Source organism: Stegodyphus dumicola, chromosome 3 (assembly GCF_044657685.1).
Source record: "Stegodyphus dumicola isolate Sdum_Otavi_A_Nest chromosome 3, ASM4465768v1".
NCBI lineage: Eukaryota > Metazoa > Arthropoda > Arachnida > Araneae > Eresidae > Stegodyphus > Stegodyphus dumicola.
The window spans coordinates 203736252-203854608 of NC_140770.1; the positions used below are offsets into that span (position 1 = coordinate 203736252).

General features: G+C 34.1%; 2 protein-coding genes across 2 annotated transcripts; both read left to right on the forward strand.

Moving 5' to 3' along the window:
• Positions 1 to 25017: 25017 nt before the first annotated feature.
• Positions 25018 to 34079, forward strand: LOC118201570 (uncharacterized). Its single transcript, XM_035373688.2, has 3 exons — positions 25018 to 25163; positions 28431 to 28482; positions 33682 to 34079. Exons 2-3 carry the CDS (start codon positions 28464 to 28466, stop codon positions 34005 to 34007), a joined length of 345 nt encoding a protein of 114 aa, XP_035229579.1. The 5' UTR covers positions 25018 to 25163; positions 28431 to 28463; the 3' UTR covers positions 34008 to 34079.
• An 8986-nt stretch (positions 34080 to 43065) lies between these two features.
• On the forward strand, positions 43066 to 110408 carry LOC118201572 (deoxyribonuclease-1-like). The gene is made up of 10 exons (XM_035373690.2): positions 43066 to 43192; positions 53806 to 54057; positions 59422 to 59510; positions 84702 to 84785; positions 86540 to 86640; positions 86746 to 86861; positions 91229 to 91383; positions 92692 to 92788; positions 104901 to 104952; positions 109967 to 110408. The coding sequence occupies exons 2-10, from the start codon at positions 53809 to 53811 to the stop codon at positions 110350 to 110352; spliced, it is 1329 nt and encodes a 442-aa protein (XP_035229581.1). The 5' UTR covers positions 43066 to 43192; positions 53806 to 53808; the 3' UTR covers positions 110353 to 110408.
• Positions 110409 to 118357: the final 7949 nt, after the last annotated feature.

The window sequence follows — 118357 nt, forward strand, 5'->3', positions numbered from 1 at the left end:
GAGATACCTAGGCCATGTTGTGGGACAAGGACAACGAACCCCGGATGAAGTAAAGATCCTGGCTGTAAAGGAGTATCCTACACCTAAAACCAAAACAGAAGTACGTGCTTTCTTAGGACTGGTAGGGTATTATCGCCAGTACATACCGAGATTTTCAGAAATTGCTTCACCCCTCACGGACGCTTTGAAGGGGGTAACAAAAAAAGGAAATATACAATGGTCTGAAATATGTGACAAAGCTTTTAAAAATTTAAAAGAGTTGCTATGGAAGAAACCAATTCTGTATGCTCCCGATTTTGATAAAAGGTTTATTATACAAACCGATGCCTCAGACAATGGCATGGGTATAGTACTATGCCAATTAGATGATGAACAACGTGAACATCCTATCTTGTATATAAGCAAAAAATTTACTAAGTTTGAAAAGAATTATTGTACTACTGAAAAGGAGTGCGCTGCTATCATCTACGCTATCAAGAAACTGCATTTTTATCTGGATGGTCAGCAAGAATTTTTGATTCAAACTGATCATAATCCTTTGGTATGGCTACAATCCAACGCCAAATGTAACTCTAGATTGATGCGCTGGGCACTCTCATTACAACCTTATAATTTTAAGGTCATTCATCGCAAAGGATCTTTGCACAAGAACGTAGAATGTTCTGAGTAGAATTAAGTAATGTAACTCTTAGTGTATGTAACCACGTTTAGAATTAATTTTATTATTTAATGTATGCTCAACTAATGTATTTGAACGTTCTCCTTTTCTTTCTTTTTAAATGTGGTGTAAAAGTATTGTTTAAACTTAAAATGTTTTGGCCTGAAATTTAGAAAATTATAAGAGAAATAACCTTTTCTCTTGAAGCAATCGAGCAAGCCGAGCTTATAAACTTTCGAAATTTACTGAACTTTTCCCTTCGGTAAAAGTCTCTCCGTTGGGGGAGAGGTTGTAACAGCTTTAAATAATATTAAAATCTTGTAGATTAAATAATTTAAATAGATGAACATTAAGGTATTTGTGAATGGCAATATTTGAAACCAGACTCGAGTGCCTCGTGCGACTCTCGCACGAAGAATGTAATTTATTTTTAAATGTTAGAATATGTTTTCTTTTCTTGTTTGTATGTCGCCATCTTTTTTAGTGTTAAATAAAAGTTATTGCTGTGTTCCATCATTGGAGTTGCTTCATTTCGTCAAAGAAGTATTACAGTATGCTAGGTGTGTGATGCTAATTAATGCTACCAAGGAAGAAAAACTATTCAAAGTAATTTTAATAAGCAGAAGGTTTATATATATACAAGAAAATATGAAAAGTGTTCACATTTTAATGTCATTATAGGGAGTTTGTTGAGGTTTATGCCCTTGCTGAGCTTGCAGGTACCAATCTGCTTTTGGTCTGCTTTTGGCTAACACAACCTTTTTTGTCTTTTCAACGTTATTATTCAGCATCTTTTTCTTCATGCTTACGTCGCATAGAATATAATAACAAAATTTAAAAATGTTTGAAAGTAGCATATTTTTAGAATTCCTCATAGAATGTTAAGAGTTGCCGTATATTTTCCCATTTTTTCCCTCTTTTCTCATTTTATTATATCAATGTTCAGTTTTCTTAAGAAGAGAACCTAGGTAACTTTTCTTTGTCCTTCTTACTATTCTACGTAACGTTCTTCATTCTCATTCTACATAAAGTTCAATGGGAAAATCGCGAAATTTTTAAAAGCAGCAAATGTTTAGTATTCGAGATACAGTGTTCAGTATCGCCAATACTTTTTTTCAATATTTTCTTTGTTTATCATATCAATGTTCAGTTTTCTTTGCAAGACGGTTAAGAAGACTTACTAAGTAACTTAGTTAATAAGGCTTAAGTTAGCAAGTTAGTTAGTAACATAGTAATACTTAAAGTAAGAATAGTTAGTTAGTTTTATTCACTGCAGTGCTCTACACCATTGGCCTTTATCTTAACTACTAGTAATAAGTGATCACTGATGACCAACTTCTTTGATGGGCAATGGTTTCCTTGGTTTAATTTCAGTTTAAAGCATATATCAAAGTTTAATCTGCTGTCTCACATAGGTGATCTTTGGGTTGAGTTTGTGACCATGCACTTACAGATAAGGAGTATTCAACAGCCTTTATGGAGAGCTTTGCTCCACTTCATACAGATGAGCTATTGTGTACTGTAGTAGGATGATGACAGCCAATTTATGTAGGTCACCAGGCTATAACTTTACGTCACTAGGGACCAAAGCCATTATGAGCAGTAGTATATTTTATTTAATTTTAATTTAAGAATGTACTTAGACTTACTGCAGCGCTCTACATCGTGATTGACCCCAAATTATCTCACCCATACAAAGAGTGGCATAAGAAAATGTCATTCCGTTCAGTAACATCATAAAATTTGTAATATTATTTATTGAATGTTAAAACTTAAATTCGCGTACTTTTTTTCATAAAAAATCTAGATATCAGAATCTAGAAGTCAGTATAGGACTCTAATTTTCTGTGAAATAACATTTTGAAAAATGGCGAATAACGGTTTATTATGTGCCGAAAAGAAGGTGAAAGGTATACGTTTTTAGCACAAATGTAGACTTTGATAAAGACACAAAGACATTTTTATCCTTCCTGAGGTGGCTCCTTGCAAACAGACCATTTACAGATTTTGTCAGCAACTGCCTGGCTGGCACTGGCTCTGTATTGGAGAAGAATCGATTGTGCAAATCAGATGTCCGCACATCTTGAAAACATTGGAATATTTCGCATGGTTTTCACAGGAAATCCCAGCACATCAACAAGGAAAATGGTTGCTGAGATAGGAATATCTTGTAGGTCAATCCAGAGGATTCTGCAGTTTGATCTTCAATTACAAAATGACAGTTGCTCGTAAAATAACCTCAAAAGACAAGGAATGAAGACTTCAGTTTGCTTCATAGATAGTGGGACAAAATTACATTGTGTAAACCTTACATTTTACTGACGAGGTGTATTTCCATTTAAATGGTGTACTAAATCAGCAGAATGCTCGATTCTGGGTAATTCTCAAAGAAGCCTACAAATGTAGCGAAACTCAAGACTGTTGTCGTGCATTTGTGCCTTGTTGTTTCGGAAGATGAGTGGCGGAGGGTTGTGGCTAATTCAATAGTTTGCTTTGCAAAGATTGTGGCTAATGTAAAGGTTTCGAAACAAAATGTTGGTCTCCTTGAATACATTCAGCTCTAAACTCACTTTCCATGATCAAGCAGTTATGTATGCATTAATTTTGTACTATTTCCATGATAAATAAATGTATAATAAACAAAATAATATATGATACTTTGTGGTGCACGAGGATTTCTTTTTCTTTAAAAAAAAATAAGTTGTATGACATTTTGTGAGTCATCCTGTATATATGGTGACTATCACCTTTAACAGGCAGAGATGACTAATTGCTTTGACTGCTATGAATGTTTTGATTCAGTTTTAATTGAGAAACTTATCTAAATTTACTGCACTGCCACATATCGATGATACATGGATTGATACGAAGTGGCCATCCTTCTAAGGATCCGAAGTGGCCATCATTCTAAGGATCCGAAGTGATCATCATCGAAGGACGTTGCTGCCGTCAAAGTTGCTGGTCGTTACAGATATAGATCATTAATGACCAACATTTTTGACGGCAACAGCGTCCTTTGATTTAATTTTGATATTAGACATGTTTTTAGAGGAATTTTTCTTTAATTTTTTTAGTCATTGATTCGCTCTTATTAAAGTATTTTCAAGTTTCTTGTATTTTTATGCTACATTACACTATCAGGTTCAATGTTCCGTCTTACTTTCTTCGGGAACATGCAAGGACCTGACTCGGAACAGAGAGCTTACTAAAGCTATGTTCAATAACTGTGGGAAGTAGACAGGATACACAAGAAGGGTATACAAAACCCTTTATTTTTCTCTATTTACAATAACTTCCGTACTTCGGAATACAAAGACCCACTACTTGTGGTCTAAACGTAAAAATATAAAAATAAAACTAAACTCTTAACTTTGAAATAATAAACGTGGAAGATTGGCCTTATATTAACAGGAAGCCGTATGTAGTACAGAGAACTGTGAACACTACAATACGTTTAAAGTTATCAAGAGGATTAAACCTCTGGCCTGGAAGGCAACCAGCAACTGAGTAAAACTTCTAAGGTAAGCGGCCTGCTTCGACTAACTGCTTTCTCTCTCTCGCTTGGCAAAAAGCCACAACTTAAATACTTGGCGCTCGCCAGACAAACTTTGCATAAATACGTTAACGCTTATAATTCTGGCCGGAAGTAGAAAATAAGAAGTGATAGTAAAGATTTAAAATAAAATAAACGTTAGTAAAACTTAAGATCCTTACAACACAACCACGAACACATCATCCTCTAACTTTGGTAAATATTGCCTCTGCAAGAAACAGGCGTTTAATTTATTTTCCATGAACCTTGCGCATAATCAGTTTTTTTAGAGAGTTGCCATTGGGCAAAACGTAAAATCTTTAATTAACTTTTTGAGTGTAATCAATCTGTAACTGTATAAAGTATTTTTCCAACCTTCTTAACGTGCCTTCGTGATGTAGTGGTTCTGCACGCTGGGCCGGTATCCAGAGGTCCGTGGTTCGATTTCCGGCGAAGGCGATTGCTCATTTTTTCATCTTGCTTGCTTGCAAAAAATACCTAATGTCTCTTAAGTGGCGCCCGAACTAAAAGGGGGTGGATGATGATTTCTCCCCATCCATAATTTGGCGATTCGGTCCCCTAAAAACTCCAGTCGCCCTTTAAGAGGGGAGTATATAAGGTATTTTTCCCACCTTCTTAGCGTGCCTTCGTGGTGTAGTGGTTCTGCACGCTGGGTCGGTATCCAGAGGTCCGTGGTTCGATTCCCGGCGAAGGCAATTGCTTATTCTTCATCTTGCCTGCTTCCAAAAAGTACCTAATATCTCTACAACTGCTTAATGAAATGTGAGAAATTAGAGCTTTTTTGTAAAAAATACAATGAACATTTTAAAAGCAATAAAAACACTTAATAATTTACATTTTCATTTTATTCTTTAAGAACAAGTCTAACTGAAATAAACAATGATCCATTAAAATATGTTACCATAATTCTTAAAAACAGTTTTTAACTCTTTTTAGCCCAAAGGGGCATTTACCCAAAGAACTATTAGTCTCAAAACGGCATTTTACATCGTTTCCTGCGTTCATTCACTTTTCGAACTGTTGCCACCAAATATTTTAACTAAATAATGAAGAATCTGCATCAATGCATGACTGTTTCTTGCATTGTGAAAAAACAACGGTACCTAGAGCCCTCAAATTTTGAATAACGTAGTGCTCCAACCAAGCATGGGCACTTGGAAGCCTGAATTTTGAATTTCGAATTTGTTTTATTATCTATTTGAAATTTTGTAAAATTTAAACGAATTTTTAATTAACAAACTCAAGGATTTCAAAAAGAAGAATGGCATTACTGTACGGGGAGAAAAAAAAAAAAAAAAAAAAAAAAAAAAAAAACATATTTATCTCTAGCGCTAGAGACTGTATCGGAAATACTGCAGATATGCTGTTTTTAAAATTTTGTGATATTGCTGTTGAACTGAATTTTATGTGGTTAAGTGCGTAGAACATCATATTGTATAATATCCTTAGAAAATCGAAATCAATCAATTAGCATTTTATGAGTTAATTTTAAATGACTTTTTATTAACACCTAACAACAACATACAGGAAAACGATAAAACTGAAAAATGGAGTAATATAAAATAGTTTTAAAGTTCAGAGCGTGAGTTCCAACAATCACATCCTCTTCTGCAGCTCTCGTGCGTTGAACTGAGCATTTTCTCTATATCGTCGGTACAGCACGTTGTCAGCGATATTCATTTGTTACAATCCCCCCCCCGGCTACGAAGACTTCTCGGTGAGTAGCCAGAGGAAGAATTGTCATGTTAGTTGTTTTGCGCAGCATTTGTAGAAATGTTCTCTCTTGGTCTCCATTTCCAAGTGGAGTGCTTCTTCGTGAGATTACACAATGGTCGGTCTTGAGATCTCTGTAAAATTAGGAATGTAGCGTCTATACCAGCTGCAAGTCTGAGGGACACTCTGTACTTGCTTCCCATTCTTTGGTGAAAGAATTTGTTTATTGACTTTTACTTTAACAGGGTCTACTTTAATTTCAGAACTTGTGATATAATGTCCGAGATATTTCACTTAAAATCAAGCAAAATGGTATTTGTTCCGATTGGCATGAAGCTTGAATTTTTAGAGTCGATCAAACACTAAACGCAAGTCTTCGAAATGCTTCTCAAAAGGAGAAGACATCACAATAATACCATCGCGATAAGTAAGAGTGTTCACCTTTAACCCATTCCAGAAATTATCCACAAATCTTTCGAAAGTAGCTGGTGCCTTCTTCAATGCAAAAGGGCATTGTGAATCTATAGACTCCAAACTGACAGAATGCAGTTTTGTCTTTGTCCGGAGGGTACATCTTAGCTTGTTGATACCCTGATTTTAAGTCTATGGTAGATATGTATCTGGTTTGCTTTGAGGTATGAAGAAGTTCATTCATACGACGCAGATGGGTATGGATCAGACTTATTTGTAGTCAACACATAATCCAAAATCATCGCTCGGCTTGGGAACTGAATCGCACTCTTCGATTATACCTGATGCAAGGAATGCATCGATTTCTTTATTCAAAATCTCCTTTATTGCTGGAGGGCCCACCAGCGGCCGAGCGGTAAAGTCGCTGAACACTGGTAGTTCGGTCTGAGGTTCGAATCACGGGAACGGGCTGGCTGCATGGGTGTTTTCGTGGTTTTCCCCATGTGTAACGTGTATACGAGCCAGTTTCCCTTAGAAAGTCCTCCACGAAGGCATCCCTCCCGTTAGGCAGATAGCCCTAGTGTGGTTTGCCATAATTAAATACACCAACACACCAACACCTTTATTGCTGGAGATAAACTGTAAGGGGTTGTAGACATTGGAGTTAAGTCACCTGCATCAATTCGGTGCTCGATGTAAGGAGTTGGCTCTCCCCCCGGAGAGAACGTAGTTTCGTATTTTACCAATACGGCATTCAATTGTTTTCGCTGCTCTTTGGTTAGATTTTTACCTTCGTCTGGACGTAGTAGGCAATGATTTGCTAACATGTCACAGGATTGGACTTGAACTCTTTCAGCAAATGTAAAGTATTTATTTGGATTGTCACCAAAAAACCAATTTTCCTCGCAAAAATTTAAAACTACTTCAGCTTCCTTTAGAAAGTGTTCTCCAAGCAGTGTTCGATTACCTCTAGCATCAGGAAGAGCTATCAGTGTCAAAAGGAAGGTCCATCCTTCAAGGCCAAGTTTCACACAAGTTGAGTAAACATCTTTCGTTATTTGGCTGCCATCAGCGAGACAAACAGTGCAAGAGGATTTCTCAAACTTTACCCCATCTTCTTTTAAGATCTGGTACAGTTTTTCTCCAGCGATTGAATGACTTGCTCCATTGTCCGCGCAAGCTGTGTCATATATTCCATTGATGGAGATATTCATCACTGCAGTTGTCTTAGTGTTTCCTGACTTTTACATACAGATATTGTCAAAACGAGCTGAGGCTGAACTCGTGGAGTGCTGACAATCTGGGCATTTTGATTTAGTAAATCCAACTTTGCCACAAACATAGCAAGAGAGGGTTGATTTATCTGCTACATTGGTACATGTCTTCTTCACTGGGATGAATTTTGGGATACCACCTTCCGAACTGGAAGTTTTCTTTCGAGTTGTTGAGATTGCAACTTTGCTTTGATTATTATGCAAACAATCGTAAGTGTCCAATTTTTCTGCTAATTCTGCAGGCGAGGTTAAGTTCGGCCAAATGTCCAAAAAGTGAACTCTTATTTCTTGAGAAACTCTCTTTTTAATTTGGTCAGCTATAATGAGCTGCTGTATCAAATCATCAAATTTTGTAATGTTTTATTCTCTAAGCTAGTTTTCAAAATAACTGGTCAGTTTATCAGGGTCAATGTTTCTTCTTACCTTCTTCGGGAACATACAAGGACCTGACTCGTAACAGAGAGCTTACTAAAGCTATGTTCACTAATTGTGGTAAGTAGACAGGATACAGACGAAGGGTATACAAAACCCTTTATTTTTCTCTATATACAATAACTTCCGTACTTCGGAATACACTGACCCGCCACTTGGGGTCTAACGTAAAAGTATAAAAAATAAAACTAAACTCTAATTTAACTTTAGAATAATAAACGTGGAAGATTGGCCTTATATTAACAGGAAGGCGTATTTAGTACAGATAACTGAGAACACTACAATACGTTTAAAAGTTATCAAGAGTATTAAAACCTCTGGCCTGGAAGGCAACAAGCAACTGCGTAACTTCTAAGGTAAGCGGCCTGCTTCGAACTCACTGCTTCCTCTCTCTCGCTTGGCAAAAGGCCACAACTTAAATACTTGGCGTTCGCCAGACAAACTTTGCATAAAAACCTTAACGCTTATAATTCTGGCCGGAAGTAGAAAATAAGAAGTGATAGTAAAGATTTAAAATAAAATAAACGTTAGTAAAACTTAAGATCCTTACATACTTCCCGCCAGAGTTAATTAGTTTGAAACTGAGGTCTAAAACGACCTTGTTGAAAACTTTCAGCTCTAGAAACTAACGCGAGGCCAATCTTTTACAAACATACTTCGCTAGAAACTAGAAATTTAAAAGAAAGAAATTTGTTTTTTTTTTACAATAGCAGCTCCCAGGATATACAACAATTTTTTTTCATCTGTACTGCATCTAAACAGGAGCTTTTATTCAATTCTGGTTCCTTCCAGAGATCTGGAAGGAAAACTAGTTTAATGAAATGTTACACAATAAAATGGCAAGTAACATATACAATTATACTTCTCTTAACATTCTTATTTCATTCATGACTATTTTAATTATCTCTCCCCGTGCTCTCTGACATGTGTTGTAAAGAACACCAAACACGAATGTGTTTCTGTCTACGTGTTCCACACTTCCTCCTACAATCAAAACACTAACGTGTTAAAATTCAACATAGCAAGACCTCTTAACACACCCTAATTTCAACTCTAAACCCTGAGGTACTATTCTAAAAGTGTCTAACTCTAAAGTGTAGCGTCAGAGAGCCTAACTACATCATTCAACCTTTAACACATATTCGCCATGCTTTAGTCTTTTTACAGTCACACAAATAAAAAAAATTTTAACATTCACTTTTACCATATCACGGTATTTAACATTTAAAATAACAGTTCACACTGTATATAAGAACATATCAACATGCCGTTAATTTTACACATTTGAAAACATACATTAGTAGTACATTGTTAACTTCTATTCTTTTCAAAGCAAGTGCCAATTCTTTCTACATTGAAATACTACATTTCAAAAAGTCTTTCAGACTAAAACTTCTTTCTTGCTAGAATGTTTTAAATAAAATTTATACAATAACTTTTTACAATATTTAAGTCTTTACACAACGCTATTATACATCAACTTTAGTTTTACGCGCGAGTAATTGAAAAACATAATATCAAAATCGGTAACAACTGATTTCTCGCCCTTTTGGCGATAAAGGTAGACCTCGCATGAGGTAAAACTTCTTGAAATCTGCCACTTGCAGTAAGAATGAAAGATTAACTTAATGTTTGCAAAGTAACATAAAATTTTACTTATCTTTGTGATATTCGGACATCCTTTACTGGGCCCAGTCTTTAAAGGTATTGCAGATCGTTGTGTGATTTATCCTTCTTCTTGTACGGGCTCGCCCTTCAGTTCCTTCCTCTGGAAGCTTCCTTTTTTCACCAGTTCGGTCACCCTTGAATACCTTCTTTTTCTCCTCTGCTTGTGGTCTTGGCCGTTTGATAGCAGCTGGTCTTGGCGGAACCGGGAAACTTCTGTCGTGTTCCTGCTTGGACCTCGTTGTTGGCCGTTCAAATTTTCCTTGTAACTTTTCCTCCGCCGCTGATGGCCCTTCCGCAGTTCGGCTACATTTACTGCGGAGAGTCCTGTCGGATGAGTCGATCTTCCGTTTTAGAGCCGGGTTATAGTTGCCGTCATTTCTCCTGGTTCTCTTCACATACGTCGTCCTTCTCCCTTCTTCATTCTGGGGGTGTTCGTGAACTCTCTTTTCTGGACGGTGGAACGGCTTCTTTTTCTTGCTACCTTCAATTTTTCCGCGGGGCAATTTTCTTTTCACTTGCTCCTGCCTCTTATTGGCTTGCCCTTGTACTTGTCGTTTTTCCACCTCTGGAGCTTGTGCCTGCGGTGTCTGCCGTGCCGGATCCTGCAAAAGATCTGAAAATATTTGCATTTTATTACGATCGAAGTAGGGCTTGATTTGATCAATGTTTGCGGAACAGGTTTCACCATTTCTGGCTTTTAACACTACTACAGCGTGAGTTATTTTTTCTATAACATATGGTCCTTCAAATCGTGGAAAAAATTTGGCAGTTTTATCTTCTGGTGCTGAAGAAAGTGAATGCTTAATTTTTAAAACTTCATCCCCTACTTTATAAGTTACTCCCCGTCGTTTCAAATCATAATAGAGCTTCTGTTTTCTTTGTGCTACTTCCGTATTCTTTTTTGCTTCTTTTATTAGTTTTTCTATATCACCCATTTTAAATTCTGGAGCTCTTTGTTGCACATAAAATAATTTATCTAACGGCGTTATAATCTTTCTGCTTAGAAATAACTCAGCAGGAGTTTTGCCCGTCATATCATGTTTTGCGGTCCTAAGGGCGAAAGCAAATTCATTGACATAGTTATCCCAGCTTTTATGAAAATTTTTAACATAACTACGGATAATTTTCACTATATTTCTATTGACCCGTTCCGCTATATTTAATTGCGGCCGATACGGGACCATTTTTAAATGACGCATGCCCAGTTTTTGGCACATGTCTTCAAATATATTACTTACAAATTGAGGACCATTATCCGATATAACTTTTAGGGGCGCCCCGTATTTTAAAATATATTTATTTAAAATAGAATCAGTAACTAATTTCGCGGAGGCTCGTTTTAAGAGAGCAATTTCGGTCCATTTACTAAAATGATCAACCATAACAAGGAGATAGCGACTTTTATTTAACTGACTTTTTGGGAAAGGGCCCAATAAATCGATGCCAATTATTTCATTTGGAAATTCGGATTTAATACTATTTAGAAACCCGGCCGGGCGGAAATTAATATAATTAACGGCTTGACATGTTGGGCAGGACTGGACATACGCCCTTGTTAACTTTTGCAGTTCAGGAAAGTAGACTGCCTCGCGTACGCGTTGGATAGTTTTTCGAATACCAGCATGAGAAGCTAAAGGGCTGTCATGGAGCTCTTGCAGGATATTTAATCTAAGACTAGCTGGGATAACAGGTCGAAATTCGTTGTTGGAATTCGTAGTTTTTGTATAAAATAATAGACCATCTATTAGTTCGTAATGGGCCGCCCTATTTCTTATCGCCACAATATCTTGGTGGCTAAAATTTTCAGGATCCTTCAAATACTCATAAATACTTCCAAACTCAGGATCCTTACCCAGTTCGGTTATTACAGTTTCTCCGGAATTTATTGTACACGCTGTCAGCATTGCAACTTTTACGGTATTACCCTGTTCGTCTAATTTAATTCGTGATAGGGCATCTGCTACGATATTTTCCTTTCCGGGGGTATGCTTGATTACCAGATTATATTCTTGCAGCTTGAGTGCCCATCTTATTAACCTTGGGGATAAATTTTTCCCTGAGTACAATCTAGTTACCGCCGCATGATCAGGGTACACTGTTATCGGCGCCTTTCCAAAATAGACTCGGAACTTTTGCACTGCTAACAGAACTGCAAGTGCCTCTCTCTCGGTCGCGGAATAGTTTCTTTGTGTTTGATTTAAAGTTCGGCTAAAAAATGCCACGGGCTGCTGATTTTGCGAAAGTACCGCTCCTACCGCATAATCCGAAGCATCCGCTGAAATTTCTAAATTCTTATTCTTTTCAGGAAATTTCAACACAGGGGCTTGCGTTAATGCTTGTTTTAATTTTTCGAAAGCACTATTGTCTTCGGCCGTCCACGAGAATCTTGCCCTTTTCCTTTTTAATTTTAACAATGGCTCAGCGATAGCCGCAAAATCTTTTATAAAGGACCTATAATATGAACAAAGTCCTAGAAAAGAAGAGAGCTTCTTTGCCGTGTTTGGAGTCGGATGCTTTTGTACAGCGATTATTTTTGATTCATCTGTCTCGATCCCTTTTTGAGATATTTTGTAACCTAAATATTTTAATTCAGGGGCTGCAAATTTGCACTTTTCGACATTAACTTTTAGACCGGCCTCATTTAATAAAGAAAACACCTGTCTTAAATCCTGTACATGTTGGTCGAGATTATCACTAGTAATAATGATATCGTCTAAATAGATAAATGTGGACTTTCCAAGAACAGGTCTTAACACAATGTCCATGCATCGCTGAAATGTTGCCGGGGCCCCTGAAAGGCCAAACGGCATACGCAAAAATGCATAAGTGCCAGACTTGGTTATAAAAGTAGTCTTAGGCACGTCCTCAGGCCTCACCCCTATTTGAAAATAACCAGTCGTTAAGTCTAAAGTCGTCATAAATTTGGTTGATTTTATGTTCCTTAGAATTTCTTCTATAATCGGTAACGGATATACCGGATATTTAGTTATGGAGTTTAATTTACGGTAATCAATAGCGAATCTCCATCTTTTTGGATGCGTCAAAGGATAGTCATTATTTTTCTTACATAAAACCACCGGGCTAGCATAACTACTTGAGATGGGCGTTATGATCTTTTTACGTAGCATATCGGTAATATGCCATTCTATAATTTTTTCCTTATTCTTATCATACCGGTATGGTTTTTGACGAACTGGCATTGCATCTCCGGTGTCAATACTATGGTTAGTAACCTGAGTAAATCCTGGAATATCACTAAATAACGAAGCAAATTCACGTACCACTTGTCGGATTCTTCCTTGCTCGTCATTAGGGAGGTGGTCAAGTTTTAACATCGGCGGTAACCTACTATAGGAGATTCGTGAAGGACTTTTCTTTCATCGCAAGACCCCTTCACAAGCTGACAGAGAGCAAGTAAAAGTTCTTGTGGACAAAAGAATGCGAGGATGCATTTAACAACTTAAAGGAGGCTTTAACATCTGCTCCAATCCTGACGTATCCTCAGCTCGACCGACCAATTATTCTCGACACAGTCGCGAGCAATGAAAGTGTCGGTGTTGTTTTGTCCCAAGAAATAAACGGCCAAGAACGTGTAGTGGCGTACTGGAGCAAGTGCCTGTCTAAACCGGAGAGGAATTACTGTGTCACCAGCAAAAGAGTTGCTCACCATAGTCAAAGCTGTAAAACATTTCCATCATTATCTATAAGGGAGGAAAGTCCTCCTCCGCACGGACGATGCCTCATTAGCCTGGCTTTTAAATTTCAAGAATCCTGAGGGTCAAATAGCCAGGTGGATACAGAGACTCCAAGAATATGACATCACTATCCGTCATCGTAAGGGATCATCACACGGGAACGCCGACGCCCTGTCTAGACGACGTTTCCCAGAAAACTGCCGATATTGTTCCAGGGTGGAAGCAAATATGAGCTGCTGACTCCGGTCGCAAGACAAATTACAACATCAACATCGGCTGACCGACACCCGTGGAGTGATGATGAAGGCAGGAAAGACCAGCTGGAAGTCCGCGACATTAAACCCATAATTGATTTAATGGAGTCATCAACGAGAAAACCTATCTGGCAGGACATTTCTATCTGTAGTCCTACAACAAAACAATACTGGGCACTCTGGGATTCACTTCACATTCGAAACGGCGTCTTATACCGGAAATTCGAATCGGATGATGGGAAGACGTTCCGATGCCAACTGATACTTCCAAGATCCCGGATTCCTGATGTCCTTAAAGAATTACATAACAGCCCTACAGGAGGTCACTTTGGAATAATGAAGACCTTGCAGAGAGTTCGTGAGCGCTTTTACTGGAACAATGCAAAGGGTGACGTGCAAAAGTAGTGCCGATCTTGCGATGCCTGTGCAGGTCGGAAAGGACCGAAGAGACACAGCCGAGGCAAGCTGCAACGTTACAACGTAGGGGCGTCTTTTGAACGTATCGCCTTTGACATCTTGGGACCTCTGCCACGAACTGCTGATGGCAACAGATACATACTCGTTGTCATTGATTACTTCACCAATTGGCCTGAAGTGTACACTATTCCTGATCAAGAGGCTGTTACAGTAGCTGAGGTGATGATACAGCACTGGATTTCCAGGTTCGGAGTGCCTCTTCAATTACATTCCGATCAGGGAAGGAATTTTACCTCGGCAGTAATCAAAGAACTATGGAAACTACTCGGCATTGACAAAACCCAAACGACGCCATTGCATCTTCAGTCGGACGGCATGGTAGAGAGGTTCAATCGAACCATCCTTAATAACTTCTCATTAATGGTTTCCAGAAACCAGCAGGACTGGGAGAAGAAATTATCGCTGTTTTTACTGGCTTACCGCAGTGCTGTTCACCAGACTACCGGCTATTCCCCATCACAGATGCTCTTTGGTCGTGACCTTCGTCTGCCTTGTGATCTCTTGTTTAGTCGACCTCTGGATGCTCCTTCATCGTCTGAGGAATATATTCAAGATCTCCAGCCCCGGTTTGAAGTGATGCACAACTTTGCACGAGAGCGAGTCAACTTGGCGACGGAGAAGATGAAGACCCGCTACGACACAAGAGCTACTGAACATCAATTCCACGAAGGAGACAAGGTGTGGTTGTGGAATCCGACTCGTCGGAAAGGACTGTGTCCGAAATTACAGTCACCTTGGGGTGGTCCGTACACGGTCCTAAACAGGCTGAATGACGTCGTGATTCGGATCCGTAAGTCTTCGAACTCTAAGCGTAAAGTCGTTCATTACGACAGATTAGCTCATTGCTATGGCCATAGTACGTAATGTAAATAATTGTAAATAATGTAAGACCATGGTCCTTTTTGTTTCTAAATGTGTATTTAGTATTTGATTTGTATTTTGTATTTGATTTGTATTTTGTATTTGATTTGTATTTTGTATTTGATTTGTATTTTGTATTTGATTTGTATTTGATAGCATTTGATTTGTTTTATTTATTGCATTTATTGTTCATGTTGTTTATTATTGTAATGTAATGCTTATTATTACATTTATGCCACAGTTGTAAGTTTGGCTTCCTGTCCAGGGATTGTACTGCCCGGGACGTGCAGTCCTTGGGAAGGGGGCAGTGTTACGGATTTGGTATTTAAATAGCTTATGTTAGTTGAATTGTAAATTAAATGGTTTTAATTCCCGCGCAGTGCAGCGCGTGACGAATATTAAAAGAAAGCTAAGCCGGAAAATTGAAAATACAATTGCGCGTGCATGTAACATTTAATAAATCACTCTTTTTGATTTCGAGAAAGTACTAGAAAATTCTCGCGCGGCGATTTTAAAATTTATAAAAAGAGGAAAACCTCTCAGTTCGTTGTAGTTACTTAGTCTGTTGTTGTTTTCAGAGTTTGTTTAGAAAACTGCTCTTGTTGCGAATTCGCGGATTAGCTTTCTCTAGCTGTTTTGAGTTAAGTTCTCTTGATCGTTTGAGTAGTTAAAAGATAACTGCTGTGAGATATTGTAATACTGCATGAATATTTTAGGAAATTTAAGCATATTTGTTGTGATAATAATAAATTTTTGTTCATTTTTCATCGGACTTGTGCATTGATTTCGTAACGAACCCGTACGCACGCAACAATATCTTATTGCAGTTTCGTTTTTTTACAGTATCAATATGAATACTTGAAACCTAGTCGTTTGTTTTATACAGGTTATTGCATGTGAATTATATACATAATTAAAAATAAAATAAAGATTTAAAAAACTTTTTTATTGCTTTAAAATTTCTTAACTTGTTATGCAGTTACAGATCGAGTATGTTTGAAATTAAAAAGGTATAATTAAACATATTTTAAAAAATTAAAGGTTGTTATAGGCGAATTAATCTCAATCAATACACCAATGAATCAACTAAAATAAATTCATTGGTGTATTTTATACTAACACTAAAATTAGAGAATAAAAAATGTATTAAACTGAATAAGTATAAAAATTAATTTATTTTTTACATAACTTTCAACTACCAACAAATATTTAAATGGTTTATACTGAATTAAACTTTTCTGTTAAACTAGGCATAATGACTATGTATGTCCCCTTGCGGATGTACTCTGCTTTTAAGTTTCCCAATTTTTTCAGATTAGCTTTCGAAAAATAACCTAAATTTCTTCTAGTTTCGTTTTACTGTAAGAAACAGATGTCACTTTTCACAGCTATCCGGTTACTATAGTTACTGTTTAATTATCTATTTTTACTTTAAATGAAGCGACAGCTGGAAAGATGAAGTTATTTTGTGACCATTAATAAAATTTTGGTACAATACACTGGTATCTATTTTGTTTTTCTGTTGTGATCCTTTACATAATAATGAGGGATTATAACATAATTACGTGAAAACTTTAAAATGTGCAATACTCTCACTGGGACTCGAACCTTTTGAATATTTTTTATATTACTTTTTGAATACGCGGCGAGTGTGCTACCGTTACACCACGAAGGCATGCTAGAAGGAGGGAGAAAATACCTTATATATTGCCCCCTTTTAAAGGGCGATTGGGGATTAGGTTACCCATTTGCCAAATCCTGGTGGTGAAGAATTATCATCCACCACCTTTTAGTTCGGGCGCCACTGTGGAATTATTAGTTTATTTTTCAAGGAAGAGACATGAAAAATGAACAGTGCCCTCGACGGGACTCGAAACTGGACCTCTTGAATACGCTTTGAGTGTGCTACCGTTACACCACGAAAGCACGCTGGAAGGAGGGAAGAAATACCTTATAGTATCATTCGGAGGATTCGCTTGGGCATATGGGAAAGCTAAAAGATATCACAGTTAAATGAAATAGTGCTGATAACTCCTTTCTGAAAGACATCGGCACGCTTTTTAACATAATTTTCGAGATAAATGGGAAATTGAAGTATGACGTCATATCCAGTGCAAGAATATAAATTCATTCGAAACATAAACACTGATATTTGCATGTGTTTATACAGGAAACTGTTCGAAATGTCCATCGCGCATATCCAGGCTTATGCGAGCACCGTGGAATGACGTTAAGCGATCTTTTGAATCTGATTTAAAAGGCTGCATCTAGCAGCTACAGGTAATCTTTGCATGGTGATAATGTATTCCATTCGTGAATGTTTCCTCGTGCATTTTATCTTCTGCCAGTGTAATGGTAATGACGTACAACTGCTAGGGAGTATGCCCTTAGCTATGCAATACCCTTCGGATAGCTAGTCCAATACCCTTGACCCTTTGGTATTGAGAGGATAGCAAACGGTCGAGGGTATTGGTCTCTGGTCAAAATTTACCAACATATAAGAATTAAAAAAGAATTGAGCTCACCGAACTGTGTAACACAGTAAGTATATAATATATATGTATATTCGGTGCAGTTGATTGCAACAAAAGAGGGAAGTGCACAACTACATATTACAGCAGTCCCGAGTACAAAATTTCAACGTTCTACGGCTAATCGTTTTGAGTTAGTTTTTAAATAGCTATTCGTTTCTGAGTTTTCTACAGCTAATTGTTTTTTGAGAGATATATACAAACATACGTACGTACAGATGTCATGAAATATTTCCTTCTGAATATATTTTAAATCCTTATTACAATTGGTTTTATAAAAAATAGTCTTTTATTCTGTCCGTACCTACAGATGTCACGCAAAAAATCATTCAGATGTATTCAAGAGAGGTGGAAATGGATATTTTCGTTGAAATATGATGCCCGAAATTTTTGCGATTAAAATACTTCCTTTACTACGTACAAGGAAGTAAAAATCCGTAAACTATATTTTAAATTTCCCATGTATCATATTAAAAAAAGGATATCTTTCGTTTAAAAGCGTAATATCTTGATCGAAAACGAAGAGGATCAATTTCTTCACCTAAACCTACTTAAAAGAATTTCGTGGACAGACTTATCATTCCTTTTACAAGCATTTGTTATATTATGAAAATAGGTTTAAAAAGTAAAAAATAAAATTTTAATTTTATTTGCAACATTGGCGATACACATAAGAATATCAAGTTTTTTTACTTAATTAATAACCTGTTATCAACCTAATTATTAACCTGTTTTTAACCTAAATTTTTCATTTGCTTTAAGTTACTGAAAAAGTATTCGTTTTCCTTGAATTCTCCTATTCTTTTTTATGTATAAGACACAAAAAATATGTATAATGTCTGAATATTATGTATATTTTAATATTACGTAATGCTGTATGTTACCGAACTTAGATGGTAATTTTTAATGGAAAATGTTTTGTGTGCGTGTAATTTCATTTGAAACTATAGTACTGTATTCCTTAAAACCATTATACTAGTTTCCTTTATTCTAAGTACAGTGACAAAGTGATCATGTTTTATTTTTTAAAATGGCTTGTTTAAAGAATGTTTTTTGTGTATAAAGATTTATTTTGTCCTTTTAACTTTCTGTGAGGTTGGCATATAATAGGAACTGCTGTTTAAGAGAGCAATGTATTTTAAGACTTTTAATAAAAACTGATCTTGATTTTTGAAAAACGAAAAGTTTCTTTCACAGGAGACTTGAACTCTTTAATTATAATTGGAATTCGTACCAAACCAAAAGAAGCTTCCGGAGAGGTAAACGCTCTAGGTAAAGTCTACGATTATGCTACATCAGTTTTTGGGCTGACGGTAAGAAAATGTAGTTTTTAATAAAAGTAACACATTTTTTCCACAATTTTAACCCAGTTAATTGTCTTTTAACTGCCATTCTTTAAAATCCCGCATTATTGAGCAATTTAATGGAAGAATAAATTTTTCAACTGAAAACTTTCAGATGTAAATATAAATAAAGGTTTCCCCCTCATACCTGTAACTGGAACTGGTTGAACAAAATCTGAAAAGGATACCATTGACCGTAAGAGGCTGAGCAGAAATCTTGACTATAATAGATATTCTTAATTTTAATATTATTCTAGCTAAATATATAATTATTTTATTCCTTAACTGGAATCTAAATACTGTCTCTTGTTCAGCTAACAATTCTTTTGAGATTAAAATTTATTAAATTAATTAATTTAATTAATTAAATGTTAAATTTCTATAAAAGCGTTCAAACATACCTAAAATATTCAAAATTTTGATGTTCTATTAAAAATGTGATTTTTAAGTACTTAACTTAAAATAAAATGCATATATATTTTCCGTAAAATACTCAGATATTTTCGGTTAAGGATTTGTAACATTCTTAAGAGTTATAATGGTAGCCATCATCGGATGCCGAAGTTATACTTGTGTTGCCCAACCAAATAAAAATTAAAAGATGAATTTATGTTATTTCGCTTTGACATATATTTCGAGTTAATCGTTCTCCATAAGGGCTGTAATAACCCGAAACATTCCGCATAGAATGGTTCAGCACGCCTGGTAATCAGGGTCATCCAGAAAGTTCTGAGGTTTTTGAATTAGAATTGCATTTTCTTCTAATTATTTCGTTACTGCTGACAAGGAGTGACTTTAATCGATGGGGATATATAAATTCGGTTTTTCTGCTCCCACTGCGTAATTCTAGCATGTAGTATTATGGCATTATTTTTGTTTCAGCGCAGTGCTAAAGAATGGAAAGCCCAAACGTAAATTTGTATGTTATCTGTACATCTGTATGTTATATGTGAACAAAGTGCTGTTTCTGATGACACAGTTCGAAATAGTTTGAGAAATTTAATTACGGAAATTTGAGCCTCGAAGATGATGCTCACTTACAACGACCATCCCTATTAAACGAGGAACTATTAAAAGAAGCTATCGCTGAATATCCACGTTTATATAGTTGGAGAATTATCCAACAGACTAAATATCCAAAATGTACGGTACATGATCATTACAGTACGGTACATGATTCTACAGGGTAGTTAATAATTTATTATACAGGGTAGTTAATAGTTTAACAGAACCGAATATGTTTGCTCGAGTTTCAGCATGTGTTTTTTTTGCGGAAGAAAATAAGCTTTTTTAAACGGCTCATTTTTGGAAATGAGAACTAGATACTACTCAATAATGTTACAAGAAAAATATTACAGGAATGAATCAAATGAACCTCCTTTAGTAACATCGCAATGAGACCTGCATTCCCAAAAGTAATGTTTTGTGTATTGTAGGACTACAAAGGAATTGTATGCTATGGACTGTTGCCACAAAACAAACAATGAATCCTGAAAAATATTGTTCCCAAATGGCAGTTTCAAAAGCAGAAGTCGAAGCAAAACCCTCAGAACTGATCTATCTTTGAGGTGCGGATTTTTCGAATGGATGAAAACGGTTGGCCCCACATTAACATGAATATCAGACGAAAACTTATTGAATATGGCTGAGATGTTTTATGCCTTTCCCCATATTCATAACACTTTATCCCCTCAAATTTTCATCTCTTCAAGTCATTTCAAAATTTTTTGAACGACTTAAAGTCCATTTCTTTGGAGACAGTTAAGAGTATCGTTATAGAACAAAATGGTGCTCATGTGATTTAATGAAATTTTCTGTTATTTTACTGCCTCACTTATATTTATCATTAAAACAGCAAACCAATATTCATTAGGAAATGTTATCAGGCAGTACCCTCGCCGGTACTTGAAGTCCGGATCTCTAGAATAACGCTTTGAGCATACTTCCAATTACACTACGAAGGCATGCGGAAAGGAGGGAGAAAATATCTTATAACTCTTTTATCAGTACATAAATAAGAAGAGTGCGAAATCGAGTTTTTTATGTACTAATTTAATATTGTGAACACTTAATTTTTTAAATTTTCTGTATATAATTTAAAAGCCAAATAAATTTATATAAATTTCTTAATTTTTTTAATAATCAGTTTTTATTTCTTTCGTATATGTATGAAGTCTCTATGTCCATAAAATTCTTTCTACAGCCAAAAATTTCGTAACTGTTGATCTTAGACGCATATTTTCAGCTACAAATATGTTTTAAGTGATTCAAATATTCAGGTTTTGACATTTTTTAATTTGATAAATCAGTGATGTTAAAATAACTAAACTTTTAATATGGTTTCCTGGTCTCTATAGTTATATATACTAAAAAGATTTATACTCATTCTAAAAAATGAAGTATAAAAGATTCGACCGTCTGCGATAAGAAAATATCTGGAAGTTATAGCTCACCCCCCGGCTTTTTTTAAAAAGTCGGTTAAAACATCAGTTAGAGTAATTTGAGGTTAATGTTTTTTCCTTCTTGATATCATTTATGATATTCTTTTGCGGTTTATTAGTCTGTAACACTCTAAAATATAATTTGTTACATATGGTACGCTAAAATAATTTTAATTTATAAGTTTTATTTAATTAACGAATAAATTTATAAGTTTTAAAACCCTAAAAATTCATTATTGATATGCTCATGCAATTTCATGATTTTAGAATCATAATCTAATAAGTATACACGAAAAGTCATTAAACTAGAAAATTTTTAGTCTTTGCAACTAATTTGACGTGTTGTCTTTGTGCCAACCGAATTCTGAACACGAACTCTTTAAGATTCTGTAAAAGAGATCTCCTTTCGAGAAAAAAAAAAAAAAAAGAGTTTAGTTCTATACCTTTTTCTAAATTATCTTTCAATTTTAATTACATATAAATACAAACATCTCATTACGACCCCTGAACATAATCTAAAAATTTTAAAATTAAATATATCGATCAATTTATGTCGTATGGGAATCAACTTCTTTTTGTTTTATTTTTTAGAATAAATGCAAACTTTTAATAAATATAACCACAGGTAGCGGGGGAGGGGGAATTCAAAGAGTTAGCTTTATTAATTTGTTCAAAATTAAAAAAAAAGAAAAATTCAAAAATTCAAATTAGCTTTTAAAATTTAAAAATATAGGGTAGTTATAATTTAATTGATCCTATTTCATACCCCCTACATAAACCGTTTTACTTATTGAATTTTTATAAAATTTGGAATATACGTTATATGGACAATGAAAAAACGATTTCTGCAATAAAAATAGTTCACATTTTGACCACTAGGGGGAATTGTGGCGCCTAAAGAAAGACAAAAAATCTGTCAAAATCATTAAAGTTTACTCAGTTACACAATGTGCTCAATGGTAGCGAGAAGAAACTCTCAAGGGATTTCAGCAACAGGGCGTGTAATGCTGGCTTTCAACCCCGGTAAAGTCTTAATTCCTTTCCATAAGCACTGTCTTTTATGAATCCCCACAACCAGAAATCACCGGAATTTACTCGGGTGAACGAGCATGCGGGAAAGCTCTGGATATTACGCGTTTCTCGCCAAAGTTAGCACGAAGCAGTTCTTTGACTTAATTTACAAGCCCCATGTGAGAAGTTGCTACATTTTGCATGAAGACAATGAGTTGTCTGCAAACTTTGAAGCTCCAGGACATTAGGAAGAGAACAATATAGTGAGTGAAGAAGTGAGCAACCCATATGCGGCAATGATTATTCACAGTCCCATCTAAAGAAAAGTGCGCCTTATCTGACCATAGAATTTTCCAAAGGCATGTGTTATCACCATCCAGTTGCTGAAGAATAGCGGGAACTGGACGCTCTTTCAACGGCAGCAGTATTTCTTCAACAGTTTCATTCGCAACCGGTTTTCGCCCCCTTTCTGGTAGAACGTGTATGTCTGCAATCTCTTCAAATTTCATATTCATCTTCTTCAAAGCATTCTTTGACATGGACCCTTTTCGAAATCTCTTTAAACGACGATATTCACTCAGTGCAGCTAAGCTATTGCTGCCGTTCTGATAAAACAGTTTTATCAGTGAAGCTCGATATTTCTTCTGTAAGGTTATGATTAACGATGACAACGGCACGCAGAAGGATTTTCTCGCTGTGACTGCAAGGTTCTTTATAAGCTTGCCTAATTTGCATAAGGGATTTTTGAAAATTGCCATCTGGTGGACAAAAATTGGAATTATTTTTTATATTGCGTAAATCGTTTCCCCGTGGTCCATATAACGCACATACCAAGTTTCATCAAAATTCTTTAAGCAGAACCTGTTCTACAGGGGTCTGAGTAGGGTCACTTTATAAGCATTTTCATAATATAGTAATATAGTACATGTCTGCTACTAAGAGTTGCAAAAATAAAGTTCCTGTGAATACTTTTAAAGGCATATGTGCAATATTAAAATAATCCAACATAAATTTTTATTGCTTTCATGTTTGTCGTCATTGTCTCAGAAATAAAAGTGTAATAATTGCAGTTGTATTTTATTTAAAAATTTAAATGTGCCATTATGGTACAGCAAATAGTGATAAATTAATATCTAGTTATTTAAATAGTTATCTCTACATATAAATAAAAGAAAGAGTCTGTCTGTGTAATAGACCCACGTCTACGAAATACGGTACGTAGGTGCATCTAGACAAGAACCAGTGCACCTCGAAGCGATTTTTTCGAAATTCGAATTAGAAGTTTTTTAATTTTATGTTTTGTGACGAAATCGCGTCATTTTGAGCCATAATGGGCTATTGGAAAGCGAAATTTTACTCTACACACTCCATTTTCACATCGTCATGAAACGTAGGCACTTAGCTATTTTACGAACTTAAAATTAATTTCGTGTTTCAATAAATCGATTAAATACGAATTTATTTAACAAAGGGAGCTTAACACCTTTTCAACGGGATTTTTTCTAAAAAAGTTTATTTTTAAAAATGTACAGTTTATTTTTATTTGATTTTTGGACACGTTAAACTTTCATCCTTGCGTTTGCTTTTACAAAAAGAATTTTGGGAAAATGATAATAATTTGAATTTTTAAAAAAATTTTTAAATGAAGCTTCCGAGTACACTTCTCACATCTTTAAAAATGTGATTTTGGCAACAATTTTTCTTTCTTATTGTTGATAGATTTTTGATGAAATCGCATCATTTTGAATAGTTTCATTCTTTTAGAAATATGGGTTTGGCAACAATTTTTCTTCGTATTTCTTATGTCACTGTTTTTAAGAGATTGGTATATTTGATTGTCATTTTTTTATATATATGGTACATTTTTATTGATTTTTTTTTTATAAAGACGTTCTGCACAGTAAATTTCTGCGCAGAATTTTATGTTTTTTGAGTTGCTTTCATGCTATTTTTTGCTTATTTCACTGTTTGTAAGATATTGAAAAGTTTTGCATGATTTTTTTTTTCAACGGAAAGTTGGTTAATTTTTTATTAGGATAATTAATATTTGTATTAAGGGATATAGCTTATTTCATTGTAATTTTTTTCTCTTGAAAATATAAGATAAAATATTATTAATTATACTTTGCGTTTCAGAATTTTTTGTTTTTTGTATTCTTTTATGTTATTTATTGTTCATTTCACTGTTTTTAAGATATTGAAAAGTTTTGAGTGATTTTTTTAGGAAACAAAGTTCTTAACCTCCTTTATACCATTTGAGTTCTTAAGATTTTACAAAAGGAAGTTGGTTAATTTATTTGTTAGGATAATTAATATTTGTATTAAGGGATATTGCTTATTTCATTGTAATTTTGTTACACGTAATAATTTTTTTTATGAAGTTGTTCTGCAGAGTAAAATTTTACGCAGTTTTTAAATTTAACGTTTGGTGTTCCCTTCAGCCATTTTTCCGGTACATTTAAAAGCCAGACGAAGGCTAGCAAGCTGCTAGTCTGGTATAAAATAAAGGCAAGTTTAATAATACATATGTCATGAATAAATTTTTTGAAAAATAAGAAGTAAAGCTGTTTTTCTCGTGAAATGAAAAATAGTGAGAAATCTTTAACATTGTTAACATTATTATATCTCTCTGCCACCTTCTATACATTTGAATACTAGTGCATCTAGTTAGCTACTAAAATTTTAGGATGCGATTATAATGGGAGACTTCAACGCTGGTTGCAGAACGTTAAAAGCATCAGACTGGGAGCATATTGAGCTATGGCGCAGGAAAGAATTCACTTGGTTGACGCCTCATGACATGGACACCACTTTAGCTGTATCCTGCTGTCCATACGACAGGTATGTAAAAATTATGAACTACGTTTTGTTATGTTTCATACGAAAAGATAAATTGCCACATTTCACTTATTTAAGGATTTTAAGTTATGAATAAATACTGATATTGTAAATTTTCTCTAAATTTTTCAAGGCTAATGATCATAATGTATCACTTTTTAATTTCATACTTATTGATGGTGAATGAAGGCAATCGTTAAAATTTTCTTAATTTTCAGAAGCAGTTTAAGCAAGATTTGAATGTTATTTATTTACCATGCTCAAGTACTTTGTAAGGTTATTATTATTTTGTTTAACCAGTTATTTGTAATTTCAGCATATACTGTAACTTTTCTTTTCCGTTTCCTCACGAGAATGCAAATCAGATTAAAAGTATTTAAGCTGAGGTTTTCTGATTTAGGTCTGATTAGGTTATAGCTGCTAACATTTATGTTTTTTTAAAGAGTTTTAAGCCAACTTCGCATGTATCCGACACATGCGAAATTTTAAATCAGGGAAACACGCTGGCCATTCCATTCTGTGGATATGGTCACTTTACTTAACCTGTTCCGCCAAACTAAGTTAATGGTTAATGGCACTACAGGGTTAGGAACTCATCCTGATCGTTGCTAGCAATCTGTCGGTTAGGACTCCTTTCTACATTTTACATTAATCTTTAGTTCCTTGGATATAATTATTTTTATTCATTTGCTTCATTATCTCTAAGATGCCCTTGTTGCAGTAACAGTCCGTGAACAGTGTATTCACAGGATATGTGATAATCGTCTGTAATACGCTGGGAATTTCCCGTGGTTGGTACAGGCCTGGAGGAAGAGTCGGTTGCATTTGAGCCTCTTGAGAGTAGGTATTGAGAAGATGTTGTAAGTAAATTTTCCTGTCTCTTCTTCCTGCCATCGTGATGACCATGTCTCTTGGAATGTTGTCTTGAGGAGTCTTTTTGCAACTTCTGCGGAAAGCGGTCCTTGTCAATTTCTCTGGTTTCTGTGGATATCTTCACTTTCCAGGAGCTCCTCAACAGCATGAGTTCAGCATGGCCGTGCATTGTCATCCATAAAAACAAAACAAAGTCAGGACCAATGGCACTCGGTAAAAGACCAAAGTGGAGAAGGGTAACTTCATCACAGTAACGATCTCCAACCAAGAGTGGAAAATGTTGAGCTCTGCCCGTCGTTCCTAATAATGCCTTCCCACACAAGCACACCAGGACCATCCCAGTCGTCTCTTTCCCTGATGTTAGTTGAATGAAAACATGTCTCTACTCTATCCATATCAATTGGGTCCGAATTTAAAATCATTTAGAATCATTTATTAGTCTTAAACAATTCTCATCGATAAAGAGGACGTGATTTCATCAATGAGGTGTCCAGTCTATGTTACACCACTGTAAATTGTGCGACCGATGGGCTGCTGTCAAGTATATGCAGCGTTCTGCACGTCAGTTGAATAGGTCAAGTTTATGAAATCCTCTGGGTACAGTAAATGAGAACAACTATCGTCCGGTTACGGTGCACAACTACTGAGCAATATTACTGTCTGTCTGGTTTCGATCTCTTTTTCCCTGCAAGGCGATATATCGACCATTAGTCACCGTTATTTTTCTCAGACGACCACGAGCAACCTTTCTTGCAGCTGTACCTGTCATTTTGAGAGTTTTCCAAACTCACGAAATAGCACTTTTATCAATTCTAATCTCTTAAGTGACAGACATCAAACTATGCCGCTCCTCAAGCTTGTCAATCACTCCACAACTTGTAGAGACGTTTTCATGTTTTCTTGTAGCCATATTTCACGTAGAGTCTCTTATCTTATGAATCTTATATTCAGGGATTTGTTTTATAAATGAGAATTAGAATTGAAATCAAACAGAGGTTTTTGAAAAGTTGCCTTTAGAATCGTATTACATAGATAAACGAATCGGATAAAATAGCATTGGATATTTCTTCCTAAAGCAACTTAAATCCCAATCCTATTAAAACTTGTCCATGAGAAAACTGTGTATAGTATTTAAAGTATTCCATGTTCTGTTCTATTACATCTTAATTCTAATCAACACTGGCAAGTCTTAATTACTAAAATTAGAAGTACCAAAATCCTGTGGAAGGCCGTTTAGAAAGTCAAACAAAATTCAATCAATAAAATAATAATAAATAAAGAATAAAATAATGAATCGCTTAAAACAAATTCAATGTAAATATATAAATAAAAATACTAAAAAGTTAAAGTAATGCATTATAGATTGCATTATCCTGATGATGAAAGAAAAGTGAATATCTTAAAACAGTACTTTTCGCTATCAGGTAAAACTACTTCCTATTTCAGCTTTTAATTAATATAAAACCTTCTTGAATAGTTAAATAGACATTCCCCAATGGTACTGAAAATATTGTTACGAATTTTGTACATAGATAGATGATTCTAGATCACTTATATGTAAAATTGTTGTATTTTTCTGTGTAATGTAACGCGAAACAAATTTTAAGAAAAAAACTATGCAGAAAAACACGAATACAGGGGCAAGTGCATTTAACATTTGAGTAAATGGGTTTCTCGGTAATTTGGCGAGATATCGTCAAGCTGACAACGGTTGTGGTGACTTATTTTTTTCGACCAGATTTTTACCAGAAATTGAGAAAAGTCGGCAAATTTGGCGACTATTTGACAACATTTTGGTCCAGTCCCTGTATCACCCGTAATATGTATTGAAATTGAATAAACGTAATCGACCGCTATGTTAGCTGTAACCGTAATCCCACATCTTTATTATTTTCCAGTAATTTCGAGAAGCAGAAAGTACTAGAAATATCTCGATGATCGGTTGAAAATTATAAAAGCCCACAGAGAGTTCAGATGCTTGTTGGTTTTTGTTGTTGCAAATCGTAATTCCGTGTGAACAGAGATAAATCCGACTTACCTTTCTCTTTAGATGAGCTTTTCATTACATTGCGTTTAACGTTCTTAGTAGTTTGAAGTGCTTTACTCTCTAGTTTCTAATGAATTATCTATATTACAAAACTCGAGGTTAAATTTTCGTGAGAAAAGTATGAAGATTTCTCAACAGATATAGATAGAATAATTACTTTATTCGGATGAAGAAGATATATTGCAATGGAATACTTTTTCTATCAAATAATATATTTGCGTGAAAATGCTTTTAAGAAACCAGTTCGAAAATCGAAAATGAAATTTTTGATATTAATTTAATTTGCGCTATTTTTAACACTTATCCATGATTTTTATATAATTTGAATAATAAGCAAAATTTCTATCTAGGCTAAAGCAATATCTGATCACTGGCCTATTGAAATGAAACTGAGAGGAAGAGGTATGTTTTATAATGTTTTAATATAACTAGCTTATTAAATATTACCTATTTCATTTCTTTATATGTTCCTTAAGTAAGGCCGAATGAACGAAAGAAATAAAAATGAAAACACAGACCTGAAAAAAATATTAGACTCGAAATATTAAATAATTGTGACAGAATACTTCATATAAACAGTATTATTATTATTTAAAATCTATGTAAAAAAATTATTGAGAAATATGCAGTTCCTTATTATATTTCTCAGTTTAATAATAATAATATTACTTAATTATAACCAAAAAATTCAATATTAGTCAAAAGTTTGTGAGCGATCTTAATAAAAGTTCTTTTAAGTTTATGGGCTGTATCCAAACTCAAAAATCAAAATGTACGAGGAAAATAAAATTGACACTAAAGACGCAGATGTAAATGATGAAAACAAGCAGCAAACGGGAAAAAACGGAATTTAACAGAATGGGTAAAGTTTTGATAGTTTTACTAAGTCGCAGTGTAGCAAAATACCACATTTTTGCATTTTTCTACGCCTTTGATATTTATGACACCAAATGAATAATATTTTACTACACGACAATGATTATTATAACATTTTGTTATATTGCTTCATTTTAATTTTAATTAAAATTTTACTTTTTTAGCCGCTTAAGGTACCGATTTCGGTGGAACGTTGGGTATCGTTCTCACGAAAGAGTGGCTTACGGTATATGTTAGATTTATATACAACATTGTGCTAACATAGGTATTCTGACACAATATCCGAGTTTTTCAGAAGTAAGATAACTATTTTTCCGTGTTTCGATTCTACGAACAAATTGACCCTAAATATTATATTTTGTAAATTTTGGTGAGAAACTTACCGAGAATTTTTAAAATTTGCCTTAGCTCACTTGTTTTAGTTTGCGCCAAGAATAATTCACTTGGTGAAATTCCTAATTTATGGTAACCTTCCCTTTCACTTTGCACAATATGAATAAAAATTGCATCGTTCATTCTTTCAAACAATTTTAACAAAGTACGTAATCCATACTTGATGTTGTTATCGCTTATAACTAACAAAACAAATTTCAAAACGCGCCAATACATAAATTCAGGTATATCTTCGAAAATCTGGACTAAAAAATTTTATTTTTTGCAAGTATACCTAGAAATACATCTACTTTAAGGTGATGGCAAAACTGTTATAGGTTATAATTCAAGATTCTTTTCTCGAAAATTTTATAAATATTACTAAAAAATAAGAATTTTAAAAACAAATCAGAAAATAGCTGCGAATTTTATTTGGATTTGATCTAAATTTTGAATTGTGAAAGAAGGGGTCCAGTAAGTTTAATAAAAAAAGAGATTGTAATAAGCATATACTATATTCAATTAAAAGTGAGAAACTAAAATTTGAGAGCTAATTTTTAAAAAACCTATTCGTGCGACTTTTACAAAATTTGGCACTTTGGCGTAATTTGAGTCGTAGAATCGAAATGCAAATAAAATAGGTATGTCATTTCAGAAAATGTCCAATTTCAATTTTTTTCCGGTTATATTGTTTAAGTGTATTTTGAAAGGAATTCTATGTTAGAAAAATGCTATATATAAACCTAATATATACCTGAAGTCAAAATTTCGCCAATGTGCCCATTAGGACAAGAGGTATAGAACTTCCCTTTTTTGTTTTCAAGTTGTACATTGCGATTTGCTTTATTAATATGTTTAATTTATGTGAAGCGTTAATAATTGTAGTAATGCCTTAGAGCAGTGGTGGTGAATCTTTCAGGGCTCGCGTGCCCAAAATTCAACCAAAACCCACTTATTTATAGCAAAGTGCCAACACTCCAATTAAACCTGAAAATGGGGGTTTGACTTAGCAAAACAACACACACTTGTCTTTAGACTTAAAGAGATAAAACATGAAGAGAGTTTTCAACGATACAAAAACTTTTTATTACAGGAAACACTGATCCATGCAGCATTGTATTTTGCTATATTATCAAATTGCATCTTTTTATATTATATTTGTACATTCCGTTTAAGATATTAAATTATAATTATTCATAAGTTACCTTAAACTGCTTAGATCAGAAAACAGGACTCTATTTAATAATCAAAGTATTAAAACTCACCGGCAGTCTGCAATAAATTTGAATTCGTTTAGCAGACATTAGCTACTTTGGCGTATTCTTTGCCACGTAACAAGTAATATGATTGGCCCAAACAATTGAAACGTCATAAATTGGGTGAATAAATATGTATATTATTTCTTTGGCGATATATGAAAATCTCATATCTAGGCTTAGGCCGCATGCCAGTAGCCTTATGTGACAAGTAAGTAAGTGAAACGTTCTAAAACAAATTAAAACACTTATTTAAATTACATAGTCCAATTTTATTGCGATTATTGATTAAGGAAATAATATTTTAGTCGGCTCGTACCGACTGTGGCACGCGTGCCATAGGTTCGCCATCACTGCCGCGTGACGATAATCTGGAACCGGGCTGCTGTAAAGTATCTAATGTTAATATACGTCCGAAATGTAATGAACATCAAATATATAGGAAGATAATATGCTATAAAAGTAACTGTGAGACAAAAAATAGTATATTATTATTTCAAAAAGCACGACTTTTGTATCAAAATTGATTTTTCATACACGATGGTGCATCAAGCTGTAAAGCAAGAAATGTTTCATTAATATAAAAGTATTCATTTTTTTTATTTGAAAACATACAAACTCCCGTGCACCACAGATGTACAGCACAGGGCTTACAGAAGTAAGTTAACAAAAACATTAAAATTTGCATGCATAAATAAAATGAACAAAAGTAGAGAACAACAGTCTGGACTTCACGAAAGCAGTTAAGTTCACTGGCCAAGTCACTCCGAATATTTTCAAATCGTTCTGAAAGTATAATCTAGAGCCATCCAATGTAGGGCATGAGAAAATCAAATGTTCCATATCCTGAGGTACTCCTTTTGAACATTCACATAAATTGTTTTATCTCAGATTAAAACGAAACAGGTAACTTGCAAATTTACCGTGACCAGATTAAAAACTGAGAATTTTAAATTAATAGAGAGGAAAGACTCGGTATGCACTCTATGGTAAATAGAAGGAAAGAACTTTTTAGTGACCTCAGCATTACAAGATGAAATACATTCCTCATTCCACTTAGCTAAAACCTTCTTTAGCTCTTTGGAATGCTAATGTGGATATTAATGGGTAAATTTAAGGCATATTTAGCTAAGAAATCAGCTCTTACAAACCGTGATGACCACACACATAAGCAAAGGGGATATCAATTTCTCTATTTCCAAGTGAACTGACAATTAATAGGACGTCGATAACTAATTTGTCGCAGCTGGTAATACTGCTCAAAAGTTGAAGAGAAGAAAGAGAATCAGAACAAATAAGGTACCTTGAGGATGTTGTCCCATTATCCTTGATCCATTTTACGGCAAGATAAATACACAGAACTTCTGCTTGAAAAACTCTGCATTCATTCCGTATACGGCTTCTAAAATAACAAACCTCGGAAACCTCGGAATGGCCTTCAAAAAGAACAAATGCAAGGCCAGCCTTGTTAATCATCTTGCTGCCATCTGTAAAGAAAACCATATGAAAATTCATTTCAGTAGTCTCTTTATAATCGCAGAAATGTATGGGCTCTTAAGTAGTTAGATGAGGAAGATCAGGGAAGGAGACAATTCCATTTATGCGGTCTTCCACAGTATCAGTCACCAATGACTCGAAAATAATATTCTTATATTCAATTCCAAAGTCAATAAGCGGAACTCCTGCAAGAACAAAAGTAGCCTCATAGCTTAAGGTTCTGCAACCACTAATAGTACGAAGAATTCTCCTTTGAATCTTTCTCAAATTTCTTTTGTTAACCTTCTTTGCATGTCCCCAAACACGACAGCCGTACGAAATGAAAGGTACAATACACTGCTTATACATCAGTCTCTTAACATCATAGTTTACTCCAAAAGTATTTTTGGCGATTCGCTGAAAGCCATTAATCATTTTTTCACATTTAGCAGAAAGTAATTAAAAAGCAGAAAGGAAGCATTTTTCATCAATAAATAAGCTAGATAGGAATCCATTGAAAATTTGTGCTTCCTTGGAAAAAGAAAAGTGCGGTAAAACAGAATAACCGATATAGTGAAACTCGTCTTATAAATCTCAAGTCTTATAAATTAGAAGCCATGACAAAGATATTAAAAAAATAATTGAAAAATTTGAATTGATTTTATATGAGTTAAACTGAAAACTTTTAGTTGCGTTGCTTTTAAATGCATAATATGTATTGCTAAATATCTATTTCCTGTCAACAGGTCAAAATTTTCTGTATTTAATAAATTAAACTGAATGCCGTTTAATATATTCCTTTGAACTTAATAATTTATCTACTGTATAACTATGAACTCAAAAATATTCCCATCAAAGAGTTTGCACAATAAAATCATTATTCGCTGATGAAGTTGTTTAAACAGGACTCCTTTTCTCCGAAAAGCGTATTTTTTATAATTAAGAAAGCAGATTTTTAGAATAAAGAATACGCAAAGAGTGTAAGATTAAATATATATTAAACGATTTGTTGTAGAATCATGACTTCAATTTATGAAATGAATCAAATAAAGCAGGTTTTCAGACTATGAAAATTTTTATCATGTGATAGCTCTAACCAAAGAAAATGCTAAATTTAAATTTTTATACCGATATTCTACAAAGAAAAGAAAACTATGTGAGAACCACCAGTTCCAAGTACTCAGAACCTTTTGAGGTCAGGGAGGAGGAAGAAACATAATATAGGGTAAAGATTTTTTTTTTTTTTTTTTTTTGAGCGAAATCAAAATTATGTTGCTCATTTTTTCTCGAGAGTTGGCTTCGATCATTCAACCATTCAATAACTCCCCAGTTTCCATTTCCTTTGAAAGGTGTCTAAGACATAGCAAAAGACACACAAAAAATAATCTTAAGGGAACAAAGCTTCAGTTATTGTTATCAACTTGCTTTCTTTCTTGCTGTTCCTTATAGATCTCTATGTGTCCTACTGATTTGATTGTCATGTCATTCTTTTATTTCGTAGCTCTCGTAGCATTACAGAACCTCCTTATACCATTAACCTGTCATATTTTGCTATCTAAACTATGAGGAATTAATATTAATTGTTAAATTTTGCTTCACTTTTACTTTTTTTTTCTTTCAGTTTCAGATCTGATCAACATTTTGAAACAGAAAACAACTTTCGACTTCAGCATATATATTACCGATAGTGAAGTTGAGCTGTATACCATCAGTTCTTTAAATAAAAAAGATATAATTCAGAGCCTTAAAAAATTTGCAGAAAGATATCCCCAGCTTGTTTCTCATGAATTAGTTGAAGCACTCGAATACAAAGTAGAAAAAGGTGCTTTAAGAGACGAAACTGCGAATGCCGATTTAAAACGTTCTCGTTATGATATTGTGATTTATTTCGACAGAGAAGAGAAAAATACAACTTTTCATTGCTGTGTTTCTACTACGCTGAACTAAAATGAACATAATTTACTTCCAGTTTGATCACTTTTAATACAGACTTTTTTTTCGTTTGCATTTATGGTAAAAATTTACTTCCATTTTTATAATAAAAATTTACTTCCATTTTAATTTGGAAAATAAAATTCTACTGGCATCCGTTTACTTATTTTCGTACCACTTATTCATCGTTTATGCTTAGTATTTATTCCATTAAAACGCTTATACAATCTTTAAAAAAAATGTGCATCCTTAAAAAAAAAAATAATAATCTGATCACCTCGAAAATTTGTATACAAATTCTTTTAACAAATGTCACCAGTTATTCAAATTCAGTTTTCAGGCCTGATAAGGATTAACTTCTGTCACACCATGCGTGTCTACTGCCCAACTAGCATCCTATAAAATCGGTAACAATTGCAGACGGTACATATTTTTAATTCTTGGCGTCGTAGTTCTCTGGAGATACTACAAATAATGCTGTTAAGAAGTTATCAAAGACTTTATAGCTAATTTGACAACATGGAACGTGTTCGCAAGATAGAGGCGCGTGAAGTGATCTGGTCATACATGAACAATAAGCCGCCCCTACACGTACGGACATGGCTGTGGAAACATTCCGACAACAATGGTTGTTGCAAAGTACTTATCGATGGAATTAAAGCTGTAGAAGGCGAAGGTGCGCGAATGGGAGACAACATCGGATGATTGTGAGACAGGTCCGAACTACCCCAACTTCATCACTATCCACTAGCTAACCTGCTACAGCCTCTTCCATGTAGTTCGACCACCTGAAACACAACCTTGGCTGGAATTCTACCAAAGCACATTGTTTACACATTGTTTTGTCAGAAGCCTTGTCCAGACGGGATTTTAATTAAACTCCGCAGGGTGAGGCGGTCACATGGAGAGTTCACTCTTGAAAAGAAACTCTTGAAGAACTCACTCTTGAAGAAGGGAAACTCCCCGCGTCATAGCGTAATCAATCCTGTTGCCTTTCGCGCCTTTATTTCATATTCGCAGAAATAAATGCGAAAATTCGCACTGATGTGCGCTGCTGGAAACCAAAATTGTTGAAAATGTGTTTTCGTAACATACTAATTTTACGTGAACAGCGTATATTTCATTGTTTATTACATTGTTTTCATTGTTGTATACAAACAAAATTCCTAAAAATAAAGGAGTGCTACTTTGGTAGACGGTTGCACGGATTTTTGGCGATTTACGTTGGCGCAATTGTTGGCGCGGTTTTTACAATCGTCAGCCATCTTGAAAAAACGCTGTTTTTACGTAGTTTACCGCATAAAGGACTTTAAAAAAATAAATATCGTTCAAAATAATGGATTAATTTTTTGTTGAAAATGCCGTTTTTTAAGATGGCAAGCAAATTTAAATAAATACATTTACTATGAGTATAAAATACTAAAGTAAGATTAAATTATTATTACTTTCATATAGAATAGAATAAAAGAAAGAAAAGAAGAGAAAGATTCTAAGAAATACGAGTAGAATAAAAACACAGCTATAAAAACATTGCGCCAACGTTTAATTGGATCAAAATATTACTTAAATAGAATATCGAATTAAAAACATCATACTAACGTTTAAAAGAATTAAAATATTACTTAAATTCAAATCCTTTAAAATAAGTTTTGTAGGATATAATTATTTAACATTAAAACATATGTGGCAATAAATATCTCGGCAATTTTTGAAAACAGTGTATTAATTTTTAATAAAAATTAAAGTATACAATTATAAAGAAAAATATGTACTTAACATTTTTTTTAGTATTTAACCTGTCGTATATTGATAAGTACTACAAAAAAATCGTAATCATAATTTAGATATCAAATGAAAAAAATTCAAAAAATGTAATATAATTTTTAAAAATATAATCTAATGAAAACATTTGAAAAAAATTGTAAAAAAAACTGAAAAATGTAATCTAAAGAATTTGAAGAGATGAATAATAAAATTTTAAAATGTCGCGGTAATGCACAAATATTCAGTAACCAATCAGGGAGCTGATTACAGCTCCTTAATGCACAAATATTCTGTAACCAATCAGGGAGCTGATTACATCCCGAATAGAATTTAAATTATTTAAATAATCATACATAATAAAATCGTTTTTAAAAAATGCAAAATTAAATTGTATTTTAATATTTAACAGCCATAAATAGTGTTTAAAATATTAGATTAAATTTATAGATATTAAAACCAATTACTTTTAAAGTAATGTGACGTCATTCATTACATCACCCACAACATAAAATTCCATAAAATATCATAAACAATAAAATTTTTATTTCAAATAAAAATGCACAATTAAATTGATTTTTAATATTTCGAAGCCATAAATGATATTTAAACACAGAATTTATGCATAATAAAACGCATTATTTTTTAAATAAAATGACAACAAAGTATCGGTTACCATAAATAGCTTGTCTAGCAATGGGTTTACCATTAGTCGTATCACTCGCCAAAGAAAAAATCGCCAAAAATCCGTGCAACCGTCTACGAAAGTAGCACCAATAATGGGACTACAATTTTTTAGCGGAAATATTCTTTCTGTAGTTAAAAAAAAAAAAAAACGAAAAATAAAGATCAGCAGGTATCCACTCCATTTGAGCAGGATCTACATTAATCATAGTTAATTTAACATCGCATTTGCCAACATTGTGATATTTTATGCAAGAATTATTCTCGTTCTTTCTTTCTAAGATAAATTTGATTTCATCCCACACTCCAACTTATAAGGTATTTCTCCCGCCTTCTTAGCTTGTCTTCGTAGTATAGTGGTCTGCACGCTGGGCGCGTATTCCAGAGGCCCGTGGTTCGATTCCCGGCGAGGACGTTTCTCATTTTTCCCATCATCCTGTTTCGAAATAACCTAATGTCTCTACAAACTTAAAAATAATGAGTATAAATTTTAGTTCAAAAAAATCAAATAGAGATATACTACTTAATATAATTATTATAACTAATTATTCAGAAATTTCTTTTTTCAGTGTATATAAATATACGTGCATTTTTGTCCAAGGATTAAAGAGATACAAAATAATTATAATTAGTATTATTATAATAATTATTTATTATCACAAAATTACTATTACAATTATAATACAATTTCTAAATATACATAACATATGCAGTAAAATTAAGCTTTAAAAACTCAGATAGTTTTACCAAAATATATAAATAAACATATAAATGCACAAAATTAAATACAATGTAATCAAATAATTAATTACATTTAATGATCAGCATATTATCTTACTTAACAGTCATTTTCTGCCTCCTCAAATCTGTTACCTATGAAAGCAGTGAAAAAAAAAAGAGAAAAAATAAAAAATGAAAAAAATTTCTAAAAAAAAAAAAAAAAAAAATTCTGAAAGGTTTCAGATTTTAAATTACGTCAAAGGAGATTTTTTTTTTTTTTTTTTTTTTTTTTTTTTTTTTTACATTTCGTGTGGTACCTTTATTTATTAAATATCATGCTCTTCGCACTTAAACAATCAAATTCAGTTCAAGATCAATATCGCAAAATAATTTTAAAATGAGCATATCTTTAGAATTTCCGATACACAGTCTCAAACGCTGGAGATAAAAATGTTTTTTTTTTTTTTTTTTTTTTTTTTTTTTTTTTTTTTCTGTACAACATTTCCATTGCTCGTTTTGAAATCCTGGAGTTTGTTAATCAAAAATCCGTTAAAGTTTTTCAAAATATGAAATCGATCATAAAACAAATTTCAAATTTGGGCTTCCAGATGGCCATATTCGCAGGAGGGTTACATTATTCAAAAGTCGATGGCTTTAGGTGCCGTTGTTTTATCATAATGCGAGAAACATAAATACATTTATGCAGATTCTTCATTATTCAGTTTCTTAAAATATAATATAGGGCGACAACATTTGGTGACAACAATTTGAAAAGTGAAACGACGCTTGTTGTGAATGAACGCAAAATGCCAAAACGAAATATATAGTTCTTCTGGGAAAATTTCCCCGTTGGACTAATATCTGGAAAATTTGTGTTCCATCCACCCTATTTCGTCATTAAATCGGTCCGAATAGTGCATACATACTTGTGCTCATAGTCGCGGCAGGCGCGGTTAAACTATACTGCAACTGTCACCTTCCGTCATCTCACGACACTTGGCTGAGACGGAGCTGCGCTCACAGCGGCCTGATGTGTGCTTTTATAACCTCATAACATCGACAGAGCCGTCTGAAGTGGTGTCGATGATTTTGGCAGCCAGCCGATTGTCATCGCATTGCGTTCAGCAATGAATCCCGGTTTAGTCTTGGAACAGACGACCATCGAGTCCGTCTCTTAGAGGGGCAAGGCTAGCGGTCCCAATCAGCCTTTGTTTTACACAGGCACACAGCCATTATGCTGGTGTGATGATGTGGGATGCTATATCTTACGATAACTATGCCTATGACTCTGAATTTTTAATTATTGCGTTGCCTGTGTATGAAATTTCTGCATATTTAATTTCAATAAAAAAGTCGTTTTTTTCCCCTCTTTATATATATGTATATAAGTGTGCATACGCATGATTTTTCAATAGCAAAGGATTGAAATTAACTTGTTCGAAATCACCTAATCACAACTGAGAGCAGAAGGTCTCTCTCTCTCTCTCATTCGTTTTCCCGCTCTAGGGGGAACGAGCATCTCCTAAGCTTCTCACTATTCCGTGTTATTGCGTGCTGGTTAAATTACGTTAGATTTTATGAATATGGCAAAAACAGGACGGCTATTTAAGTAGAGGAGAGGTGCTTTCGTGGAAGAACTTTTTAAAGGAAACTGGCTCGTACTCACGTTACACGTGAGGAAATCCAGGAAAACAAGCCATGCAGCCAGCCCGTTCGCCTCGGTTTGAACCCAGGCAAGGTCGAACTACCAGTATTCTCAGCGGTCTTAATCACTCGGCCACTGCTGAGGACATTTGTCTGATTGTTTACTATGTGTTTCGCCATTAGGCACTGCATGGAAGAGGAGGAATGCACCGTGGAAAAAAATTTTTAAGGGAAACTAGCTCTTATGTATGTTACACACGGAAAAATCACGGAAATGCTCATATAGCCAGCACATTCACATATACTTGACTCTCCGACCGAACTACTGTGCTCAGAGGCTTTTATTATTGCTCAGCCACTAATGAGGTCATTGCATACAAAATATGGGCTATTAAGGAAAGAAAAATTTCTGAAAAGACTATACAGAAAAGGGCCATCACTCCTAGTATTCGTACTTCCTGTCTTGTTTTTCATACTTCCTATTTCAGAAGTAATTTTATGTTCTTACCTGCCTTAACGCTATTAAAATATCATGGAATTAGTAACGAAAATTAAAATTTTACTCTGTAAGCCTTTTGTTCTGCAAATAAGTGCATGGAATCGTCATAATTTGATCTGCGGTTTGATTTTCGGTTGCCAGAATCGCGAGACTTGATAAACGCTCCTGGCTCACCGATGATCGTAGATATTTTTTAATATGTTTTAATTTGCTGAAACTTCGATCTGAACAGGTTGAAGTGTTCGTGATTCGTCCTCAAACACTTAATCAGATTGCTTTTTGTGCTTTTGAATTTTTCCGTCGTCAGAATAGACTCAACTGAAAGTTTTTCGGCTACTGTTTTAGATTCTTGTATTCAATATTCCATAGGATTTTTCTCTCATTTTTTATAATTCCTCAATTTTGGTTAGTTCTTTCGCTAACTACATAGAAGGCGGAAGAGGAATTCCTTTTGAGTTTCTATATTTACTCGATTGAATTCTGGAAAAATATTAGTTCAAATTTTGAGGTTGATATTAAATTAAAAATTTTTCACAGCATGTACCAGATGTCGTACCTCGTGCTTTGATTCTGCATCAAGAGAAAAATCTTTAATTTCTTTTAAATACTTTAATATTTCCTATAAATTCCTTAAAAGGACTTTCACAGCCACATATTTTGCTTGCTGCTTCCTCTTAAGTTGTATTTTGTAAATTTTTTTTCATAATATACCATCGAGTAGTGCATCCAACAAAAAAGCGAAGTATTTTCTGAGTAATTCGAAATAGATTAACTGCTTCCGGGCACGAAGAAGCAAAATGCACACCGACAAGATACGAGGAGTGAGCCAAAACACGGCACAAATTCCCCCAGCTTATTTATTTCTGTAATCCTAGCTTGTACTGTTTCAGAAATGCCAGCCATATTAGACTCGTTGTCGTAATACTGACGCCGACATTGTCCAATATCTAAACCATCAAGTTTCAATTAAGACACTAATTTTCTACAATGCATTGAGAAATACATTCTCCTATATTTCCACCAATTTCTATGAAATCAATTAAATTTTCCTTTATCTCACACACATCACCACACGTTTTTATGTATTGAATCACATAGTTCATTTTTTTCTGTATGAGACACATATGGAGTGCAATCGAGCGTTATTGTGTAGTATTTGGCTTCTTTAATATCGTTTAAAATGCTATTTCAAACTGTTTTACCTTTAAGTTAATAACTTCATTTTGAATTATCTTTGATAAATATGATTTCTTTACCTTTGTTTGGTGCTTTGAATGGTACTTAAGAGTTGAATTATGTTTGGCAAGTGGAAAGATTAACTTCAGAAAATTTCCTTCGCTAGGTCGAGGACACTTTGTGAACAAGCTACTTGAGATATCATCAGACCCAAGAAAAGAACGACAGTTTGCTGAAAGATACAGTACCGCATCCATGATTATAGAATTTCTCTCCATTTTTCTTTCTCTGTGTGAATGAGACTTTCAGTGTCTTGATCGATGCCTTGGCGCGATTTCATTTGTTATACTCGAATTTTCCACTTAATGATGCACCTCTGTGGATTCCAGATGTTTCGTGCTCAGTTGATTTTGCTAAAACTTTTTTCAATCAATGAATCCTGTAGTATGGCGTAGCGGCAGCACCATGTTTCTGATAAATCTTCCAGGGTGTACAAAAAATTGCATTCTCGTTTTTAGAATATGTAAACCAAGATCTTCTAAGCTTTTCTTGTTTACTAATGTTGTGTATTACATGTTAAATGGCTGCCATCACGTTCAATAGGACTGAGGGTTTACGTTTTCTGAATGTTTACTGGCTAATAATACTGATTGACTGCTTAAGAAAGATTGTTGGTGATCTTTCAGTTTTTTTCTACGACCAACCCACTGCATGGGTCCAACACATGGAAAATTTTTAGTTTTTCGTCTTTCTGCTGCCCGCCCCCATCTAAATGAAGAGATCTTTATATCATGGTTTCATGTCCTCCAGCTATTCGTTTGATGTCGATGAAGAAGGTTGTTCTTTTCAAATGCTGACTTGTAGATTGTTTGAGGATGATATATGGAGTCATGTTTGATCGTGCAAATTGCAAGAAATATTAATATCCTCTAGAATCTCAGCATAATCGGAATTGCGGCAGGGTCTGACGGTTTACTTCCGTAAAGTTATTTTTTCATCTTAGCTGAATTTTGTTTTCTCTGTTTGACCTTATCTTTGGCTCGTTTTCTATATTCCGCTTTTCTTCCCCTCAGCGCGCTGATCGTTTCTTTTAATCTAAATGAAACTCACTATGAATTGCCTTAATAAGAATAACGTGCGGGCTATTAAAAGCAGCAAACATATAAAAAAAAAAAAAAAAAAAAAAAAAAAAAAAAACGAAAAAAAAAAAAAAAAAAGAGTACAGAAGAGACCTGAAAACTAAAAAATAACCATAAAAATAATAAATCTAGCTTTAAAATCCAAAATACGCTCTACTGTTCCGAGTCAAACCAAATGTGAGCCTAAGTTGCCCACTGGCTGCAAAGAAATCTAAATGCCTTGCTTCATCTTGAAGACATAATGATGTATATACTCTTGTATATACTCGACGAATATTAATTTGAATTATTTCATTTGTCTGGGATGGCCCAAGGTTAATTTTTTTTGGGGTTAGCTGTCAGAAAATAGTTACAATGCTTCTCCATTTCTCAGAAGGCGTTGCTATGGAAACCAGGCGACTTCTTCAACAAGCTATTGTTCTATTTTTCATTTGAATACATCCCCCGCCCAGACAAGAAACGATAAGGGTCACTCTGATTCTATCAGTGACGCCTGGAGTCCTTCTATTTGCGTCTTTCTGATCTTACTGTAGTTGTAATCAGCTGTACTTTATTTTAACTCATGTTCCTTTAAAAGGGCTCTTAGTATTTAATTATAAATGTTCCTGAAAGAGGTTTTTAAACTTGGCCTTAAAGCTATTAACATTGTACTAAAATTAGAGAGCTGTTTTAGCGAACAATATACCAAATACAAAATATACCATATACGATCCAGCGTTATATTTGAATTTGCCGCCCACGAGAGTTGCCGCCAAGGCAAGAACCCCAGCTTGTCCCCCCCCCCCGCTAGATCCGGGACTGATTTCGATAACACCATAATTGTCTCGTAATTTCTTATGTTATTTTATACCTTTCTATATGATGTATGCTGTGGGTCCGTTTCATTAAATTCTACGTGTAACGTTTTGAGTAATCGTCATTTTTGTGAATTTTTCTTAATTAATGATAACCAGTGTAATTACATAAACAGTGCGGTTATTTACCGACGTTGATTTAGGCTCCTAATCGAGCATTTCTGCACTTATAAAGATTATTAATTCCTGATAAAAGCGTTAATACCCCGTTACCCGGTCTTGTAAGTTTGTTACGTGTGTTATATTTATTCAATCTAACTACTGTTACTCCTATTAATTATCTGTCAGACACAAAGTTTAGGAAATAAATTAAATATATCCACTATAACTCTTTATCTAATTTTATGTTAATACACTCTTAATGTTATTAATCAGCTATGCAGGAAATAAAATTTCAGAAATGTATGTCCCTTCATGTCACTCGTCAATAAAAACTTATTTAATTACTTCCAGCTAAGTTTTTTTTATCATATCGTTGATTGCTGAATTAAAAATACCTGCAAATATAATATTGCCTGTGATAAATTAAATGAAGATAAATATTTTAGATTATTTCAAACGTTGTGAGATGCATATAGATATATTTCAGTCTCATGAAACAGAGCACCTGTTATGATAAAAAAAAAATATCTCCTAATCGTTTAGGAATTACATTATAAAAAGGAATTTGCGCAAAAAATCACAGTAAGCAAAGGCTCTCCTCCTACGTTCGTGTTTTTTAGCGTAAGTATTTATTCAGTTGTATTTGCTTAATCGGTAAACCAAGATTTAGGAAATTTATTCTTTTAAGTGTTGCCACCTGGATATTTGAATAATTTTAATAAAACCAAACGATTTTGTACTAAGGTGCCATTAGAAACACTATTATTACGACGCAGCTAATATTCATAATTATTGTTTAGACATACTGTAAATTATCTCAATTATATTTACTATTAAAATTTAAATTATACTATTTAGATATATTATTACAAAACTTTAAAAATTAATTAATTTTTAAATATTAATTAGATATGCTATTAAAAACGAACTGAAGTTTTTAGTTACTAAAAAGCGTCGTTTTTAGCCCAAAGGGCGTTAGCTCAGAAGGGCTAATAATTTCGTTTTGATATTTTGCGTCGGTTCACTATAAATTTCGGTTTTACTTTTCAAATTGTTGCCAGCGAATATTAGAGCTCAACATTATATTTAAAGAAATTAAGTAAAGAAGAAGCTGCATAAATGTATGCATATTTCTTGCGCTGCGAAAAAACAACGGTACCTAGATATATCAAATTTTCAATAAGTTGTCCTCCAATAGAACATGGGAATCTGGAAGCCCGAACTTGGATTTTGGAATTTGTTTTATTATCTATTTCATATTTTGAAAAACTTTAACGAATTTTTGATTAACAAACTCAACGATTTCATAGCGAACAATGGCAACACTGTACGAAAAACAAAAACATTTTTATCTCCAGCGTGCGACACTGTGTATCGGAAATTCTAAAGATATGCTCATTTTAAAATTCTTTTGAGATATTGCTGTAGAATTGAATTTTATGGTTTAAGTGCAAAAAACATGATATTTAATAAATAAAGGTAACACACAAAACGTTAAAAAAACGCCCCTTTGGACGTAATTTAAAATCTGAAACTTTTCAGATTTTTTTTCTTTTTTTCTTTTAATTTTTTTAAACATTTAGAATTTGTAAAATAAATTAGAGATCTTAAGTTACATCAAAAGCCAACACTCAGCAAACTAATTATCTATAAGGTGATATGAAAGATAAAGATAATATAAAGTGCAATGATAACTCTTTTATTGTCCAATGGTTAATGAACAGCATTGTAGCGTAAAATAGCGAGGCCAAAGAGGTACCTGTAGTTTTTTACATTTTCCCAGGAAAAATATTATATAATTGTGGCTACAAAACATTTTTCGGTGTAGTTGTAGTTGACAGTATATTACTGCATTTTTGAAACTGTATTTTAGTTTTTTGTTCTAAATACGAAGATCACACTGAAAATTTTGAGATGCAGCTAAGAGGCGCAAGTTAAACTTACGAAATCTTAGAATTGTTCAGAGCAATTCCCTCCAATATCAATGCACTTTTGTAGGCGAATTTTTCGAAATTCATATGGTTCAAATTATCTATTTTTTGTAATCGAATGAAAAATATGCCTTTATAGTCCAGCAATTTCATCTTCGGAATCAAAACGACGGCCGCGTGTATTAGCTTTTGATTAAAAAACATCTGAAAATCATTCCTTGTGAGATCTAGAGAAAGCAGGATGGATGTTCTATTATATTTTATATGTTCTTATGGAAGAAACTCTACTGTCAGTCTCACTGAATGAGAAGATGCATTATCACGGTTAAAAATGAATCACCTGATATTCACCTGTTTAAGAATATCTGGAAGAAATCTATCTAAAAGTGCCAATGAACTGTAACTGTCTTCTTGATTTCTTTGATCATTTGTAGTTATCAAGTTCATTTGTAGTTCACCAGTGCTTTACTTCTGAGAGTAATGGCATACAGTGATTTTTCATTGTTTATCATCTTTTCACCATTTTTTGGTTGGGGATCAGTTTCAAAGATCCATACTTTATGTTGCTGACGTTAAACAAACTTTCTCGAAACAGCCCAAAACGGTATATATTTTATCACAAGTTATGATTTTAGAAATAATGCGATGTACATCATTATTAAGTAAATTTAGGGTTTCTTTACTGATTCTAATACATTCATTCCGCTTTTTAATGTTCTGTTAAATTATGAGAGGGGCAGCGACAAACTAATTTTTCATATGCAATTTTTAATGAATAATTTTATATACAGCTGCTGATCCAATGTTAAAGTCCCTTCTGTACCATTTATTAGGTACTAATCGTAGATACTGAAGGCATTCTTTTTGATTTCGCACCACTTTAAAATCATAGAAAATCGTCGCATGATAACGCTGTCAGATCAGCTCCACTTATTCTGAGATAGATAAATTGCAATTGTTATCACAAATTATCATCTGCAGATAAAAGAGAGTTCAAATTTACATTTCTGACTAATATATATATATATATATATATATATTTATATATTTTTTTTTTTTTTTTTTTTTTTTGAAAATAAAATATGACTGATTATGTACAAAGGAGTCTTGAGATGCAGATTCTCCATACTCTATGTCAGTCTTTCCCAAAGTGGGCGATAACGCCCCCTTGTGGGCGTTTGAGACCTAGAGGGAGGAGTTAAGGGTCCCAGAAAAAAATGGGGGGTGTTGACGTGGGTTAGGGGGGCGATGGTAGATTTCTAATTTGATTTACTTTATATTTTAAATTTCACTAGAATTAAAACCTACCTACTACATAATACGAATACTTAGTTTATATTTCTACCCTGTATGATAGTATAAAAACTTAAAATGCTTAACATAGATTTCGTAGGATAGCCCGCACGCCGTATGCGCGTACGTTTTAAAATGACGCAAAGCATACAGCTGTGTAAATGTCTAAAAAATGGCTACCAACAATTTTGGCTACAAAAAAGTCAATTCCGCAGTTGTACCCTGGATTGTGGTCGATCGTTCAACTATTTTTGATATCATTCCCATCGTCATATTTGTGTGAACGTAAATTTAGCGCTGTGACAACGCTGTTTACTAAAAAGAGAAATCATTTGCAAGTTACCAAACGCGGCGACTTACGACTGTTTTTGAGTAAAATCGAACCTGATATCAACAAACTTGTTAAAAATCATCAAATTCATCCATCCCATTAGATTAGTTTAAAAACTAAAATTGATTACCTATCTATATTGTTTCTTTTAATTTGATTAAAATATATTATTAATATTATAAAGTTGCGTTTTAATTGCTCTCACTGGCAAAAATTTCTAGTTTAGAATGTAAGTTTAAACACCAGAACCGACTAATATAGCACACTATAAGTAAATTAATTAAAGTAATGAAATTGTGATTTTTAAGTTTTAGGAGTGTATAAAACATGGAGGGCGATGAAAAATAATTGATTTTCAAAGGGGGCGGTAGAAGAAATAAATTTGAGAAACACTGCTCTAGGTGTACTGTTACTGTAATCAGTTAGCTAAAAACAAACCTCATCGTTAAAAGAAATTTTTTGGAAGGAGAGTTTGTTTTTAGGTGGGGGAATATTCCATTCCCTCTTTGACTATAGAATTTTAAAAATGATAACTCTTATTAACGTTTAACTTCTTGAATGACTCAACAGCTATTTCTTATGCAGGAACAATCTCAGAGCTTGCAATGATCTAAAATACTCGTAGTCTGTTTGACATAACAAAAGATGGAAGCCTTTCGTACTGAAATGGATGTTTTTGTTTATTGGATGTTATTTATTTGGATGTTTGTTTATCTCGTATACCTTCTGTCATAATAGTGGATTTTTAAACATATAATGCACTTCTTAAAACCAAAACTTGAGTACCAACTCAAATTTGGAGATTAAGCTTAAAAATCGAAACCGATTATAGAAGCATGCAAAAATTAAGTTACCTGAAAAAGGAATTATCCCCGAAACTTTTAAATATTGCCGTGCAATAACCACTTAGGGTATTTAGTGTAATCTTTTCGTCTTGGAATTCTTCATTAAACTCATTCTCCGAGGAAAGATCTAGTTTAGATTTAAAGCATATAGCCCTTGCATGCTTCGCCTAAGCCAAATAATCTAAGACGTATTGGATTCACTTCAAATTATAATGCTATTTTGATTATTTTCGTATACATTTTTCTTTCGATAAATAGACATTGTTTCAGAATTAAGTGAAAACGTTTTCAAGATAAGAGATGAAGCCTTTATCCTATAATTTCAACAGATAACGTTTTAGGTACTCTTCTATTATGGGAAGAACCGGATTCAGAAATGTAATGCATGTGTATATATACATATGTGTTCATGTATGCGTGTATAGTATAAGTATGTACGTGCGTATGCATGTGTATTTATGTATATGCATATATTGTGTGCATATATATAGACAAGCGCATACATACATACATTTCTGAATCCGGTCCCAATAACAGAAGAATACCATGTTTTATAATGCAGCAATTATATAAAATAAAGTGACACAGATGCCGATCATAATAATAGTAATATTCTTTTATCGTGTTAGTTAAGTCACCTTATGCATGTAATATATTATATTTTTTCCAATAATTTTGTAAACTCATATTCAAAATTTATATATTTCAGTATTTTATTAGAAATGAAGAAACAAAACAATAAAATCCACATTAAAATATTTTATTATGCAAACTCTTTTTATATATATTTTGAATTGTTTATTTAAGCTGAAGAAGTAAAACAGTAAAATTTCTAAATATTCTATTATATAAGCTTTATTCTTAATTAAAAATTATTTAAAGTATTGTTTCTGTCGATACTATTCTCCTCATATTCTTTCGTGTTTTTCATAGCATTATCAGTAATTTAGTTTAAATGCATGTTTCTTTCAAGTGTTAGATTGAATTCCATAAGTTTCTTTCTACTAAAATTCATAAGTTTTTACTTCTGTTCTTCAGCAGTGAGAGATAATTTTTGAAACTGTTCCCAAATTAATTCCAATTTTTGGAGCGATTTCTCCCACGGTAAATTCATTAGATTCATATTTAGATGGTTGTTGTCAATGATGTTGCTATCATTCAACCTCCACAATGTGAATTTAATCATTTCTACATGTTACCCGTCTTTTCTCTTTGAAGCGTAACTCATGTCTAAGGATGGAATTTCGTCGGCAAGTGTACCGGATTACTGACTAACAAACTAAATTGAGAAATTAGGCAAAAGTTCTTCTCATTCATCTTTTCAAATCAACAAAAATTACCTTTAAGAATCTGGAATATGTTCAACCAAAATTTTTATCTTGATTTTCTACCAAAACTCGATAAATCAATGGATTATTATTATTAACACTTTTCATTTGTTCAAAATGAATTTCATATGATTGACTTTCTTAAAGTTGAGAAGACCCACAAGGCCCTTAGGTCGCAAAATAGATATAATGTTCGAAACTAAAAACACGTACGTATTATTTTTATCGCTGTATAAAAGTAGAACTTGCTTAACTTTATGAGAAAACATTGTAGCACGTGTTTTTTTGTTTGAGCTATAAGAAGATTGGTAATGTCTGTTGACTGTACCCTCTTAAAGGTCTAGTAATCAGAATGTAATCATTGCTTATCGGTCATTGTTTAGTAATCATTGCCAATGATTGAATTTAATCATTGTCTAGTAATCATTGCTAATGATTGAATGTAATCATTGTCTGGTAATCATTGCTTTTAGCTAAAATCTCTTTCACCATTTTTCATCATTTCAATTGTGTAGTGCCTGGTCCTCCGAAAGTGAAAATAGGTAGTGCCCACTAAGCGGAAAAAAGGGTAAGTAAGAGACTGGCTTTCTGTGGAGGAGGCCATGGCAATCTCTGGCCATGGCAATTTCTGTGGAGGAGGCTATGGCAATGAACTTGCCGACCAACTCGCCAAAGAGGCAACAACTGACCCGCCCGATGCACCAATTATCATCCCATGGCCGCATTCGTATTTAAAGAAGACACTACGCCTAAGGGCTACTGGCATGTGGCAGAACGAATGGGACCAAAGCACCACAGGGAGAAGGACCCACTACTTCATCGGCTATGTGGACACTAGCCGAAATGTAGCGAACGCACAGTTGGTAAGGTTCATTTCCGGGCATGGGCCCTACCCGGAATATTTCTTCAAGCGTGGCATAAGTCACACAAGTCAATGTGCACGCGGCGACTCAGGCTCACCAGAGCACTATCTAACGTCATGCCCATTAACAGAAGGACTGCATATCAATCTCCCTGAAACAAATCGCCAGCCGTTCTGTAAATATATGATAAAACAGCGGCACTTTATTAAAAAGCTGGTGCAGTTGATGGACAGACTGTCCGACTTAGATACAGACTTGTGTCACCCATAGAACAACCCAGCATGTAAAAACAACTTAAGCATTTTAAAAAGGACATGTATTGCAATGTAGGAAAACTGTCATTCAAGTGAATTGTAAGAAACTATAATGTAGACTAGAAACTCACAGTATAAAGACTGCCTGTATTCATACCTGGAAAGTCAGTTGCATTTAACAATGTGCATGTACTGTGTAAATAAATTTCGGCAAATTATACCGTAAGACCATATATAATGAACCGATATATAATGTAGGCATAACGAATGTATGAAAGTGCATATATCTGTAAGCAAAGTAATGTAAGGGAGTGTAATATATGTAAATATTTTTGTGTATCAGTAAGCTATGTATAAGTAAGTTATGCAATTTAAAGTAATGCAATATAAATGCAGAAATGTCTAATAAAAATGCATGGGTAACATATATGTTTTGTATTATGAATAAGGGATATAGGATGTCTAACGCAAAGCAATGTATGTATTGGAATGTCTATTTCATGTACTGGAAAATTATGCAATAAGTACCCAAATAACATGTAATGTAAGTAACATGTAAGACTATTATGTTTGTAAATATTTGTATCTAAAAAATTAATCAGAATGTATCTGCATGTATCTATATGCAACTGCAAGTGTATGTAACCTAAGTTTAAGCAGTGTAGGTAAAATTAAGTAATATGTGAAGCAGGCGTGCCTGACTATGTATGTATATAAAAATAATGTAACGCAAGGCACATGTAATATTGGCATATGTAACTGTACATGCAAACTGTATTTATATGCAATCTACAAGTAATGTAGGTATATTTATTGAAATGTACAGCTAAAAACTGTAACTGTACACAAAAGTAATCCAACGCAATGTAAGATTAATGTAATTCAGGTAATGCATATGCATTGTATGCCGGAAATGAGAGACAAAGTCAGTATGTAACTCTGTAAATCACGTTATCCATAGAATATGTTAACCAGCAAACAAGAATGTAATACTAAATATTAACAGCCCTTGTATGGCCATGTAATTGCTCTTTTGAAAGACTCAAGGTTCAACTCTAGATATTGGTGGACGTGGCGCTACACCAATTAACCGACGGTAAAGGGGTGGTGCCCACGTCCCCCGTCGCATGTCGCATGTGGAGGAGGCCGAATGCTCAGTATGGTAATCTTATAAATCTAACAATTCTATTATCTGATATATTTCGATTTGTACAAAGTGTATATAGTTTACGTTGAGTGTGTGAATAAATTAGTAAGGTAAATCGGAGTTTATCCAGATAATAGAATTGCTTAAATTTATAAGATTACCACACTGAACATACTGAGCATTCGGCCTCCTCCACCGAAAGCCAATCTCTCACTTACCCTTTTTTCCGCCTAGAGGGCGCTACCTATTTTCAGGGTTACACTTTCGGAGGACCAGGCACTACAAATTGTATTAAATCGTTTAATCCTTTATAACAAGGAAAAATCGCTTTTTCTTTGTAGAGACATTAAGATTTTTGGAAGTAGGCAAGTTGAAAAATTAGCAACCGCCTTCGCCGGTAATCGAACCACGGACCTCTGGAATACCGTCCCAGCGTGCAGAACCACTACACCACGAACGCACGCTAGGAAAGCGGGAGAAATACCTTATACCTTTAAGAATGATTTTTTTAAAACACACACCCCCAAAATAAAGTAATTTCATCAACATAAATATCTAGCTAGCTTTATAGCTTTGTTCGGTGACCTGGAATTATATCTAAAAAGATTTATCATATAGACAATTTATAACTTTTTCTTTTGTCTCCCGGAGAAAGATCCATCCCATATGGGGGTTTGCGAATCTTAGAAGTTCGTCTTAATAAGTTTTGGCAACACATGGCTACGACTATCTGCCTAAAGACAACGATGCCTTCTTAGAGAACTTCTAAGTATTTAATGTTCATTCTTATTCCTGTTACAAATGGGGAAAACAACGAAAACGCCCATGTAGTGAGAGAATTCTTTGGGGTTTCAAGCACGATGAAATCAGTGTTCAGAGCCTTGGCCAGTGGCATATTCAGATGATTTGAAGAAACTAGTCTCTTAAAAAATCATTGGCGGAAAAGATAGATCATCTTTATAGAAAGCCAATACCAGTGCAGTAGCACGTGAAATTGATGAGTTAGCCACTCAGATATTATTACTAGGAGAATCTCAATAACGACAAGGCAATTCAGCAAGGCAATCTCAATAACGAAAAGACAATTTTTCTTACGGCTTACCTTTCGTAACACCCAGAATCTTTATCCTATAAACTGCAATCATTTCGTCAGCTTTTGCCGTCAGATTCTACCACAGAGAGAAATATTTCCTGTACGGGCTTTGCTAAAAATTTCACAGGAACCGATATGATTTTTTAATATGTTATGGACTAATGAAGTTTGCTTTATATTGCCTGTAGATGTCAAAAACCACACGTAACTTGCACGTATAAAGGACTGCTCATCCGCATGAGTATATAGTGAGGCCCTCATGGTTGACAGTCTAGAATGGGACTTCATTACTTCGGACTTTCGGCAATTTCTCTACTTTTAAAAGTTTTGCCCAGGAACTGAATGGAAAGTGTATTCATAATCTGAACGCTTATTTATTTTACACCTGTAGCATCTTATGGAATACTAGGAAATTAGAAGAACTCAGTAATCGAAGTTTATGTTTAATATTTTAATACATAAAATATGAAATTTTTCAACCCTATTGTTCTAATACGATGGTTTTAAAGAAACGTTTTGCAAAATTCGTTTTTAGAATTTACAGGAAAAGTCAATAACAATGAGCCAGACATTTTGTATTTTATTACCGAGTCATTTAAAAATTGTCTGACTTAACAAATTGCAACTGATATAAAATCAACGTTGTCAAAAGATAATTATGTCTTCAGATAGGTAAACTTTGAAGAGTGAAAAAGTTATTGATTTTTCAGAGGAGTAGTAGCTTATTAATTACATATCGTGTTCTGAATTTTAATTTTAATTAAGTATAAATTTTATATAATGACAATATAAAACGTTAATTTCTAATTTGAGGCAGGCATCGTTAAAAATAGGAAATATGTATATAAAAAGTAATATTAAATTTAACAAATGCAAACACCACTGTTAGTAAAAGTCAGCCCAGTTTTCAATATAAAAGTTTGTAGAGACATTAGGTTAATTGGAAAAGCCAAAGACATGAAAAATTAGCAGCCGCCTTTGCCGGGAATCGAACTGCAGGCCTCTGAAACATCGGCTCAGTGTGCAGAACCACTACACCACGAAGGCTTGGTAGGAAGCGGGAGAAATACCTTATAAGTTTTTCATACATTACATATTTCTTACATGTATATTTTTCTTGCATTCATTTGTATTCCTAGTGAAGTATAGAAAGTATTATAGCTAAGTATGTCCAATGGCTTTAATATGTAAGTTAGACATTGTTTTCATTTATTTTCGCTAATATGGAAATGTTCTGAGATACAGCAAATACGAAACATTAATTTTCTCATTTATTCATAGTTTCATTACTCATCGAATATTTTTTTCATTTATATAAGATTTCATTTTTGCATGGAATATTATTTTTCCATTTATATGTGGCTTCAATTATATGTGATTTCAAATTAAATAATAATATTACGTACTCACAACTGATATTTTAAACCCACATCACAAAAGGAATTCACATCTTATTAATTCACTCACTTTTAAGCAAAGAGACAAAGTGAAAGAAATCTTGTTTGAATATAAATTTAAACTAATTCTTAGAATTGAAGCTTCATTTCGTATTTGCCTTTTTCCTTTTTTTATTCAAAATTTCCCATAGTTATAAGCAATTGGGACTTTTACTAATAAAGCAATGAATTTTTACTAACAGAAATATTAATTATGCTTATAATAACTTCATTCGAATTATTTACTAGTACTATTAGGATTTCGAAGTTCTTTGAAACTTGTTGTGCAAAGTAGGAGAATTAAATATAGCATATTTTTAGATCAAGACTTATCTCTGAATACACATTTCATGAATTTCCTTTAATATGTGTTTCATAATAGGCATCACATTTAACAAGCTGTGATATAAAGCAAGCTCCACGTTCGAGTGCTTATCTGTGTAAAATAACATAATAAACTTAAAAAGAGTAGAGAGTATTAAAGGTAGTGAATAGTGCAAAAATAATGGCAGTTGAGTGTATTTTCTAATGCCATTGTTAGACTTAAATAAAAAATTAAATTTGCCCATATTTTGGCTTCTGAGAAAGAAAAAAATTTTGATCTCTATGGCAAAATTTAATACACTAATATTAAATTATCTTTTATGCCTAAGAACATAAGTTTCTTTGATTTCCCTATGTAAAAAATAATAATAATTTTTTTAACTTTTCAGATAATGTACTTCGCTTTTGTGACCCTTTTATTTACCTTGTTAATTTGTCAAATTCTTTCTGAAAGCGAATGGCAAAAATATGCTGAAACACGGAAGATGGGAAATTCAATCAGGAAAAAGAAACAACCGAATAAAGTTGCTACCGAAGAAAGCAAAGTTGTGGAGCGTCCTCTTCACATTGGTTCATACAACATACAAACTCTGGGGAAGAAAAAATTCCAGAATATAGATATTATGTTAACAATCGAGAAGGTAAGGTTTTATGATAAGCTACAAAAACTTACAGCATAATGCTCTTCCAAACATTTACTTTTGGTTTTTTACCCCACAAATGTAACATCAAGGACATCACATAATAACAGTAGATACAAGCAGAAAGACACTGTTTCAAAGAGAGGAATAAAATAAATAAATCATTAAATAAAGCAGAAAGAATTAAAGTTAAAAATCTGAAAGGATTCAGATTTTAACTTAGCACCATAGGTTTGACCTACATGAAATATAAGGTTTTTTTATGCTCTCACTGAGTTCGCAGTTCACTATTCGATTCACTACTGCTAATACAACTTTTCCAGTCTTCCTCTTAAATACTACATCCATTTCTATATTTATTACTCCTTTTGAAAACATCATTTATGACATATTTGTTATGTCTATGGCTAAATGAATATTTGTGAAAGTACAAACGGATTATTTTGCTAAAGTCTATGAGTGGTTATTGATCTTGAGCAAAGTTTAGATCGCATAAATTTACAAGTGTTATATAAAAAGCTTAAATAGGATGCTGAGTATTTAATGTTGAATTTAATTGCAAAAAATATTTTGTTTCTTTTCGTTCCGCCTATTTTTCTCTTGCGTACCACAGGTTGAGAATCGCTGTGCTAGACCTTAAGTAATAAGGCGCGTGATGAGTTTCAGTCTCTGAGTCTAGAAGAACTTGGATTAAAATTCCATAGTGTGAGGAATTTCATTCTCTGCTGTGCATTTGTTAAACGATCCACATGAATAGTTTGTGTCTGAGCCGGAAACGATTTTTAAGTTAACTTTAGCAATTTGCTCAATAACCCTACAAGGACTTTGATTTAATTTGGACAATCTCCTAGTCATACCAGACTGTACCGCTGAAGTGTAGAGGTAGACAACATCCTCTACTATAATTTCGTTATCGTGAATTTCCTATCTCTATAAGCAATGCTGTAAGGATCCTGATTATATCTGGGCAATCTCCTAGCTAATCTAAGCTATACCACTGGAGTGTAGAGGCAGACAGCATGAGCATTCTTGTCTACATAACCTTCTTGCTTTTCTGCAGCTATTGATAAATTCTTATTAATCAACTATAAATTCTTCTAAAGTCGAAACTAAATCTTCAGAATAACTGCCTTATCATCTTAAATTCCAAAAATTACTTGTCAATAATAAATCAATAGGTATGTTTGAGTCTCTAACATGTAATAAAAATGCAGGTCATTCCTGAAGATCCTTATATTTCCTCGTCTTATATGCCAGTAAGGCGACAGCAAACTGTCCGTATCTTCTCTGACTGACTAGTGAATGAATTAATCGAAGTGGCATTCAGCCTCTCCACAATACTATTATATTCGGGGAGATAACGAATAGTTCGGGGGTAAACTGATTATAACTAATAATTCGGGGCATAACTAATAATAGTGATAAATAATAATTCGGACTGATAATTAATTTATTATGGAGTCGGAGCTTGGGACTGCCGGGCAGAGGAGCTACTTAGGATTAGAATGAAATTGGACATCCTGCAGATAGGCTGGATGCTTGCCATTAAAGAGCCTTCAGAACCGTTTCGACTGAAGTCGCCTGCGTCCTTGCGGTTGTTCCACCCTCTAGATTTTATACAAATTATACTACAAAAATTTTCTATTATCTAATAAAATTATTACAGATACTGAAATTGGACAAAAAGTACTTACAAGTAAGGCCTTTCAACAAGAGAATGAGGATATTATTCACCCAATTACACGATTTGGATTATTTTATGATTTTGAGTTTCCTTCTGGTGGCGAAATAGACGTTTCTACAGATGGTTCTGGAACTAATGGGGGAGTGGGTAGCGCTGTGGTAATTTATTTTCATGGAGTGGAGATAAACAATGGGAGAATAAAACTTAAACTCATGAATTTGGTTTATCAAGCAGAATTATATGCACTGACAAAGGCTTCGAATTGATAAAAAATTAGCAGTTCGATGTTTTATAAATATTTATCTGCGCTTCAGGCACTTGTCTGCAGGTAACCAGATCATAAAAGTCGGACTGATTAATGAAATAAAAGACTTGTTTAAAAAGGTTGTAAGAAAACATATTGTTAAATTACACTGGGTAAAAGAACACAATGGAATTGTTGGAAATGAAAGGGCGGACACCCTTGCTAAAATGGCGGCACTTGGGAATGGGACCGATAATTTTGATATCCAAGATTAAAAAAAGAGACCATTGCTGAAATAGAAAACTGGATTTATACAGAATGGAATTTTTGCTGGTAGTCGTCTTATAAGAAAAAAGAGTTCATGAAAAATATAAAGTTAAACAAGAAGATGAATGATTAAGACACAATAACACGCCGAATAAATACTAAATCAGATTCAAACAACAAAAATCAGCGTTATATTTTCAAAATTTTCACAGGACTACTTTCGATGGTTTTACCGAACCACCATCCTCAGCTGCAAAACCGCAAATGAGCTGCAAACCGCATTTGCGGTTTTGCAGCTGAGGATGGTGGTTCGGTAAAACCAGCGAAACTAGTCCTGTGAAAATTTTGAAAATGTAACGCTGATTTTTGTTGTTTGACTTCTGGATAAGAAGATGAATATTATAAATAATGTTGATATAAATCAGGTACTGACTAATAATGGGCGTTTCCCGGCTTAGTTTAATCGGTTCCATCTACAAAATAATGATAAATGCTTAATATGTGATAAGTTTGGGGACGGCAGGCACTTCGTCGATGAATGTACGTTACCCGAATTGCAAGAGAGAAATATAGAAAGAATTTTAAGGAAGATTTTAAAAGGAACTAGTCAAATTTGAAAGATTTTGCAGAGACAATAATGAAAATTATAAATACGAATAAAAATATAATTGGAATTCGGCACTGAGACTCAGATTTTGGACTTTATATGTTTTTTCTTATGCGTATTTTTTTCCCTGGCCATTTTTTTATCATACGACTGGCTTGTGCCGGCTAGGAGGATCGGGGCTGTGCCCTTATAATGATAATGATAATGATAACTAATAGTACCATGCTTTGTTATTCCCAGTCGTTTATGGACTTCCATTACAGTACATTGTAACAGTATGTATCCCATGAGAAGAAATGAATTGCTCAAGTTTTTATATTGCCTCTTTTGTAATGTCCTGTAAAGGAACAGAGGCCATCGAAACAAATAATAAGTTATAATCAAAATGTATTTTTGCGTGCCAAATTCACTACAAGAGGCCCGACTATATCCACAGCAATTAGCTCAATAAAACGTTTAGCCACCAATAATCTTAAATGGGAAGCCTTATGAGGTCTATGACCTCGCCTTTGGATACAGGAAATGACTACACATAATTGTAAATTTATCATGTCGATGACATGAAGGCGACCAATACCATCTGCTGACATGCATGACCAAATCATAACACTGACTGGGTTCTTCACAGTTGCATGAATGTAGCTCTTCTCCTATTCTACGTCTTATATATTTTTGCCCATCACTACCGAATAACGATATCTTAGTTTCATCACTCCATATAACTTGAGATCACTGATCATCTGTCCAATTAATGTGTTCCTTTGCCCACTGTAGTCTTTTCTTTCGTTGCTGAAAATTAAGATAAGGCTTTTTTCGTGGAATTCTACCTCCAACATCTGTTAAGTCCAACATCTGTTAATCTTCTCCTGATTGTTCTTGAACTGACAGAAACACCAGCATCATTCAGATCACATCTGATGGCCGCTGATGGCATTTTTCTATCTTGGAGACATAGTCTTTTAATTCTTCTGTCATCAATAGATGTGGTGCATCTTTTTCGGCCATTTCCTTCTTTGTTTTTTTATTGAATTTGTCTCCTGATATCGTAAACAAAACTTTCGGACTCCAGATGTAGTCACTGAACCACCCACCTGTCTTGCAATTTCAGCATAGGAAAGACCACTTTCTCGTAACACAATAATATTACATCTCTTTCTAGGTGTCCAATCTACTCTTTTATTTGATGTCATTGCTTCTTGACTAAATATAAAAATTTTTTTAAAAATTCCTACTTGTAATTGCAGTGTATAAGAAACAGGTCCTCCTGTCCAAGCAAAATAATGATTTGTTTTAAGTGTAAACATGGTGTCAGTTTCTACTGGCAGTTACTAACATTTGATTGGTTCTCAGAACAAGAATAGTGATTGACCAGGAAAGCTAGACATTACAAACCAATTCAAAACTGTGTTTTTTATTTATATTAAAGTACATATTACTTTTTTTGTATTGCAAATAATTGAATTTTGTGTTTTGTATTGAATTCAGTAATAAGTTCTCTTTAAAATGATACACACAAGTTTGCATTTTGCGAAATGTAACATTTTCTATAAGCATATAAAGTTCAAAACATAAAAATATCCAAAAGTGTCCACAATTTTTGGCCACCACTGTACATTTTTGCCATCACTCCCAACCAACGAAACATTTCCACAATCGTTCTTAGCAGTAAAGCAATAACAGATTTTCCTGTTCAATTCTTCATTCGGCTTTCGCCCTACAGCACTTCCAAAATTTTGACATATCTACAAATATAACATTGTTTCAATATAATAAATATTTGCTTACCATGGATTCTGTGACAGCCAAGATTATATTCCTTGCTTTCTTTTTGACGAAGGACTTTCTTCTTGCAGACTGCCTATTATATCCATATGTCTTGATCATTTTTTTAACAGTTTCAATGTTCACTTCCATTGCAAATCTTTATTTTACATCCCCTGCAAGTTTTACACTGATAAATTTTTGGTATAATTTGATTTTGCATAATATAAATCTTGGATTCCTCTGTATTAGCTTGTACATGTGGTCAGCACTTTAGTGCATTTTCAACAGTTCCTCGCAATTTCCATTGTTTTATAGCATTACAAATAGTTGAACATCAAGAAATTTTTAGGTACTTCGAACACTGTTATCTTCTTTACAATGATAAATTCTCAAATTTATAATAAAACTCGTCATTAATCATTAATGTCTTACCACGTTCACATCAGATGTGGAACTGCTAATGTATTTTGCTAAGCAAGTAATAATTTCCAAATGCAGACGATAGTTTTCACGATGCATTTTATTTTAAAACAGAAGATTAAGACAAGAAACACGGTCTGCCAAAATATGTCAACAAAATTTTCGAAAATAAAAGTTGCCGGAAACAAAATATGACCCACATATATAATTTAGAATTCGCAATGCCAACTCTACAACTAATTATTATAGATCATTATCGAGTCTTGCATTTATTACAACCTACTTAAAATATTGTCCTTGGTATATTATGTATTATTTAAGTTTATTGATAGTTTTTCTGTAATGCTTCCTACGGACTACAATTAAATATTATTTCAGATTATTAGTCGCTATGACCTTATGCTGGTGATGGAGGTCATGACATCTGAATCGCACTTCATGGAAAAGCTTTTGAGAGACGTTAATGCGTAAGTAATTTCCAATAAATAAGCATGAAATCTTTATGTTTGTCAAGATTTATTTCTGAAATTTATCGAATTTCGTTGCATACTTTTTATATTTTATTTATTTAATTTAATTATGGCAAAGCACTCCAAGGATATTTAAGAAAAGGGATGTCTTCCTGAAGGACTTAAGGAATCTGGCTTGCATAGACCTTATCCATGGCGAAAGCCACCGAAATGCAACTCCAGCAGGCCCTTTCGCCGGGATTCGAACTACCAGTGTTCAGAGACTTTACCGCTCTACTGCGGGTGGGCCCATTGCATACAACTGTATTTACCAAGATCGCCTTTTAATGTGATGCAAATTTAAATTTTTTGTTGTTTTTTTTTTATTTCTACCTTGTAATAGAACTCTTATAAAAGTTCTACTTATTCATTCTCGTGTAGTTAATAATTTAATATTGAGGATTTAGTATAAATTGACATACTATATTACTACTTTAGATAATAATTTAAAACCGACGATAAGTTACCACTGAAGTTTAAAACATTTAATATGTTCATATTTCCTTACTTTTCAGTACAAATGTCGTTTAAAACTTTAATCTCCAGATATTTTCTTCTTAAAATATGCGAAAGTTCATTTTCAAAACGCATCTGCCTATAATAAAATTAATGTCAATTAGTTGTTACTTAATATACATTGTGGAGACACGAGGTGCTGTGCTCGCGTATGAAGTGTGATGTAACAAGGCCACAGTGTTCTTGACCTTAGTGTTCAACCTTAGGGGTTGAATGCGAGTCTATTTTCTAGTAGTTTTAAGCATCTTACCATCATTATAAAAGCTCACTCTACGATCTAGTATTTCAACTACATATTTCGTGATACGAGCATCCGATTGGCTCTCAGAACCGCTGCGATACCATCAATTTCTTGTTTTATTTTTCGAAACCAGAGGTTACTTATTTCATATTCATTCAAATTATTTAATAAAGAGTAAAGTTTAACTTTTCCGCACAGCATTTCCGTTAGCGTTTACATTTTTATCGTAAAAGAGAAAAATGTTTTGTGAGGTTAGTTCAGCACCAAAATCTTCCACGGTTTACTTTATTTCGTCCCAGTGACCACTTTTGAGTCCTTTAACTGGTTAAGATATACTTATAGTCGGAAACTATCTTTCGAATTATTTGTAGAAAATTTTTCCGCACTCTTTCATTCGAACTTATGATTAAGAAATATCAGTTCTTATTTTAATATCATTACCTACTTGTAGCGAAAACATAACTAATAAACATCTATATAATCATCACTAAAACTCATTGAGTTATTACTTTACTACGATTTATTTACATAAATTAAAATGATAAGAAAAATAAAAAAGAATAATCGTCACATTCCCATACGTCTTGCATTCGTCATCGTTAACGTCTCCTTTGCGAGCATTATCTAACTGAATTACAGTCACAGTTGCACGACCGTTTCCTACATACCTGACTAAATTAAACAAAACAAGGTTAACAGGATAGTATCTATGCCTTACTAACAGTAAAAGACACAGTAGTACAATCATAGCTCAATTTAAGAACTTTCACTCTAAGATATCTAGGATTTAAATTTATCTTTCAGAAATAAATGCGAATTATCTGCTTTTCTTCATCCAGTGCAAAACGATCACATGTAGAGTATCACTGCTTTGGCGCCATTATTCACAATGCAAAATTGAAATTCATAATTAAACTCTGCAATGAATTATCTGTTCATCAGATGTTAATGTCAATTACTTGTTATTTAATATGCATTGTGGTGACAGGGGGTGTTGTGCTCGCGTATGAAGTGCGACTTTGCATTAACATTTGAAGATAAATAAACAATATTCATTTTTCCTCTCAATATATTTAAATATGACTTTTCTATTATAATTACTGTCGAACCGAAGATTAACAATGGGAGTGGAACTGAATTTTGTGTTCAGATAAATCACAAATTTCAGTAACGTAAAATATGTCGGCAAATCCCATCCTTCTGCTATACATAATAACTATACTGTTGCGTGCGTACGGGTTCGTTACGAAATGAATGCACAAGTCCGATGAAAAATAAACAAAAATTTATTATTATCACAACAAAAATGCTTAAATCTTCTCAAATTATCATGCAGTATTACAATATCTCACAGTAGTAATCTTTTAACTACTCAAATGTCCAATAGAACGTAATTCAAAACAGCTAAAGAAAGCTAATCCGCGAATTCGCTACAATCAACAACAGCAGTTTTCTAAACAACAACAAACTAAGCAACTACTCCAAACTGAGGTGTTTTCCTCCTTTTATAAGATTTTAAAATCACGCGCTAGAATTTTCCAGTACTTTCTCGAAATCAAAAAGAGATATTTATTTATTTAATGCACGCGCTCTTGTATTTTTAATTTTCCGGCTTAGCTTTCTTCTTTTAATATTCGTCACGCGCTGCACTGCGCGGGAAATAAAACCAATTAATTTATAATTGAACTAACATTAGCTTTTTAAATACCAAATTCGTAACAATACTAAAACAAGGCTACAAGCTTTACGATCTATTCAGACTAGCCAAAACCCATAAATTCTTTAAAATCTTATACAACTGATAACAAACAGCACTTCCATTTAAAGCTTACAGGGGTTTGTTTTCGGCAGGGCTGTAAGAGTAGAATGACGCATTCCTTTTATTATTTTCATGTCATAAAAAAACTGTCCTTTGAAAGAGCATTTCAAAGGACAATTTCAAAGGACAAAATTTTTTTAAGCGAAGATAATCGCAACATGACAAATTTGGAGAACACCCGAGATGATTAAGACATGCTTATTTTCAGGACTGAGCGGCTCTGCGAAGTGTTTTGACCGGCGAGAGGATGCATTATTGTGCAGTACGACGCATTTGGAATTATGGTTTCCAACTGAATAACGTAAGACTAAAAATCGTTGGATTAATTCTCAGCTAATTAAGTCAGCAACTGAACCAAACTAAAGCTGCAGCTTTGTTTTGAAAGTGTTTGTAAGATAAGCCTAATATCACTTAATATAAACTTCGGTTTAATCTTCCCAGGATGAATGATGAAGAATCATTCCATCTTTAGCTTAGATTCCAAGTAAATACGAAAATAACAAACCGAACTGAATGTTCGTTTTCACTACACTAAGGCTTAGTATTTTAAAATTAATGCGCTAGCAAAACTCTGCTGTTTGTGTCTGAGAATATACTAATAGTTTAAATATTTGCAAATAAAATAGCAAATTAGAATTTAGAAAACTGGCTAATAATTTAAGCGGTTCCACCAGTGGCCGAGCTTTTAAAGATTGATAAATGCTGATAGTTTGTATAGGAATTTAACCCAGGCAAACTAACTGCCTTCATGATTTTCATGACTTTTTCCATGTAGAACGTGAATATGAGCCGCGTTTCTTTAAAAAATTCTTCCACAAAGAATTCCTCCTCTTAGACAGATGGCCTCAATGTGCTTTCCCATACTTAAAAAACCTGATGTGTACACCACATGACTTCCTTGTACGGAATATTAAATTATACGCATTTTTTTCTTGCATTTCATTTAAACTTATTGATTGAAAAAAATCTACTTCGTCGATAGCGCATAAACCACCATAGAATATATGCACTCTTTAAAATTCACTATATTTGTTTACCATAGTGACACTCTGGCACTAAGTTGCATTAACAGCGTTATATTTCATTCATTTTATAACTGAGAATGCGCAAAATTGGCACTCTGGAGCTAAATTTCCTTAGCAGCGCTATATTTCATTCATTTTATAACTCAGAATGCGCTAAATTTATATCATCTGAAGAATTATCTAATCGTTGCCACATGTTCTATTCAAATATCATAATAAATCTAAAGAGATGTATAAAAAACTTTACAAAACAAAACAAAACAAAACAAAACAAAAAAAGAAAGAAAGAAACAGCTTTTCACAGACAATTCAGTATTTCTCATTCAATTAATTCAGTCCTTACTTCGCTACAAGTCTAAAATACATAAAAACTAAAAATATCTATATTAAAAATTACGAAATAAATCTTAAACACCGATTTCGTCGAATACATTCCAGAACAGATTAAGCATAACTTAAATCTCAATAATAAAAGAAGGCATTATCTTTGTTGCTGCGAAGCTTAGTTTCGCTAGATTGGCAACAAATTCACTATTCTGCCGAGTTTCAAATGGAAACAAGCGTGTCCGCCATGGCAAAAATAATTAGGCTAGCCACACTTTAAACAACTTTTAAATTGTTGATTATTCTACAACTAGTGCATGCAGATTAACTATAGGCATAAAAACCTTAATCGGAAGATAAGAACAACATAATTCAATCATTTTAAAGCAAAAAAGGGGCGCGATTTACAAACATATAAGAATAAAGAAACTGAGGTCACTGAGCCGAGTAAGAGAGTGGATATATATATATATATATATACATATATTTATATACTTTTGGGGCGGCCAATTGCAAATATGAGGGGCACATTACATGTTATAGCAGTCCTATATACAAAATTTCAACGTTCTGAGCCTACTCGTTTTTGAGTTATGCGAACGTCCGTACGTACGCACAGATACCACGAAAAATTCTCTTCAGAATTCGTTTAAAATCAGTTTTATAATTTTTTGGGGGGTGAAAGAGTCGTTACGTAGAGATGTCACGCAAAAACATCGTTAAATTGCATTCGATAGCGGTGAAAATGGATATTTTCGTTGATGTCTGAAACGTTTTGCTATTACAATACTTGCTTTTTACTTCGTACAAGTAATAACTAACCAACTTAATATATGCGTCATTTTCCGTCCGTCCATCCATCCATCCATCCACCCATCCATCCATCCATCCACCCCATGGAGGTAGGAAAGGAAGGAGGGGCCAATCGACACTAGAAGTGAAGCACTGCTTTGAAGTTTAGGTCACCAGATGGGGTGTTCTTTGTTTACATTCAGAAGCTCGCTTGACAGGATTCTGATAGTATTTCGACACACGACAGTTCCATACAAATCGTAAAAGGGACACTTTCGCATGAAAGAAACATTCATAGTGTGATGGATAATAGCAATTTGTATAGTTTAGTGACATTTACGCAAAAATCACATCTTGGTTATTTTTCCATAACTAACAACAGCGACTAATTCAGAAGTCAAACAACAAAAATCAGCGTAATATTTGCAAAATTTTCACAGGACTAGTTTCGATGGTTTTACCGAACCACCATCTTCAGCTGCAAAACCGCAAATGAACAAGATAGGAAATAATGATTAGATAAGATAAGAAAGCCTGGACAAGAATAAGCAAGTGGCGACATCTGTTGGCGAAACCAGAACTAAAACATAATTTCTCTAAAAGCCGAAGGCAAATTTGGATTGGAATTAGGATCGTTAACTAGAACAGAAAGATTTTTATGAATGTGAAATGCCTCTAGAAAATCCAGTTCTCCAATGGAAGATGTGTTTTGAATAATTTTAGCAGCAGAAAAATTGAAAGTGTGATTTTCGGACCAACAATGTTGAGCAACAGAAGACTTCTGTGTTTCCTTTTTTCTAACATATGCCTTATGTTCCTTGATGCGAAATTTTAAGGCTCTCTTAGTTTGGCCAATGTAAATTAAACCACACTGGCAAGGAATCCTATAAATACCCCAGGAATTCATATCCGGAATGGGGTCCTTGAGTATGGAACTTGAAATTTCATTGATGGGAGAATAAACGACCCGAAAGTTAAATTTCTGCAAAATATGTGCAACTTTATAGCTAATTGATGGAAAGAAGGGAATGACAACAGAAATTTTATAATCTCCTAAAATAAGAGTGTGGCTTTTAGTGTGTTGAGATGAGAATTTTTTAACTGCTTGATTAATAATGTTGGGTGAAAAGCCCCTGTCAATAGCTATTGCTTTTAAATAATTTAGTTCTTCATCAAGGGCTAGTTTGGAGGAGCAAACTTGAAGAGCACGGAAAACATAGGAATAAAATGAAGCTAACTTTTGTTTAGTCGGATGACATGATTTAAAGTGTGGTGGAAGGCAAACAGATGAAGGTTTACGGTAAACTGTAGTACTGAAATTGGATGTGTTACGTGTGACCAGAATGTCGAGAAACGGAAAGAATTGCAAGTCTCAAGTTCAAAAGTGAACTGAATAGGAGGATCGATAGAATTCATTGTTGAAAGAACTTTATTTAAATCATCTTTATTACCTTCAAACAGGGTAAAAGTATCGTCTACGTAGCGGAACCATGCCGGGAAGTTTAAAGTTTCAAACAGTTTTGATTCATAATAATGCATGTAGATATCAGCCAGGATGGGACTGAGAGGGCTTCCCATGGCTAATCCCTCAGTTTGCTTGTAATATTTATTTTGGAAAACAAAATGTGTTTGTTTCAAACAGAGTTCAGTGAGAGAAATTAGCTCATCAATTTCGATGCAAGAGAAATGAAATTCGCGAAGTCTGGTTTCTAGACATCTTAAATGCACCCTCCACTGGGACATTGGTGAATAATGATTTTACATCAAAAGAAACCATGAGTAAATTACTAGGAGAAATGTTTTTAACCTTTTTTACAAACTCTATTGAATTTTTTATGGTGTAAATGTTATTGTCTAATAGAGTGGAAAATCTAGAAACCAAATATTTAGCTAAAGGATACGAGGCAGTACCTAAATTTGATACAATAGGGCGGAAAGGAATACCACTTTTATGAATTTTGGGAAGAGCATATAATCTGGCACAATTCGCAACAGATGGGATAAGCGAATGTTTTAAGTTGCTTGAAATGATTTGCGAAGATTTGATCGCAGTTTTTATTTTGGACAAGTCCGAAGGTGAAGGATCTTTAGGGATCGGATTATATGGTCCTTCGTTTAAGAGTTTAGTGACACCATCGATGTAAGTGTTCTTATCCATGACGACTATCTGGCCACCTTTGTCGGCCTTTGAAATGATAATATCCGGGTTAGAATGAATTTCGCGCATTGTAGCTCTTTCTCTCGCAGTTAGATTTGGTTTCAAAGGTTTATTATTGAACTTATAGTTAGATTTATAGTTAGATTTATTATTGAATAATTGCATACGTTTTTCGATACCCTTGATAGAGTATTCGCTACTTTTATTTTATTTTCCAAATGCCAAAATGTTTTAAATAAAACAAATTTTTTTCACATCCATATATTATTGTTGCATATTATTGCAAAACCCATGTATCTGCCTTTGACAAAATACATAAATATTCATTAAATTATTTATAAATGTATTTGAAATGAAGAATTTATTCACTTATAAACAACTGTGAAAGTACTGTGAAGAAATCTACTTATTAAATGTATCTATTGGATAATAATTATAAATGTTATCTAAATATATAATAACCTTAATATTGAATTGTAAAAATAAATTTAAATCCTGTTGACAAATACGTTATAAAACTTTTTAAGCAAGAATTGTTCGTATTGGAAAGCAATCTGTTAAAAGTATTGTAAAGCAAATGCTGTGAGATGCGCACTTAAGAACGTAATAAAGAGTTTTGGAACACGTATTGTTGAAATGAAGGGTAAAAAAGATCTGATAAGTATAATTAAAAGAATTATTCCCCTTACATTTTATAATAACTCAGTTACAAGTTTTAAATAATACTTAAAAAAAAAAAAAATATTTTATTCCCTTTCAGAAATGTTCAGAGAAAGTCAAATACTATTTAATACCTATTTAATTATTAGGAATTAGCGAAATACTTATTTAAAGTATTTCACTAATTCCTAATAATTCTCTAATTTAAAATGAACCGAATAGAGCATTAATTTAAATTGACATTTTTCGATTTAAAAGATGCCTCAGAAGCCAAAAAATCATGTCATATTTAAGAAAGTATTTAAAGTATTTTAGGAAGAAGCTCTATAAATAGAAAAGAAATAATGCATAATTTTAATATTAATAATACAATAATTTTTGTACCTTAACTACATCTTAATTTTTGTACCTTAACCGAATAAAATCGAATTACCTTAATTTTTTTTTTCTAATGTAATTAACGAAAACTTGTGAAAATATTTCATTCAAATTAAACCATTCTGAGAAAACTCTCCTGTGAAAAGTATAGCATTTAATTCCGTTCAGAATGAAATGCTGTTTAAAAATATGTTCTTTTCACATTTTTAGGACTCTGAAGTATTGTAGAAAAAGAAAATATATACATTTATATGTATATTTACGACGTAATTACAAAATATTTACATTCGAACGCGTCAAATCCCATTGAACTCAATGGTAAATGACCCAATGTTTTGGTCACCACGTAGGGATCGCCGGTGCTTCAGAGCAGGGTACGCGAGGAACTTGTTTAGGGCGACTCCATCTTACTTCCTTCCTCCATGATCCACCCACCCATCCATCCATCCATCCAACCATCCATCCATCCACCCACCCACCCAATCCATCCATCCATCCATCTATTATCTATATATATATTTAGTATGTAATTTGAGTTGCTATATATATATATATACACTGACTACCAATAATATCCACCCACCCACCCAATCCATCCATCCATCCATCTATTATCTATATATATATTTAGTATGTAATTTGAGTTGCTATATATATATATATACACTGACTACCAATAAGTATTTGGACACCTGTGATAGAAAAGAAAAACTAACTTTATTCAAAATCAATAGTTGGTAGAGCCTCCACGAGAGGTAATTACAGCGTGGACCCTCCGGGGCATACTTTCCACAAGTCTTTGTATGACAGCTAGTGGTATTTTCTTCCACTCGGCTTGGAGAAGACATAGAAGTTCCTTCACCGATTTTGCACGGGTAGTGCACCCCTGAATTTGGCGATGCAACTCGTCCCAGAGGTTCTCGATAGGGTTCAGGTCTGGACTCTAGGCAGGCCAGTCCATTCGATGAACTCCATTGGCACCATACCAAGCCTTGGTTAACGTCGAAACATGACAAGTGGCATTGCCGTCCTGAAAGAAACAGGGGTCCATCCCGTAAAACTGCCACAACGTAGGAAGCACATTGTCATCCAAAATAGTGCAGTAGGCATCGGAGTTGAGCTTACCATGAATGGGGACCAAGGGTCCCAGCCCATACCAGGAGAAACACCCCCAGACCATAATTCCACCTTCGCCGAACTTGACTGTTGGCACAATGCATTCTGGCAGGAGACGTTCTCCAGGTAGACGCCAGACCCAGACCCTGCCATCCGAAAGGTAAAAGGTGAACCTTGATTCGTCACTCCAAAGAACCCGTTTCCACTGATCTACGGTCCAATTTCGATGTGTTTGGCACCACACTAACCGAGCAGCGCGGTTGGACTTTGTGATCAAAGGCTTATGGGCAGCAGCACGACCATAAAAACCAAGCAGATGTGCTTCCTTACGGATGGTATTCATTGAAACAATACTCCCGGATGCTTAAGGGCAAACCGCACATTGAGTTGATCAATGTTGACGAATTTCGCTTACTGCGCATGCTCAATGGTGTACCGCTGGCGTGGGAGAGAATTCTGGCGACTAAGCATAAACAACCCTACACAAGCTTGTTCATCATGTAGGTCTTATCGACTGTTTACAATTGCAACAGTCTATTTCATTTACTTACAACAATTTACTTGACCTTTAATTCAGTAATTTAAACTAGATTTAATCCTTAATTTGTTAAAGTATATATGAATGGAACGTATGAAAAATACTCAATTGTTTTTATTCCTCAGAAGTATAATCAGCTAATATATCTTGTAATGTTTCCTTTGTAAAATGTAATCCTTTTTAAAAGAAAATTTGGGTAGTTTACAATCGACATTTACACTCCAAGTAATGAAGCAGCTTACAACCTGACACGTTTTAAACCTCGAACTGTTTACAGCCAAGATAACAAAATATCGACCATATACCGTATTTATCTTCTATTAAAATTGCGCCAAAGTTGTAACTGCGCCAAATTTTCTTTTGGGCATACGCAGTAAGCGAAATTCGTTTAACATTGATCAACTCAATGTGCGGTTTGCCATTACGCCTCCCGGATGCCTGTTGAAACTCCTCGCGGATGGGGGCCATCGGTTGGGTGCGGTTTTTCCGAATTTCTCTGGACAGCACTCATCGGTCTCTATCTCCCAGTTTCGTAGGTCTGCCGACTCGGGGCACATTCCGACAATCACAGCTCACCTTCCACTTCTTAATCACAAAGGCCACTGTCGATTTTGGGTTCTTCAGATCGCTAGATATGTCCCTTAAGGATCGGCCACATTTGTGATACCCGATAATTATACCTTTCTAATGTAACAGAAATAACAATAATGTAAAAAAAAATGTAACAATAATCATCATTTATTATATTACTGACGCTTTGAAATCACATCTTGACAAATCGTAATTTGACTTTCAAAAATGTGTTTATTCTAAATCCTATCTTTATATAAAAATATATTTTTCTTTAAAAAAAAGGGGTCTTTGATGATAGTATTAGCGGTCCTTTCAAATATAAACAGCAGTTTGTTTAAGAAATTTACCATGCAGTTAATGCTAAGAAATATCTTAGAAAATAAAACATTTTCAGAATCATTTTATTTGTTGCTTTTGCTACACAGGGAAAAGAAAATATAAACCTTATAATCTTGTATTACTCTTATGACAGAAAACAAATTTTAATATTTGATTAATATTTGTTATAAATTTAAAAAGTAGCTTTTTAAATATTATGAATAAATATTTCTTAATCATTATTAATAAAAATGAGAATAAAGAAATACTATATGAGTAATCCTCAGTAATTTGTTTTTTCAAATTAAAGATTCGAAATAATTTTTGCAATTCATTGAAGATTCTAATAAAGTGCGTAAAACACATTTGGCATTATTATAGCTTATAACGGCGAATTTCAAAACCCGCCAACTCATAAATTCATGTATATCTTAGGAAATCTTGAATAAATAGCTCTGATTTTCTGTGGGTGTACCTGGAAATATATCTGCTTTAAAAGGGCGGTAAAAATTTTATAGGATATAATCCAAAATTTTTTCATAAATTTACGTAAATTATTTTAAGATAAAAAAATTTTGGTAGGGTACGAACTGCGCCAAATTTGATCGAAAATCCCCGTCCCTCTCTTTTCTAATCCACGAACTGCGCGACGTTTCCTGTCTCCCATTTCTTTCCAAGAAGATTGGGTTAATGGGTAAAAAGTCGTTAATCGCCATTAATGGGACATTCTATTGAGAGTGCAAGCTGAACTGTACTCAGGAGCTGGTTGACTTTGTATTTAATAACAAAGATATTTACTTTATTATATATTTATTAATCATTTTGTTGCTGTAGAGAAACGATCTGGCTCCAAAACATTTCAAATTCTCAATCACAAAGCTGTAAGATCTGTTACAGCAAGTATACAAAAGAAAAGAATACTCAATTCAAATTACGTAGGTCGAGAGTGTAACGCGCTAGCAGCGCCTCCTGTCAGCAACTCTTAATCACTACTGAACACAAGCCTTTATTTTCGTTTATCAATATTGTAAAAATTGTGCATGTAAAACAAATATTAATTTAAAGTCTGGCGTGTGCTGAAAAATAAATTTCTTTTACACTCATTTTAAAGTTTTATGATGCTTAAAGGAATGATGAGCCAGATCTTTTTTATTCTCTGTAAGAATTAAAAACTTTCCAAGTTGTAAAGTTGTAGATTTTAGTCGCTGATATATATATATATATATATATCAGTTTTGAATAGTAAAATTGATAGATTAATGACATACACAAAACTGATACATAATCAACGTATCAAATATCGGATTTATAGCTCACCTTAAATAAGTTTCTTGTTTAGATAAATATTAACAAATCTTCTTAGATAGCAAAATGGTTTTAACTTCCAAATTTACCATTTTAGGTAAACAGTTCTAATTTAATTATAAAAATTATCTTTATTAAATCTAAAAATAGAAATTTTTAAGTCGTTCTAAATTCACACTAATATTATTGCAACATATTCCCGTATTAAGCTTTCCATTTTTAATCATTGAAGTTATTTTAAGGTTATTTAACTTTATTACAAATTCCACATTTTAATACTAGAAACGTTTAAATATTTATTCTGTTTTCCACCTGATGTACTTTGGCATACATTTAATTTCTAATACACATTTAATTAATAAATTAATAATTATGAGCATCAGCAGAATGTTCATAATTAACAAAAAAAAAAATAAATTTAAAAAAAAAAAAAATAAACTCCCTTATATTCGTATCCTGGGATTTTTAGTTCCCTTTTAATCCATTCCTTTTTCACATATTGTTGCACTGTACTCAAGTTTTCATGTATGTAGAATTTATATACTTTGTATTGTATTTATGCCAATTTATATTTAAATGATAATTTTTACAAATTCTTGCATCACAACTCTAGTTAATAGAAGATGTTTCTAACACCTTGGCAAAGCTTAATCTTCAGGATTTAGCTTATTTTCCAACCTAGTTTCAGGCTGAATTATTTGTAAAATTAATTACTTGAAATTATTTGTTAACAAAGATGGTCGCTATATCACGCTAATAATATTTCTAACTGTTGTAATTTATAATGCAACGAGTTCATGTGATTTATAATATAATTCATTTATAATTTTTTCAGCAGTATTGAAATTAATAGCGGATACTGATAATGATATACATTTAGATTACAATGATTTAGATTGCCATTGCCTTCTTCATTCATGCTTTTATGCTACATTCCTAATATTTCATAATGGCATACAGGTAAGTTTAACTCATTCACCAAACATGTAAATCTCTAATTCAGCCCACTTTTGTTCTTACATGTGCTGTATCTTCTATTTTCTTTAATATATTGTTCAGCCTAATTTCAAAAGGTCTTGTGGAAAAGTCACTAAACTTTGGTACTTCGACTCGAGTTTCTAGTCCCAGTGATCCCCCAGCTCTTTCTTTTTTTGTACTTATTTACTGTATAAAAATGTAGCGTAAAAATTTCAGTTCATGAAGTAAAAATACTTTTTTAATTTATTCTTTAAAAATATTGCAAAAATTTTCACCTTTACCTCAGCATATCTTTTTACAAATCTCTCTAATAAGAAAAAATAAGAAAAGAAATTAACTCCGTTTCGGGGATTGATACCTCGGGGCAAATTATATGTAACATTTTTCCAAAAGAATAGAGTTTATATGGATATCAATAAATTAAGGATTATTTCTCCATCTAATTTTCTTAACATGTTTATTCCAGAATTTTCTTTTCACACTGTAGCGCTTAACTTTATGAGTTTCCTATAATCATTCAATTTCTCTAGCCATGGCAACTTTGCATACCTTCTGACAAGTAGTTATATTTTTAACCACTGTATTTTAATTCCTGTTGACTATCAGTACATTATTCACTTGTTTCACAAGTGCAACTTTTATTTTATACGCAAATCTACGTAAAATAGGATTAAAACTTCAGTTATGCGGAGCTCCTGATCGATTGCTTGTTTTAGATTGAATGAAATTAAGCTTAATGTTACTGTTAATTAGCTTGTTATTAATTTAATTGTATGTTTCTAACTAATTATATGTTCAGATATTTCCAAGTATATTACACAAACTTTTGCATCCTAATTTTTAGTTTTTGGTTAAAAAAATAAGCTGTTATTTATTGAGAGGCCTGATTGATTATATTAATTTGCAGTACTTTTTATCTAATTCTTTTCTTTTAGATAACTTGTAGAAAAACTTCTTAGCATAATAATGCAAATTTGTTTACAATTTATACGTCAGTGATCCAAACGCATAGTAATGTTGTTATAATAGATTTCATGCTAAGCTTTTTTTTTTTAATTTAACTATTAATTTCTGCAAACATTTACATGATTGCTTTAATTAACGAAAAATATTTCTAGCACACTTTAACACACTTTGATATGGAATAATTTTTTGCACTCTATTAAATTTTCTAGTCTAGTTCAGACAGCTTGACTATTATTGATGTAATTTATTAAAAATATAATTTGTATGCTTTATAATTATTTAATTTATTATATTATTATCATAAATGAAAGATGTTTGTAATTTTAATATGTATGTTTACCAATACCTTTTATTTTCTTTGTTAGCTCTCGTATTTATTACTGTTATTCAAGTAATTAGCCTGCTTGTTAGATATTTTTTACTTGTTCTTGTGATATGTAATTCTATTTATTTATTTTTATTTTCCTCTTGGCTACAATTGGCTTCGAAAACTTAAATTGTAACCTGGTAGGCAGCAGGAGGGAAGGAATTTTGATTGGCGCAGTTAGACTATAGCTCGACCCGGGGGGGATTTTCATTAGCGCAGTTGGAGTACACCCAAATTTTTAAATAAATCAGAAAAAAAGTGTATGAATTTTATTCGAATTAAATCTAAATGTCAAATATGAAAGAAGAAGTATATTTAATTTAAATGTAGATACTATCAACATATGCGAAATTCAATAAACACTGCGTGGGTAAAATTTTGACTGCTAATTTAAAAAAAAAATAATAACATACACCTGGGATTTTTACAAAACTTGGCATTTTGTATAATGTGAGGTGCAGAATCGAAATATGTAACAAAACTGTCATATCATTTAAGAAAATGTCCCATTTTGTGTCAAAATACGTATGTTGGAAAAACGCTATCTCTAAATCTAATATGCTCTCATGTGCAAAATTAAAAGAATTTGCAAATATACCCATTTTTACGAAAAGTATTGAATCAAAAGTACTAATAATGCCGCCAAAGAATTATATAAACATTCAGAGTCGAATACGTAAGGGTATGCGTGCATATCTGAGGAGCTGTCATTGTGGAAGAGATAAAAGCGCATTAGGCATTTTCGGCGATTTCTGTACCTACAATCCTTAAGGACGTCCACCGTGTTTCTCGTACGAGTTTGGTAAATTTTATAATGGATCAGGTAAAATTAGTAGCCAGGAACATATGGATGACGGAATGAGAAGAATTGTTGGGTAGACAGGAGACAGGCCAATCACAAGCCGCATATGGATACAGAGTTCAAGATTTGCCCAATGGAGGTTGTATGCCAGAAGATGCGAGATAGGGTTGTATGCCAGAAGATCCTCTGTTTGAGTTTCCCTCACTACTATGCGCAAGAAGGCGCATTTAACACGGCACAGACAACATGCATCTTGGATCGGACTTCAGTGAAGCACCGCGCATTTTACAGATGTTTCGAATTCGGCCTGGACACTGTTTCTCGGCGTAGTTGTATCTAGAGAGAGCCTGGAATACGATGCCATCCCTCCCCTCATCAAGGAAAAATGTCATTACTGTGGTGGAGGTATAATGGTTTGGGCAGGCATTATATTGGAGGTCGCACACCCCGCATATGTTTGATAGAGGCTTCCTGATTACTGTGAGGTACAGAGAGGAGATCTTAGAGCCCTATGTTCGACTTTTCAGGGCGCATTCAGGTCTGGGTTCCTGTCAATGAACGACCCTCGTCCCCGTAAGGCTAATGAGGCTATCCGCACTTTCCAGGTTAATGGTTACCTGGAAACTCCAGGAAACCTAGAAACCTACCTTACTCCAGTAATCCACAGAAAATCCAGATCGACAGCCACAGGAGCTCCTCAACTGCCTCCTGTCACTCTGCGAGATCTGCCTGACTATGAGAAGAGACCCTATATTAGCTCATTTTCATTTCTATATTATAACATGATTTTTGAACATCTCTGCACTATGAGCTTTATTGGTATTCATGCGTACTTAAAATGACTGTTGAATGGCACATCTCTGTTATAAATGTATACTCATGCGAAATTTGATTAAAATCTATCTGCCCATTAGTTTTTCAGAAATTCGACATAATGAGTAAATTCTCTTAATTTTGCACAAGAGTGTCCTCAAATGGCGTAGTAGAATGGAAAATGCAGACTTGCCTTTTTTATTTATTTATTTATTTATGTTCTATGCGATTTCTCTAATTTTCTGCTTTTCCATCACTTTTTTGTGCTACACTTTTGCTACTTTAAAAAAAAATTAATGTATATTAAAATACGTATGTATAAAATTTATTTGTTTATGCAAATTAGTCTATAATAAAAAGCAATACTTTACGTAAGCTTATAATGTATTTTTCCCGCCTTCTTCGCGTGCCTTCATGGTGTAGTGGTTCTGCACGCTGGGTCGGTATTCCAGAGGTCCGTGGTTCGATTCCCGGCGAAGGCGATTGCTCATTTTTTGATCTTGCTTGCTTCCAGAAATACCTAATGTCTCTACTTTGGCACCCGAACTAAAAGGGTGTTGGATGAGGATTCTCCACACCCAGGATTTGGCGATTGGGTCCCCTTAAAAGCCCAGTCGCTCTTTAAAAGGGGGAGTGTATAAGGTATTTTTCCCGCCTTCTTCGCGTGCCTTCGTCGTGTAGTGGCCCAGCGTGCTGCACGCTGGGCCGGTATTCCAGAGGTCCGTGGTTCGATTCACGACGAAGGCGATTGCTCATTTTTTCATCTTGCTTGCTTCCAAAAATACATAATGTCTCTACAAGCTTAACTAAAAAAAAAAAAAAAAAAAAAAAAAGGCATCTGGCAGTTCTACCATCATTGCTCAAGTGTGTATATACATTTAGTTTTCAATACTTGTCGCTAGTGATTTTATTTATTTGATTGATTGCTTTATTTAATATTCTGATGTTCAATGGATGGGCTTGCAGAGTTGTAGTCGGATTATATCTGCTGTGTTAATTAAAGAAGGAATAAACTTAAGAGAATGTGGATAAAATTGACATAGCCTTTCAAAATGGTATGCATAAAATAGCCATATTTGAAAATTGGACAGAAAGAATGAAAGCAGACAAGTAAAACTTCAATAGAAGATTATGTAAATCTGAAATGAGGGCACTTCAAGCGATTTAATTAATTACAGTATTTCTTTAAAGAGCAAGTATTATTCTCAACAATTTTGCTCCAGAATAATAGCCAAAAAAAAGTATTTGAAAAAAAATGTAGAGCATTTAATCACTTTGTATTGAAAGTGCCTGCATTTGTTGCTTACCATGCATCCAAACCGTTCTTCGACTACTTGACTGAATTTTTAACAAAGAAATGCCATTAAATTCCTTATATGATATTTTTACGTTGACTCAGGGCGAAATACGCAATATTTTTCATAAAAAAAGTAATTTCGCCTGAATTTATCATTATACAAGTAACCAAATTTAAAAAAAATCATAATTTTCTCTAATATTGGTTGAATCTACTGATATTTCATGTTGCAAGCATCTGTGTTTATGTAAATGTTATTATAATGAAAATTAAATAAAATATAGACATAGTTTCACAGATTTGGGAAAGTTGTATAATCTTAAATATTAAAGTAACACCAGATTTCTAACTAAAAACATAAACATATTTAACAGTGTGTAGGGTTTATATTTATTTTAACTAACATTTATTTTAAGTTTAAACTATCTTTCCTGTCAAGCCTTACTTTTCCCTGGAACTGCCAATGCCAGAGTATGTAAATTTTAGTAGAACGCGCAAGGATTCAAATTATCAGCGGAAGTATTCTGAGTTAAATAGAAAGAAAACGAGTTCGAAGTGTGCTTTTCTTACTTCACGAGCGCGGTGGTAGTTAGTCAGAAATTGAAGAACCACGCGTTTCGGCCTGTGTGCTTGCCTAGGCAAATTGTTAATCTTTCAACGTAATATTCAGAGTTTGCTGAAGTATCAGCGGTATTGTAAAACGCGGTGAGGTTAGTTACGTTTATAGAGCCTCGTAGTTAGTGACTTGTTAGTATCTCTTTTAGTTTCTTATTTTTATTTTACCGCCGTGTCGGCGTAGTTTGTGAGCGTCAAGAGCACGCATTTGTAATTTCTAAAGTTGAATAAAAAAGGACTTAAACCCTTCTCAAGACTCTGTCTAATTCCCAGTTTCAGCAGTCACCACTTTGTTGCGTGCAGGTTGGAGGCGCGCAACTCTACATTGGCGCCCGAACACTTGTCGAACTGAAATGGCCGAAAATCGGATGGAAGCCGCGGGACAACAACAAGAAATGGCAAGCCAATTGGAAGGATTTGGATACCTGGTCCAGACGATGAGAGCGTCAATCAAGCCAAACGTCAATTTCGACGGAAAAAAATCGGTGGCGATATTTCTAGAAAACCTCGACAATCACTTTCAGCTCTACCCTGTGCTGAAAAATAAAAAGTTGCCATCGCCACATCTGCACTAAGAGGACAGGCCGCGCTATGGTGGAAGAATATAGGCAAATTTTTATTAGGGGAATTTGGAGGCCAGACATATACATTTGAAAATTTAAAAAAATCGTTATTAAAGGCCTTCCCCATAGTGAAAGATCGAGCAAGACTAGAAACCGAATATATAGTTTCTATCAACGGGATATAGAAGAGTTAACGGACTTTATTCTGCGAAAAATTAAACTGACGGATATGCTGTATGGGAAGAAACCCGATGCGGAGATTATTGAAATAATCTTACTAAGATTCTTACCTGCTGTTCAAGATTACTTTGAAATTAGAAACCCAAGCACATTGCAGGAGCTCTTCGAATTGGCGCTGAAGTTTCAAAATCGCAGAATAGCGGAAAAAGCTAGAGGGGCATCGTATTCTCAAAGTACCCGAAGGTAATCTTCAAATGAGCAGACCAGAAATGCAAACCGCTCTTACGGGGAAAAGAGCTATCAAGCTAACTCATCGAACCTCGAAGGTCAAGACCCAAAAAGGAAATTCGAAAACAAACGTCCGCGTACCCAGAAGGCAGAAGTTGAAAGGAAAGCTTTAAACGAGTAGAGGGGCCTGTGAAAGCGAGGGTCCAGACCCCGAAAGTTTAAAAAACCCTCAAAAAGACACTTAAATACGGTCATCGTAAAGAACTCACATCTACCAATCATACAAGTCCTGGTTGGCGATGTACCAGTAGAAGCCCTCATCGATACAGGAGCAGAAGGTAATTTTATGAGTGAGACATTTTTCAAAAAGAATTTTTATAGGTTACGATTATTTAAAAACAAAAACACAAAAATTATAGCGGCGCAAGGAAAAACCTGTCACTGCATCGGGAAATTATCATTAAACATAGAGGTAAAAGAAGAAAGCCTCAAAGTATTAATTTTTGTAGTGAAGAATCTGCAAAATCCTCTTATTTTAGGAATGGAGTTTTTAAGGGCCGCGAGGGCCAAATTGAATTTTCAGGACAGTTCTATTGTGCTGGAGATGGACCAGAGGGTGGTGGAACCTGTGGAACAACCGCAAGTTGACCTTAGCCATTTGAATGACCATGAAAGTCAAGCCATTCAGCAAGTGGTGAGTAATTTTTCAAACTTGTTTTCAGAAAGGCCTGGTAGCTGTCAAATAGTTACGCATGAGATACAGTTATTTGCCGAAAAACCTTGTAGGACTAAACCGTATCGTTATGATAAACAAAAAGACCTAATCATCGAAGAACATATTCAGGAAATGTTAAAGAATAAAATAATAACGCCCATAAATAGTGAGTACGCGAGTCCAGTCGTACTATGTAGGAAAAGAACGAGTTTCCTCTTTCGGATAAAAGGGCTTGGAGGTTTGCTATCGATTACAGAAAACTGAATAGTATTACTAAATTCCCAGTTTACCCTTTGCCGGTTATAGAGGAAATTATTAGAAACATTAAATCTACTAGATACATGACTACTTTGGACATAACGTCTGGCTACTATCAAATAGCTATGAGACCCGAAGACATACATAAAACCGCGTTTATAACAAAATCGGGCACTTATGCATTTTTACGCATGCCCTTTGGGTTGTGTGGGGCCCCATCAACATTCTAGAGAGCTATGGACATTGTTCTAAAGCCTGTCCTAGGAAAATCGACTTTAATCTATCTAGATGATATAATTATAACGAGTAGTACGTTGGAACAACATATTAAAGATCTAGAAGAAGTGTTTAAATTATTAAAAGATGCCGGTCTTACAATTAACGCCTCAAAATGCAAGTTCGCAACTAAAGAACTTAAATATCTGGGTTATAAAATTTCGCAAAAGGGTATAGAAACGCAAGATTCAAAAATAAAAGCAATCAAGAATTTCCCACCGCCCAACACCGCCAAGAAACTTTCTTCTTTCCTTGCGTTATGTTCTTACTATCGGTCATAAAACATTTCGCTAATATTGTTGAACCACTGTTAGTAATTAAAAGAAAGAAAAGTAAATTTACGTGGACAGCGGAAGCAAATACCGCATTTGAAAGATTAAAAGAAGCGCTCATCAATGCCCCTATTTTGAAATTCCCGGAGGGGGACGAAAACCTGGAAATTGCAGCAGATGCGTCGGACTATGCGGTGGGTGCGGTTCTTATGCAAAATAGCCATCCTCTGGCATTTTTTAGTAAAACGTTGAATCACACACAAAGGAATTATACAGCTACAGAGAGAGAAACATTAGCCGTATTAATGGCTGTACACAAATTTCGAGTTTATTTCGGCAAAGCGCCAGTAACAGTCTTTTCGGATCATGCGGCTGTTGGTAGACTTTACTCGGGGAAAAACCTAACGCCCAGGTTAATAAGATGGGCTTTAAAACTCCAAGAATATAATCTAATAATAAAATATAAACCCGGTAAGGAAAACAATGTAGCTGACGCACTTTCTTGTATAAAACTGGACGATGAAGGTAATGAACTTAAACGTGCTGTGTTGACTTCAACAATTTTAGATTCTAGAGATACAATTATCGCTGAACTGAAAGCTGATCCTGAATTTGGAAGTATCTATGCATATTTGAAAGACCCCGAAAGCTTTGAACATACAGATATCGATGCGATAAGAAATAGAGCAGAAAACTATGAAATAATAGATAATTTATTATTTTATACAAAAACAACAAACGAAAATCTCAAGTACAAACCAGTCATCCCAGCCTCGCTTCGATTAAGCATTTTGAAGGAATTACACGACGCGAAAACAGCGGGTCATTTAGGGGTCAGAAACACTTTAAAAAGGGTACGCGAGGCGGTATATTTCCCGCAATTATACAAAATAGTAACTGCGTATGTCAGGTCCTGCAATCAATGTCAGTTAATAAATGATATTAATTACAGCCCGGCCGGGTACTTAAAATAGCATTCGCGCTACATTTCCGAATGAAATTTTAGGCATAGATCTTCTTGGTCCTTTCCCCCAGAGCGAGTTAAATAAAAATCGTTTTCTTTTAGTAATTGTAGATCATTTTTCAAAATGGACAGAAATTGTTCCACTTAAACGCGCGTCAGCCAAAACAGTCGCAGATGCATTCTTACACAGATACATTTTAAAATACGGTGCACCGATAAAAGTCATTAGCGATAACGGTAAACAATTCATTAGTCAAATATTTGAAAACATATGCACTGGACTTGGCATACGCCATATCAAAATGGCTCCGTATAGACCACAGGCAAACATAGCAGAAAGAGTTAATAAAAACATTGTAAAAATAATTCGCAGTTACGTTAGCACACATCACAAGCGCTGGGATAGCTACATAAATGAGTTAGCTTATGCTTTAAGAACGGCAAATCACGATACTACGGGAAAAACCCCAGCAGAATTATTTTTAGGCCGAAAGTGAATTACACCTTTAGATAAATTATTCTTTGTGCAACAAAGAGAGCAAGAATTTAAACAGAAAGATGTGCAAAAACTTATTGACCAGGCGCTTAAAAGCTCGGATACGGCAAGAAATAAGCAAAAAGTACATTATGATAGAAAACGCCGTGAAGCAGATTTTAAAGTTGGGGATACAGTATTGAAGCGGAAATTTTCTTTATCAAGTGCCCCAGACAATTTTACTGCAAAGTTAGCTCCAAAATTTGAAGGCCCCTATGTAATTCAAGAAATCAAAGGAGTCGTATTGTACCTTAAGAACGAGAGAGGGGAAATCTGTAAAGCAAGTCCCGACGAGGTGAAAAAATACTTTAATCAAAATGATTTTGAAATCCTTAAAAGTTTCTTGCAGGACTCAAGCGTAAAAGAAGTAGAAGGTCCAGAAATAACGTCACCCGTTCCACCACCCAAGAAGCAGAGAACTGAAGAGAGACCTAGCCCTTCTACAACCCAGGCGACGGTACCGAAAAGAAAAAACGAAAACTTTCAGACTCCAGCATTTAAGAAAAACAAGAACGCAAAGCTACCGCGTAAAGAAACCTTGGTAAAGAGGAAAACACCACCTACAACGTATCGCAGTAGAAATTAATTATACATCAAGGAGAACGCTCCCAGGGCCAGAGAGTCAGGTGCAAACAAGGTCGCCGTTCCGGAAAATAAAAAGACAGCAGGAGGAACGAAAAGACCAGCAACAACAGAAGAAATTCAAGAATGACTCCAGACCGGAGGACGCCAAGACCAGTCGTCCAGGGAAAAACGAAAAAGACAGCAACCCGACGACTACTACTCCAAGAGGCCAGCATGCAGAGGACGAAAAAGACAAATTAGCGTGGACGACACTCGGAGGATAGTAAGGAGAAGACTGACGTCCATGAAACCTATAACGTGGGAACAGTTCTGCCAGAAAAGAATGACGGAGTTCCAATCATCGAAAACTCAAAGATAAGTTAAAATCTACTATAATTTTTTTTTCTTTTGTTCCAAAATGTTATGCGTAAATACGAAGTTCTATGTTTTGACGAAAGTCAATGTGTCTCGGGTGAGACTTAGTTTAGTTTTACTTATTTAGCTAAGGCAAAAGTATTATTTTCTTTCAGTATAAAATCTAAGAACAAGCAGTTTCTGTTGGTCGAAAGACTAATTCTGTTATGTTAAAGCCAAAATTTGGCCGAAGATAAAAATAACTTCGTATTCTTGTATTAATAAGAATTTTAGTTTCAGTGCCGCCAGCTTGGCGAACAATGAGTAAAGTAAAAATTTATTTTTCTCTTATTCATTTTATGGTAAATTGTAAAAATCATATGTATTAGAATTTTGTAAATATACGTAAATACTTGAAAGTTATGTAAAAGTAGAATTTAGTCTAGAAGCATAAAATTTCAGATGCTAAAAGTAAATGCTCAAAAGCAATGAATTCAAATTTAACTATTAAACTGTAGATAAAATCATGCTTTAGAGCGAAAGCCTGCATGTCTAAAGATAAATGAGGGGGAAGTTAGAATGAATGTGTTTTGTAGGGTTCTCCACCTACACTTGAATTTTAAGAATGTTAAAGTAGCTCATCGAGTTGTAGAATGTCGAGTAAGGTGTGTCTATTTGGTCGTTGAATTCTAACAAATCATGGTGGTTAGGGGAAGTGTTGTAATACTAAAACACGAATATTCCCGTTTGACACCACACATGGTGGAGAGCCAGGGTAAAGTTAAATTAATGTTTGAATACTTGAATGAATGTGAAGTAAGCAGTAACTAAGGAAAATAAATCGTTGAAAAACAAAAATGTATTCAGTGTCAAGAAAGTGTAAATTATAATGTATTTAGAAAGATACTGATACTTATTCCTTCCAGATGCTGGAAGGAAAAGAACAAGATTGATTGCTGAAGTCCAGGAAAAGTTGCTGTAAGAAGAGAGATTTAAATAAGTATCTACAGAAATTTAGTATACCTTTTGTGACATAAGATTTTTTTTATGTAAACGAGGCTCTTAAAAGTTAGTTCAGAATTGTAGAAACCTTTCAACAGGTCGTTTGTAGGACCTGCTTCCAAGTTTTCCAAATTCTGGCAGCGGCAAATGTAGGGTTAATATTTATTTTAACTAACATTTATTTTAAGTTTAAACTATCTTTTTTGTCAAGCCTTACTTTCCCCTGGAACTGCCAATGCCAGAGTATGTAAATTTTTAGTAGAACGCGCAAGGATTCAAATTATCAGCGGAAGTATTCTGAGTTAAATAGAAAGGAAACGAGTTCGAAGTGTGCTTTTCTTACTTCACGAGCGCGGAGGTAGTTAGTCAGAAATTGAAGAACCACGCGTTTCGGCCTGTGTGCTTGCCTAGGAAAATTGTTAATCTTTCAACGTAATATTCAGAGTTTGCTGAAGTATCAGCGGTATTGTAAAACGCGGTGAGTTTAGTTACGTTTAGAGAGCCTCGTAGTTAGTGACTTGTTAGTATCTCTTTTAGTTTCTTATTTTTATTTTACCGCCGTGTCGGCGTAGTTTGTGAGCGTCAAGAGCACGCATTTGTAATTTCTAAAGTTGAATAAAAAGGGACTTAAACCCTTCTCAAGACTCTGTCTAATTCCCAGTTTCAGCAGTCACCACTTTGTTGCGTGCAGGTTGGAGGCGCGCAACTCTACAAGTGGAAGAAAGCAGCGTTTATTAATAACCAGAATCTATGGTGAAGTGAAGTAACAATCACTACAGAAAATTAACTCGAAAACTTTTAACAAAAGTAAAGCAAGATATAGTGAATTAAAAATTTAATAATAAACAGCCAACTTAAAAAATATTGTTAACACGAGCGTTAATAATCCAGACGTAAAAAAAAATCATTCAACGATGGATATGCAAAAATTAACTGAAAAAAAAGGCCTAAAATTAATTGAGAATTTAAAAAAAAAAAAGAAAGAAATAGATAGTTAAACAATCGAAAACTAGTAACATAGTTTTTTAATATTTTCATCAAAACTAATGCACAAAAATAAAAGGGGCTAAGAATCCAACTGGCCGTAACTTAGGAACACATGAAAACTGAATGTGATGATGGCAGAGTTTATGGGACTGGGACTCATGCACATATGATGTCACTAAAAATTCCATTATCTCTAAAGTCACGTGTTACTTTTAGCTATATATTTCAATTCTCCTTCTGCTACTTTAGCTCAAAAATTTCTGGTAACACAGTTATAGAGATTAATTACTTGCTTCGATGTAATTGGATAGGTCACTCGAAAATATTGAGCGCTTAGCAACAAGAACCCCGGATCTGACAAGACTTGGAGTCACTAAAGTCACATTAAAATTTTAGTTTGCTCCAAAAACATTGTTCTGAATCAGGTGGAAGAAAGGATCCTCATGCTTGGAACATAATATTGGTCGTATGCTTAACGTCATCCAGTATATTATTGGAGTGGCAGCATTGACTCGATCTGTATAAACAAAAGTGTCATATTGAACAGATTCTGTAAAATTACCTAAGATACTGAACTGAATTCATGAGATATTTTTGCTGTTGTTGTTGTTGTTGTTGTTGTTTTAATTATTTTCTTTCCTTTAAAACAGGTTTCGCCCACCCGGAGCTGTCTATAATATGACATTGAGTGAAAGTCATCCTCAAACTAAAGAACATTGCGCCTTTTTTTACAGGTAAAATATCGTGCTGCTACATTCTAAATGTAAATGTATAACAGCTTTTGAGACAATTCTTTAGGATTCTGCCAGTTTAAAACATTCGATTGTAGTCTACTACTTTAAAATGGGCAGTTCAAAGCATTTTTGCCCTCCTTCATTTCATAAGTTGTCATCATCGCACAGCACTTATTTTTCTTCCGCATTTGAGATATGTCATCCTTCTTTCATGTGCTTTCAAAAAGCGAAACACGCTAAACGGAAAGGAAGGGCAAAAAAAGCAATTAAGAGACTCAATCGTCTGCCCCACCTGGCGTTGCAATGATTACGGAGCAAGCCAGGTGGGAAATAGACCCCGAAATGCTTATTTGTAAAGTCACAGGTGTTAGTCTCGAAACGGTTTTGAGCCTTGTAATCCTGTCGGAATTTACCATTAATTAAAAAATTTAGCGCTCCACAAAAATGAATAAATAAAAAAATCAATAAAAAGAATCTGAAAGCTTTCAGATTTTACTCTCAAAGGGGCATTTTTTAAACGTTTTATGTCTTACTTTTATTACCCCAAAGGGCATCAGCGAAAAAGTGCTATTAATTTCATTTTGGCATTTTGCGTTGATTCATTATAAATGTCGGTTCACTTTTCAAATTGTTGCCACCAAATATCAGAGCCCTGTATTATATTTAAAGAAATTAAATAATGAAGAATCTGCATAAATGTATATATGTTTCTCGCACTGTGACAAAACAACGGTACCCTGAGCCATCAAATTTTGAATAACGTACGTTTCCACCCGAATATGGGCACCTGGAAGCTCAAATTTGGAATTTTAAATTTGTTTTATTATCTATTTCATATTTTATAAAATTTTATCAAATTTTTGATTAACAAACTCAACAAATCCAAAGCGAGCAATGTCAACACTGCAGGGGGGGGGGAATATCTCCAGCGCGTGAGATTGTGTATCAGAAATTCTAAAGTTATGCTAATTTTAAAATTATTTTGTGACATTACTGTTGAACTGAATTTTATGGTTTAAGTGCGAAGAACATGATATATAATTAATAAAGGTAACCCCCAAAACGTTACAAAAACGCCCCTTTGGGCGTAATGTAAAACCTGAAAGCTTTCCGATTTTTATATTTTTATTAAATATCATGTTCTTCGCACTTAAACCACATAAAATTCAATTCAACAGCAATATCATAAAATATTTAAAAACAGCGTCTCTTTAAAATTTCCGATACACAATCTCGCGCGCTAGAGATAAAAATACTTTTTTTTTCCCCCGCACAGTGTTGCCATTGCTCGCTTTGAAATCGTTGAGTTTGTTAATCAAAAATTCTTTAAAGTTTTACAAAATATGAAATAGATAGTAAAACAAATTTAAAATTCCAAATTTGGGCTTCCATATGCCCATATACGGGTGGAAATGTATACGTTATTCAAAATTCTATGGTTCTAGGTACCGTTGTTTTATCACAATGCGAGAAACATACATACATTTATGCAGATTTCTCATTATTTAATTTCTTTAAATATAATACAGGGCTCTAATATTTGGTGGCAACAATTTAAAAAGTGATTCGCTGTTTATAGTGAATCAACGCAAAATGCCAAGACGAAATTAATAGCCCTTCTTGGCTAACGCCCTTTGGGCTAATAAATTCAAGAAATACAAATTCAATACAATTAAATGCAAGAAAAGTAAATTTTTTTAATGAGTAAATCTGTAATAAATTTTATTTATAGAACGTATTTGTTTTGCTTTCAGAGTGGATAAATTGCAGATTGCTAGAATGGAGTCTTATACTGACCCGGCAGAGCAGTTCTATCGCAAGCCTTTCTTTGTATTATTTAACTCACCAACACTAAGTGAGTTTTTTCATTTCTTGTAACTTGTTGTTTAATTTCTTGTACCAAACACCTACACATTTTAAAATATCATCATTAAAAGAATCTTTCCTTTTTTCTTCTCAGGAGACATGAAACGGTTCGGTGTAATTGGCCATCACGCCAAACCATCACAAGTAGTTAAAGAACTGAATGGTCTTGCTGATTTATATGACCGGGTGAGAGAGAAGTATTTTATCGAGGTAAGTTAACCAGTTAGCTGTGATTAACGACTATACTCGTCATGGAAAGGCGACACGATTTTGTGTATTGACGAGTATACTCGTCGTGCGTATAATGAAATCGAAAGATAAGAGGGAGGTTTATTTAGTAAGTACTGTACATAATGACAACGTAATAGAAACAGAGAAAAATAATAATAACAAAGAAACCGGAACTAGTAATTGATTATAATAAAAAATATGGGTGGAATGGATATGAGCGATGGAATTATCATAGCGTACTCCACAGCAAGAAACGTACTATAGAAAGATATTTCTCCATTTCTTATACATTACGTGTCTGAATGCATTCATGTTATATAAAAAAAATAATGGAACATTATCGCGTATCAACTTTTTACTCAAATTTATTGAAGACACTTTTGCGACGTATCGAATTGAAAGAAATAAATCGACACAAACTCGACCATTTAGACCTAATATAAGCCAATTAGGCGGGAATCATGTTCCGGATTATATACCCGGAACATAAAAAAAAAAAAAAAAAAAAAAAAAAAAAAAAAAAAAATCCTACGGGAAGTTGTTCGCATTACTACAAACGTAAGATCAAGAAGGAATCGCGTTACTGGTGTTCGATTTGCAAAGTCCCATTGTGTACAGTACCCTGTTTCGCTGAATATCACTCCACAGCAGGAATTTAAATTCTTACTTTTATATGTATAATATTTAATTTAATTTATTGCGTTTTTAGTTTAATATGTATGTAATATATGCTTATGTTAACCAAATAAGTAAATATTAGTAATAAAATTTTCAATTTTATAAAATAAACCCATCTTTTTCAGCCAATATCTTACCAGCGCAACTAACTCTGTGATTGATGAATATACTCGTCATAGCTCGATTCTGGTGACACAGAACGGTGCGCACTCTTAAACGAGGTGGCACAGTTAACTGGTTAAACATCCAAGTCGAAATAGCAGCAATAAATTCTCTTTGTAAGGGACTCAATCTAAGGTGAACTAAGAGGATGCTAAGTTCTCGAAATGGTCGAGTTTTACGGAAGAAAGAACAGGTTATTCCTAGCTCGTAATATTTCGTCCATATCTAAATCCATAGCAGTGCTATTAATACTTGTTTCTTCTTTCTCTCAAACCATCTAATTACACTGCCACTCTTATGTTAATTTCTTTTCTTTTCTTCTCGCTCGATGCCTCAACGATGACCGAGCAGTAAAGACACTGAGGACTAGTAGTTGACCTGGACTTGAATCACAGCAAACGGGTGGGTTGCATGATCATTTTAGAATGCGGTCAAAAAATTAAAACCTCACAAAGGGTAAATTATTATTATATAGTCCATGACATTTAGGATCACGGAGAAAAATCCCTACTTTAATTGTTAGAGGTTCCAAAACTCTCTCTTTCTTCCTCGATATCTCGAAAATTTAATATTTGGATAGCTACAGTTCGATCACTCGTAGTTAAAATAAGAATGTTTTTAGAAGTGAGAAGGGAATCATATTTGGCATATGCTTTGGTTAATTACTTTTGTTGCATTAAATATTCTTTGTTTTTGGTTATGCTTAACAAACATATTGTTACGAATTCTATACACAAATAAATAATTTTAGTGAAATTACATGTGAAACTATTGCATTTACTTTCTACAATGTAACATCAAAAGATGAAGAGACGAAGCTTTGCCGGAAAAGTAAGAATACAGAGGAAATCTAGTATTTCCCATCGATTAAATGGCTATCTCGCTAATTTGACAAGATATCGCCAAGGTGGCAACGGTTTTGGCGACTAATTTTTGCAGCGAAAAGTCGCCAAATTTGGTGACCATATGGTGACATTATGGTCCGGTCCATGCATACAACTATAATTAGTATTGCGATTGAATAAATTATATTAATTAATCTATATGTGTAACTGCAACCGTATCCGGCCCTTATATACCTTCCAGTAATTTCGAGAAATTAATTCAAAAGTAATTTCGGAAAGTACTAGAAATTTTTCTTCGGTGGGCGGGGGGGGGGGGGGGGAATGTATAAGACCATCAGTTTCAGAGTTGTTTAGTTCAGCGTGAGCTCGGAGTAATCTCCATGTTAGCTTCATTCTTTGCATTGCTTTGCGTTTAATGTTCTCAGTAGTTTGAAGCGTAACGACTGATTGTGCTCTGTGATACTGAGAACGGTGGTAAAAAAATTTTTGTGGAAAGTGAAAACTGTGAAACCCGAACTGTGATTTTTTTGGGGGGGTTAAATTTTATCAAGTTATCATCAGCCCTGTGTGCATTCAATCTATTACGAACCACTACGCACTTCATAATCTTTTCACACTTTCGTTTTCTCTGTACTGAGTAGTCAGACTTATAAGTTGTACTTCTCTCTCCACAAGCACTCATTAAATGGAAATTACAGCCTTCTGTTAGAGTATTTGGAAAGCCATTTTCTTTTATTACAGTAACTTCAAAATCAGTTTTAAACTCAGATTCCTGGTTCCCAAGAAGATATTTTCCGCTTTAAAGCCAAAAACACTTTTTCATGAGTTACTTCGTCAGGCAGAAGAGCATATACAAAAGGATACATCGCTGTTTTATCAGTAGTTTACTTTTTCCTAGAGCTTGCAATCCGTTAGTTTTCGCGAAAAATAATACTCTGTCCTCTCCCTCATCAACAAGAAAATTTTCTGCATAGCTGCGAGGTGACACCAGATTTTCTGCAGATTTCAACATAGTCGAGATTCCTAAAAACTTTGTGCCTTTCTTTGCAGAGAAGATCCCCAACCTTATGCCCGCCGACGGTTTTACGTGTGCTTTCTGTTATACGACAACAATTAAAAAAAAAAAAAAAAAAATTATTTAAGCTTTCAATAACATGTTACATTAAAAGATTTTAGTTATTAATTAATTCGAGAAATATAAGCGTATTTACTAATTCAGAAGTCAAACAACAAAAATCAGCGTTATACCTACAAAATTTTCACAGGACTAGTTTCGATGGTTTTACCGAACCATCATCTTCAGCTGCAAAACCGCAAATGAATGCGGTTTTTCATTCATTTGCGGTTTTGCAGCTGAAGATGATGGTTCGGTAAAACCATCGAAACTAGTCCTGTGAAAATTTTGTAGGTATAACGCTGATTTTTGTTGTTTGACTTCTGAATTAGTATTTATTCGGCGTGTTATTGTGTCTTAATTATAAGCGTATTTGTTTATATGCTTACTATTTTAAATGGGCTTTCCAAAGTCCCGGTTTGGCCGAGACTGTACCAGTCTGAAAATATGGTTCCGACCAGTTTGCCGTTTTGCCGCGATAATTTGTTAAAAATAAAATGAAATATCAATTATATACGCATTAAAAATATTTTAGTGCCTCCCTGTTCTACTGTTTTAATGCACTGTTGGTAGAGGGGACCATAAATATTTGTTTTGTTCTGGGTGCCAAGTTTGAAAGGAAAATCTTAATTTAATGGATATTCTATAAAATGCCATGTTATATTTATTGCTAGTTATGTTCACATTTTTAGTATACATACCTCCTATTTTATTGTTGGTCTCTTCTACGTCTTTATATATATATATATATAAAGACGTAGAAGACACATTGTTACTTTATTCCCAAAATAAGTGACTCCCTTACTTTATTCCCAAAATAAGTGACTCAAGTGAAAGATAAAGAACCTATAATTTTAGAAAAACCATATTGTTTCGTCAGTTTTAAAGATAAACGTGTTCGTTTGTTGTGCGGTAGTAGTGCTGCAGTGCCGAAAAAAAAAATATGATGTTCAGTGTCTTTTTCAAACAATTCATGCCACTCTTAATACGGAATCGGAAGAAATCACTCCACTTGAATTACAAGAAAGAAAAAAAAAAAAAAAAAATGAAATCAGCTAAAATCAAATCTGTTTGTCTAACAGTTAGTCTTTACTAAGACTTTGGCAAGATGTGCAAATGCCCCCATTAGTACTTCTTTTAAAATTTATCACGTGCTGCAAAGAAGCAAAACTCTTTTGAGCATGGTGAATTTTTCAAAGAAGCATTATTAGCTGATGCTAATTGCTGTTCAGTGTACGCTTTCTATATGCTGTAATGAGCCACTGTTCTGCCATTGGCCTTAATTTTTTATTCGCTTGTATACTCGGTTCTAGAGTAATCGCATGTAAGATTTCATCATATATTCCAGTAAAATTCTGAAGATGCTTTTATTGTTGTTGTTGTCAGTGACTGCATGGATATTAGCGTATATGAAATAATGAAACTATTAATACTAATTCCTTTTATTAGTTGTTTCTGAATGGTAACAAACATTTTTATCGAGATATAAACTGATCTAACTTTTTTCACAAAACTATAGATTAGTTACATATAAAATTATATTCCAGGATGTGCTCTTAATGGGAGATTTTAATGCACACTGCACTTACGTGAAAGAGAAAGAATGGGAAAATATAACGCTCTGGACAAGGCAAGAGTTTACTTGGCCAATAGGAAGTCATATCGACACGACCACAAATTACAAGAGCTGTGCACTAGACAGGTAACGAATGAATTTGATCAGCATTTAATACTAGTTGAAATAGGTAATGAATTTTATAAAATTTAATCTTAATTTAAATAAAAAAAAAATTTTACTCAATTTTTTTTTTTCATCACCTCACCCTCACAGATTTAAATTTAAATAGTTAAGAGCAAGAAAAGTTATCGGTGGAAATAGGTATGAAAAATTAAACATGAAGTGTCTTCAGAAAATTCGATATTTCACACGCGTTCGTAATAAGGAAACTGTTTTTAAGAGTAATATCATAATTTTTTCCAGAGATTACATTTAATTTTCTGCTTTCTTTTTCACTAAAAATGACACTTTAAAAATTATATGCTAAATTTTTTCTTTAAAATAATGAAACAGGCTTTATTGAGTATATCATTTGCTTTAATATATATCTTCATAACCTACAAAGCTATGAAAGCCAATTAATTTTTATTTTATATTCATTTTTAATTTCTTATCGAAGTAGTGGTACAGACATACTTTCAGATACTAAATGTTCCAGTCCATTTAATACACTGAATATTACAATGAAACTAAAAGATTTTTTTTTTTTTTTTTTTTCGTTTCTCGGTGCACATCAAAATTATGTGTTTATACGTTATAAAGTAAAAAAGCGTTTTTGTTTTTTATCATTCATGTGTTCGCTGCAGTGTTACATTTGACCGAGGATGGACAAAAATATAGAAACACCTAGTAAAATGCATGTTTTAATGAAATGTTTATTCTTCTAGGTGGCGCTGATGTGTTTGCTCATTAACGCCACCTGTGTAACATCCTCCATATTTTGTAAGTGTCATTCGCTATCGAAACAGTGTTCTGTGCAGTTATTAGTGCATCATATCGGAGCTAAATGAATTCGAAAGTGGGCAAATTGTTGAGGCTATACCGTGGATGCTTCCGTAACCAAGGCAAAGGTCTTTTTACCAAGGTACCTGAATGTTTGGTGTTTCAACAGCCACAGTATCAAGATTTTTAACTCATACAGGAAAACCGCAGCCGCTAAATCACAACGCGGATGTTAATACAACACGTTTTAAGTTAATTTTCTAGGTACGTACCCAGTCACTTAGTGGTGCTGATTAATGAAATCCACACAAATGCACTTAAAGCTCGTAATGCATTTGGTACGAAGTTTAGAAGTAGATATCAAATTCCTAGTACACACAGTATATACTAACAAACTATACCAACCTATCTTTCGGCGCATTCTTTGGTCTCCCATAGATATAATATTTATGCATCTTTGTGTTAAAGCAATAAAATTATTACCCATAACTGTATTTTAAATTTTAATAGGTTTGTATATGCCGGTGAAAATATGAATACCGGAGTTATTTTGTCATCTGCGAGAGTATTCGACTTCCGGCAAGAGCTCGATGTAACTTTAAATGAGGTAATCTAAAAAATTTATTTTTTCTGTATTTTCATTTTTTTCGCACATAATCTTACTGAGAAGTGTTGCAGACTAATATTTAAAGATAAAGAAAAATAAAATAAAAGAATGTGCAAGATTTATTTCATTTTCTGTTCACAGTTTTTTTTTTTTTTTTTTTTTTTTTTTTTTTTTTTTTTTGAAAAAAAAAAAAATAATAATTTAGATAATTTATGTTTTTAATGGCTCTGTAGTTTAAAACGAAAAATAAACCATCAACTTTTATATATACAAAAAATAAATTTAAAGAAAATACTGGATGATTTTTTTCATCACTGACACGATTCGAGAATTTTACTGGTGATAATTATTTTATTTGTACCCGTTACACTTAATCCTCCAAGATTCTTTTACTTATTCATTTTAATTTATTATAAATATATGTATGTAGTATATTCCGTAGATAACTGGATGATTCTTTCCTGCGCATAAACAGAATGATGACTTATTATTGTATTAGATTGGCAAAGTGTTGGTGGAGTCATAATGCATAACGGAGAAAAAAAACTTGCAGACGTGTAGTAGACAAGACATAATTTACTGCTGGACTTTCTTGAGACACATATTCTCAATCACATATCATTGTGAGTGCGAAATGCACCTCACAATTTCATGTACCTCTTCACATCTTTAGATAATAGACGAAACAGACCGGCGAATTATACGTGCTAGCATAGCAAGAGGAAAGCGGAAAGAAGACGGAAGTGAATACGCATTCAAAGTATGACAGAGTGAAAAAGATATGTTAATCCATAATTAGATAAGAACTATTTATTCTCATTACAAAATACATAAGCAAGGATGAAACGGAGTAATTAGAGAACACGCAGCCAAGAAAAATTATTATAAACAATTTCTACCTTTAGAACAGAAAGAGAAGATACACAAATTAAAATGCAGAATTATGGAGCTATTGTTAATTTAAGTTATAATTTGTTTTATCTATTTTTACTTCCTTGTACGAAGTAAAAAGTTAGTATTGTAATCGCGAAAAATTTCAAGTATCATACTTCATCGAAAATATCCATTCTGGCTGCTATCGAATGCAATTTAACGATGTTTTTGCTTGACATCTGTACGTAAGGACAGAATAATGGACTCTCCCCCCCCCCCAATTTTTTTTTTTTTTTTTTTTTTTTTAAACTGATTTAAAATGGATTCTGAAAAACTTTTTTTCTCGTGGCGTTTGTACGTATTTCTCATAACTCAAAAACGAGTATCCCCAGAAAGTTGAAATTTTGTATATAAGATTGTTATAACATGTAGACGTGCACCTCCTACTTTGGTTGCAATCGACCGCACCAAAAGTATATATATATGTAAGATAAAAATGTATGAATCAGAATTATAATATAATTATAAATATTAATTCTTCCTCTCTATTCTAAAATCGTAATAACTTGTCTGCATTGCGTCATTTAAATAAATTATGCGATCTTACGTAACCGTTAATACCAGATGCCTCTTGACAACAAATCACCGAATTGTAAACCAAAACTTTTCTCTTCGCGTGCTTCCATCTTTCATAAGGACGCACTTCACCTCTTGCTCTCTACTGTGCTAAGATGTAATTTCGCTGGCTTGCTTTCTATCCCAACAACATCAAAAATGTAAATCTTCTGTGGAAAGGCACGACTAGAGTGCCAAGTGATTGTGGCCACAAATATCAATTGGAAATAAAAATGGAATTAAAATTGCTTCGACTGCCAAGTTCTTTAGATATTACCAAGTTAGCATTACTAGCATACTGCGCAATCAAAATCTTCTTCAATGTGGGTCTAATCAAGCATCTACAGTGTTCCGTCCTTTCCTTTGCTTTTATCATGACATATATATATATATATATATATATATACACTCTGTTACTCGGCTCAGTTTCATTATTCTTATACTAGCCGCTACACGGTCAACCTTCGTCTGGCTTTTAAATGTACTGAAAGAATGCCTAAAGGGAACACCAAACACCAAACATTAAATTTAAAACCTGCACAGAATTTTTCTCTGCAGAACAACTTTATCCAAAACAAAATCAATAAAAATGTATCATATATTAAAAAATTGCAATAAAATATGCAATATCCCTAATACAAAGATTAATTATCCAAATAAATAAATTAACCAACATCCCATTGCAAAATCTTAAGAATTCAAATGGTATAAGGGATGAAATTAAGAACTTTGTTGAATAAAAAACAAAATCTTGCAAAACTTTTTATATGATTAAAATTATATATAATGAAAACATAATATAAAAAATTATAATGAAAAAAGCAATAAATTTCATATTTTCAAGAGAAAACAGTCAGCAGTCTAGTATCCAAAGCAATGAATGAAAAACTGTTGCCAAAACCCCATTTCTAAAAAAATGAAACTATCACCTGAAATCAATAACCAATGAAAATTGTGCTTAGTGGATGACATAATTCAAAATATACAAACCTCTTTGCCATTAGCTAATAAAGAGAGAGGGGGAAGGAAATTCTTTTTGTTTTGCCTCGCGAGACACATGCGCGTTAGAATAAGAAGATTGTAATGTGCGTATTGCGTGTCCGAAAATCAAAATAAAATAAGCAGCATGAAATAAGCAATATTGTATATCATATTTTCAACATTCAGCAGTCTAGTATACAAAGCATTGAATGAAAAACTGTTGCTAAAACCACATTTCTAAAAGAATGAAACAATTCAAAATAATGCGAGTTTATCAAAAAAAGATAAAATAAAAAATAAAATAAAATAAAGTAAATCTGACTCGAATTTTGAAAAAAAATCGCTTCGAAATGCACTGGATCTTGTCTAGATGCACCTATGTACCAAATTTCGTAGCCCTGGATCTTTTAGCTTACGCGCAGCACGAACGAAAGACGCACACACAGAGTCTTTCTTTTATTATATGTAGAGATGTTTGTAAATTGTGCACTTTTTGCTTTAAAAATCATTGAATTATATCGTTCTTATCTTCCGGTTAAGGTTTTTATGCGTTTAGTTAACCTGCATATTATAGTTGTAGAATTATCAACAATTTAAAAGTTGTTGATAGTGCAGCTAAGCCTAATTTTTTTTTTTTTTTTTTTTTTTTTTTTTTTTTTTTTTTTTCATGTGAGCCATATTTATTTACATTTGAAACTAAGCAGAATAGTAGAATTGTTGCCAATCTAGAGAAATTAAGCTTCGCAACAACAAAGTAACGACTTTTATTATTGCAAATTAAATTATGTTTAATCCACCCTGGAATTATCATCAAAGTTATTAAATTATCCCGTATTTTGACTCAGTATAGCGTTCACAACAAATTAAGTCAGTTTCTACGCTTTCGGTGTCATTTTGCCGAGTGAAACCAAAAGTAAACGTTCAGTTTTGTGCACTGAAAAATCTGTCTTCTTATCCGCTGGCCGAGTTGCTTGTTTTTGCGTAGAAACTTTAATTTTAATTGTAATTTTTTTAAAAAATTTTTTAACTGTACTTGGTGTTTTATTATTTTAATGAAGATATTTTTTGTTTTTATTATTTTTGCCTTTCCGCGAAGGGAAAACTGAATTAACTGAATGAGAAATACATCTCTAATGAAATTCGAGGAAATGTTTCATATTAGTAGAAAATACTGTCGCCAGTCTGTTTCGGACAGAAAAGAATGTTTACGAATAGCGCATGCGCATTAGGTAAGCAGCGCTAAATCGTCTCTGAAAAACTTTTATTTTTTATTTGTTTAATTTCTTTTACACATCGTTTTAGATTTATTATATTATTGGCAGAAGAAGTCATATGTCCGTTTCTAATAAACTCCTTTTATATAAATCTATACTTCGACCAGCATTACTCTATGCTAGTTCCTGTCTGGGGCCACGCTGCCGAAACTCACCTTCAACACATCCAAGTTCTTCAAAACAAAGCACTCAGAGAGAACATCAACGTGCCATGGTTCATTTTAAATTCTTATATCCACCGTGATCTCAAAGCAGATACAATTCAAGATTATATTCAAAAACTTGCCAGAAATTTCTTCTATTCAGTTCTCACTCATCCTAACAACTGCATCAACACTCTTAGATGTTCTCCATTTCCCAGAGAAAAGCACAAATATCCATCTGACATTCTCCATCCTTAACATTTTTTACTTATACTAGATTCATCAGTTCACTGATTTGGACCTTCAACCAGACACTCACCTCTTACGTCGACTGATGGCGGCCACCTGACTTTTACTTTCGTCTTTTTGTTTTACTGATGTTCTTCACGTAATGCAGAGTAAAAGGAGGTGCTGCTTTCTGAAACTCAAATTCACTATATGTTCTTAGTAGTTAGTAGTATTTGAATAGAGAACATGTGGCAACGATTAGATTATTCTTCAGATGATGTAATTTTTTTGCATTCTGAGTTATAAAAATCTAATGTGTACACCACATGACTTCCTTGTACGGAATATTAAATTATACGCATTTTTCTTGCATTTCGTTTAACCTTATTGGATTTAATTAAATCTACTTCGCCGACAGCGCATAAATCACAATAGAATAAATGCAATCTTTAAAATTCACGCTATTTGTTTACCATAGTGACACTCTGGCGCTAGGTTCACTTAACAGTATAATATTTCGTTCATATTATAACTCAGAATGCACAAAATTTATGTCATTTAAAGAATTATCTAATCGTTGCCACATGTTCTATTCAAATACTATAATAAAGCTAGAACGATGTATAAAAGAAATTAAGCTAAAAAAAAAAGTTTTTTCACAGACGATTGAGTATTTCTCATTCAATTAATTCAGTTCTCACTTCGCGACAAGGCAAAAATACATAAAAACTCAAAATTTCCGTATTAAAAATTACTAATTATTAAAAATTAAATTAAAAAATTTATTAAATCTTAAACAGTTATTTCCTCGAAAAAATTCCAGAAAGGATTAAGCATGATTTAATTCGCAATAATAAATGAAGGCGTAATCTTTGTTGTTGCGGAGCTACGTTTCTCTAGATTGGCAACAAATTCACTACTCTGTTGAAATTGTTGATAATTCTACAAATATTGCATACAGATTTACTAAAGGTATAAAAACCTTAACCGGAAGATAAGAACAACATAATTCAATCACTTTTAAAGCAAAAAATGTACAATTTACAAACATATAAGAGTAAAGAAACTGAGATCACTGAGCCGGGTTACAGAGTGGATATATATATAAATATATTTATATACGTTTCCCGCGGCCGATTGCAACCAAAACACGAGGAGCACATCTACATGTTATAGTAGTCCTATATACAAAATTTCAACGTTCTGAGGCTACTCGTTTTTGAGTTATGCGACATACGTACATACGCTCGTAGAGACGCCACGAAAAATTATCTTCAGAATTCATTTTAAAGTAGTTTTATAATTTTTTTGGAGGAAAAGAGTCTTTTATTCTGTCCTTACGTACAAATATCACGCAAAAATTCGTTAAACTGCATTCGAAAACGGTCAAAATGGATATTTTCGATGAAATATGCTGCCTGAAAATTTTCGCGATTACAATGCTTTCTTTTTACTTCGTACAAGGAAGTAAAAATGAATGCGATGACACTGTTAAATGAACCTAGCGCCAGAGTATCGCTATGGTAAATAAATATAGTGAATTTTAAAAAGCGCATTTATTGTGGTTTATGCGCTATCGACGAAGTAGATTTAATTCAATTCAATAATTTTAAATGAAATGCAGGAAAAAATGCGTATAATTTAATATTCCGTAGAAGGAAGTCATGTGTCGTACACATATCAGATTTTTTTAATCTTAGATACACACACACATACATATATAAAGCAATTTAAAGCATAAATTTTAATTATTAAATAAGGATTATAATATATTTTTAAAAAACATTTCCGCAAAATTATTCTATAAGCCTTTTGCGCTGTTCTACCCACGCACAATCGATCTGTTTTTGCTTAAAAAAATACCGTCGGCAGTGCTCATCATCATCTCATCCAAATGCATTTAATCATTATTCCCTTTCGCGAATTTCGTGGCAAAATAATATACTCCCGCCGCAATTTTATCTCAGTTTCTTCCACGGCTGGCAAATTCTATAACTGCATATTTTAAAACTTAGTTATAGCAAAAAAACCGTTGGAATTAGGAATACAACGAAAAGAACACGAACGAAAACGGTGACATTGCTTGACTGAAGGACAGTTATGAACACGTTTGGTCCAGTTCGGCATAGTCTGAAAATTTAGCATCTTCTATTAAGGTGATTGCGATATAAATACATTCTTGCATTAATTTAAGTTTCTGCAATTATAAATAATCTTGCATCACCCAGGTTTATTTTCATTTTCTGACGATGAGGGATTCTACACCTTTAAAAAGCAAATACCTTCTCAGTCCTTTTAGAATTAAAAAATGCGCCTTTATTTTATAAAAACTGAAAGAAAATTCGACTCTTAACCAGAAAGTACCAAGTCCTGACTACAAATCAAAAAGGGGTAGAAAAGGAGCCATTGCTTATCTCAATGTGAAAGATAACAGAACACATCAATTAGCTGAAGTTTACAACTTACATGTTGGTACACACTGTTGAATGCCGTAAATGATGTACTGCACTCTAAAGTGAAAATCCTAATGGATATTTAATGGATTCTAAGGATAACATTTTACAATATTTCGTAGCAATTAACTCTGATATTAATAACTAAGATAACACGTAGACAAACATTAAAAAAAAAAAAATCAAGCTACCATTTTCCGGTTCTCACATATAAGTCCCATTCCGTACCGTTATATTTTTATTACAAATTAACGGCAAATAAAGATTTTAAAATTTTTTAAATAAATTACATTCTTCACAGTATAACTAAACCTCTTACCCAAAGCAGCTTTTGTTCCATTAGAAATTAATGCCATTTTGATGTATGTACTGAAATGAATCTCATTCAACCCTTTCGAAGGTGCAGTGTAGTTTATGTGATGTCCGTATTGTTATAAATTCTGAAGATTCGTTTCCAGTGAATTCGAACCAGTGAACCTTCCAGCCAATCTTGATATATGTTACAAGGACAACATTAAATTTTTTACTGAATTCAGATCACAAATGTATAACAGATTACTGAATAAGAAAGGCAAGAGAATGATTTAAGAAAAAAAAAAAGGCGGGCATATTAGTGCTAAAATGAAACAGTGCGAATGCGATATATTTTTTAATGGAACAAGCAAGATGAAAGAAATCTACACTGCAAGTTATCTACAGTTAGCCAAAATATTCATAATTTATCATCAACTATCAAGAGAAACAGTTCACTAAGTTTTATACAGCAGATTATTTATGAAATCAAGAAACACAGTATGTAGTAATTCACTGGGTTTTCCCCCATATACTATTAAAAAAATTCATTCACAGAAAGGCAATTCAATAATCTCATATAAATTTTGGAAAAATGACAAATACGTATCTTTAGAAAATGATTTAGTGGACTCAGCAGCAAAATAATGTTTATTTTCAAGCACTTTTTACGTCCTTGTACGAAGTAAAAAGGAAGTATTGTAATTGCGAAAAGTTTCAGGCAGCATATTTCAACAAAAATATCCATTTTGACCGCTTTCGAATGCAATTTAACGATGTTTTTGCGTGATATCTGTACGTAAGGACAGAATAAAATACTCTTTTCCTTCAAAAAAATTATAAAACTGCTTTAAAATTAATTCTGAAGTGAATTTTTCGTGGCGTCTGTACGAACGTATGTATGTACGTACGTATCTCGCATAACTCAAAAACGAGTCGCCTCAGAACGTACTCTTATATGTTTGTAAATTGTACATTTTTTTCTTTAAAAATGATTGAATTGTGTTGTTTTTATCTTCCGGTTAAGGATTTTATGCCTTTAGTAAATCTGTGTGCAATATTTTTAGAATTATCAGCAATTTTAAAGTTGTTTAATTGCCGTTAAGCCTGTTTTTAATGGCGGCCATTGATGTTTACATTTGAAACAGGATTTGTTGCCAATTTAGAGAAACTTAGCTTCGCAACAACAAAGATTTATTATTGCCACTTAAATCATGCTTAATTCTTTCTGGAATTTTTTCGAGGAAATAAGCGTTTGAAATTTACTTCGTAATTTTTAATATAGATATTTTGAGTTTTTATGTATTTTTGCCTTCTCGCGAAGTGAGAACTGAATTAATTAAATGAGAAATACTCAATCGTCTGTGAAAAATTCTTTTTTGTTTTGTTTGCTTAATTTCTTTTATACATAGTTCTAGCTTTATTATAGTATTTGAATAGATCATGTGGCAACGATTAGATAATTCTTTAAATGATATACATTTTGTGCATTCTGAGTTATAATATGAATGAAATATAATACTGTTAAGTAAACCTAGTGCCAGAGTGTCGCTATGGTAAACAAAGTGAATTTTAAAGAATGCATTTATTCTATTGTGGTTTATGCGCTGTCGGCGAAGTAGGTTTAATTCAATCCAATAAGTTTAAATAAAATGCAAGAAAAAATGCGTATAATTTAATATTCCGTACAAGGAAGTCATGTGGTGTACACATCAGATTTTTTATTCTTCCATTTAAGAGCACTGCATGTTACAAGTGATTTATCAAAATGAATTTGAGAGACATAATTCAATATTTGGATAGCTGAAATCTGATTTTTTTACGCCAGTAAAAGCAAGCAAAAGAATACAGCATCTAAAAGAAGGTTAAGGTATGCAAATACCAATTATTAATCATAAGAATAATTTGGATTTGCTATATCTAAATCAAGTTTTGGATAATATCAAGATAGAAAATGCATTTTTCCCCCTCTTATCTTTCAAAGACAACATTCGAATTCTTTTTTAATGAAAACCATCACGAAAAATTGCACTGAAATGTAATAATGTAAACAGCAATTTTTATACTAATATAGAATTTAAATTTTATCTACAATTAGTTTCAACATTTAAGTTTATTTTAAACCGATCCGATCTTCATATTAAAAACCATATTGCTTTCTAAATATTTTAGAACAAATCTAATTTTTAAAAGAAACCTTATCACACCATCCACGGTTTCCCCCAAAATAAGACATAATCTTACATTAATTTTTACAGCTAAAGACACGCTTGGGGTTATTTTTAGCGGGATGTCTTATTTTTCATGCACAATAATTAATACTTGTTCATGTTCAAGAAACAATTTCTGCCGGTTCGAAAAATGCAGATTCAGGTGTAAGAAATACATTTATTCATATTCAAAGAATATCTAAAAATGAACAAAATTCCTTTACTCTGATATAGCTATGTCGTCTGAAACATCGTCATAAAGCTCCAGATCACGAATTTCGGCCTGAATTTTTTTTCCCCCTCCAAGACAATTGGCCCTAGCCTCTCACGTTGAGCAAAAATCAAATAAGCTCTTCCCGTTAATGTGCCTGCTTGTAGAGCACTAGCAGCACCGTCAGTTATTTTACTCCACGCATTCTTCACCCATTATTCATAATTTTATCCCATGCATTCTTCACCGATTATTCGTTATTTTGTCCCATGCATTCTTCACCCATGTAACGATTTCTTGTAGCTTCATAAAGTTTCTTCGTTGATTTCTTTTCATTCTATTTTCAATGTAGTCATTGATTTTCGTGCGCAAATGGTCTTTAAATGGCTTATTTATTGCAATATCGTGAAAATTTGGAGATATGCAGTCATTCATGCGGTAACCATTATTTGATTGTTTTTCTTTCGCCAAGGAAGTTCTTCATGGTTTTAGCACAGTGAGTGCTGGCAGAATCCCACACTAGCATACCTTATAAATTTTTACTTATGTGGTAACAGTTAATCAGTCCAAAACCCTAACAGATGTAAAGGGAATTATCGCTATAATCACAGCAATTTCCATTACAGCATTATTTAAACAATATTGCTGACAGCATCATTAAGGTCATTACAAAAAATTTGGTTCCTGCAAGTGCAATTCAAGAAATTTTTATTAATCTTTATAGAAGGCAATTACAATTTAACGTTATACAACTGTACTACACTGTAGGCTTAAATTAAGGTACACCATAAAAGAAAAAGATTTAATGAGACGCTCGTGGTTGCATTTGTGGGCACAGCTTTCTTATTTTAAATGCAGCTGTTAATAATTGCAAGGCAAGCATAGCAAAATCAAATGTAGAATAGTAACCAAAGACTACATAATTCAACTTAAATCTAAACTAGATCAGAATTTCTAATCGGCGTATCAAATTCAAACGCCGGCAGCAACAAAGTCGAAAAATTACAAACTTATCAGAGCTAGGAAGAACTAACGTAACTTGTTCGCGTGAGGCAGACATACGCTCTGTCTTACAGTCCATAAACCACAGTTTAAATACTATTTAACTAAATTTGCATTTTGGTGAAGAAACGGAAAAGGAGAAGTTGCAGTAAAGATCCAAGTCATTAAAACCTTGTTAATTTAAAGAATAATTGCTGTAGAACAGCTTTGGCCACTTCGCAAAACAAGTGGTAGAAATAAATCGACCCACTTTCTTACTTCCAAGTGCGTACCGAGCTTTTTCAGTCTCAAAAACATAAATGCCTAAAGTTCGATTTTCTCTTTCTTGCGCTTAGAGATGATTACAAGAGGGGGCTTTCCATCAAGACGAATTTCCAAAATACATGTCACTCTCCACTGGTTCCCACTGGTCAGTGGTAGTTTGAGACCCTGACCCATAAACACTGCAGTTTCATCCATAGCAATACTATTCATGAGTAGTTACTTAGAGAAATCGAAGCCACCAAAGAAACACTTAAACGCAAGTGCATTTTAATCAATATCTTCCAAGCTGAACAGTGTTATTGATCTTCTTAGAAACAGTTCATATCGACAGTTCATATCGCTAAAGAAAGCCATCCCCCCAGTGTTGTGAAATTCGTCTAGCAATATGCCTAGCTGTGGTGTCATTGCAAGGGCAAATGCTTGAATGTCAGCCCTGCGAACAATTAAACCCTTTGCTCTTCTGTCAACAATCCATTTACAGATGACGTATTCTAGTTCAAGAAATAATGGTTGCTTATCTGATCTATACTTACGCTTCTTCGTATATTGCATGAGGTACACAGATCACCATTTTGGGACCATTCGTAGATTCAACTTCATTTTGCAGAATGAAAATGAAGTGCTTTTTATACCTCGAGTCTTCTACAATTCCTAGCCTGTACTCGACGGAATAGCTCTTTCCTTTTGCCCTCATTTCATCTGAGCATCAAAATTTATATGTGCCAAATATACGTTGCTAACGCGACGTATTGAATACTAAAAATTCTAATTTGTCGCAACCACGTTCGTTTATTTCAAATGTGCAAGTGTGTTCCATCTGCACTTGGTCATTCGGTAACAAGGCGGCCGTTTGGCTAACGATCTTAACTAGGTCTTGTTTTAGCAGTAGGGCTTATAGGGCTTATATTAAAAGGCAGGCGGAAAAATCATGCCAGGGCTTATTGTTTTAGGTCTAATATTCAGGGAAACATGGTAGTTTTACCGAAATTAAAAAACTGATTATTTTTCAATTCATAATTTCACAATTTTCTTAACCAGAGCTATTCAGTAATTAAGTGGATATATGCAGAATCAATTTTCTTCAGCAATTAAATTTTTATATTTCTGGTGCGGCAAAGACAATTATTCTCTTCTGTACACACAGTTAAATATAGACTTACTGTAAATTATATGAAACATATTCTAAAAATGATGCTGCCATACTGCAACAAAACAATCATTATTCCTTTTCACTCACACATAATTATGCATTTCACTTTTTATAACAATATTAGCAATGTAAACACAGAACACTGAAATGAATGGTAAATGGTAAAATTAGTATATAATTAATAGTAATAATAAATGGTAAAATTATTAGCATTGTTTCATTGAATGGAAAACTACTATTCACTCTAGTATATACCACTGTTTTGTACCAAGTATTATATATTCTGAAAACTGAATTTCATGAATGAGAATTGAAAAACAAGTTTTGCTAATTTTACATGTAAAAAGGTGTACTGCATGCACTAAGAAATACCTTTTTTATAATTATACTGAATTTATACATAACTTTTTATTTCAGGCAAGAGACATTTCTGATCACTGGCCAATTGAAATTAAAATAAGGGGGAAAAGTATGTAATAGTATTTCATTTTTTATAAGCTTTCATTTAACTCTGTCACACTGTTTACCACTATGGTCAAAAGTTTGTCATCAATTTTTAGTGGTGCCGAACTAAAAAGTGGTAGACGATAATTCGTCACCACCTTTTAGTCTTTAGTTTTTGAAGGTGATTTCGAATCATCAACAAAAACTGTAATTTAAAAACAAAGTTTATACATAATTTATAAAATAAATCATTTGAGAGAGCAGGATGAGACAATAGTATGCACACTGCCCTCCAAAATTTAAGGAACAGCATGTTTTTGATTACAAAACCTTACAAAATACCGTTACAAAAATGTCTGTAACATTTAAATTCACAATTTAATGCCTGACAGTAACGAAGTTTAAAAAATATACGCAAATAGCGTATATTTTATAAACTTCGTTACTGTCATGCATAGCTACCACTTTTATTTTATAGAAAAAAGAACTTATATAGGAGTTGGAGAAAAAAAAGCAAAAATTTACCTTGTCAAACTGTTACGTCATGCGCCTCTTGGGCAGACTTGTCATTGAGCCGGCAACATCGCACATATTAGCGATAGCCTGGCAATACATGTATTGATTGATTGAAGCAAAAATTGTCATTATTTCACGAGTGAAGGTACTGTCCCAGTCCAGTAGGCGAACAGAGCGGTTTACTCGTACTTGTTATATCGAAAATTATTTGAGTTCTTAGTAGAGAATTTATTTGAAGCGCAGTACCTTAGGATAGTTAAAGAAAAAAAAAATGTCTTTATTTAGGACACCGGGAGACTCTTCTGATGACGACCTAGAATCGGACAGATCATGAGATCATCAAAATAGATGCAATTCCCACTGAGAAAAGAAGACTTCAGGAAATCGCCAAAGAAGAATAAGAAAAAGAAAATGAAAACCATGTTCGGAAACTGACACCGAGGGAAAGAAGCAGAAGGCTAACAAGGAATATCCAGATGCAGATTATATTAAAGAATTATTGAAGAGGTTTAAAAAGGAGGAAGAGCTGAAAAAGCTAGCAAAACTGAAGAATTCCCAAAGCGAGCTTGACGCAAGTGGAAGGAAAGAAAGAGAGGGCATGGACATCTTCGAAAATGCTGTTGAAAGCAATGACGAAACAGTCGAGAGGGAATCCAGAGAATGGAAATCACCAAAGAAAGTCGCAAAGATGAAACAAAGTAAAGAACCGATGGAAATTGTACAGACTAACAGATTTGAGAAATTGAACGAGGAACAGAACGCAGAGGAAGCGCAAACGAACGCTGAAACTCCGCCACCAATAGTCTTTCAGCAGGATAAAATAGACTGGATGAAAATTGAACGGGAGCTCAGAGAAATTTGTAAGGAGGAGTTCGAAGCAAACATGAAGACAAACTCCATTTTCGTAAATGTTAAAACAGTTAAAGACTACAAAAATGCTACTAGGATCCTAAAAACAAGAGAAGTACCCTTCCACACCTATCAGATGAACCAGGAGAAACCCTTAAGGGCTAGCCTCAAGAACTTGCCGACCAAATCAACAGAGGAGAATATTCTTACTGACCCTGAAAGAAGAAATTTCCCAAAGGTGAAGCAATTCAGTAGAAGTAGAAAATACAATTTCGAAAAACTCTCGATCTGGCTGCTAGAGTTAAAAAGAAATAACAGCGGATATGAATACATAACCTGAATAACATTTTCAGTTTAAACGTGGCGATTGAAAACTATAATCCACGAAAGCGTCCAACACAGTGTTTCAGGTGTCAGGAGTGGGAACACTCCCAGCACTTATACACAAACCGGAAAAGATGCTACAAGTCTGGCGAAAATCACAGGAGCAACGTTTGCCCTCTGACAAAAGATGAAAAGCCCATCTGGAAGTTCTGTGGAAAAAATCATGTCTCCAGTTACCGTGGTTGTGATAAACATAAGACGAAATTTGAGAAATTAGAAAAGAAACAGCCCCCCCCCAAAAAAAAGCAAAAAAATTTTGTACGAAAAACTGAAGACTTCCCACAACTTACAAAAGTGAAAGAGATGGAACCCACAAGAAGTGCACGACCGCAATACAGCGAAAAAGCAAGAAAGAAAACTTTCACGATTTCAAAAGAAGCAGAAGAAACCATAATTTGGCTGCGTGATGAGAAAATTCACGAGTTTTTCAGCACTATCATAGAACAAATGGATAAAATCAAAAAAAGTACAAACAACTGCAGAAAAGCTTTCAGCTGATTTTAGAACCGCGATGTACATAATGAAGATAGCAGGAGAGGAAATTTCAGAGTAAAGTTCTCTCCCCCCCCCCCGCAACTGAAGAAACTCAAGTCTTTAATTCATTTTTCAAAAATCTAATCATTTCATCGGCAGCAATTTCCCTGTTCTCAAGCAGCATCTATCGGGGTCAGTACTTGGGAGGGTGACCACCCACGTGACTGACCTCGACAAATCAAAGCACTTCAACTCAGGAAAGGTAATTTACAACTGATGGAGAGGATTTTCAGTCTCAACCTCAGGCTTTGCCGTCGTATAACATTTTTTCGTCCCCAAGACGCGGTACTCACGACAGAGCACCTTTATCTCATACAAAAGTACGCTATCGCCCAAGGACACATTAACGACTAGCTTATACTTTCAGAAGTAGTCACCAGGATTAAAACTACGACTTCCAGATTCCAGCAAAAATTTAAATGTTCAGGGAAAGACGTTTGCCCGATTCGTTTAGGTGGCAGGCGATCGGTTGGATGGAAATGGGATGTAGCAAGCTGATGCTGCTACTTGTCTCATTGTCTCTCGTAGTGTGGTCCACCGACTAAGGAATCGTTTTGAATCCGAGGATTCTGTGTCTAAAAAACATGTTCCAGGCAGACCTAAAGTTATAACACCTGCGGGAGACCGTTATTTAGCTCTTTCTGCCTGAAGGAGGAGAAACATTACTGTGCCTCAGCTCATGGTAGATCATTTAGTGGCAACAGTAACAAGAATCTGCTCTTACAGTGTGCAGACGCCTGCACAATACAGGTCTGTATGGAAGACGACCAGTTGTTTGTGTCCCCTTGGCTCGAGGACAGAGGCACCCGTTTATATTAGAGATCACATCTCCTGGGCCAGTGACAATGGGCGTCTGGTCCAGATTCACATTGCAGAGTGATTCAGCTGATCTGGAGGGAACAACGCACCAGGTACAACAAATCCCACATAGTGGAAAGACACAGTTACAGAGGTGGTGGAATAACGGTTTGGGCTGGGATCTCTCTCGGTGGTCACACTGACCTGCATGTGTTCCATGGAGGAACTTTGAGCGGTGTGAGATATCGAGACGAGATCCTTGATCAATATGTCCGTCCATATGCCGCTGATATTAGTCCTGGATTTCTGCTGATGGATGACAATGCGCGACCGCGCCGAACTCGGGCTGCTGAAGAATATCCTGAGGGTCACGGTATGAAGCGGACGAAACAGCCAGCTCAATGCTCAGACCTGAATCCGATAAAGCATCTTTGTGATTACCTTGGGAGACAGGTTGCTGCTTTAAGACCTCCTGCAAGGTCGTTAGATTGAGCTTGAACAAGGATTACTCTGTATCTGTCGTTGCTTCCCATTCCACTGACCGACAACTCAACTGACAGCACGGAACGTCGCTGCTGCCAATGTATTGCAGCTAGGGCTGGCCACATTCCTTATTAGAACCATTTTTGTAATGTTACCACCCCATTTTTCCTCAAAAAACTGTGATATACCGTTTCTCCAAGACTGGATTTCTCTGCCGAGAGTGCAAATTTTTTGTTGCAATTCCTGTTTGTATTGAATTTTAGAAACATTCTATGTCGCATTCATTAAGAACTGTTTAGTGAAAATGTCCTGTAAATTTCTTGTTGCTATCCTGCTTCATTCTCAAATTAGATGCAAAAAACATGCTCTTCCTTAACTTTTGGAGGGCACTGAATTTTAACTCAAGCATCATGAAATATTTGCCATGTAAACTGACATTTTAAAACATGAAATGTTAATCATATAAATTTAAATTTTATATAAAAAATAAATATCAAATCAGTTCAGAAATGCATGTTCAATTAATTCATAATTTATTTAAATTAAGAATGATTAATTGCAACAGCATCACATAATTTATTGAAACTTTTATTGACGGTATTTATAGATATTACATAAAAACCAAATTCTTCCATTTTTATTTTACTATTTTCAGTCTGCATGATTGCTCATTTCACTAAATAATATCGTATTAGCTTATCATAGTTTGACACTTATAAATACAAATAATGAGAAAACGTATTTCCTTGCGTATTTTTATCCCCCGCCCTTTTACTTCCTTTTACGAAGGAAAGGAAGTATTGTAATCACGAAAGGTTTTGGGTACCGTATTTCAACGAAAATATCCATTTTGACCACTCTCGAATCCATTTAAACGATGTTTTTGCGTTACGTCTACAGGTACGGACAGAATAAAGGACTCTTTTTCCCAAAACGGATTGTGAAATGGATTCAGAAGAGATTTTTGAGTGATGTCTGTACGCACGTATGTATCTCGCATAACTCAAAAAGGAGTAGTCTCAGAACGCTGAAATCTTGTATATAGGACTGCTATAATATCTAGGTGTGCACCTCCCTTTTTGGTTGCAATCGGCCACACCGAAAGTATACATATATATAAAAATTTGTATTTGTTAGTAAGAGAAGAAAACAATCACTCTGTGAACAAACCCATTTTAAAATTCTGGGGAACTTTATTTTCTAAATGCAATAAGGAAGGGGAAAATTATGCAAATACTTTTTTTTTCACAACTTGATGCTAAAAATCGGAAGGGGGGAATACGCAAAGAAATGTGGTAATAGCATTAAAAGTATTTTACAGTAGTAATTTAAAAATATTATTGATAAAAAAATAGATGAAAAAAATGTGTATAATACTGGCAATAATGCTTTACAGTATTTTATTTTGAAAATAATAAATGAACAAAAATATTTCCTATTCATGCTATTACAGAAAATATGAAATTTATTTTTAGTGTCAGAGCTTGCCGAGAAGGATTTGGTGTCTGACATATGCTTTACTGTTCAAGATACAAGGCCACGTAATGTCTCCAAGCAAGCAATCATAACAGCAGCACAGACTTCGAATTTCATTCCTACTGTACTATCATCTCTAATTTTACTAAAGAATGAGACTTTAAATTCTGAAGATATGTTAAATGCAGTAAGAAGATTACAAAGTTCTTTATCAAATGTCATTAGCAAAGAACAGTTGGAAGCTATAATTTATAAAACACAACAAGGTAGTTTAGAAGATGACAGTTCTTTCGCAGATGTTTCTCACATGAAATTTAAAGTACAGATATTTGTTACCAATGCATATTCTGAAATATTAACTTGCAAAACAACTACTATTAATTAATTTTATGTATTTGCATCAGAAAACAGTATGGAATTAAAAAAAAAATTCAAACTTCAGGAACACAGGCAGATACTGACTGTTTTCAGCATGAATTATTTTACTCTGTACTACATGTATATTACTTACATTTTATTTTTATCTCATACAAATATTTTTAAAATCGCTTAATATGTATATACATTCTTTTACCTAATTTTTGGTATTTCTATGAATTTTTCACCTCTGTAATCTCAAAATATATCAAATTACATGTATTTTTTTATATAAAAATTACTCTAACTGAAAAATATTACTTCAAAAAGACAACAAAATTTTCAGAATACAATCACTAAAATATATTCCTTAAATAATTGCATCAGATCTTAATAAAATGACTAGCAGTTTTAACACAATACTTTCCAGAAGAAACATAAAATGACTAGACTATCCCCCAAAAAAAAAAATCAATAGGACACCAAGGAGGATTCTTTCTTACTTAAATCTCTCACAAAAAAAAGGAGGAAATCAATAATAGATCAAAAAGGCAAAACCTCTAGAAGGCATATCTCAATCTGACCCAAACTACACTGAATCCTAGTTTCAGCCTGCCAGTATTCACACAAAGTATTCAATTTGAAAGGACAAAATTTCAACATGAGTGAAAATGAAAACAAAGTTCTGCATTACTGAATAGAGTTAAATCACTATTTGTGGACACTAACAGAAATGCATCAAAAAGGATAACTATTAGTATACAGTGTTTCATCGCCACTTCGCTCTTCATGTTTGCCAAAATATTCATCAAAAAATAAAAATGAAAAATACAACCATGTCGGCAGCCACATTGTGGAAAAGAGCATTGTTTCACGTTGATGCGCGAGACAGAAGGATCCCTACATGTCAAACAAAATTATGAGTTGACTCAGAGTACATACCAAGGACTCTCACAAAGCCGCGTGATTGGTTTCCGGTGCGACATCGACCGATGAGAGTACGAGTGCATTTATCCCCGAGTTGATTGTCTGCGCATAATCGCAGCCTCACCTAGCATATTCTCTTGCTGTATCTTGTCCATGATGTTGACTGTCTCGCATACTGTATTTTAGTGTTGTGTTGACGATAACTTTTTTTGTTTAAGCAATAACTTTTTTTATTAATTAAGCCCTTATAATGCCACCTAAGCGCTCAGCCCCTGCAAAAGCTTCCTCCAGGGCACCCAAGAGAACGAAGATGAGAACCATCAGCAAAAAATTAAAACTTTTAGATATGATCAAAGAGGGCACAAGTTATGCATCTGTAACACGCCATTACGGAGTGTGAATGAATCTACAATGCAGTACATCAAGAAAGAGGAAGTCAACATCCACAAAACTGCTTCAATAACATTCAATAAAGAAGCAAAACGTGTAGTAACTCCACATAATAACAGAATTGTGAAAATGGAAGCTGCACTGGCATTGTGGATTGCTGATTGCAGAAAAAAGACAGTGAGTTTGGACACTAATATGATCAGGACAAAGGCCAAAGCTCTCTATGACCAAATCTTGCACGATGACGACAACGAAGAGGCTGAAGAAGGTGTTGACGAACCTCAAGCCAGTAATAGCGCTGCCAGGAGTGATTCACCTTCTCGAGAACGAGGCTTTACAGCAAGCAAAGGCTGGTTCGAAAAATTTCAAAAATGATACGGACTCAGAAATGTGTTTCTGTATGGTGAGGCTTCCTCTGCTGACAACAAGGCTGCTTGTTACGTGGAGGAAGAGTTTCCTAACCTCATCAGTAAGGGAGGCTACCTCCCTGAACAAGTTTTCAACATGGATGAAACACGGCTTTTTTGGAAGAGGATGCCTTTGCGTACATTCCTCTTCAAGAATGAAGAGGCCAAGCTTCAAGGCTCACAAAGACTGCGTGACTGTCATCATGGCTGGCAATGCTGCAGGTTTTATGCTTAAGCCAGGCCTTATTTATAAAGCCAAAAATCCCCTGCATTAAAAAACAAAAATACGGCTCTGTTGCCCGTGTTCTGGATGCATACCTCCACGGCCTGGATAACGAAAGCTCTGAACCTTTAATTGTTCCTCCATTGTTTCATTCCCTAGGTGAAGCTGTATCTGGCTGAAAAGGGCCTCCCCTTTAAGGTCCTTCTCCTGATGGACTGTGCAGAAGGCCATGCAATGGACCTGCAACATGACTGTGTGCAGATAGTTTCTACCCCTGAACACTGTTTTGGAATATGCAATAACAAACAGATTAAACATCATAAACATGTCAGACTCACCTCCCACCTTCCGCACTATAAGGGCGGAAGGTTGGCCGGATTTAACCATGGTTTCTTCACAATTAGCAAATCAAATGTCGGAATGGCATGTTATGGACATTCCCTCTCTGAGCGACTACAGAATAATCAGCTATCTAATGGGCACTCAGTTAACTTATACTCTGAAACAGAAGTTCAAGACAGCTTATGGAGGACATCAGAAGTTCCTTAATCTGCTTCGCCCTTATGTAGATCAATTGATTTTCAACTTCCAAGCAAGCAACACCATAGACGGACTGGATGATGCCTACAGGCATTTAATTGGAACTCTAACAAGTGCAGTAAAACAAGCGTATAAGAAAAAACACCCAGCCAGAAGAAAGAACTTTCCTGGTGGAATGACAAACTAACGGCAAACAGAAGCAGAGTTCGGGCGCTCAGAAGACTGGCACAGTCAGAAACAGATCCCATACAAAGGGACCAAAAAATGCAGATGTACAAGAAGGCACTTGCGCAATACAAACTACAGATAATAAGGGCCAAATCCGACTCCTGGCAGGAACACTGTAGTAGAATACCGGAAATTTTTGGGCCACAGGTAAGGACTTTAGACCGACTCAATTGACTGCGAATGTGGCCCCTGATGCACCAAATACAAGAAATATTCTTTCGGTAATACTGAAAACGGTTTTTTCTTCAGATGATCCCACCAATGACTCAGAAATGCATACATTAATAAGGACGCAATTTCAGGAAAAATTCTGGTCTTCCAAAAATGGAGACTATCTCCCACCAACAATAGAGGAGGTAGACTTAATCATAAATGGTTTGGCAAGGAAAAAGGCACCGGGGCCGGATGGCCTAGACAATATAATACTCAAGGCATTGCATAATGAAATTCCAGAGCTGATCCACTCAGTCTGCAAAGCATGCTGGAAAGTAGGACACTTTCCGAAAGATATGAAGCTGGCAGAGATCGCTCTGTTTTACAAAAAGGGGAATGATCCCTCGGATCCGACCTCCTACCGCCCGGTAAGTCTCCTTCCCACAATTAGCAAAGTTCTACAAAAGATCATTCTAATGAGGCTAAATTATTTCCTGAATAAAAGTTCAGTAATTAATAAAAAGCAGTGTGGCTTCCGTGAAGTTATATCTACGGAACAGGCATTAGCGGATCTCCTGAAAGTACTGAAAAAGAACAGAGAAGAAGACAATCACTCAACAGTAATATCCATAGACATAAAGGGAGCCTTCGATAATGTCTGGTTTCCTGATGTAACAAAAAAATTAGATTCAATAAACTGCCCAATTCAGATCTTAAAGTTGATAGGGAGCTATCTTGAAGACAGACAAGTTCAAGTAACTAGAAACGATGGAATAATCCAGCAAAACCTGGAGAGAGGCTGTCCACAGGATTCCTGTCTAGGGCCAACCCTGTGGAACCTAGTAGCTAATTCAGCGTTCCAAATTTTTTAGATGGAGAGCGGAGTACATCTGCAAGCTTTTGCGGATGATTTCCTTCTAGTAACTTCAGGAAGAAAGAATATCGAGAAAATTACACAAAATGCACTAAATAGGTTCTTAGAGTGGGCACAAACACATAAATTTACGATTTCAGCAGAAAAAACTACCATGCTATTTATAGGGCGAAAAAGAGTAATGAAAAGAAATCCTACCATTAGACTCAACGGTAGCTCAGTAAAATGCTCTCCAAACATAAAATACTTAGGATTTATCCTCAACAATAATCTCTCTTGGATTCCCCACTTAAAAGAACTCAGGAAAAGATGTATCGCACTCACCAACACAATGCTACGCACAACAGGACTGCAGTAGGGAGCACCACCATGGGTGCTTAAGAGGTGGTACCAAGCAATTACAGAAAGAATTGCTCTCTTTGACGCAGCGATCTGGGGAAATACACTCAACGTAAGCATGCGTAGACTACTCCTGTTCATGCAAAGGTTGCAACTCTTGCTCATCTGCAAGGGCTACAGAACTACTTCAACGACAGCTCTGCAGGTTCTGTCAGGAATTCCTCCGCTAGACCTGCAAGCGGAAAGGGAGTCGTTAATTGCAAGAGTGTTAAGGCTAGGTGAGGACGGAGTTCTATGGGAACAACACCACTTTGCTGAAGACTTTGAAAAACACAACCCAGTGACGCAGGACATCCGGCTGAAACACATCTAAAAAAGTGTATTCTAGGCCACTATGTGACATCAAAAGATAATCACACAGCTATATTTACAGATGGCTCAAAAACAGAGACGGGTACTGGCAGTGCCTTCTGCGTTTTAAAAGGTGATACAGTTGTGTATAATGGAAAAGAAGACTTGGCAGTAGGAACTTCCAAGCTGAGCTGGCAGCACTTAAAGCAGCAATTAATTATGTGAAGAGGAACAGACTTACCCAAATTACTATTTACAATGATTCTGCCTCTAGCCTTGACGCAATCAAAGGTTACAAAAGCAGAAGCCAGTATGTCCAAGAACTTAGAAAAACCCTCCTCAGACTTCTGTCGTCAGAAAGGCCATGCCTCACGTGGGCATTAAAGGCAATGAGGAAGCAGACACCCTGGCAAAAGAAGCGGCAAAGGAGGTCTCAAGAACAGAACTGCCAGATAAATTACCTAGGTGTCATCTCAAAAAAATCACTCTAAAACAACTGATAGACAGACGGCAAGCCAAATGGGACACAGCAGATACAGGAAGAAGAACATATATGTTCTTCCCAAAAAAAATGCTAGAGTTAAATTGCAATAGTGGTAGTCAGACACAGTTTTATACAGGTCATGGCCCATTCCTGAACTATCTGCATAGATTCAGCCTGAGTGACACAGAAAGATGTGAATGTGGAGAGGTGGGGGATCCAGACCACTACGTCTTCCACTGCACAAACACGGCACAGTACCATATAAGAAAGCCAAGTCAAGCTTACTGGCCACAATGGGCGGCAAATATGAGAACAAACAAAACAGCAAATAAAAAGCTACAAGCGGTAATCAGCCATTGTCAGAGAAAGTACTCTCTAATACGATAAGTATTAGAGAGTGTCCTCGATAAGTGTCCCCAAATAGAAATAATCAAGTGTTTAGTGCTCTGAATCGTAAAATGTATAAATCACACTAAATCAATCTGATAAGTATGCGGGGCACACAACTCGGACCTCTCAACCCAAGACTAACTTAGATAATTAGGACTATGGCAACAACCTGCCTATATTCTTTAAAATGTTTACTTTTGCAATCAATGTACAGGTCTAGGACTCGCAAGACCAGATTGAGCCAGTAAAATCTTCAACAGTAATGAGTTTTTCCTACACTTACTAATCGTGTATTTAAATTACAAGTTTGTGATAAATAGGTTCAGGAAGGGCAAGGTCAACTTATGTTATCACCTCAACTTAAGTTTGTGAATGATATTATTATTGGTATGGCATTTTTGCCTTCTTAATTTTAATAAATGTTCAACTTTTTATGTAAATTCTAGTGAAGAGATATATGTATTTATGTGATCAATTGCATGTTTGAATCTCTTCCCTAGTGATCAGCATTACGTGCTTAATTATGTTTTTTTATAAATTATGTGCATGTTCTAAGGTGATAAAATTAACTATGGAATTAATGTAGGTAAGGTTCTCTTTGTAATTATGTATCAGCATTATGTATTCAAGGGTTTGGAATCAGATATCAGTTTTACTGAGTATGGTGCTGTACTTTTCTGTACTCAAGTCTGTATTTATTATTTCTCTGCATGTACTAGAAGGTCAGTTCGTACGTGGCTAGGATTTAGACTACATAGCATTACTTAATGATCAGTTTTATGTATTATGTTTATCAGTTTTAGTTTTCATGTATTATGTATGCATTTTTAAGTGTTATGTATGCAGGCATTAGGGATCAGCTTTCTGTACTCAGTATCATGTTAGTTTTTTCCTTTAATATTCAGTTTTGTACTTATGTATGTATTATCCAATCTGCAAGTACTCCGAAAGAAAATGTAGGTGAATGGTTCAATTTGTTAAACAACTACAGTTTAAGTATGCGCAAAGAACTAAATTATGCAGGAATTTGTTATCTTAGTGATAACAGGTACACAATCCATTAAATGTTCTTACATAAGAGTCAGGCACATGGAAAGTAATCTGCGTTAAATTATGTTTGGGCGCTAGGATTTTTTTCAATCATTTTTTAATCTCTCTCTTAAGTTTACTATGTGCAATAATTTAATAGGTTACATCTTTCCTCCATGCAGGACCAATGATTTTACAAAAGCCCCATAAATATATGACAGGTTGTGACAGGATTAGCACCCGCATGTAGACATTTAGCAAGTCCAGAAAATCCACGGCAGTTAATTTTTCAGGCAGAGTCCTCCTATCTTTACTTTATCTAACACAAGTTTCTGTCTATTCTTACAGTGATTCTTAACAGTCTTTTGATAGCTTCTTTGCTTAATTTTAAGTAGTACATAACAGAATACTTGTAGACTTTATGAGGCTCTTAGCCGTCTATTCGGCTGCGTTCCTGGAGCAGGGTGGAGCAGATGGTTTCTGCAAGGAAGATATCACACTGTGAGGCTAAGGCTAGGTCAGTGGTCTTGTATCCTCATAACCCAGACTGTGTGAACCATTTAAGTCTCCCTGTGTTGACCGAGGGGGGGAGAGTTATATCTCCTCGGATCGTCTCTAGGGGTTGGGGTGATTAACAGCGTATGGCTGTCTTAAGCAATGCCAGGTCTGGGTGCTCTTCCTCATAGTATACTGTCTATTATGGGATTTTCTACAAAGAAATAAAGCAGACTGCAAAATTTTTATGTTAAAATATTGCTTAAATGTGTCACTACTTAGCATACATATTGATTGAGATGTGGATGAAAGTAAGAGAGAAACAGAATCAGTCCCTTTTCAGTAAAGATACACTTTTTTGTTAATCTAAATTCATCATTCATCCTCTTTTTCAAACAATAGGGTTAAACCGAGATATTACTACTTCCTCAAATAGAAATATTATAAGATCAGTCTATAATAAACACATACATCATCCTTTTCCAATGAAATTAAGTGATTATGATACATTCCCCCCCCCTCAAATTGTTGTAAAAATTAAGATGCAGAAAAAGGTACCTGAAATATTCAAGATTTTTTTTTCTCACAATATTCTGATTAAAAATTAGTAAGGAAAACATGTCTATTTTTACTTTAGAAATATATATTTTTACAACAGACATGAATCTAATTCTATTTTTTAAATTGTTTCAGTTCATTAATGAATCATGTTAATGTTTTCCTAAATTTAAAATGATTTTTAATTTTTGTAATTATAACTGTAATTTTTTTACCTAGCCATTTGAAATTTAAAAAAAAATTAATGAAGCTAAAACACACTTCAGTTTTTTAAAGGGAAAATTACATCATCAAATGGGGGAAGGGAGAATTAATAAATTTTAAATTGATGCTAAGAAGTATTAAGAATTAAGGGACTAGTAACTATTAAAAATGTAAGACTATTCAAACTGAAATTAATTCAATGAAATCAATGAAAATGTAAATGAGTTTGTAATTTTCCCCAATTTATTCAAAACTACTGCTCATGTTAAAGGTTATATAATGCTAGCAAGTTTCATGAATTCTTTTTTTTTTTTTTTTCCTTTTTTTTTAAAGCTTAGGTTATATTATAAACAAACTTCAAGAAATTATTTAGTTAGACTTTGTTGTAGACTACTGATTTGTATATATTTTATCCAAAAATCATTAAGAAATACTTGTATA

Excerpts from the sequence above, each read along its gene's own strand:
- LOC118201572 (XM_035373690.2), top strand. The coding sequence starts at position 53,809 with ATGTACTTCGCTTTTGTGACCCTTTTATTTACCTTGTTAATTTGTCAA. Across the intron at positions 54,058-59,421 it reads TTATGTTAACAATCGAGAAG|ATTATTAGTCGCTATGACCT; the intron begins GTAAGGTTTTAT and ends ATATTATTTCAG. Across the intron at positions 104,953-109,966 it reads AATTAAAATAAGGGGGAAAA|TGTCAGAGCTTGCCGAGAAG; the intron begins GTATGTAATAGT and ends ATTTATTTTTAG.